A 121,896-nucleotide genomic window follows, 5' to 3' on the forward strand; every position below is an offset into this window, starting at 1 on the left:
GAAAAGTTCTGTTCAGTTTTAGGCCACAGAGGCATCTTGAATTAAGTGATGCCCAAACCTTTGGTGGCACTTACGTTTTGCATTTTGCAGCTCCACATTTTTTATTCCATGCATACACCAAATAAAACCAATTAACTCAATTAACATTGCTTTGTGTGTCTCTGCCCATCCTAGGAAGAATTTAACTCATTTCTGCTCAGGCGTTGTCAGAATAACAAAAACAAAGGCTGTTAAAAATAACCAAAAAATCCCATCCAAGAACAGCAGGATCCAAAACGTCATCAATTGCCTGAGATTGTGAAACCTCTGCTGCTCTTTGGGGTGCTGTAGTGTATCAGCACATGAAATCCCTGTGACAAAGTGAAATGGACCTACAGCTCCATACTCTTAATGGCATCTCCTCCACCTTCAGAAACAGTGGCTTTTTCCCAAGGCTTAAAAGCGGATATGCAGATTAAGTAAAAGGGAAATACATCCCTTCATTTCTTCCCAGAAGTTATTTGGAAGTTTATCTTCGCATTATTTTCTTTGTTTAGGCTGGGCAAAGTGCTTTTGGTCTAGAGTAAGGGTGTAGAGGAATGGGGGTCTTTGTAAAGGAAAGACCTAAACCCGTCGTCTTTTACGTAGTGTTGAGAGATCTGCACTAGGCATGGAGCTCAGCCTGTACATAGCTTTCCTGGCATTAAAAATCACATGTTGTTCATAGTAATTTATACCAGACAGTTTCTTCTGTCTTCTTGCATCCAAATGCAGATGAAAATCCCCAATCACAGGAAATCAGCATGGGACTCTTAAGAATTTGTACTAGTCACAGCCTAGTTTTGGCAAGATTGTTCAAACTGTATCTTTTATTGCTTACAGATCACTTAGAAAGGCAGCCCCATGTGCAATGCATTTATGAAATCTGAGTCTGCATACTCTGAAGCTGTCAGATAATTGTCTTCATGATTCCAAACTTCTATTTTTAAAGTAACAGATAAGACACACATATATATATAAATAGGATTAATGTAACTGTAAGTGTTTTTTATCTATTTCAAGTTGACCGTCTCAGTAGCTTAGCTAGGCATGGAACCTAGACCCTTCACTCGCGTTGGGTGCACCATGACCAAACAAGTGATGCCAAAGTTTATGTTAAATCCACATATTCATGGCCTACTGTACTGGGTAAGAATGAAAACTTCTCTGTGACTGTTACAACTGGAAGAGGGGTATTTTCAAAGCATGCTGCCTTTCCTCGAAATGGTCACCTTCCTATTGAGTAGCTTGATTTGTAGCCTTGTTTTAGGGAGGTTTAACTGCCTTCCTAGTCAGTGTTAAGACAGAAACGATGGGACAAAAAGTAGTCAAGAAAGAATGGTGTATAACGCTGGACAGGGAAGGAAGGGAAGGAAAGGAAAGAGAAGGTAAGGAGCAGGGAAGGGAAGGAAAGGAAAGATAAGGTAAGGAGCAGGGAAGGGAAGGATCAGGGAAGACAAGGAAAGGAGCATGGAAGGGAGGGAAGGGTAAGGAGAAGGGGAAGAAAAAAATGAAGGGGAAAGGGAAGGGCTGGGTTGATGGGTATAACAGCTAAGCTGTAAACAGAAGAACAGTCAAACCAGTAAGAAGAGGTTTGTTGGCAAAGAACTCTTGAGGTGAGTTTTAGGGAAGAGAAAGATAGAAGGACAGAAGATTTTAAAACGCAGCACAAAGAAGAAATCAAACATCAGGAAAGCCTAATTTTCATTTTGAAAATGTAATAGTTGTGTTAACAACTCTCTAACAAGAGAACCCACCTCATGGGTGCCTGTGTCTCTGACATAGTGAGAGCCTTTGTCCAGGCTGCTTAGGAGTTAATCTTCCAGCAGTTAACCTGCCATCTGTTTGGCAAGATACAGAGGTATATCAATAATGGATCAATAATGGATCACATAACTTTGCAGGAAAGCTATGGTTTTCTTATAGCTTTTTTTATCATTGGTTATATTTCAGTGTATTCAGCATATTTGTCTTCACCAAGCCTCACAAGGCTGATCTGCATTGCACTGGATAGTCTTCTGGGGATCACTCTTGAGCAAATATTCACCATTCCCCGTATTCAGCATGACCAAACAGTAGTTTAGTTCTTGCATGCTGACTCTGTCCCACGAAGAACAGTGCTCAGCTGTAAATTCACTTCCTTATTAAGAAGTAGCTTCCTTGTGTAGACAAGCTTTAAGTCAGTTTGTGTTTAAACTAGCAATATAATGGTCTATGGAGATGGAGGAATGTCTTCCAGTAAGTAGACATATTTGCAGCATGCCCCAGCAATTCAGCAATTTGCTGACTGGAAAAGCAAGCTCCCCATGTGCATGAGCTAGGCTTTCACACTCGTGTAATGTAATTGCAGCATTGGATGCACCCTGGTTTATCCTGTCACAGAGTCCAGCTCTGTGGGCTACTGTTAACTAGTGAGGGATGTATCTACAGGATGGGGACAGGGAGAAATAAAGGAAATCTATTTTGTATGGAAGAAAGAAGGAGAAAAGTACAAGGGAGGATGAGGTCTGAACTCGCATAGACTCTAAATCACATTAGGTATTCCATGGAGATAATTGTGTCTGTCCAGCATGGAAGCTTGTTGATATCTGCTTTTGTGCTGCATTTGTCCTTGGGATAAATATGGATTAGATGGTTTAGAAACAATTCTTGTCAAAAAGGAAAGAGATATAAAAGTGTGCTCTAGGTAGATTCCCACCCATGTATAATTTGCATAGTTGCATTAACACCAATGGATGAGGATTCATCCATTTATTTAAAGCTCATTAAACATGTGAGAAATTAATTACGCTTGTGAGAATTTGAAAAGTGCAAACTTTGTTATGAGAGACTCAGTTTTAACCATCTCTAATGTTTTCTTGCAGCTAGCTATAGTTGTGCAGGATTTAGATGTCATTGTATAAGGCAGAAGGAAGCTTTTCGCTCAGATTGGTTTGACAGAAGAATTTGAAAAGGGTTTTCCTTTAATATGTGCATGCAAGGCCCAGGTTCTGTAATGCAGCTTCAAATAAATCAGTAGTAGTATTGTACCTGATGAAACTGTAATCTCTAACTAGCAGAAAATACTGCTTTCTTGATCCATGAATGTATGAAAGGCTGAAATGAAGTTTACCAGCAGTTTACCACCTGGATTTAAACTGATCATGTAGGGAAGATAAGGGCTGATTTTGTCCTGTCTGTGTCTGTGGACTCTCCTTCATTTTGTGTTTACATGGAGCTGAGCACAACTTGTCTTTGCCTGTAGCTGGTCACTTTTAAAGTAATATAATCACTCCTCTGATCCAGAGCAGCAGGAAGGAACTTGATTCAAAGGTGAGTGACAGTGATTTGTGGAAGTGTCAGAAGTGGGGTCACGTGTGTTGCTTTGCAGCCCCTCTCTCCATTACCATTATCTGAATGTATTGTTGCATTCAGTCGCTATTTCAAGGCAGTACATGGCTCCAGGTCAGTTGGTGCATCCTAAAGAAAGGAGAAAGGCCTGCCATCTGCTTTATACTGCTGCTGCCAGTACTCCACAGAATACTAACAACAAAACAAAGCTTAGCTGCTGGCAGTCTCCACCTAGGACGCACCAGGGAGTGCAAGAGAAAAGATGGAAATACAAAACCTTACTGTCTGCAAATCAGTCCCAGGAACAAAAATGGGAAGAGACAGGGTCTTGTGACTCTCAGGAAAGTATGGGTGAGATAAATGTATGCACGATTTGCGTGCAGTTGTGTTAACTCACTGTATGTAAGGGAATATGTAGTTGAGTGCAAAGTGTATCACTGCTGACATTTGAAGACACAGGTCAAACTGGAGTCTAGTTGCTGTTTTTTATAAAATCAGGCTTGCTTTTTCTTGGTCTATCTTCACCAGAGTTTTCCTCAGCAAATGATTTAGGCACGCGGACCTTCATTTCGTCAAATCTTAGACACATGCCAGAAGATTGGTCAATGAGGATGTGCTCTAAAATTGCAATTTAAGTGTCAAAGGGGTGTGTTTGACTACTATTAATTGCTAATACCAAGCAGGTAAATCCCATATGTCAAACAATTTTTAGTGCATGGCTGGCATAGTACCAGACAGTGAAAGCATCTATGAACAGCAGTGGGTCATTGAAGTCTTTGGTCAGTTCCAGTTGAGAGGGGAGCCTGTAACTCCTGTATTGCTGGAAAATTCTGAAACTTGAAGTGCAGAGGCTTGCATAAAGCTCTGGTAGCAGTGACAGTACTGGCAGTAGTTTACACTGACATTCCCAAGGTGTCTTAATTCTGCGTGAACAGAGGAGGTGCCTCAAAACTCCTAACTGCTGGTTCTCCTCTCAGCAGTTACAGTGTAGTGGGATATTCACCATATGTTTTCCTGTGATAACAGGGCTTCCAGCCATGGCACTGTAGTTGGTTTCACACCCCTTTCACAGCTCCTCTGTGGCAGCGTGTGCAGCTGGACACGTTTGTGATACAGTGTTCAGGTGTACTTTCTAGTAACTCTCTGCTCCTTGTTGGGTGAGTGATGTGGAAAAACAGGATGCGAAGATCCCTTAAGAAATCATTTTCTTCACCATGTTTTTCCAAAGTAGGATTAACCAGACTTAAACTTTTCCTAACAGAATAACTGGCAAGATTTACCCAGAGTACTGGGTGAAAAAATGCCATGGGTTGACACAGTGAGGAAATTAAAGATATATCAGTGTAAAGATAATAGTTATATAAAGATGGATTCCTGTTTCACACTGTCGTTCAGTGGTAGGTTGTAGTGAGTTTTTCAAAGTGGCGGTATGGAAGAAGGGTTATATTCCAGCTGTAGCCTGCAGGGACACAGCTGGTTCAAGAGCAGCTAAGCTGCTTAATGCATAGAGGGTGTTCATTTCTTGAAAACTGACTCAAAGAAACCCGTGAAAGAAAGAACTTGTTTTTATCTTTTTTTTCTCTTGAAGAAGTTTATCCTTGTGTAGGCAGGATCAGAATGCATCCACCAATCACTGCTGATTCTGTTTGTCCGTGTGCAGCAAGCTAATGAAGAACAAGCTAATCAGAACTGATAAAAACGTTGATAATTATTCTCTGAAAGATCTGTGATTGAACCAAAACTGGAAAGTTTTTTCTTCTCAAGGGCATTTTGTGTTTGTTAATTTCTTACACTTCTTTCCAGTCCTTCTGAGCTTTTTGTATTTGTTTGTTGTTGCCATTTTTTAAAATATTTCCATTTTTTTTTAATATTTCCATTAAAAGGGCAGCAGTAAGGCCAACAGAAAGAAAGAAAGAACAAAGAAGGTGGAATCATTTTATACTTGAGTTTAGGTTAAGAAAACTTCTTTTTATTCTGTAGCCAGCAGATATTTTTTCATTCTTACTTTGCTAGAAAACCCATCTCCCATTTTTAAAGGCTAATTCTGGGGGCAGAAAAGCTTCAGTTAGCTCAGTTAGCTCTACAGCCTTGGTTCCGTCCACGCAGCCTGAGTTTTCCCAGCTGTAATACCCTACAGCTCACTTGCTACATATGGTCTTGTATGCAGGAATCCACTCAGAGCACAGTATTACCTTATTTACACAATGTTATGTGCTTGTATGTCTAATGTGTAATTGCACAGGGAGGAATTTTGCACAAGCTTTCTGCTATCAGAGATTTATTTATCATGGATATTGAGGGATGTATAAACAGCTAGGTAATGCTACCTTTAAACTGTCCCCTAATCATTGTCCACAATGTTTAGAAATAAAAGAGGAAAGCACGTAAGACATTGTAGCTCTAGAGTGATCACTCCAGAATGTCCCGAAGAAATTCTGGCGGTTGTTGGCAGCTTCAGAGGTACCGTTCTGTGAGAGGTTGACTTGATCATTCATCAAAAATGAAAACAAACTAGAAAAATTAAACCTGAATGCCCAAACTAAAAATTTTCCAAAGCAGTCTTAGAGAGCAAGAATGAAATTTTGAACCTGTCACTTTGAGTATATTCATTAAAGTGACAGAAAATGGGACAAACACTTCCCATTTAATTGAGAACTAACATTGCTGGGCAGCTTTTAAATTCCAGCTTTAACTTTTCAGAGTCAGTAAAATCCTTTACCTTGATGCACTAAGGGACTGCAGAACATGCAGATGGGCTGCACAGAACCTTTCTGTCCCAGAGAAAAACTCACTAAGCCCAATCAGTAGCAGGTTGAATCTGAGGAAGACTGAATTCTGTGAAAGAAATCGGCGGATGGTAAACATGTATTGTAGACAAGATCCCTTCTGTATGCTAACAGACATCCATATAGTTTCTTTTCTTTTTGTAGATGAAAAAGTGGTAATGGAATGGGGAAAAGAAAAATTAATAATGTTCATGTGGTTTTAGTTCAACATGAAATATACTCAGTGAAGAAACTCTGGATATGAAGTTGAGCTACTGAAGTAACACCCAGTTGATCAGACCAATGAGTGTTTAGAGGGAATACAATCCAGCAGGAATGGACGAGACCCAAAATCTATCTAACTAATCACTAAAAGCGATCATAACCAGATGTATTACAAAATGGTGTGTGAGCACTAAAGTAACTCTACAAAGATTTATTAACTCCTAATTCCCTATGATTAGAGCAACATGTTGTATGAACTACTAAAAGCACGAATGAAAAAACAATATTTTTGCAGAAGAGATTGTATAGGTTTCCTTTACACTTTTCTTGATCACAGCTTCTTATGAGGTAACACTGTTTCTGGCACCTGGATTGCAAGAATTTGTCAAGGTTATATTTCATTGATTTTAATAAAGAAAATAGAACATGCCAAAACCTAAAATGCATTTTCATCTTGTGGCTAACCTTAGGAGAGCTTTATATGCTAACATAGCGATTAAACTTGTCTTGCATCCATCTGTATGTGCACCCCTTTTTGGCGTCACATACCCTTCAGTTTTCTCATGCCTTCCATTTCTTTATATAGCTCTTTTGGAAACTAATACTTTTGAGCTGATTACTGGGAATCATTTTCACTGTAGACTTCTTTCTGGTATGCTACAATGATTTAGTAGCCCACACATCACTTAAGACAAGTCCTGGAAATCTCAGTCAAAAACCTTGCCCCTGATCATAACTTCCTTTAGAAAGTATGAAAGTCATCAGTGATGAGCAGCTTAGGGAGGGAGCCTGGACAGAGATCACAGGGTGCAGCAATTGCAATAAATTTCTTTCTTTAATGTGCAGTAAGATAGTGGACAACTTTTTATGGCTATCAAGGAAAACAACAGCTAAAGCTGAAGACACTGCTTTTCTGAAGGAAGGGAAAATAATTTTACTGGCTGCCAAGAAAAGGCCCAATCTAGTGGATCCTCACTTGGGAAAAAAGTGACTGGAGTGTTTTGTTCCTTTTAAGGTAGTAGATTCAGTAAAGCTAGCTAATTCCTGTACAATTATGTGCAGGACTCTGAAGCCTAAGAAATGAAGGAAACAGCTAATAGAAGAAAGAAGAAGCTCCAGAATTTTTAGTTTCTATGGAAGGTCTGGCTAGCATGACCAGGAGCAAGTGTAGCAGGGTAGAATGACTGTGTAAAGACTTGAAGACAGAGAAATAGAGCTTGATTGTCCTGTCCTTCTCCAAAAGTAGAGTGCCTCCACATACTTGATACAGAGGGAGGTGGGATTATGCTGCAGCAGAAGCGTCAAAATGAGGGAAGTCCTCTAAGAACAGTTCTGAACAGAAACAGAAGAAGTTCTGCTGAAGGAGAAGAAGGATCTAGATACTGAAGTTAGTGAGTTTTGATGCTGAACAATAAAGAGGCAGCATTCCACACTTGAGTATGCTACATGGGAATACAGAGGAAGAATGGCCAAGAATGACAACAAAAGATGTAGCTTAGGTACCAGAGTCTCTGTGGAAATGTACAATAGATTTTGAGTCTATTGAATCCCTGGGAAGATCGTTGATATCCTGACTAGTGGCTGCAGAGCCTCCAGCACCAACACTGGAGGCAAATCAAAGACGGCATTTGCAGCAATGGGTTTAGTCTCTCCAACTACCTGACAAGATTACACAGTAATGAGTGGACAGGGCAGAGGGGGACCAGAGAAGGTTAAACTGGACCATGTTCTCTTGCTGCAGATGCTGCAGAGATAATTAACAGGCACAGAGAGATCCTGTTCTTCAGATTAAGACAAAATGAGCAAAAGCAGGATGTGGCCCATCTTGGAGCCAAGAAGGGGATTACGTCGGCAGAGCAAGCTGGCTACACCCTAGGTCCAGTCCCGGATGTCTGCAAGTAGCTAAAGAATGTAGAGGTCAAACCTGCTGCCTTGATAAAAGAGCTGGAACATTCAGAAAGTGAAGCTATTCAATAGGGCAAAAAGTAACAGCTGGCAGAACTAAAAAACTGCCCAATTTTTCCTGTAAAACACAGTGCAAAGCAACCTCCAAACTGAACACTTAGTGACAGGAAAACACGGTAGGCTCTACAGAGCAGACTGTATTGTCTATAAGTGTGGAAGTTCTCTCACAGTTCTGAGCAGCTGTGGAAATTTTTGGGTTTGAATGAGGTCCTTCATTCTGGGGTATGAGTTTATCTTGGTGTCTTGGGAAACTCAAGATTTGCAGAGACACCTTTGAAGCTCACTTGCAGAATGTTCATCTCTGTCTGTATAAAGAGAACAAAAGGAAAATCTGGTCTCAGTCCTATCTCTGGAAAAAGTCATTCCTGGAAAAGGAATCATGAAACAGGTGTTTCTTGCCTCCTGGAAAGCAAGTCCTTGTAGAATGGCATGTGAACACACGAAAGCTCAGTAATGTGGAGTATTCATGAGCTCAGTGGAGGCCAGGGATGGGAAAAGAGGAGGAAATGGTTCTGGCAACCACAACAAGAAAGCGTGACTCTTACTTCAGGGGCATTGTAGTTCATGCAGACAAGAAGCCTGTATCCTCCCTTCTCGTAGATGTGGAGATGCTGTCAGGAGACACTCCTCTGACTCCACAATGGAGGCTTGATGGGTACAGAGAGAGCTGGAGGAAGCTGCTGTGAAGCTGAAGAGCCTAAAAGCATACCTTGGCTTGGGTGAAAGCCAAAGGGCACACAGACCTGTGTATTGCAGTGAGGGTAAATAAATAAAAACCTTCCAGGGCCTGAGGATGGCTTGCTCTGAGTATAACTCTTATAACTGTTAAGACAGGAGGCAAAGGACAGCACACTTTCCTCTGTGGTGTCTGGTCACAGTGGTGCTGAAGCAGGCTGTGCAGTTAGGGAGTAGTTCTCTCTTTCCTTCTGGCTCATAGGCGAGTTTTGAACATTTGACCATGCATTTCCTTCCCTTCTTGACTGTCATTATCTAGTTAGGGAAAAACATCACTTCCTAAACTGATCCTAAACTTGTCACTAAGATTTGGACTGAATGCTGTTGTCTACAGCTGTGGGTGAAAGAAGATCGTTAATCAGGGGCTGACTTTATCTACAGTTGAAATTTAGGGGGGCACTGGCAGCATATGCAGTCAAATGCAGAAGCACCCATCTCTGCTGACTTAATGGAGCTACTCCAAGACATTCCTGGGCTGCATCAAAAGGAGCGTGACCAGCAGGTAGAAGGAGGTGATCCTGCCCCTCTACTCTGCTCTCGTGAGACCTCACTTGGAGTATTGTGTGCAGTTCTGGTGTCCTCAACATAAAAAGGACATGGAACTGTTGGAACAAGTCCAGAGGAGGGCCACGAGGATGATCAGGGGACTGGAGCACCTCCTGTATGGAGACAGGCTGAGAAAGTTGGGGCTGTTCAGCCTGGAGAAGAGAAGGCTGCGTGGAGACCTCATAGCAGCCTTCCAGTATCTGAAGGGGGCCTACAAGGATGCTGGGGATGGACAATTCACTAGGGACTGTAGTGATAGGACAAGGGGTAACGGGTTCAAACTTAAACAAGGGAAGTTTAGATTGGATATAAGGAAGAAATTCTTTACTGAGAGGGTGGTGAGGCACTGGAATGGGTTGTCCAGAGAAGTTGTGAATGCTCCATCCCTGCTGGTGTTCAAGGCCAAGTTGGACAGAGGCTTGGCTGGCATGGTTTAGTGTGAGGTGTCGCTGCCCATGGCAGGGGGGTTGGAACTTGATGATCTTAAGGTCCTTTCCAACCCTAACTATTCTATGATTCTATGATTCTATGCAAAAGGCTGATGCTTTTGTACTAATGAGCCCAGTGTAGGAGTCCTTATTCAGGCAAAAGTTGCATTGAGTTTCATGAGACTGACAGAGTAAGGATCTTAAACAGACAAATTTTGATCTGTCTTAAATAATTGTCTGAGAAACCAGGGTGCTGCAACGGATGTGCAATGGCATTTGGCTGCGCAGAAGGAAATTTTGCCAATTGACCTTTCTAAATTTAATCTCATGGGCCAAGTTGGTGAAGTTTACATCCTGGTCAATCAATTTCACACCAGTGAAGATGTGTCCATCAGTACCTTAGCTGAGGTTAGATAAAACCACATTGCATCCTTTTATTTGGCTTTCTTTGCATTTGGTTGGGTTCTGTGTCTATGAGGCTTCACTTTTGGTTTATGATGAATTTTTGCTTCCTTATTCCAAGCACTGGGGGTGTTACTAACATGGACATTTATCATGGGGGATGAAATGCAGAATTTTTAAAGTATGGGCTATGTTCATATTGAATTTTTTACATTTTGCATAGCTACCCATCCAATGAGATTGCTGTCACAGAAACCCTGATTCGTGCAGGTCAATCTATCCCTATACTTGACTGGCAATGCAAATGTAGTGCACTACTTCTGCAGGAGTCCTGGTTTGGGCCAAATTTTAAAAGATTGCACTAAGGAAGGTTGAAACGCTAACACAAAAATGCATTCACGTCTTTATGCAGAATACCTCTGGGGAACCTAAGAAAGGGAGAAAGCTAATGTAAAATTAAAATTGCTACCTTATATAAGCTTCCAGTATTTTAGTTGGTGACTCTACATACTTTCTTTGCTCTGTAACTATAGGTTAGATCCATGGTTGGGAAAATCAGCTCATTTCTGGCAAAGTCAAAGAATTTTTACCACCTAAATAGTTGGCTGCATGTGTATTTTAAATCCAAAATGGAGTAATTTTGTTAACAGTGAGCTCCACAGCACCTGTTGCATATAAATAACTACAAAAATTTTCCTTATATTTAATGTTAAGTGTTTGTGAGAAATTACAAGGCTATGTTTGTGGTAAAGGCTCTCAAAATAACAGCAGTCATTTGGCAAACAACCATCATGAGAGATGGCTTTTAAATCACCCTTCTTAAACATGAGGTATGTTACATTGAGAAATGTAACCCATAACTGCTTAAATCATGGCTTGCTCATATCTGAGCTTCAATGTATTTACATTTTATTTAAAGGACTTAGAACCATCTTATTAATGATTGCAACCAGTTTGAAGCCTATATTTATATTGAGATGGAGAGGATAAGAGCAAGTTTTTTTGCCCTCAGCAGGCACTGGGACAGGCCTGCGAGTTCTTTGATAGGAAAGCAGTAACTTCATGGATTTGCTTCTTCACATGGCACAGATAAGCACTTCGGAGCTTCTCCGCTGCAGGGCACAATGGAGGACATAGGGGCATTTAAACGTTAGCCCCTCCTGTTTCTGTCCAAGTGGAACATCTAAACAGCATCTGCCAGTTACCTGTGTTTCTGTAAATAGAAAGGTAGGAAGAAAAGTAAGTGTGGCAGGTTGCAGTAAACAGCAGGATGTAGTCACTTGTACACTCTGGGCTGTAAACCAGGCAGGGATGACTAATGCACGTTAGGAAATATAAATTGAAGCTAGAATGCTTATGTTGCTGTAAAATAATGAGAATGCAATTATTTCTTACTAAAAGTAAGAAGCTCCTTCCAGGAAAACCTTATAAAAGCTGTCACCATCCTCTGACTCAGATATTGCAAATCAAGGGAGAGTAAAACAAGAGAGAGCAGATGCTTGAAATGCAGATTAACCTCCAGTGTGTATCCCAAGATAAAATAGTGAGGAATCTTGAAGTTGTGCTATAACACTGTCAAGTAATAGAAAAGAGGTGAGCAAAGCTCTTTGAAAAGTTATTTTCTGAATATAAGTATTACTAATCTGCTACCTTTCCAGCTTCCTGAACTTGGTTCAAACTAGGTCATTGAGGGCTAAAAAGAGCTTGGGTTTCCAGGTGGAATAGCTCGACAGCTGTTCACAAAAGGCGTCTTAAACTGTGGCACTTTTTTATTGCTGAAAATTGTCTTAGACCTCTTCAGTTTATGCAAAGGCATTTCTTGATGTGCTTTAAGCCCACAGTCTTCTCTAGTATCCTGATGTAAGAAGTCATCAATCTTGCAGAAGTCATCAGTCTTAACAATGGTGTGTTTTGCCTTGTAGAATTTACAAGTATGAAGAAACAACTTCCTCCTTAGCAACAACACAATACTTTCCTATCTTCAGTTCCACCCTTTCATTGCACTACATAATGCCTGTTCCATGAACAGCAATTTATGTGTCCTCTGATTTCTCAATAACTGACGTAGCTTACAGTCCCTTTGCAGCTCTGTCGCCCTTCCCTTGTACACAGCCTTGGACCCCAGTATGGGCTGCTTGTTCCTACTTGCAAAAGGACATTGTAGTGAGGGAATAGGTTGGAGGAGAACACTAGCCTTTGGAAGAGGAGAAAGGATCAGGTCTAATCTGAAAGTGCATGTTGTGTGAACTGTATACTGGGCATAACTGTCAGGCTTTTAATAGCAAGGGGCCATAAGGGAGGAGGCCATGAACTCTTCTGTGCCAGTCAGTGCTGCTTTCAGCCAGCTTTGAAAGAGATGAAAGCAACCCGCTGTATGCCAAAAGGTCAACTAATGACAGCAGCACATGGCACCTCTGCTCACACATACTTAAGAAAGACCATCAGCCTTTAGGGCAGGAGACACTGGAGGAGATGTGGGGAGGTCTGTGAGGAGATGGAGGAGGAGGAAGTAGAAGAGAAATATGGAAAGGAGAGACACAGTCTTGGAAGGAGGCAGTCTGTCCCAGAGCACAGGCAACCATGGAAGGAACTGTGGCCAGTGGAGGATGCACTGTGAAGCAGAGGAACAGTAAGAGGCAAGGAACAGGGAAGGGAAATGAGTAAAAAGCAAGGAACAGAAGGAAAAAACCATTATGTGCTGACCCCAACTTATCACATTGCCCAGTGCCTCACAAAGGGAATTGGGAGGGACTGAGTATAACACCTTTTGGAAGCAACAGATGCTGAGACTAGGAAAGGGATAGGAGAGGCGTTTAACTGGAACTGAGCTTGGGGAGGGAGGAGAAAAGGTCTTCCCCTAAGTGTTTCATTGTTTATGTCATCTCTTTCTCCCCTCAGTATCTGAGCCAGTATTTGAAATCTTGTGTTAGTTGCTAATAAATGAAATTAAACGAAATTCCCTGGTTGAGATTGCTTTGCCTGCAAAGACCTATCACACCTTCCACAGGACACAAAAGCCAGCATAGTGCTTGCTGTGGATGTGAGACTTGGGAGACACAAATGTCTTTGAGAAATCTATAGGAGCTGCATGTGCTCATCCACTCTGAAAACTCAAGCCACCTAAATAAGAGGACAGTCAGTGCTATTCTTAGAAACTATTCCTCGTGTGGCTCTTGACTTTGTGTTTGTACAGCCTAGCCATTAGATCTAACTATGCCCCTGCCTCTTGTCATCCTTCTGCTGCCATTTGTCAGTGCTTGTCTCTCAGTGACTTGACACCACTCTCATGCAACCAGGCAAATGCAAAAGTGGAGACGTGCTGTCCAGTGGTGCACAGATTTCCCACCACCCTACAGGTATTTTAATAGAGCCAATTAAACACTCCATTTGCTTCTCATGAACAGCTGTATGTTAGCTGATTTATTGGAAGATAATCTCTAAACGCTATAGAAGTTGCCACTGATACCAGTTTCTAGAATTGAAAAAACTCAGCCTTATGTTGATACTGAAAACCCCAGCACTCTCCTTAGAGGAACCTGGATTATGGAGACAGCAGTAACAGGGCAATTTTCAGCTCTTTGGTATTGACGTAGCATTGTTTCCACTGATGTCAGGTCACTAACTCTTTTTTAAAACCCTATGCAGTATACCCCGCTCTCTTGCAAATTCTTCACTACGTGGGATGAGCCGTAACACTCTGTTCACAGTAAACTAAACGTACTCTTTCTCCCTGTGTTCTGAGTAAACAGGCTGAAATTATTTATTTTAGAATTTGAAATCAAAATCCAGTAAATGTCTGGAAATGTGTTAAGATGGGAAGCTCTAGTATATGGTGAAAAACACACAGCTGCATTTATGCATGGAAGGTACAATTTTTGTTTCAGTTTTCCAACCAGCTAGAGGTACAGAGTGAGTCTGTTCAGGTTGGTGAAGTTATGCATCGGAGAAAACAAGGTCAGAATCAGGAGCTTCTTCATTTTGTCCAGCCCTGAGCACCTCTGTGAGATGGTGACTGAGGGAAGAGTTAGGGTCAATGTCAAAATGAATGTGTCAGCTTTTATTCAGCGTAGAAGGTTCTGCATTATTAGTTTGAATATTTATTGCTGTCTGTGAGACTCCAGTGCACAGTATTATGTCAGATTACAATCAGCCCGAGATCTGTGGAGTTTGCTTTCAGGTATTTGTATTTCTATGCCACTTGAAAAAATACAATGGTGTCAGGCTGAGTATTGAAATACAAGTCAGGAAACTCAAAGATACAGTTCCCTCAGTAACCATGTATCATCCAGATTGCTCCTAATAAGGCAAAGCATTAACAGAATGAACGATAACATCAACCACTTCACTGCACAAGGGCAATGGCAGTGCATTATGTCTGTAGAGGGAACCATAATTTAGAGTTGCTTGCCTTTTGTGCATTGCTTGCTTGCATTCACAGAGCGTTTTATGTGCTCAAAATGCACTGCTACACTTTTACAGACAGTGCTGCAGTGGTTTTAGGTGGGCCGTGTCATAAGCACAGATTTTGGTATGGATTGTGTGATGGGTGATGTTTCTAGGGGAGAAGCCCACTGGGAGGATGAGGAACTGTGACAGTCAGCCAGCTGAGAATTTAGTAATTGCTAAGATCAATAGCACAGGCCATTTCTCAGGTAGCTAAAAGACTCATTTATGGATTTTGTTTGCAGCAAGTCAGGTTGGGCACTGTAAACCTTTAAAAATAAACCCAAGATTTTTTTTAAAAAAAGTTTTGATTTGAAGTTGTCTGTTTGTCCAAGAACTGACATGACTGAATTCACCCTAATTCACAGATAAGCATCGGAGTGTTAGTCTTCACAGTTCCTTGTCTTTTCCTCACCATAAGGGACGCGGAGGACAGATTCTGGTCCTGTTGAGGTTGGTCACTACTGATTCCTGCCAGACCAGCTCTCTGTAGCTGGACAGCGGCGGATGCGGCTGTGCCCAGCTCTGGCGATGCAGCGAGCGGACCAGGCACGGAGCCGAGGGCGATGGGAGCGCGGTGACCTCACAGGTAGCTCAGCGCCCGTGTTCCTGCAGGTTCTGCCCGCGGTCCGCGGCAAACGCCGTCGGCAAGGAGCTGCGGTGCCTCTCACGCATGTGGGAGCGCGGAGTTAGCTAAAGCCAGGCCACTGTCCCGCCGCGGGAGGGGGTCGCCGGGTCGGCCATGCACAGCCCCGCAGTTTGGTTTCGGCTGCAATGTGCACGCCCACATGCAAATAGCGGCGTCCCCGCCCTCCTCCCCCCCACCCCCACCCCCCCCAAACAGCAGCCGCTGCAGAAGGAAAGGGAAAAATAAAAAAGCGAGGGATCGGAAAAAGAGAGATGAGAAGGGAAAGAGGGAAAAGAAGAGACGAAAAGGAGAGAGGACACTAAAGGAAAGGCAAAAAGCAGGCTGCTGGGCGGCCCCAGCCGGGAAAGGGGCAGGCGACCCCGCCGCGGACGCTCCGCGCCGCCGTATAAGAGCCGCTGCGGGGCGCGGGCGACCGGTAGCGGCAGTGAGGCTGGCGTCAGGAGTGGTCGCAGATCGCGGAGCGGAGGCTCGGCAGCGCTCGGCTTAGGCTGCGCTCGGCTCGGCTGAGCTGAGCAGGGCTGAAGTGAAGTGAAGTGAGCTGCGCTGAGCTGTCCGCGGGAGCGACGGCGGCTGCGGGCCGGGAGGTAGGCGGCGGAGGGAGGACGGAGCCGGACAGGCGCTCCGCGGACTGCTGTCGGAGCAGGCTTCCCCGCTCCGCCCGGGGCAGGCGACATAGAGCGGGAGGAACAAAGCGAAGAAGTGGTTGGGGTTTAGTGTTGTTTTGTTTTGTTTTCGATTTCTGGCGTGCTGCTGCCCGCTGTGCCCGGCGTGGCTCGGGAGGTGGTTTATGGGGTAGCGGGGGATTGGGAAGGGGTTAATAGTGGTGTTTTTTGGTCTTTGTTGTTTCTTCTGTTTTGATTTGGTTTTGGGGTTTGGTTTTTTTTTTTTTTGTTTGTTTTTTTTTTTTTTTTGGTGTGTGTGTGTGGTTTTGTTTGTTTGGTTTAGGGCGAGGATTTTTAGGGATTTTTGTGTGTGCTTATTTTGGTTTTATACATATATAATTACTTTATTTTAGCTGATCCTGAGCGAGGCGACTTTGACTTGGCAGCGCTCGTGTAGGGTGGCTCACCTTACCATCGCCGCCGCTTCCAGCCCTGGTGGGTGCTACAAGATAACGGGAGGGTTTTCACCCCTTTGGCTCCTATGCGAATAAATTCGGGGGAGAGGGAGGGGGACGAGAAGGCGGAAAAAGGGGAGGACAGGACCTTGGGATGAAGGGGTGTGTAAAAACAAACCATCGATACGGCCGCTTTTGTGATGGGCAGGGGGGTTCTGCACGAAACAAATCCTGCTGCTGCATGCCAGGCTGTTGTTAAGTCTGGACTGCTACATTACAACATATCATCAGCCTGTTTCAAAATAACTGCTGCTTAGTTCTGGAGGTGCACAACTGCCCAGATGCTTAAAATATATCACAGTATCACAGTATGCTAGAGATTGGAAGGGACCTCAAAAGATCATCCAGTCCAATCCCCCTGCCGAAGCAGGAACACCTAGATGAGGTTACACAGGAAAAGACTGCAATTATAAACTGAAATTTCACATTAAACAGTATTTTTGCATGTTTTAAATCGGAAGTGCTGCCTTCCCTCCACCCCCATCCCCACAGCTGTTGGCCTTGGACATTTTAAGGTTGTACAAATAACTTATTTGGAGGATCAGAGCTGATTTCTAGTGTGTTGGAATAGACCTTGCTGAAGCGAGAGGGATGTAAATGTGTTTACATACTTGTGAACATGTGCTAAATTGAAGTCTAAAGATGAGTTGCAGTTTCTTGAAAAGTACCAATCTGGATTAACACATTAAAGTTCATTTTGGAGGTGCCTTTGGAAATGGGTTGGTGCTTGTACTGCAGAGAACAGTCATATCTTGAGGATGTTCCATTAACAACAGATGGCCAGGCTTGCTGTAGAAAGGCTTTTGTAATGGAGCAAGTCTCACTCAGTTTTGAAAGAAGGTCATGGTAGCATGCATTCAGTGCAAATGCTTTTTGTGCGTGGCCCTTATGGCACAGCTTGCCTCTCTAAAAAGTGGGAGTGGGAGTGCGTGCTGAGACTTTCCCGTAACACAGATCACTGCCTGATTAAGCTATTCAGATAAACGGATACTGCCTGGGACTCTGCAATGTGTTACTGATGTAACAGATACAAGTGCTGCTGGTGGGTCTTCACAATTCACTGTGCAAACATGAATTAATTTATGTGAGAGTGATATGAAACCGTCTGTATCTGCTAGGGTCTGGACAAGTAAGGGCATGATGCCTGCGGTGGTATGGAGCACCTTATTTCTCCATGTAATGATAATTCGGTAGGGCTGATTATAAAGGTAAGAATTAGTAGTCAACTCTTGACAAAGTATGGATAAAAGTTTGGTAGTGTGGAACATGAGAGAATTAAAGTTCAATCTGATAAGTTGAGAATGTGTGACTTTAAAAAAAATGATAAAAATCACTGCTTTTTTTATGCTCACTGTAGGTGTTTTGAGGAGATACCTGCTAGCCTCTGGGTTGCAAGAGATCACAACTGCTATCATCTAGGTTCGATTCTAATAATCAAGCAGCTAGCCGCAACCATTCACAGTCATTTTCCCCAGATAAGTTGCTGCTGCAGTGCACTTAGCCATATGATGTGAAACAAACACCTCATGTGTAGCTAGCTGTGTGTTAGATTTTGTCATTTGCAGGAGTTGTGGTAATCCTTTGGATATCAGTTCCAAATTTGCTCTGAATACATCTGCATAGCAGTGCAAGCAGGTATGTTGAAAGTTTCTTAATGGTGTCACCCAGTGAGATTGAGGCACTTTGATGAATCAGTTTGCTACAGGCAGCTGCTGGCAAGCCTTTTTGTAGTGCTAAATTTGTTTTCAAAAACACTTGTTGCATGATGCTATTGGTGTAAGCATAGACTTTGTCCAGCACACCAGATTCAACATCTACCATTACGGTGTAAATAAAGAGTGGCTCCTGGCGAAATGCAGAATTACAGAAAATGAAATCCCAGGAGTTTGAAAAGCAGGTGAGTAAAACTATTTTGGTCTTTGTCCAGGAGTAGCCTTTACTCTAGCATTCTATAATCTGAACTGGCTTTGTGAGGGTAAAGCGGTCTGCTGTGGTTCAAGCCACAAGCCTTAGTGACTTGGAGAAAGCAGTTGTGGACCTCCTAACCAGGTTCTGGGCTGGAGAGTTTTCATGTGTTAGTCAAGTGTGATACACACAATTCATGAAGCAAGTCTCCTTGCCTTCCTCTCTGCAAGCCTGTTGTCTCACCAGTGAGTTCACCTGGCAGAGTCAGACCCACAAAGACACAGCAGGATGAGAATGGGACTTGAGCTCATCCATCTGTGGCCAGGTGTGATCAGCTCTGCTAGTGTTTATTACATGCGTTGCACCATGAAGGCAGAATATTTCTTGGGGTGTGGTTCCTTCAGAACTTTAATCCAGAGTAATTGAAGGTTGCTAGTGAGCTAGTAATGAACCTGCTTCATTTCCCCCCGACTGCCCGTTCTCTCCTCTCCTCATCCATCTCATTCTGTGTGCTGGCACTGGAGTTCACCAGCCCATGATGAGTAACTGAGAGCAGACTCTTTTTGCTTGGTGATTTTTTTTATTTATTTTTTTTTTTTTCAGCATCCTGTGTTTAGAATCTCCTCATGGCTTTGTAAGCACTGCTGCCAGCACAAAGATGATGACAGGAGAAGAGCAGAAAGGAAACCAGACTACCACTTTGTTTAAGTAACCTCAGAGCAGGCACCCTTGGTGTTTATATAGATCTCCTAGGCTGCGCAACACACCAGATCTTGAAATAAGTCCAGAGGCCAATGCTGACCAAACACTACGGAGTTTCTATTAGGCTGGTTATTCCGGGTGACCCCTGCTGTGAGAGGGGCTAGAGTTAGGATCCACTGTTTAATGAGACATTTTATACATGTGACGTATTTTCATTGTTTATCTGAGACAGGTAGGGGCTCTACCCACTTTTCCGGGTCAGTCTTAGTAGAAGTGCACTCTCTCTGAGATTGTCTGATATTTATGCTGGATGAAGATCTGAACTTGAGTGCTTGAAAGTTTTCTGTGCAGTTGATGAGGATGTACATTTGCAGTTTACTGGTACCAAGAGTATAGATTAAAAACACCATGGTGAGACTCCACTTGCAGTGTTCAAAAGATGATTGCCACAAAAACGTTGAAATATTTCATATTCTGTAGCTACGTATCATGTATTTCTATTGGTCATACAAAAGTCACACAGAGCAGCTCAGACGAATTAACGTGATCTGAACTACTAAGCGGAGCACCCTGTTCTCTATTCTTTTTTTTTTTTTTTTGTCTATTTCTCTAAAATGTGTGGCAGCAAAGCTAGTCTTGTCTTTTTTAGTGTTTGTCATTGGGGGGGGAAAGCATGTGAGCTTGCCTCAAGGACTGAGAGGGAGACAGTGTAGGATGGAAAACTGTTGATGCAGCTTTCCTGACACAACAGGCTAACACTGTAGGAAAAATGGGAGCATTCAGACCTTTATTCACTGTGTTATTAGTGAAAAAGCTTGGTCATAGATAGTAAGAATGCACATCAGTTTGAATGTCGTACATATCCACACACAAGCTAACCTTTTTCCTCTTGTGTTATTTTCTGGAGGAGTGTTGCTTAGCAGAGCTCTAATTAGAGTCTAATGTGATGAGATGGGTTTGTGTTATGCTAACTTTGTTAGGGAACAATTGGTATTAGATAGAAAACGGAGAATGGAAGAGCCTTTCCAAGGCTGTTCTGGTTTGGGCTAGATAACAAGGTCATTCTCTGGGAAAAGAACAAACAAAGTCAGAGATCGGCAGAGATCACAGAACACACAGTTCAGAGATCGCTCTGGAGATGTGGTTTCCTTTTTAGCAAATAACAGGCAGGGCTGTGTGGAAGATAGAGGTGGCCAAAACCTGTTACCACCCTACTTGCTTGGCTCCCTGGAACAATCTGCAGTTTTACTTCCACATTTCCAAGTGAATGCTTGTTACCAGGAGCAGGCAAGCATGCTGTGCAACTAACACTTACTAGTGTTCTTGATTGTTAGCTTAGTAAATGCTAAAATTGAGCCATGTGGACACTCTCAGAGCAGCGGTGGTGGTGATGTGGGTGAGAAGAGCGGGGCTAAGAAGCAGGAGAACCTGGTTTACAGCACCTGTGCCCATCTTCTTCTAAAGGCTTGCCCCTCTTTCCTCTTACCTGCTTTCAACATGGTTGTAGCAATGACATGATAAAAGATTGTACTTTCCATAAATAGGAGTGAAAGTGTGGTTTTTGTCACCTGTGGCGGGTAACGCATCTTTTTAAAGACTGTGTTGCTAGTGTTAGCAACCTGGGTTTAAGTCCCAGGTTTTCGGATGTAGTGTATGCTTTTCCAGGTGCATTTTTTTTGTCTTCAAAAGAAACAAACAAATTATCATGTGTTCTTTGTCTGAGAGCTGTACTCATGGGGAATATACTGATATTCCAGGGATCTATTGATAGCTTCTTTCCTCTTCCCCATATTGTACCTATGCTCCTGTAACAAGAGTCTGCCCATGGCTGCCTATAAAAGCAGAATTAGGAACAAATTTGAATGGATTAAAAAATTCTGAATCCTCAACCGAACAACAAAACGGCACCAATATTTTTCCTGAGCACAGACACACAGACATTTCATTCTGGTAGCAGTACAGGAGTCAAAGTTCAAAACCTACTCCTCCCCTAAATGAAACATTCGTATTTAATAAACTAAATTGATCCTGCATTTTGCATTTTCGTTTTACTAATAGGCAATGTGGTTTTTATCTAATTTCTTAGTTTTAAAGTATTTTAGACATTTTAATTATTCTTTACTCTATTAAACCAGAGCAGTAAGTCATATTGCTTTGTTTCCCAGCTCTCTCAAACCTGTATTTAAATATTCATCCAAAAGTAAGCAGTAAGAGTTTTCCTACTGTCTTTGGAGAGATCTGGATTTGCTTCCTTCTTTTAGTAAACTGATACCATCACCTGTACGCAATCTGTTTTCAGATTTTTTCAGATTGTATTTTTGGCATGTTATTTTGTTGTTCTTCTGATTGCCTTGTCTTCCAGACCTTAATTCCTAGTTCTTGTGACCTGCTTTTAATTTTCCACACTACTACATCTATCTTCCCAAATTTATTTATATATAAAAGCAGACATAATTACTGTCAATTTGGTTGTCTGTGGGAGTAGGCTTTCGCTCTGTTGGAACTTTCTCAGCATCATTAAGGATAGCCTAAGCTCAATAAAAAGAATAAATAAGTGGTTTGGATCCTGTATCTACTAAAAGCATGCAGAACTTTTGTTCACAATTCTGTCATGCAAGCTTACTGCTGTTCCTTTCGGTATTTCATGCCACTTCTGTGCTTACCTGAAGTGTTTTCTGTTCTGAGCGATTTGCTTGAAATTTGGTAGGCAGCAGCTTTTCACCTGTGCTTGGTCCCTTGAAACTATTAGAGCAAACGTATAGAGCTCTATCCTGAATCCTTCTGCATCATGAGATGTAGCTTAGGACGTGAACAAACTCTATCATCTTTCTCTTAGATCTGGCTGTAGATGATGTTAAAATACCTGTACATTAGCCTGCTTTGCAAGTCTGTTGTGCTGAGCCTACGGGTTCAGCAGCTGTGGGGGTATGGGTTATACAGCTGGAGTTAAAGAATATAAAGTGTGTGGAACAACTGCTCCCTCTGTGGATCAGGCAAAAAAGGGAAGATTGGCACACACTTTCTGGCACTGCTCCATGCTAGCTGCCCTGTGCCACAGCAAGCACCCGGGCTTCCTTATCATGTGTGCCAGTTATTTTCATATTCTTGTATGAATAACCATAGAAATAAATGGTTATTGAACTCTGTATCGGTTGCCAGGATTGATCAGGAATTCATTCCTCTCCATAGCTGACACTTAACTGCTTTCAAAAGTGCTTGGACATCTGTTTATCACTTCAGTGAATTACTGACTTCCAAATCCATACAGTTAGATGGTAGCCATGTGGGAGCCAAGGTCTTGTTGTAGGCTTTAAAGGATCAGACTCTGCTCAGGCTGACAGTGGCTGCTAAATACTGCCTTTGCCAGTTTACTGCTTTTTTCCAACAATGTCATTTCCTTTCATTGTACTAGAGGCTTTTTCTTGGCTGATGTTTTTCTGCATAGTTTAGGGATATTTTTGTTTCATCTGATGTTACTTACATCTATGCTACAGATATCAGTGTGGTTGTGTCGGTATCAAGCTTAACAGTCAGCTTATTCTTTATGCCAGTGAATCTCAAAGGCAGCACTGGGATATTTTCAACAGTATAAGCCATGTTGTATTCTGCTCTGCTTTTGAACGTACATGCTGGTTTATGGCATCATGGTCCCAAATAGCGAAGATTAAACGGAAAATAACAGTAAAGGTTCTTTTGATGTTACAGGGCAGGCGTACACCTCAAACAGCAGTTTAATCTTGTACTGTGTGCAGTTTATGTCCATGTCTTCTCCCAAGATAAAGAGCAAGTTACAAAAACGAGATGTATAAGACACTCCTTTCCAAAATATCCTTATGAAGGTGATGGCAAACCTGCAAGGCTTGGTAACTGCTCAATAGAAGTTACAAGCGTACCAGTGATGCTCCCTGTACTGTGCAGTAGAATCGTGAAGCACCTCTCTGCGCTACACTTTGTTAAACCAGATTTGTGGCTGCTTTGTCTGAAGTGATCCAATGACCAGGATGTGCTATGGAAAGGGTGGTGGTGCAAAGTGTTTCTGTCCTAACACCGTCTGAGCTCATGGGTTTCTTTTCCTAAAAGTGGATGAGGCTGATGACTTTCATGGGAAAGCCCTGTCTTCCTTCTCCTACTTGAGCCTGCTGCCAAGCAGAAAAGTACCTTTTCCAATGTGAAATACTTCACTATTTTTCCTAGTTGCAAAGATAATGTCCTTAAGTGGGATGCGTCATCAGCTGGAAAAAGCGGCTGAGGCTGTGTAACACAGCCTTTTGCAGACTCTGTACTGATGATACCGTAGTTGCTCAGAGATCAAAGCTTAATGGCATGAATTGAGCTCAAATGTCACAATTATTATTTTAGCAGGATGTTCTATTATTTCAAGATTCCACTAGAGAAAAGCTCATTCTTTGAGAGCTAAAAAAAAGAAATATCTGCCAATATGGACTATGGATTTTTGGACATTGGCCGTGACAAAGCAAATTACCTTGTGTGTTTGCTTTTGCCAAAGAATGGACTAGGATTTGGCTTTTTTTACAGGGGTAAAAAAGGGGACATTCAGTGTGATGTTGAAAGTTGAAATGCTTCATGTATTTCGCAATCTTCCAGTAGAAGCTGGGTTTTTTTGTTAAAATAGATGACTGTATTTCATACTGTTATATTTGACATTTAAGAAATTGCTCTTGCCTAAGTCCATGCCACAGTCTCTTTCACGTGCTTTTCTTTGGGTCAGTCCAGCCGTGGTACATGCAAGCTTGACATCTTCCATTGTACTGAAGCTGTGCTTGTTTTCACTAGTGAGCCTTTAGAGCATGCCACAAGTAACAAGAATGAGTTGTTGTGGTCATTCTGGTAGGCAGGCATTGCTTCTCTGTGACCTGGGACAGGTTTTGAAAACAGCTGGGCATGTTGTGACACAAAAAGGAAGCTTATAAAAGGCCAAGCCATGTCTCAGAATGTGGCTGTATGTAAGTGTCTACGGAGGCACTGAAGACCTTGGAAAACGTAGTTCAATTTGTATTGCTGAGTACTTTGTAAGCTAGTTCTTGACTCTCTGGGAGACTGTCCGCTATAGTTTTAACTCTGACTGGTAGGGATGGGCCCACTTGTGGCTCAGAAATACATCTTAGGAGTTCAGTTCTCACAGAAAAGGAAAAATTGATACTCTGAAGAGGGATTTCAGGGCTTATTATGTTACTTATGGGCCAGGTCTTTCAAAATCATTGTCTGCTCAGCTGTTCATAGCAGAGTATTCAGCAGGGTGCAGCACATAATACACTGACTTTTGAAAAATACATTTGCACAGTCCTAGTGCTAAAGCTAAATACCTTTAGAAATCTCTTACCTTTTTGCCTAATTAGTTGGGAAGCCAGACGTCTGCCCCTAACATAATACTGTATTTGCTCCAACTCTTGTCATAGCAAGATTCAGGCTCCCTTCCCTCTGTAGCACCTAGTACAGCAGACAGAACCTAGTATGAGATTATGTCACTGGCTGTTTTAATAGCAGCAGGTAAAGCAGGCTGTGAATACGTATTTCATTGTCAGCCTGTGCTAAAACAAGTGGAATCCTTTTCCACTGGTTGTCTCTGTCTCCAGTCTTTGGTGAGGTTGGGAACTTCAGAAAACATCTATTCGGTGTTTTGTAGCTGTGTGCTTGCTGCCTTAAGGATTCTGTGGATGAGTGAGATGCTGTGTGTCTCAGTTTTGTCTGGACCAGAGGTGGCAGGCTGATAGAGGGATTCCATGAGACTGTTTCATCGCTTCCTGATGTTTTGGCACTATCCTTTAGTATTAGTTTTACAAAATTTGACATGCTCCTCAAAGAGGTAAAAGGAGTTAACCTGGTGCTGGATTAGCATGAAGGTGGATCTTAAAGTATGTCTGTCATACTAATCGTTGTTATTTAGAGTGCAGGTGGATGGCCACGTTGAAAGCAATGTACTGGTTGTTTTCAGTGTTAGCAAGCACTAGAGAAACAAGGCCAAAACCTGCTTACTACCTAACCTAAGGCCAGATAGTGTGTGCAAAGTGATGTAAACTAGCAGAGGATCTTGCCAAGAATTGCCACCCAAATACTGCTGTTTGTGGTCCTAATTAAATTGTTATATGCTGACACAGAAGCTGTCAAATTCCATTTTTGGCAACAAGAAGTCAATGTAACCCTTGTGAGGTGGCCTGGCTCATTTTTGAAGAAGAAAGCATTTCTCACTGATTGACTTTTTAGATGGAATAGGAAACCTGATGTCTGATACTCATTTGGCAAATGAGAGAGAAATGTCCTCTGTGAGGAGGTTATGAAAGACCTGCTTTTAGTGTCTGTGTTCTCCACTGATAACGATCTTGTGTCCCAGGCAGCAGGCTGTAGGTTCAAAGCTCACACCTCCGCTGCTGATCCTGCATTGCTTGTGATTGCTACAGAGTTTAACGGTGCTTAAGCCAGGAGACAGAAGTGTGGGATCTGGTGGCCGTATTCTCATCCCTGCTTTTGTTTTGCTTTGCTTTGTGGCCTCAGGTGAGTTGCTTGAACTCTCTGTGCTGCTAATGCTTTTCATGACACCTTTTTGTAACTTAATTCAGGCTTTTCAGGTTAAGTGACCTCTTTAAAAGAGAAATACTGTTATTCTTATGAAAATGTCATTGTTTGGGTGGCAGTTTCCCCTCTTTCCTAGAGCTCTAGAAAATAAGTTTTTTCACTTCTTGGAAGTTTGAGACAGGAATATCAGATTTGCTTCTATGGGTTTTGCAAGCTTTGTGTGAGTTGTTTTGAATGGACATTACGTCTCATTCATTGTGCACTGGCTGTGTCTGATATGATACTGTCTACACCTAGGTTTCTAGCAGCAGGATAAAAAATTTCTTGCATTTGTCCACAGCTGCCTTTTATCTAGGCCAATCTCAACGGAATTGCTTCCTCCTCAGTCTCATTTGAAGTTGCATAGATGAAGAGTGCTTTTTCCTTTCTGGGATTTGTGGAAGTTATGGTGAGGGTGCCCACCAAGTACCCGTGCCTTGAGAACTTCTTAAGGCCTTGCAGAGTCATAAGTTGTACAAAGTGGATGTAGTTGTGTAAGCCTCTTGGTTATAGCTGCTATGCTGGAAGAAGCTAAATCATGGTGCTCTCTGGAGAAGTGGCCAGCACACTAGACCTTAGTTTGGGAGATGTGGATTTAATTCTGGAATCTTGACGTAACGTGTAACTTCTGTTACCCAAATGCCCATTTAGGGCACTATGTCTCTGATGTTTTGTCTTGTTTGAGTCAAAATGTCAGTTCATGAAGTGGGCACTTCTGTATTGCCTTGGGGTTCACAGCCCTCATGGGAACCTGCTCTTAGCTGATGGCAAATGGAGCACTAGTGGACTTTGGCCTCGGAGCTGGGCTTTGCAGGGTTTACATGGCTTATGATATTGCTTGCTCCACAAAATGCAGCCCAACACTGTCTAAAGGAAATGAAATGTTAAGACATTTCTCAGCATTTCCAAAGAGGACTGTATTTCTGCTGAAATCTGTTGTTTGTTCTTTTGTTGTCCCTTTTCTTACAAAGTGGGTTTTGTTTGACTTTATACATAATGTAGGCAAAAGCTGTTGGAGTTAAGTAGATGTACAATGTTTTGTCTAAGGCAGAAAGTGTAAAGTGCTCTACCATGTCTGATCATGGGAGAGGAATAGCACTGGCACTAGTAGCTCTAACCTGTGCTGTGTCCAGCAAATAATGCCTTCCTCCCCACCCTCCCATACGGATATCATCTCTAGACATTAGACTGGTACTCTGCATGGCTGTGTGGTCTGTAGAGCCACCAGTGGTGGTAGCCATTGTGATACGGAAAATCTGACCAAGAGAACACAGGCTGGTAACTGATTTCATGGATGCTACCGAACCTTCATCAACTAGTAGAAGCTTTTAACCCTGCTGACCAAAACTGGGTTTAAGCAATAGTGAAGACATAAAGGGTCTTCTTGCCAGAATCCTGAAATGTTCCAGTCTCATAAGGTTTGATAAGTTCGCCTTGTTCCCTGTCTAAATAGTGATTTCTTCTCTAGGGGAAAGGTTTTTTTTCTCCCTCAAAAGAAAGCAAACAGCTGCATTGTTTGCAGAAAGCTGCTTTTGAAGGCTGTTTTATGTTTACTTAGTACAGACACCAGGCATGGGGGTGGGGAATTGATTCTCTGCCACTTGAGCCTTTTTTCCCACTTTAAATCTACAGCTGTAAAAATACATTGCTTTGTATTTAAGATAAATTGGACCTGGAAACTCTTGGCATACCAGCTAATGGACTTTTCAACAGCCATTTTACTTCCAAGTAATGAGTAACTCTCATCTAGAAAGAAAGGGCTGGTCAAACCATGTGTTTCATTGTCAGTGCTTTCAAAGGTTGCCTTTTAGCCTAGCTTTCTCTTAGGGGTAATTTTCTGAATTGCAGCCCTGTAGGTCTGGAGGCTGTGCAGGATTTCTGTAGCGGGAGGGAAGTGTCGCCTGTAGTGAAGCTTCTGTAAAGGCAGACCATGGGACAAGTGTGGGGATACTGTGCTTTAATTGTGGTGGGTGGATTGGCCGCTGGTCTGGGCGAATGGAGAAGGTCCTGGTCCAGTGTTAGAACTTTGAGAGCAAAACAGCAACCCCAGGCTGGATCAGGAGGTACAAGCAGATTGCTCTGTACCTCCCATCTATCTTCTGATGTCCACTGTTTCTGCAAGCTAAACAATTTCTTTGCATTTGTAAGCGTAAGCTCTTCCCTAGGAAAAGACTGGGGAAGCTCTATCAGAAGGTCTGGCGAAGTATTCAGATGTTTTTTCCTTAATCCTTCCCTCCTGTATTTTTTTTGTCAGGAACTGGGAGAAGTTGAGACATTGGACAAACAGCATGTTAAGAGTGCATACATCTCAGTGCATGTTGGTAAAGCATGCAGGGACCTCTGTATACTGGATGCCCACCATTTACTTGCTGGCAAAATACAAAATGGCTTCTTAATCCTTAGTTTGTCTTGGCTGGTTAACCAGACGGTTGTTGCTGTACCTATGCATTGCATAGGGCATATGTCTGGATTTAGGGTGTTATTCCAAATGTGCATTGCTTGTTTGAATTATCAAACAGCCCCATCTGATGACATCTGTTTATTTGTATTAAGGTGTCAGTTTGAGTTTGCACCTGTATTACTAGACTGTTGTACCTGAAGTAGTAGGCAGTTTGTGTCTCCCCTGGTGTGCTCCATGTAGTCTGAGTTTTGCAGTTATGTAGCGTATGTGGTGAAGAGGTGGAGAAATGATGAAGCAGAGCTAGATAAAAATAGATTTCTGAGTGATGAAGACAAGTAATTCTCATGCCTCTAGGCTTAAAATTGCTTTATATAGGTACCTGCCTGTACTGCAAAACATAGTACAGTTTTCCAGTACAGGTGTTCACACAATGAAAAGATTGGATGTGAAAATTAGATGTGTTACACAAAGACCCCTGCACAACTGAGCTGCATAATGTGTTGCAGTTAAGGAAATCCTTCCTACTTTTACAGAGCAAGTGCTTTGTAAAAACAAGAGATTGCATTTTCAAAGTATCTGTCCAGTATTGGCAGGTATAAGTCCCTATTCTCTTCAGCACAGCTGTGATACTTTGCATCACAGAAAACTTATGCTATGGTGATGTATTCTTGCACCTTTCCTTATTCTAGACAGAAACGGTGTTGCTTCTTCAGACAGTATTTGGGCTTTAGCTGGTATTTGTGTCTTTTGGCTCTGCAGCGCTAACTGGCAAGTTGGATTACCCAGCTATGTTGAATTTACCAGACTAGTCTGAATGACCAAGCAGCCTTTTTTCCAACCAGATTTGCCTATCCCACATTGCCCTTAGTCATCATGCTTGTAGTAAGCATGGGTAAAGCCTTTCCCCAATTTTGTTCACGAAGCCAAGCCATCAATCAATCATCAATAGTCTGAAGTGGAGATACAGATGGACTTCAGCTCTAACTGAGCTTGGAGTGTTGCGTTTGTCAGTTTCTGCAACTCTGGCTTACCGTTCTTGTCTATTTTCAGCTGGAAAAACATCTGAAAGAGTGCTAACCCGTTTTCCTCTGAGATTCTTAGTTTGCAGAGAGGATTTTCTGATGTGCTAGTAATTCAAGTGGACCTAGTTAACTTGTATTAGAAGTGAACCAAATATGTCAGCCTCCGTGGATCAAAATTGGAGAGAGCTCTAGGCATCAACAAACCTGTACTACCTGGTCTATAACAGATACGGGGGCAGAGTATGTCTTTGAAACGGTCATGGCTGTAAGAAGAACTGGACATGGTTCAGGTTTTGTGCTGATGGTGATTAGTCCAAGTATTAGATCCTGTCTCCTAGTTTAATGTATAGACTTAGCTGGGCTACATCTGGGCCAGGTTTTCCAGTCTTCAGGCACAGTCCTTATAAATCAGTATTTTTGTTCCGTTTGAAACTTGTATCCAGGCAAGCAAGCCTTACTTAAAGGCCAGAATGTTTGCTTTGGTCCCCATAAAGTTTAGCTGAACTCCAGAGAGCTGGAGTTCAAGCAGACGGCCACAGCTGCACAGGCTTCTGCTGATCAGCTCAGATGTGTTAAATGATCAGATATGTGGCCTTACCTCACTACAGTTTGCTAGTGCAATGTGAACCCTACATCATCTACAAAGCAGTATTTCTGTGCTCCGGATCCTGTGGACTGACTGCAGTTGTGAAGGACCAATATCTGGATTTTCACTGGCATGGATTAAACTCATGATTAGCTCAAACATCCCACAGACCTGATTCAAACTTTATTCTGCCTCTGTGCAGGGTATTAAGGCATGGGAGTTGGATGTATTTACATTGATGGCTTGGTCCCTTTGGCTCTCCCTGGGATCCTTCCTGCACTCTTCCTATGGCACTTTATATTCATGGATTTTGGTGTTTGGCTGTAATTGCTAGAAAATTACAATTACTGTTGGAAAGCAGCTTGTTGCAGAGAATTGACAGTGTTGTAGAGGTGGAATATGGAGTGGGTACTCTGAAGACCCTTCCAAAGGTGAAACCAGTGATTGTAGAAGGTTGTGAAGTCCCTTCCTGTCCTCCACTTCTGTATGCTGAACTTGTCCAGTGGCTGCAGGATTGGACTTGGGCAAAAAGGCTTATCGTTTGTTGCAAAATGCAGAGCACAGCAAAGCAAATGGAGGTCTGTGACTCACAGACCAGTATCCTTGTGGGAAAATGCTTGAAAAGAGCAGTTCTCCTAGTGGAAGATTTTTTGCATCAGGTTAGTGGTCACAGAGCACTTGTGCACTATGTGAGTAGCATTCCAGGTTGCTCAGAGGGCGAGTAAAAGCACTGTTGCCAGATCACATGAATCCTGAGCAGAAATGGGTCAGTAGAAGGGGTACAAAGGAGGAGTGATAACATTCTCTACTTAGTTTTATCTCTGGGTTACATGTTAATTGTAGCTTTGTGTAGTAATGACATGCAGACAAGGTGCTGCAAAGCCTCGGTGTATCCAGGCTGGTAAGCAAAGCTATGCTTTGGGTCTATGAGCATGTGTGCAGAGTCCTCAGCAGCCAGGGATTGTCCTCTGAGATTGTTCACAAACAGCAGTGTTTTTCCCTGCTGTGGATGTGCTATTAGCCTGTCAAATGTCTGAGTGTGTGTAGGAATTCGCTGTCTAACAGCCAGATGTGCATGCAGCTGGAGTGTGTTAGTGTCAGGGTGCTCCAACCAGCAAGAAGCACTGGGCAGGGGAGGAAGGCTCTTGTCAGGTTAGTTGTGCATCCCTCTGTGAAGGAGCATCTGTAGAGGTCAAATCAGTGAACTACAGCAGTACATGGCAGAAGTTCATGAGCCTGTGCTGACTGTACACTCAGCTGCCTGCATGCTGACACAAGGCTCAATCTGTGGGGTTTTGTAGGCGTCTGTTATTGTTCTTTTCTTCCCTGTGCATTAAGAAGCACTGTTGTCCTGTTGTGATGCTACAGAGTAATTATCGGTAGAACTTGGTGTAATAGGTTTAATTGTTTTTGTTAGTCATGTTAGGGAAACTTTTTTTTTTTGTTGCACAGACTTATACTGTTAGAGACAAGTTTTTAGTCTGCAAGTCATTGTATTAATATAATTTACTTTTGGGTGAGACTTAAAGGCCACAAGTGTTCATTAACTTAAAGCTCATATCCAGAACTCCCATTTATTATCTATCTCCAGTGTAAGACTGGTCAGAGGATTTCCTGGGGAAGTCTTATGTTCCTAGCACACTTATGGATTTTGGGAATATTTTCAATGCAGTTTACATTCAGGCATGCAACTCTGAATCTGAATAGGGCTAGGGTACTGGTATGTGGGACAGTAGAATCAAAAGCATGTGTGTTCCCAGTTTAACAGATGTTGGGGGGAATGGTTCTCTCATTGTGTGTTTGGATCGGCTGCTAGCTGTCCTGTTAACGCTGAGCCTGTCAGCAGAGTGTATTCAAGTACATAAATCAGATAATTTGATGTGGATTAACTAAATTCCTTTGTGGACGCCTACTCAGGATGAAATTACTCTTAATCTGAAGTGGCCTTAAACTCAAAAGTAAATTAATCTATGCCAAATTAATTCTGGTAAAAAGGTTTAATGATGCTTAACTAATACACAGGAAGCTTCCATTTGACTGAATCTTCCTGGAAGTCTGTGTGTATCCAAGCCTATATAATGCTATTATTAATAGCCACGAAAATGATTAATGTGTTTTTTGACCCTTCGTACTTTCTCATACTCTCACAAGATGTGTACTGAATGCACCTAATTAACAACAGTGTTGGAAGCCAGGTGGTTACAAAACCTGAACACTGATTCAACAGCAATTTTCCATTCACTTTATCCAAATATGAACGGCTGCAGGGCCATTCTTAGTCACTTACCTTCAAGGAAATGGATGTTTCTCCTTTGCCTGTTAAGTGCATAGCACTTTCTCCTGCAAGTGGCTGTGTTAAATGGACTTCAAAACAAAGGCTTTCCTAATCTGGCATCAGGCTTTTCACCATTGTAAAAGTAAATATGGAAAGAAGCTGAAAAAAAACCAAAAAAGTTTGAATTGTATGGTTGAGCCTCATTCAGGAAGGGTCTCCAAGTCAGCTTTCAAAGCCTATGATTTATTTTTCCTTGTTCTTGCTCTTGGAATTTTTGGGCAGGAAAGAAGCAAATTGTTGTGCTTCAGGTATTGCATTCTTTTGTGCCTTGGATCTCTGAGGTAAGAGACAGTGAGTCGAAGTCTGATCTTACTGAGACCCACGGGACTTGGCTGGAATGCATCGGGTAGGAAAGCGGTGGTGCCTTTTCTGGTCTGACTGATGCGGCTTTTCCCTTTCAACTCTTTTTTTTTTCTTTTTTCCTTTTCTTTCTTTTTCCCCCTAGTTAATGCCCAGCCACATCATCTCTGCTGTGTACTGCCACCGCTGCTGCACAACGGGAGCGAGCTCCTAGGCTTTGCTGACAGAAGATGGCTTTCTGGACGCAGCTGGGATTGCTGCTATGGAAGAACTTCACCTACAGAAGACGACAGACTGTAAGTATTAGCCAAAGCATTTTTTTAAAGGTCTAAGTTGTAGCCTTGTATCTACAGGGAGGCATCCTCTATCTTAATGTTTTATCTCTAGTGGTCCGTAGCAGAACAACTGATCTGCCTTTGGAAAGACCCAAATCAAATTGAAGAGTGGCGGGTGGACAGAAACCAGGGGGTTGAAGGTGCTCAAGACTTCTGTCCTGAAGCCCAGCATGAGAGAGTGTCGGAATAATGAAATGTTCATGTCAGACCATGGCAGAGAGGGTGTATCACTGCCATGTGCAGCAAGGAAGATGTTAAATGAAAACCTGTGCTATGCCCTGCTCTGCTGTGCAGGTGAGGCATTGCCAGACTGCTGCGATGTGCGCTCCAGTCTAAAAGCTTTTGACTGCTGTAAGCTGTGACAACAACATAATTGTGCCATTTCCTAATGACAGAAGTGGTGGAGGCAATAGCAGGCATTTTCAAGCAGGGAGAGAAACCCAAGCCCGTTGTGTCATTTTACCACAGGAGGTGTACTTTAAGGAACTGGCATGAGACATGTTACATTGGCGTGAAGACAAATTCAAACAATTGTTGTTTTTCGACCAAGGTGCATTCTGATTAGTTTAAGTTCTAGCCTCACCATCTGTTAGCAGTGTGGGAATGCACCTGTTAGACAATATGCAGACAGAGTTTTTCTGTGTGGACAAAGGCACAAGAGCCTGAATCCAGTATGGTGTTCTTAAAAGTCTTCTGCCTTTGCATTAACGAGACCTCACAGAATGCTGTAACTCCTGCAGGCAGCTAAAAGCCAGGAAAAAGTGTGCTAATTGCCCTTCAGGAATTTAGGGGGTATAACTGTGTTGGACAAGGGCATGTCCTATACAATGGGCCTCTACAGAGGATATGTCCTGTAAGATCTGACCTTGAGGTGGTATGAGTAGGGAATGTGAAGGGAACATGAGTTACTGAGGTGGTGAGTGGAAAGTGGTCTCTCTGATAAGCTTCTCAACCCTGCACATGTCAGGGTGCTTGCCAGCTGGTTGGGGCTGGGTTGTTTTAGAAGGTTGAAGTCACAAGGGAGGGGAGGCTATCATATTCACCACTAGAGACGGAGACAGTCCCTGAAGTCTTTGCTCAGGTGTCTGACTGAGGCTTGTGTCCAGTGAACTGAGCTCGAATTAGTCCATTCTTAAATAAAACCAGACAGAGGAAGCTGATGGTGTCTTTCATTTTTCCTGTATGCCTCTGTGGTTACAGAGCTGCCAGTGACGGCAGAAGTATCTATGTGATAGGTATTAGCACTACGCTGAGCATGTGTCAGTGAAAAAGGCCTTCCTGCTTGTAGGTTTGTCATGATCTTGGATCTGCTCAGCTATTTCTTGGTACTTTCTGGCAGCTTCTGCATCAGTTTCCCATCAAGTAGCCTAAAAGGTTGAGACTAGAAACTGCTCATAGTCTCTGTTTCACACTGGTATTATCAGTCAGTTTGCAGTGAAGGCCTAAGACATTGCTTGTTTTTGTGGGGTTCTTGTATTTGTAGGGTTTTTCTCATTAACGGTTTCTGTTTGGGCTTTACCTGAAGATTATCAGGAGGGGAAGGCCATTTAGCAGAAAATGGCAGAAGAGTAGTGGAACATCTCTTCTCACCATGCTGTTATCATGGCTGAACAGTTTCAGCTGTCGTTTTTACTTTTAGGAGACCGTTGTCCTTGAGCTAGGTGTGCTGGTGATGGCTCTGTCCCATTTGTACTTACTGAAGAGGTGGCCCAGAGATAGTTTGGTCCTTACCTTTCTTCCCACAAGAAGTCTGGGCTAGCCTTTGCTTCCCACTGAACCCTCTGCCTTGGCTGCTGCGATTTTGGGCTGCGTTGCGAAAGCTGGGGTTCAAAGCTCACCCTGATGTGTGCAATTCAAAGTGTTACTTTGTACTGGATAACTTCCAACAGCACTGGAGTGTGGGGGAAGGAGTTTACAGAGGCAGAGGAAGAAACAAAATCATGTTTGGGGTTCACTGTGTAAAAACATGTATTCTCCCTGCTGTCTTGCAAATGAGGAGATGCCTTCAACTTGCGTGGAGAAACTGGTCAGCTGCTGATAGTCCCCTACACTGAAACTGGGCCACAGAGGTGATGAGTGTGGTTGACGGTGAGACGGGGTGATTGCTTGGTTAGTTCTTGCTCAACAGATTTCCTGTTGACACAGTGTAGATCTCAATATTTAATGGCATCCTGTGTCATCAGCCAACTGGTATAAATTTGGCATGCTTCAGGGAGTAGCCTCAGTAAAATCAGGTGCAGTTTGTGCTTGGCTGAATGCTGCCGCTGGATTCACCTGCCCAGTGCAAATAGGATGTTCTTCCAACTTCAGATGGAGCAGGAGTGGCAGAGGGGTTGGAGATTTGAAGATTATTTCACTGTTTTTCCCAGGCTGGTCTAGCAGTTTCAGCATGAAAGGAGACTTGATTTTCCAGTAGCTACTTAGTATGAACCTGAGGGAGACGTCCCCTTCAGTATCTCTGTCTTTCTTCCTCTGCAAAGGCCACAGTGGATGAAAAATGCTGTCACAGGAAGGTCAGGAAGTGTTAGGGAAGGAACATACTGACCTTTAGGAGCAGAGCAAAAGAATTCAGCTTTTGTTGAACAGCACAAGAGGCTAGCCAGGGAGTCTAAACTATTGAAGTGCTGCTGAGACACTGAGCTTGACCCCATGCAAGACTCTGCTACAGTAGCTGCTAGCTGTCTCTCACTGAGGGCATTTCAATGGCTGCCATGAAGCTTCAAGTCTTCAGCTGTAAAGGCACAACTCAGTCAGTCCAAGCTGCATCCCTTCTTTCTCTGTCTTCCCTGAGCCTGTCAGTCTGAAGTTAGACATACGTGTGCAGAGGCATATGGCGCTGTGCATATAGCCTGCATGTGGTTACCTTCATGATTGTGTAATTAACCATAATCAGGCGTGATTTTGAGGAGGTTCTCTTTTGAGGAGCTATGTGTGCAGTTGGCCAGGCTACTGCTTCAACAATAGGGCTGTTTGGATACTACTGCCCACCCCAGTGTGGTGTTACTGAGGCTGATACTTCTCTGAGCAAGCCAGGGTGTGATCTCAAGGGCAGCATCTCCTCACTGATTCTGTAGCAGCAGCAGCAGGACTGTGAGAGGCTATCTCTCTTGATCACCCTGAGAAACCTCCACAAGCCCAGCTGATGCCCTTCTTCCCCAAACGGCGTAGTAGCAATTGCATGCTCCTTCCCTACAGCCAGAGTGGCAGAGGGCTGTGATATGTGCCAAAGCATGGGCATTGAAGCTGGAGAAGAGAATTGCTTGTCCTGGTTTCACAGCCACCTTTGTGTCAGGAGGAGGAAAACTCTGCTATGCCTGCTATCCTGGCAGCAGCTGTGAGGGAATCCTGAAAAGGGAGGGAATAGACAAGTTGTCAGTGCCCTAGCTCTAAGCATCTGACCTCTGGGAGCCAAACTACTTTTTAGTGCAGAAGGAAGCAGGCCGTGACTGTTAACGGCTATGTGTGTGCTGCCGCTGCATTGTTTATTGTACAAACAGAAAGCAAAGATAATGAGGGATGCCTGGCATCCTTTTTTAGTGTGTCTTATCCAGTTGTCATACAGTAAGTGCATGAAAACAGTATCCCAGACTCATCCTACAGAGCCTGGCACTGTTACCAGGTGTGCCTGGGAGACTCTGATCCTCAGTTCTTATGTCTTCCAGATAGGGTTGCTGTTGGTTGGATGTCAGCCATTAAGGGTGTCTGTGAAGAGCCATCTTAGACGGAACAAGTGGCATTTTGCTTTAATTTGATTTAATGTGCTGTTATTACAGTGTGAGATTTTTTTGAGGTATGACAGTGACCTAGTCTCATCTCAAAGTTTGCATGGAGCGTCTTGTGCTGAGTGTCAAGAGCTGAATTTTAGCTGTTAATGGTGTAACATGGGAAAACATGTTTGCAGAGATTCTGGATCCCACTGGGGTGCAGGTCTTACCCTATCTGGCTTGTAATAAGAATGATGTAGACATTATATGAGAAAAGATGGGGTTTTCCAGGAAAGAAGGTGAAAAGATTTCTCTTTACCTGACTGAGAAAACGCTCTGGTTTTCTTCTCCCAAAGGAGGAAGAACAAAAGAAGTAGCAGCATAAAAAGCTTTCCGTTTCCCTTGTCTCATGGCTTGCCTAAAATGTATGTTTAGGCAGCTTTTCTGGAGTGAGAATGGAGGGGTATGGCTGGTGAAGCTCAAGCCTGGGAAGCCTCAGCTTGTGTCTCAGAAGCTGTAGGCTGAAGCGTTGCTTTGTCCACATGTTTCCCTGGGATGCAGCACATCTTAGTGAATCTTTTTGTGCTTCAATTTCCTGTCTGAAAAAATGCTGTTCATTTAATAGCAGACCTTTCTTATATTCTTGTCTTGTCCCTCTAAATAACTGAGTTCTTCATCTTTACCTGACACTCGCTGCCTGTCTGTAGGTACCCTGACCCAGTCAGTGCCTATCTGTGGGAACAAATGTGTACCAAAACCAAAACAGAAACAAAGTATAAGCTTAATTTTAGCAGCTCTGCTTTCCTGATACCAATATACTTGTGCAGCACTGAAATGGAAAGATTTGGCATAGCTGTGCACTGGCACAATTCCTGTGCCTGATATATTAGGGTGTAGAAGCTCAATGGTTTACTGTGAGAATGGGATGCAATTTCTTCCTACTTCTAAAATATGAGGCCAAAATCCAGCTCAGTTTTGGAAGATTCACTAGAAAGTTTCTTTCAGTCAGGGAACAAAAAGAACTACAAAAAGCCAGAAATAGCCCTTAAGCGCATCCAGTTTAGTCAAATAACTGGCACATGTCAATGAGAAAAGTCTGTAATTCTTTGCAGATTATCCTCCGAAGCTGGAGGAACAAACTTCTTGGTCCTGGAACGCATAGGCAAAGTGAAGTGAGGCAGTACTTGCACTACTGTCCTGACTTACAAGCAGATTGTCCTGGTAACTCTCTTCTGTCCTGTATTTTGAATATGATGTCTTAATGTTTTCTTTGTTGTTTCCAGTTCCAGCTGCTGATTGAAGTTGCCTGGCCTCTGTTTATCTTCTTCATCTTGATCTCTGTAAGACTTTCATATCCGCCCTACGAGCAGCATGAATGTAAGTACCAAACACAGCAGCTGTACCCAGAATGGTGGTTGTTTTGTAGTTAAAAGGTAATAATGCAGCTGGCAAGACACAAAGAGCAGGGGCAGTGATTGTGTACTCCATTCAGAAATCTCTAGAGAAGTTTTAATGGTTCCTTTCCTTCCACCCTGGGGACTGCAGTGTGTTCTGACATGTTAATCTTGCTCCAAATTATACACATTCTGGATGTTTTTCTTGACGTTTCTCTTTTCTTTTCTTTAAAATGTATAATGTATTAGCTGAGAATTTGCTGTAGAACTCTGGCAAGTCTGTAAAACCAGCATAGAACCCAGTCTGACTTCTCATTGTTGGCCTGTATGTGACTTAGCATAAAAAGAAAGACGTGTTCAGATCTGTAAGAAAGCAATCTCATTTTCAGGCAGTAATGTGCGTTAATGTAACACATTAAAGAGCACAAGAGCAGTTCCATTCTTTCTAACCATTATACTGTCAGTTCTGCATTCAGTAGATTCAGCAGTCATACATTTGTGGGGAAAAGCTATTCCACTTTTTTCTTTACCTTTTAAAATGGGCACATTTCTGCTTTTCTTTCAAAGAAAGTTTTTATTCTTGCTCTGTGAGTAATGATTTTTAGGCCTCTGTGATGGTGGCCACTTGATTCAGGACGTGTGACTTGTTTATTTGCAACATGTTACTGTGGTTGATGACAAACTCATACTGCAATTAGCTGACTATGGAAGAGCTCTTTCTTTATCTTTCCTTTGCCTGATTACTGAAAGGAAGGCTTAAGGATCAGCATAACCTGACTTTGGAGGACATCCTGAAGTGTTTCATCCTTAAAATAGGTAAAGAACTGGCTCTTGCAGCACTTACCCTGTGGTTCTTTGTGACGGCTGGGGCATTTTATGCTGCTTGCTAGGCTGTCAAGGATCCTTTCAAAGCTGAAGTGTTTATGTGTGCAGTTTCCCGTTACACTTTGGACACTGCTGGTACATGTACTGCTTAACTCACTTTCTACAGTGGTTGGCAGTGTAACTGAAGCTTCCCTAAATTAAATCTCATGCTTTGCTGCATGACATTCAAGTTGCCTTTTCTGACTGAATCTTACAGTGGTATTAGGAGAGACACCTGTAATATGGAGCTGAATTGAAGCAAGAGAAGTAGTAAGCAGTTTACTCAGCTGGTATAAATAACTAGCAGCCTCAATAGTTGTTTTATACTTTGCAGTGCTGTATATAAAGTGAAACCTAGCAAGAGCTGCCTTTTTGTACAGCTGTTTAGACTGGGCTTAGTAGTCATTAGCCTCCTAGTAATCATTTGCTCTGGCACCCTGGTGCAGAGTTTTGAGTCACCTGCAGCTATTTTGCCTTCCCATTTATGTTTACTGAAGTGGTTTTGTCTGCCTTTTCCCTATTACGACATTAGGAACAGTAGAGCGTAGGGCACCTGGTAACTTTTTAAGTCACTTTTTTTTAATGGATAACTCCTCAATTTTTAAAAACCTTCTGAGAAAAGGTAACTAAATTTAAGTCTGGATTGATTTCACTGAACACTCATTTATATGCTGACAGATACAGATGTGTTGTATAGGGGAACATTTTTTTGCTGAACTGTGAGCAGAGGTAGACCAAGAGAAACCTTGAGTTCATGCTGAACTGTGTGGCAACCCTGTGGATGCCTTAAGGAAGAACAGGAATGTTTTCTGTCGTGGCAGTGCTGCATGCTGCTGTGAAATCAGTTGCAGGTAAATGCCTGATGATAGCAGTAACAGAGCTGCATGCAATTGTTTTATAGTCTCCAGACAGCCTCAGTATTTTAATGATATTGTCTTTTTCAACAAATAGGAAAGATTTGCAGTTCTCTTCTCTTGCTAGAGGAGCCCAAGGATTGGGTTGTTTCTATGGGCAAAGTTTCTAGTCAGGACTTTTTATTTCTATCAGCTCGGTGTAGTGCAGTCCACATCTTGCAGTCTTGCAATCTTCGATTGCTATTGCGCAAGATTGCTGACTTGTGTTTTGTACAGCTTGACTTTTCTATTCCTGTGACCCTTTAAAGGATTCAAAATGCACTTCATTTGGGGGAAATAAATCTGGCAAAAAGTGACTTCAGTCTCCTCTGAAAAGCCAGATGTTTGCAGCAACATAATTGAAAATGGTTTGCTGTTACACTGTTTTCTGTGTAACTCATCTGACTTAGAACTGGCAGATTCCTGCTTTACTCCTCAAGAAACTGCTGTTACATGCATCACTGTATGTAGAAAGCTACCCTGAATTCTTCTTCATGTGTGCTCTTCTTTCATACTGCTTTTAGTAGTTTGAGTTCTTTACCATGTAAAATAAAAGACATGAAGTAAAGAGAAGGTGATTCTCTTGGAAATGTTACAAAAAGAGTCTGAAAGTTGTAGCATTTTCCCTCTTCTCCCTACCCCCAAGCCGCTCAGCCAAGAAGAATAAGAGAGCAAAATGAAACAAAAGCCAGAGAGCTCAGGTAAATAGCTTTCCTATTTTAAACAGAGAACTTAGGGGCAAACAGTCCCCTGGGTACTGGAAACAATGAACCTTTGGTTCCTTCACCTTTCTCCTGGACAGAGTTTCTGGCTTTCTCCATTGGAGGGTTGATACTCTCCCTGCTTTCCTTCAGCCTTCTACATTAATCAGCCCTGCTGTAATTTGGCAGCTTTGACCTCTCTTCCTCCTGTGGCTTTGGTATGTCCATTGTGGCTCTGGAGGTAGGGAGCTGTCCCTGCCATTTGATTGCAGGCGTACTGTGAGGGCAAGGTGGGCACCAGAGGAGGGAATGTGCATCACTTGGTCAAAGGCTTGAGCAACTGCTTTAAGTAGCTGTGAGAGATGGTGAGGAAGGGGCATAACTTTCCTCTGTGCTCCCTTCCCTTGTGTTGGGTTGAAGAAGTGAGTTCATTCGCAGAAAGCAGCCTAACAGCTTGTATAAGATGCAAGGGAAGCCTTTCTTCTCTCTGCTGCTGGAGGTTAAGGAATTCAGAAGTGCCTAAGTGGCATACTGGCCGCAAGTAGTTTGTTACTGCTTTAATTCTTGACCGGAATGCAGAACGTAAACAGGACATAAAATCTGGGCTATGATATAAGTAGGTCTTTAGCAGCAAGAGTCAGACTTCAGCATAAAGGTTTGAAATATGGCAGGCAGATGCCTGAATGTTTTAGGAACTCTGAAGTTTTAATACTGACTGGAAATCAAGCTAGTATGGGACAGCAATGACATGGTTAGGGAAACAAATGTAGGCTCCCACCTCGCATTCACTGAGCCTTTGCTTGGTGTTTACAGTATGTGCAATTGAGGTGAGCTGATTTTGAAAACCAAAAGGACTGAATAGAAATATTAGGTGTATTCAGAGCCCAGACTCTGACCGGGGGTTGTCCAAGTGGCCTCAAGCCAAATCCTTGTGTTATTTAAGCATGCAATCTGGAGGAGCACAGCAGGTTGGAACGGACGTGTGCATGTGCTCACCACTGCCAGGCACTGGAGTTGCCTACTGTTGGGCATCCCTCAGCAAAAAGTACTGTATCCCAGTCAGTGTGGCCAAAAGCACTGCTGCAAAGATGACACTAGCAAAGAGCTTCTCCTATAGGCTTAACAAGGTGTAGGTTTTCAGTGAAGGAGGCTAGAGCAGCGTGGGGAACTTAACATGAGCTCAGCCCTTCTTAGCGTTGGCTATTCTGCTCTCTTACAAGCAATTTGGGGCAGTAAGCAGCACAGGATTAGCACTGCCCCTCAAATGCAATGCTGTGTAGTGTAGTGGCTTGTATCCTGTGTGTCTGTCTGCTAACTCTTGTGTTTCTGTTCTAGGTCACTTCCCAAACAAAGCTATGCCTTCAGCAGGGACCTTGCCGTGGATACAGGGGATCGTCTGCAACGCCAACAACCCTTGTTTCCGCTACCCAACTCCTGGGGAATCCCCTGGTATCGTTGGGAACTTCAATGCCTCTATGTGAGTCTTCCTGCTTCTTCCTCACCTCTGTTCTTAGAGGAACACATGGACAAAGGATAACTGGAAGTCGCCAGCTAGCTATGTAACCTTATACTGTCAAGGATTTTGCTGTTCCTGTTGCCACTGAAGTACCAAGCTTGCTACCAAGTTCAGGGGGGTTTAGCAGGCGGCTGGTACATGTGCAGTGTCCCTGAGTCCAAGCAGTTGAAGCTCTTGGTGAATGAAAAGCTCTGTTTTACCTCTGGGTGAGGACTAAGTCCATTCTCTTATCAGTTGCTCAGAAGTTGGCCCATAAAAAGGCAAGACACGAGTTATTTTTTCAGAGGCCCTCTTTCCTTCGTTAGTGAACCTCCGAGATGGACAGTGTAGAGCGAGGCTGTTAAAGAGCAAGTCAGGGGGATGCTCCCTGACATCTGTCACTTATTGCCGGCTAATGTGTTGCAGAAAGCTAAATTTATGGCCAGCTTTCTCACACCCTGCCTTGCTTGCTGCAGTCATACTGCTAGGCCAGCTAGGCTTAATGCAGGGTAAAATGTGTCTGCAACTTGTAGGAGCATTTGAAAGGAGCAAGAACATATTTAAATTACCGTGCTGCTAAGAGGAAGCAGTTTAGAGGCCGCAGGAGGCCCTCTCCATCTCCGTCTCTTAAGTAAATGCTTTCAAATACATGGAGGTTTTCCTGATGTAACTTTATTTGACCTTACATTAGCAGCCATCATTTACTGGTCTCCTTTGATTATCTTGGGGTGGTCACTGAAGGAAGGGCTTATTGTACCAGAGAGGGCAGTGGCTTACCTGGAAGGGGCTGAAGTTTGGAATTGGGATGTGAAATGGTACCTATGGATGCCAGCTCAGAGAGCTGACGGCTGCTGGTTGTGTTTGTGTTTTCCTGTCACCAGAGTTTCCCGCCTGTTCTCAGATGCCAAGAGGTTGCTTTTGTACAGCCAACAGGATACAAGTATACGGGATGTCCAGAAGGTCCTGGGAAAACTGCGCAAGTTGGGAAATTCCTCTGGTGCAGGTAATGGCACTGTAAAAAGAGTTTCTGCTCTTTTCTAGTCTGGCGTTTCTGCTCTGGTTAATTATGCATGTGTGTAAACTTCTGAAATGTCCCACAATGGGAACAGGCACAGTTAGGATTTACAGCTTACAAAACCCTTTCCAGTCCTGCAGAAGTACCTTAAGCTTCTCTTGTGTCAGAGCTTTGTGTGCCCTTTAGCTTCTTCAGCAGAAGAGAAAAGGGATGGTCTGTAATGCCAAGAATAGCAGCTTTTTTGGTGTGAAATTACCTTGTTCAGCCTACTGAAGTCAGTTAAAATGCTGCCTCTCTCAAAGGAATCCAAGCAGTGCGTCTTTTTGGAAAACCCTAGTTATTTTGCTATTTTGTCAGTGAAGCAGCCAACACAATGTAGCCACAATGTAGTGCTCTGCCCCCTGAGCTCCAGAGAGAAGTGTGCTGGAAGAGCACAGATGCAGAAGAGCTGATCTTGGCCAGTGGTTTACAAACTCAGAGCTGATAATTATCAGAGAATGAAGGCTCTATTTCCTTTTTTTTTTTTTTTTTTTTTTTGTTTGTTTGGGTTTTTTTTGTGTGTTTTTTTTTTGTTTTGTTTGTTTGTTTGTTGTTGTTTGTTTTTGTGGGTGTTTTTTGGTTGTTTTTTTGTTTGTTTGTTTGTTTTTGGTTTTGTTTGTTTCTGTATAACTGTTTGGTGAAGGATGCTTCAATTTCTGCTATGGTCTGGCAGAATTTTGAAGGGCAGGGTCCGAAAGAAAACGTTTTGTCTTTGGGGCTCGCACAGCTACATTTGCTATAAGAAGTGAGAATCCTCCCACTTCTAGCTTGCACGGGAAGGTCTGGAGTGCTTTCCTGTCTCATGCAGATGAATAAGTGACTAGGGTGAGATCACTCTGGAAGCTTGCAGTAGAGCTGGGACGTGAAGCAGCTCTGACCACTCTCAGGAAATGTGGCAGTTCTCATGTTATTGTTGGGTCTCTCTGACATGGCAACTTGTTAGAGTTTTTTGGGGGTTCTCTTCTCTGAAAGGTTGTTTCTCTTGGCTGCTGTGTTAGTGCTGCATGTGTCCACTGGAAAGGATGGAAAGTTATGGTTTAGAACACCAGGGAAATAGAGATCGGAACACAGCCATCAAGTGTCTTCACCTACAATCTCTATCAAGGCACGCAGAGCTCTTTGAATGTAGTGGTACTTCAGCATTTTTTGAAAGCTGGCCCTGGCTTTGCAGTTGTGAAAGTTCTTCTGAGCTCTTTTCATTTGTCCTGGCTTAGGCAGGCTCCAGGAAGAAAAGTATCTGACCTGGTGTGATGTGAATAGTTTAATGTCTGATGTGGCCTGAGCATGCTTTTAAAGCAGAGATAGTAGGTTTTTTACATCCTTTCTTGTGCTGCTCAGTACATTGTGGGTCATTTTGAAATAATTTGTATTGCTAGTGTCACGTTGGCAGATGTGTTCTGGCTATATGCACAGACACAAATTGTGCAAGGGATTTGGCTTGGATATATAACCTTTCTCTCCCCTCTTCAGAGCTGTGCAGAATCCTGATGTGATCATATCTGCAGGTGATACTGTGGTCTACTGACTTTGAGCATAAGCTTATGCTTTCACTTACACATAAGTTACTCCCTTCCTTGCTGGGCTCAATACCCATAGTGCCGCGTTCCCCTCGTTTAAGTGGCATTGTCATGCTTTTACCTAAATATGCAGCAGTTTAAACGGGAGAACATGCAGAACGGTTTGCACAGAAACGGACACATAATGAACACAGCCAAAGTGAGCTAAGATTATTATTTCCCAAGGACAGGTTTAATGCTGTTTTTTCATGGAGATCTTAATTTGTCAGAATGACATGTATTGTTGCTACTGGATTTTACACTTCATGCCTGCAGTAGTTTCTGCAAGTGGACTCTTCCAAAGAGAGTAGACACTGGTGTTTTGTACTGAAACATGCAGTGAACGTAAGGCATGGGCATTTACAAGAAAACTTATCAAAGCCATAAGCTGAAACTCTCATTGCTGGGAAGGTTTGAGGGGGAGGAGTGATTCCAAGAAGCATCTTGCATAGAGTATTGTACAAGCTGAAAGTCAGAAGGCTCACGTTTCTCTACACTATAAAGACTACCAGACTGGCTGGAGAAATATGCCTCAGACTCAGTCATCAAAGATTGTATTTCTATAATAAAACATTTCAAATGTGTAATAAAAAAATCAAATCTCTCCATTAGAATGACAGAATGCCCATTGTTGGTAAGGCTTATAGGGAACAAAGCCTGTTTGTCCTTTTCATGATATGCTCATTTACACAGAGCCTCCATCCTGAGGGTCCTTGCTGCCCACTACTTGTCTGCTGATTCATTCTCTGACATCATGCATAAAGCAGCATCTTCTGTTCTTACAAGTACTTGTGTATTTGTGCTTAGCAGTGCTTAATTCCTGTGCAAAGAAAGGAACTACAGGTCAAGCCTTCAACTATCGTAGACAGTGAGGTCTGAGAGATGCTTAGATGTTTTCGTTTCAGGAGCATTTTCTCCAGTGGTTTCTCCAGTGGCTGGAAATGTATGACACTAGGAGCAGATGTCAGATACAAGCACACCTCCAAATCTGAAAGCATTGCCTTTATACATGTATTTTGCCAATTAGCAGGAAGGCTGATTACCTCATGAGCTAATAATTGGACACATTTGTAGTATCACCTCTGTTCCAGCTCTGGCCTGGACCTGAAGCCATGTGATCCAGACAGATGCAGCTTTGCAGCTCATGCTTCCCTGTATGTTTTATGCTCTCTATTCGTAGAGTTTCTGCTGCTCCCTCATACCCTCATGCTGGTGTGATGTCCTGCTCCCATGTATGCTTCCCATGGCTGCCTCCTGGCTTTGAAACAGGCTTCAGGATGTGATCTTCCACTAGCACACAGATTGGGGCTGTGGTATAGATTTTGTTCTAATGCTAGTCATTCAAAGCATGCATGTCTGTATTTAGTTTCAGATGTTTGAATCTGCCTAAGTCCTTTCATTTCAAGCTTCTTTAAAACAACCCTCATAAATCAGCATTCAAGGTGCGACAGTTAATATTGCTTGATTTGAAATTAGGCATATGCTGAACCTTGCAGAAGGGAGACTTGCGGCAGATGGGCAGGGTGCTCACACAGTGATGCTTGCATGTCAGTGGCTTGGTTAAAGACAAGTTGGGACACTAAGGTTTTGTTAAGGCACTGCTGTGCACTCATGCTGACAGGCTTTATGTCTCAGTCACCTTTTGATGTGATGGGAGGTACCTGCTCATAGCAGGATTGTTTGTCCAGGAGCTTGAGGAGCATCTCCTGTTCCCTGCTGCTCTGAGCTCCGCAGGAGCTCTCTGGTGGGGACAGTAGGGAACAGCCCACCCTTGCTTCATTTAGCACGTTTTCTGGCCAGGGTGAAGTACTAACGGGTGGTGCGAGGGAGTTCAGCACAGGCAGTTATCACGCTGTATGGGTGCTGCTGTCCTGTGGCCACGTTCAGCAAGCCTTGAGCGGTGAAATCTACGTGCAGGCACACACATACCTTAACATAACCAATTTTGCAGGCAGGTGCCAGGTGCCCTCTCCTTCCCAACACTTGTTACATCTCTGTCCAGAGATGTCACCAAGGTCTTCAACAGTCATGATAAGTCAGAGCGCAAACCAGAACACAGAGTCAAAGACCTTGGTGATGCACTTCCAAGAGCATGACTTGCTGGGATTGCCACCTGCAGTAGGTTTGGCTCACTGCTTGCAGGCATTGGATTTGCAACTGGCTTCAATGCCATTTTGGCAGAAGAGACTGTTTGCCAGAAATAAGCTTTCCTCCGGTTTTGAAGGTGGAGATACAGTTTGCTGTTGGCTATGGCACACTATTTTGTTTTCCTTCTCTCTACAGGGCTCCCCAATACTTTGTTCTGCAGTGCCATGGGGTAATAAATTGACAGGTTAAAATTAAAGCCACCTTCTTTGGTTCTTGCTAACAGTTGCACATATCAGCCAGTTTAGCTGGTATTTACTTCATTGCTCTTAGTTTTCAGTGATCCCAAAGGGCATGTTTCTATTTTCCTTGAAACCAATCCAACTAAACAAAAGTGGAGCAATGAAATAGGCAGAGGGAAACAAACATCACCTAAAATTGCATCAGTTCTCAGGCTATTGTTCCACATGTCCTGCTTTTCCCAGTTGTTTGCTGGATTAGTATTGCCTGTGGTTTAAAAGGAACTCCAGCTACTTAGCATTCTCTGCTGATGTTGCACCCTGCTGTACAGATAAATGTTGGGACTGAAGGAGTTTGCAGCCTCTCTGGTCAGTGCTAATAGTGCTACTTTTTTATTTAACACATAAAGGACGATGAGGGGCTTAGGCTGAAGAGCAACCTTGGGAGAGGCTTTCTGGTGTCGTGTGTGCTGCTGTGTGATTATCAGGGTGCTCAGGAAAACAGAGTGTTTTACTGTCGTGGTTTAAGCCCAGGCCGTAAATCAGAACCACGCAGTCTACTTCCCCCTCCACCCTTTCTTCCCTCCACTCCTGAAGGGATGGGGAGGAGAATCGAAAGACTGCAATTCCCATGGGTTGAGATAAAAACAGTTTAATAACTAAGGTATAACACAAATCACTACTGCTACCACCAATAATAATAATGATAAAGGAAATAACAAGGGGAGAGAATACAACACCTCACCACCCACCAACCCATACCGATACCTCACCCCCCACCCCACAGTGATCCAGCCCTTCCGGGTATCTGTCAATTACCTCCTGGGCATGACGTGCTGTGGTATGGAATACCTCTTTGGCTAGTTTGGGTCAGGTATCACAGTATCACAGTATCACAGTATGTTAGAGATTGGAAGGGACCTCAAAAGATCATCTAGTCCAATCCCCCTGCCAGAGCAGGAACACCTAGATAAGGTTACACAGGAATGTGTCCAGGCGGGTTCTGAATGTCTCCAGAGAAGGAGACTCCACAACCTCCCTGGGCAGCCTGTTCCAGGTGTGCTGTCCCTGCTTCCTCCCGGCTTCTCCTCCTCCCTGGCAGAGCATGAGACTCACAAAGTCCTTGGTCAGGGTAAACATTCTGACCAGCAACTGAAAACATCGGTTTTATCAGTACTGTCCCCAGGCCAAAAGTCAAAAACACAGCACTGCACCAGGTACTAAGAAGGAGAAAAATGACTGCTACTGCTGAACCCAGGACATTTACCTAGATGATGTTAAGGTGATAGCTGACTCCCTCCTCAGTGTCTTCTTCCTAACAAAAATGCCCCCATGCCCTCAAGCTAAGCATTCAAATGGATCCTTATATCTGCCTACCTCTCCTTAATTAAGGTGGCTTCCTCCCTGACTTGCCTGGGGAAGGATCCCAGCAAAAACCAGCCAGGCTAGAATGAGGACTGATAAGCCATATATACAGTTGGCCTTCACCCCCGGAAACACCTGCAGACACCAGGCACTGCAGAGTGGCATTCCTGCCATTGCATGGCTGCACATAAATATACGGCTGGGCTCTCTGATGCAGCACCACACAGTGACGCACAAGGTCCTTCTTGTTTCTTGAGACCGGGAAAATGTTGCCAAAAATGCTGCCTTGTGGTATTGGTAGAGAGATCTTGACTCGTAGGGGTGGGCAGGAAGGCTGCTTTACTTCGTGGTTTTCAGCACTTTGTGTTAGCCGTCGGCAGAACTCCCCCCATGGCACTCCTGGCTGATGCTGCCTCCCAGCCCAAAGCATCCAGCCAAGAAGAGGAGCCCAGTGTGACTTCTGCTTTGGTCAGATGCGATCTGTCAGGGACGGAGCAAGTAGAACACGCTCTCAATACTGGGTACTTGCATTGTGCAAAGGGTTTTGTAGTGTGCCGTGCTGGCGAGGCAGGTAGGAAATTCGGTACACATGGCAATTTTCCTACATTTGCCTAATTATTTTTTTATTTAAATCACTGGGTTACTGAACAGGCACGGACTTGAGACTCCTTAGATTTGGTTTAGGGTTGTTTTGGTATGTGAATGGAAGTCATGCGGGTGACTGCAGATCTTCTGGAAAAACCTTTACAAAACATTCCTGGAAGGTCTTTTACTACAGATAGTGGCCACAGCCTCTGTGGGAATCCAGTGGGACCATTATTTTTTATTGTCCTAAACTGAAACTGGGAGGTTGATACTCAAGAGATAAGCAAGGGTAGAGAAGATTTCTTATGGCACTGTGGGTCTCAGGTTGTGTGTTGCTTTTATTAGTAAGGTGGCATGATATTTGCTGAATTACACATTTGCATAGTTAGCACCTTCACTAAAGACTACTTCTGCTTTCCTTAATACGTCAAACCCAGAAGTGAGATTGAAGTAATAAAATGATGTTGATAGAGGTTTAGTCACAAAGGTCTGCTGCAGCATTAAATCTGTTACCAGGAGAATCATATTTGTTTCCTATGGGGCAGTCCATGAACTTCCAGAGGTTTCTTTATCTGTAATAGCATTGTTATTGCATGACTTTGCTTAGAGGTTGAAGTGGGTAAACAGAGTGTAATGTGCATCTGAAGTGCCTGTCATGTGTTTTGTGATTCTGCAGAACTCGGTTTTAGTTCCTGGTTTTGGTCTGAACTTCCTTTTCCTGAGATGCTTTTGAAGTGACAGTTTTAGAATTATGGCAGCTAGGATCCTAGGTATGGATGTGGGAGGGAAAGACTGAAATCCCTTTGAAAGTGGAATTGAAAAACCCTCATGCAGTGTTATATTAAGTCTGGCCTTGCTGCAGTGTCTGTACTATACTAGGTGACAGAAGGTTGAGAATTTACAAGAATTCTATCACAGAAGACTACGAACCCTATTTAAAAAACATGAGGAGAATCACAAGCAGGTCAACATTGGACTGCACTGGTGAAGGGCTGCACTGGCAATTTGGTTACTTTAAGACCTCGTGCCAGCTAATGATTTGACTGCACGCTGGGAAGCCTGCAGGGTCCATATCTACAATTAGCAACAAAGCTATTCCAACTGATACCAAATCACTGTACCTTAAAGGTACCATCCTTATCTTGCTGTTAATTGTCTAGATAAAGGCACAGTGGTAATGAAAACAAGAATTACTTCATGCACTTTTTGCTGTATAAGTAATATTAGCATCTGCTGCAGAAGCAGGACAGTATTAAAAATTTCTGGGTGCTTTCTTTAGTCTCCTAAAACTCTTCAGCCTGTTTTGTCAACACTGACTTCTGTTTTGAACCAGCAAATAAAACTGAGAGTGTTAAGTAAGCAATTATACCTTTCACACTCTCCTATTATCTCCTTTTTGTGTGCAACCTTGGCAGTACAGCTTGCTCATACCAGCATTATGTTGCCGAAAATTAACGCTCAGTGTTAACTCCAGTTTGCATTTATTTGCTGTTCTCCACTCTGGCACAATTTCTGGATTTTTTCTCAATGACTTCTAATCTCATTCTCAATAAATTGCCTGATTTGTGGAAGATTGCACGTGATTTATTTAAGGTACAGTCTGAGGCAGGGTGAGAGCAGGATAGAGACTCTTCACATCGAGCTTGGTGTTAGCAGCCCCCTAGGAAATTTGTACCACTGTCATCCGGTGAAGAGTTCAACTTTCTTGGGGGATTTCTGTGGGGCTGAGCTCTCATGAGACTGGTGATTGAAATTGCCACAGTTGGAAAAAGCCCTGCCCACTCCTTTATCTGACTTGGTGCTAAGGCTAGAGTTGCCTAATTTGGATCTGACCTCCTGTATCTCTTTAGTTAATATTCAGCTTTGACAAGTTAATGTTCAGCTCTGGAGTCTTCTCTAGTAATAATACATTTTCATCTTCATTGCGCATTATGAACACTACCTAATTTTTACAGCGCTCTTGAGAAACTAACAGTGACTGCCAAGGAACTGGGGCCCTCATTCTGAAACACAGTAGGATGTGGCAGTTTTCAGTGTAATCAGCTTGCAATAAAAGGTGATGGTTTTGAAATATTGTTGATGTTGATTCAAAGTTTTGGGGTTTTTTTTAATCCATTAAAGTTCAATTTTTGTAGGCAGCCTTTTTCATGCGAAACAGATGCTGTTTTATTTAATTATTTTTGGTCACAAAATAAGTGAGTGTTAATGCCAGGATCCTGGCTAAAATCAAACAACATATTCTACCACTTGTTGCTACAATTTGCAGCTTCAATAACCTGCAGCATTCTTCATGTCTACCCCTAGGGTTCTTTCTGGTTTTACCACGTTTTATCAGGTAGTGGTCATGTCTTGTTTCAGATGCATTTTTAGTTCAGGTTACATGCTTACATCGTACTTTGCATATGCTTTTCTTTCTAAAATTCTGGACAAATCCATTGAAACTGAATGAAAAAACTGCAGAACAAAAAAACCCCAACCCCATATTTTTACATATTAACTGTTAATAATTAACTGAGATTGTTAAAACTACATATTGCTTATGCTGTGGCATAAAATAGTTCATGAAAAATTGGTGTAGCTTTGAAAATTCTGTGGAATACAGCTCACCTATTAGCTGAAGATGTCACCTTACCTTTTTTATGCTGACTGGGCAGCACTAATCCCCTGTATGTGGAGGAGATTTCAGTCTTATCTATGACACACCCTCTGTAAATGGCCAACTTCCTTCCTTGTCTAATTTAGGTTTTGTTCTAAGGGTGTGCATTAAAAGTCTCTTTTAAGGGATTTAAAAGAAAGATCCTTTCCTGTGGCTGCTGTTGTTTAATTTCATTCTTTTCTCCTCCCTGACCCTTTATATTCTTCTTGCCTTTTCAGAGGCAAATACTACTACCTGCATTAGTCTTCAAATGCGTTTTTGCTTGACATTGGCAGGTTTGCATGACTGTAGCCAGGCAGAACTTAATAAGCATGAACTATTACGTCTCAGAGGGTCCTTTCTCTGAGTACTTTTTCTTCTATTTTAGCAATTGCATTTGAAACATAACAGGACCATATCTGAGGTTCATTGAGCATATACGTATGCCAGAGGGGGATTTGCTGATGGGACGAAGACAGCTTACTGCAAATAGCAGTATCTCGAGTCTAAGTGCTTGTTCTGACTTGTGCCAACTGGCTGCTTAGGAAAGCAGCAGCTGTTTTCTACTGAACAAAATGCTACTTCAGAACAGTAGGGAAAAAAACCCACAACCCACCAACAGCTTTACCACTTGAGACTAGATGTAAAGAACCACACATGGAAGTGTGTTGTCTCAATAACTTTCCTTGTAGCGAAGGCACAGCTGTGTTACAACATGGTCAGCAGCTATCAGTTATGCCTGCAGACCTATACTACTACCCTGCTCCGTTCACATACTTGCCCACTACCCAGCAGGTGGGGGAAAGTGTTCTGCAAAGCCAGAGATCAGAAATCAACACGATGGAGGAGCCCTGTAAGACCCCAAGTTTCTTCACCTACCTGGCCTCTTTCCTTCCTTTTCTTGTTTCCTTTGTGCTGCTACCTGAAGAAAACACAAAGAATTTTGCCAATGCATCCATATAAATAACGCAGAAGACCACTCCAGCAGTGCACGCTCAGTTTTCTGTAGGGTATTTGCACTGCTTTGGGATGCTGGTACAGAGGATCAGGTTCCTAAAGCAACAAGAGGCACTGATGTTTTCTGTGTCTACTAATAATGTTTGTGTCCTCTATGTAAAATGCAGTGGACACTGATACGGGTGCAAGTACTCCAAGGTGTATTTTCAGCCAGCAAGTTATGTTGCTACTGAATGGAAGGAATGGTTAGTATATTGACAGTCCAGAAGAACACCAACCAGAAGGATGAGCTCCTCAGACTATTAAAGCAGAGACTGGTGGGAGCATCCCAGTGTGAACAGCAGTATACTGTCACACTGAGGGTGCAAGAGATGTGATCTCTAGGCCAGACTATACGTGACTTTGGGTAAGCATATCTACTGAGCATCTGCTTTTCAGTGTTTCCCAAAGACTGAGAACGTTTTTTAACTGTTCTGAAGTGGTGTTGCTCAACAGCCTGATTTATACTAGTGAAGGGGCTGAACAGTTGCAAAGGTTGCCTTAAACTCTTGATTTGACCCTTTGTTCTGGAGGTGGCTTCTGCTGTTGTGTGCTAGATTAAGGGCATTAGACTTGGCACTAAATCCAGAAGTGAGAGGTCTTCCTGAATGTAGGGGAAGCAAGAGCCACTGTGATCTGCTGCCTGCAGACTTGGTATCTAAAATAAGTCAGATGTGAAGTTTCCTGAATTTGTGCCAGTGACAGGAGGGGAGCCATGGCAGGGCGAGGCTTCACACCCAAGGGAGGGATGGGTTTTTCTCATCAGTCCTTGTGTGTAAGGCAGAACAAGTAAGTGCAGGAGTCAGGGTGCTTTGGTCCTGGGCAGCTCTGCCTGCTATTTTGCTAGAGGTTCATCACTACCCATACCAGTGTCATGCGGGAAGCCTTTCGCACTGGGTAGCTGGTGCTGTGATAAGTTTAGAGTAGCATGGTACTGCTGGGATGATTCTTCCTGCTTGTTTGGGGGCTTGAAATGGTTCTGATATAGGTGTTTCCTGTTTGCATTTGAGCCAGCAGTATACCAGATGCAAGCTCACGTAGCCAGCTCATGAAAACCCTTCTGTTAGTAATGGTCATTTGATTAAAATGTCCAGCCCTGCTTTTTCCTGTGACTTGAATTTCCACTGAATTTAAGGTCACTTGCTCAAGTACAAGGAATTCTAGACAGGGTTTTTCATGGTCACAGCTCGAACTTTCAGTTTCTGCTTAGTTCCATGCCTTTTAATGCCGTAATGGCATTCCTTATATGCTCACACCAGTGTTTGCCATTAGAATAGGGGTATGTGGCTGGATGTGTCCCTGGCATTTGTTTTCCAGTCTATCTTCCAATTAATTCTTTCACTGTATCTTACTGTGTCTGAGTTGATGTTTTGAAACATCTAAAATCTGTGTATTAGCTAGGGCATAATGTTCCTAGTGCAGGCAAAATCCAGTCTTAACAGCAAACCCTTACATTCTGCCTCTTCAGAAGCACTTTTCTTTCTCTGAGCTGGGTTTGACCTTTACAGACCTTCTCCATAGCCTGTACCAGCCCTGAATGTGTTCTGTATACCACTCCTGAAAATAATTTGCTGCAGTGATTAAGTATTGTGTCTGATCATACCTGAGTTATGTCATCTTTGTGGCTAACAAGCCAATTTGAAGGCCGAGAATTTTGCAGTTTGTCCTTATTTTGCGAAAATTAGCAGGAGAATTTTCAACCAATTATAACTGCTGTGCAATTTGGAGCTCTGCTTGGCATTTGCTTCTTAAAGCAATACAGTGAAGATACTGACGATGTTTTCTTTAAAACGGCTTCATTTTTTGCACTGTTAGAATAATTTTTTTCTTTTTTTTTCTTTTTTTTTTCCCCCCATTGGCAAGCTGTATTTCACAGTTGTTTGTCCCGATAACAGAACTTGGCTTGCAGCCAGGGAACACAACAGAATCTCTCTCCTGTGGTGTTACACTGAGCCTAGGGAGGTGGCTGGGTGTACCCCTTGCTAGACTGAAGCTCTGCAGATGGTGGGTGACCGGGTGATGGCTTTCATGTGGGTGCGTTGTGTCTTTGCTTTTTCATGCAGAGTTTGTTGTGTGTGTCATACAGGAGAGGTCCTGATGCTATGTGGGAGTTAAAGTACTACCCAGGGAGAGGTCTGAGACTTGTGTTTGCTGCTGACTTTCCAGGCAGGTTGGAGATGGGATCTCAGCAGGCTTAAATGGGCTCTGCATCCTTGAAGCCAGCATACCCCCAGAGAAGCCTAACCAAGGACTGGTCCTTTGTGTGTGTACCACGTATTAAGGTGTCAGCTGTGCTTTCTGCCAGAGTGACTGTGCTGGCCACTGTTCTTTAAAGCTCTTCCAAGCAAAAATGGTGACTTGTAGAGAGGAACGGAGATGGTTCCGGTGTTTGCAGTCCCAAGGTGAGAGGGAAGGCCTGGATCACTCATTTCCCTTTCTCCCAGGAGAGGTCCTAGCTGCTGGAGATGGACAGCAGGTTGCCTCCCTGTACTCACATCACTATTTGGCATGGCAAACACATGAAGATGATGATCTCTGGTTAAATGGGTGTTCTTATCTAATGTCTGCAGAGGCAGGCAGAGAGCAAAGAGCTGTAGCCTGACATGAAAACAGGTCAAGCCATGGCTGCAGAAGGAACAGCACTTAGACTGTGAGCAAATTAGGCTTGTATTTTCACACTAGCAGATCCCGCACAACATGCCTGCTGCGCTGTTTGATTTCTTGTTAGCAAACCTAGGTACGGCTGTCCAACTTCTTCAGTTTCAGCTCCTGCCAGTTTCAGTAGGGATGCAGGCAGCTTTGAGAGCTGTTCTCACCACACAGGAGGTGGGAATGCACATAGGGGAAGACTGCCCTGCAGGAAAAGAAAAATAAAAGCATAGTAATTGCTCTTAAAAAGACGAACAAACAAAAAAAACCCAAACAAACAAACCCCAAAAAAACCCAACACCTCCCTCCCCCCCCAAAAAAAAAAAATAAAAAAAAAAAAAATCATGTTTTCTAGATGTGTTGTCCAAAGTTAGGAATATAATGAAGGCAGATGAAAATTTGCTGTCTTGCTCTTGTTCAGTACTGTCCTATTTGAAATGTTTGCTTTTCATATTGCAGGTCAGGGTCATTGGCTCAGCAGGGTACAATGCTGTAACAGGCCAAGATCTCCTGCTCTTAGTCTCAGCTTCCTGTGGCCAGCAGCATCAGGGCAGTGATCATCCTCCTGCCCTCGGCACTGGTGAGGCCGTACCTCAAATCCTGTGTTCAGTTCTGGGCCCCTCACTACGAGAGAGACATGGAGGTGCTGGAGTGGGTCCATAGAAGGGCACCAAAGCTGGTGAAGGGTCTGGAGAACAAGTGTGATGAGGAACGGTTGAAGGACCTGGGAGGTGTTTAGTCTGGAGAAGAAAAGGCTCAGGGTGGACCTTACTGCTCTCTACAACAACCTGAAAGGAGGTTGCAGTGAAGGTGGTGGTTGGTCTTTTCTCCCAAATACCAAGTGATAGGACAAGAGGTAACAGCCCCAAGCTGCACCAGGGGAGGTTTAGATTGGATGTTAGGAACAATTTCTTCACAGAGAGGGTGCTCAGAACAGGCTGCCCATGGCAATGGTGGAATCAGCGTACCTGGATGTGTTCAAAAATCATGTAGGCCCTCAGTGACATGGTTTAGTGGTGGTCTTGGCAGTCCTGGAGTAAAGGATTGGATTTGATGATCTTAAAGGTCTCTTCCAGTCTAGCTGATTCTGTGATTCTTTTCTATGACTCAGCCCCTTCATTTGCTTTTGTCTTGCAAAAACTCCTGTTACAGGGAGTACAACCAGTGAACTAGTGATGCCCAGGATGAAGCATGTGTGTATGACCATGGAGCATCTTGACCTTGTCCTCCAGTCATGCCTGGGTGCTGTGGGGTAGCGTTGCACAGTCTTGAGAGCCAGCTGTGCAATCAGACTGTGCGAGTTACTGTTCTCATGTGAGAGCCCATGTCAGAAGTGCTGCACACCCACCTTCACTGCTGCATAAGCATGGTTTTACCTGAGTCGGGAACTGGAAGTGATGAATGTGAACTCTTTGTGCAGGGAGAAGAAGATGCCTTATTTGCTCACTTGCCACTCTTCCCTACTTTGGTCTTTCTGTTAACTGGTGGAGACCTCTGACTCCATTGTGTTAGGAACCCACTTGTCTATCTTGTCTCCTTCAGGCACTTGTGGAAACCTGTTGACTCTAAAGAACGAAGCTAAAGCTTCTCATGCCCTGTCCTGTTACCATTTCAGCTTGCTGTGATGCCTTAATTCTGCTGTTATGAAAATGATTGGGCTGCCCTATAAGCAGTCTCTGTGATGAGAAATTAAAGTTCATAATTAATTTGACACCAGCTTCTCTTTTGCCTTGGTGCTTGCCTGTGAGGAATACAGGCTTAGCCAAAGGCTAGTAAATCTTCCAACTACAGTGGATATACAGAAAATAACATAATTGTTTTCTGCCTTGCACATTCAATCAAGAGGGAGTGAAAGACAAATAGTCGTGTTTGTAGACAGGACAGAATGCCCTGCTTTCCTCTTAGCTTCTGAATTAACTTATGGCATGAATCCCCTTCTCCCCCTTCTTTCACCCAGTTCCTTGTAGGAACTTATGGCATGTGAAGCTGGTCAGTAAACAATAGATTTGACTTCACATTGTTTTCACTGAGCTTGTTAGCTTTAAACTGGCTGAAAATCTGACTCATTGTAGACCATGGGCACAAACCCCTTGGGCAGAAACCCCACAAATTGAAGTCAGACCTGGTGAGCTCTGTAGTCTACGGTAGACTGAGATATGTTGAAATGTCACTGGTATGCCTTTTATTTTTAAAAGGCAGTGTTCAGGATATGAAAACTGTAGCCACAATTTCCGTGGGGTTTTGTCTTTCTAACCCATTGTTTAATTTTAAAAGACACTGCACCATTAAGTTTCTGGAGGAAGGTATGAGCCCTCCGTGCTTCTAAGTGAAGCAAGAAAGAATAGAAGTTTGAGGGGAACAGTCTTGCTCTGTAAATTGTCCTTAGAAGCTTTTTTGTCCCACTTGTCTGTGGATCTTCCCAGTGCTGCTGGAAATGGTTACTGCTTACTGTGAGACCTGCCATGGCCATACTTTAGGAAGAACAGAAAATTAAAACTGGTTCCTGGCTGTGGTTTCTTTTGTTTTTTCCTACACTGACCCACAGTTTGAGCTTGTGAAAGTAACTGGGGATGTGTTTCTAGACTGAGCACACTAAAAAATCTCTGGCTGTGGAGACCATGCAGATTCTGGACAGTTTCTTCACTGCACAATCAGTGCTTCAGTTCTGATCTGCAAGGAATGGAGACCCCACATAGCACTGACTTGCTATTTTTTTTTAATGAACAATTTTTGTTTCGCTGTTTGATTTAACCAGTCATGTAGCAAGCATGGAGGTTCTGTTTTTCTTTGTTAATTCTTGTGGATGTCTTGAGCTTCTTGAGTAGGTTTTATATTTGTTTATTATTGTCACAATGATTTGATTCTCAAGCAGGGAAGGACTGACCTAAGTCTGTGTTCAGGCACAAAGGTGCTGGAAAAGGTTGAGATGTCAGGAAAATGTGAACCTTATAAAGACTTAAAACAGTGTGTTCGGTCCTGTGGGAGACGTTCTGCAACCTGAACGTTGTGAGTGTCTGGTTTCCATGCCCAGAATTCAGCCCCCAAAGTGGGTTTGAACTGTGTGGAAACAAAGGACAGATGCGCCTTTCATGAAGTCAGTGTCCATGAAATTATGCCATGTGTGATTGTCTAATTCTGACCTGTGACTTGAGAGAGGAAGGTGGCTTTGTGGTTAAGGCACCAGACCTCCAGCTCTGGGAGCAATCTGTTGTGCTGGAGACTTCCTTATGTGGCCATAGGGAGGACCTTTCTCCCCTGCCCTGTATGGGAAATGGACTTCTCTACTTGTTTCGTGGGGATGGGGACTGTCTCCTGCCTTGTTGTGCACAGTGCCTGAAGTGGAGCTACGTAGAACAAAAGCATTTCAGACCCTGCTGGGACTGCTGGCATTGAGGGTTATTTGCATGGCTTATAAGCAAAGCCTCTGCTTATGATCTCTGCTGTTGGTCTTGTGGGATTGCATCTGTAAAAATAGTCTACATAAGGACAAACTACCACAGTGTTTCTTCTGCAGATGTTCATCCCATTGACTGTCTCTGAGCATGGTTGCTCAGTTTGACCTCAGCTTCATCTCCGCATTTGTACCTGAGGCTTGTCTTCGTTGCTGGGACCTGAGGTTTCATGTGGTGGTGAGGGGAGCCTGCAGGACTGCAGCTCCCCTGGTTTTCTCTTGAATACGAAGGGGAGAGGGAAGGAGAGGCTGCACGTCCTTCTCAGCAAAAGTACATCTCTCTCTGATGCGCTGTCTGGATGCTGCAGCTGCATTGTTCTGTGCCAGCCGGCTTGCAATAGTTTGACTGTGCTCTTGGTCAGTCTCAAGCGTGACAGAAGTTGCACGAGTTAAATTACATTTGAGCTGACGTATTTTGCCTCACATTTTTCAAGTAATTTGATAGTGTGTCTGAGCTCTTAAGGCAGGAAAATATTGCAGTAGTAGGCCTATGGTTGTAAAATGTGTTTTTCCATTCCAAATGTTTGCATTATTAGGTAAGCTTGATATTAGCCTTCAAAACTTGCCTGTTTCTTTTGTTTTCTGTTTTTGGAGGAGTTCTTTTAACTAGGGCTCTTGTATTTCCTTATGCCCTAGTGGCAAGCACTCTTGGAGGAAAATGGCTGCTTTCAAGAGGAAACCTCTATTAACTCTTGTATTTTTGAAGCATCTAGGGCAGGAATTTAGGCTGATTGCAGTGTTTGGTGCTTTTCTGTGGTTTCGTGTGCAAGTCATTATGCATGCCTCCATCATTAAGAGGGATTGCACAGGACACTGAGCCACAAGTGCTGGAAGTAGGACCAGATGGGGTAACATACGCATGGTGAGAAAGGCTGGCTATTTGCTTAGAGCACTGCAGTGGGACTGTGGTGTTGGGATTCAGTCCCTTGGTCTCACAGAAATTCCATGCGTGGTCTTCAGCAGTTATGACCAGCGAGCAGGGGTTTGTGACCAGCCGGCTGGAAGCCAAGCATTGTCCCACAGGCAGTTTTGGTGACTGTATGTTCTGTTCCCTTCGTGTTTTCACCCAAATGGTGATGAAAACTCCTCTGGACATTTGTAGGAGTTGCCTTGGAAGGCAGCTTTGATTTTCAGTAAATTCTGTTGCAGAGCAGGTATGAAAATGCTTAGCATGACAAAAAGGCAGGTGAGAAATGCTCTGCTAATGCTGGGCTGCTTAACTGCAGCCCTGGAAGATGACAGGCTCTTTATTACTCCCCGTCGTGATTACAGACAGGTCAGCAGGAATCCCAGTGTAGCTCAGGTTGCTTTGCTGCAATTACTTACAAAATATGTTCCCAACCAAGAAAATCCTGCTTCCATACGGCAAAAAAAACCCCAAACCAAACCCTCAAACAAAAAAATCCTAGGCAAACCCAAAAGCAAATCAGCAATGAAGAAACAGAAAAGCAGGAGAATTACTGTTTGGTCACATTTTGAAAAAGATGTGTGGCTCTTTAAGAGGAGCTTGAAAAGTATTTTAAAAGAGAACAGATTACATGAAAAAGCTTGCAAACATCTGATCTCTGCATGCCAGTGTGCCTGCAGCCAGCCACCCCTTTGTCCATCTAAGTTTCTGAACTGTTGATGATCTCACCCAAAAATAAACAAGCTGCAGAAGTGTTTAGGGAGCTCAGTGCATTTAGGAAATAACCAAGTAATCAGGGTGGGGGGAATTTTTCCTCCAGTCACAGTGAAGCAGGGTGCTTTAGCTTGCGCTGGAAAGAAAAGGGCATTTTTATGTTACTGCAGGAGCTGTCTCTTTTTCTCAGCCTTTATCCCAGTGGATAGTGGTCCATTTTGGTGAACAGGGTGCAGTGGGGCATTTGCGTGGTGTGGTCAAAACCAGTATCCTGCTGAGTGGTCCTGCTGTGGGAGGAGAGCGGAGGGCAAGGGAGGAACTCTCGCCCCGAAGTAACCTCCGTGTTGCCTCAGAAGAGGAGGACGATTTACTTTTTGGTGTGGAACAGAAAGGCAAGAGGGAATTTGTAACTGGAGATGTGGATGAGGGAGCAATGACCGTCAGTAACCCCGTGTGCTTCGTGCGCAAGAGCGGAGCGCGTGGCTTCCTCCCATCGATGGCTGCTCTGCCAAGCGCAGCCCTGGAAGCAGAAGTGGCACCCGCACCCCTGCCAGCACCCCTGCTCCTCCAGCAGCTCTCACATGAGGGTTGGGCTTTCTGGAGGCTATCACCCGCTGAGCTAAGCCAAAACCATGGAAATGGGGAAAAACACAGATGTTCTGTTACAGCTGTTCCCTATAGGAAGGGGAAGGTGCAAACGCTTGGGGCTCCCTTGCATTATTTCCCTTTAGGGCTCATTGTTTTCCACTGTTTGCTGAGAGCTCCGGCATCCTCCCTTCCTAGAGTAGGAAAAGCAGTGTGACACCTAGCTGGCTGAACTTGTCTGGGCCTGAATATCTTCACCCTTATAAACTTGCTCTCTCAGCTCCTCCTGGCATAGCTGCTTTCCCTTATTGTAAAGATGGAATTCTCCCTAACCCAAAGCAGTGTGAAGGTCAGTTGCCTAAGATCTAGGCTTATAATTTCCAGATGGTTCTCCTCTGCTATGACAGAGGTACAGATTCGTTTCAAAGGCAAGAGCTGAAACATCAGTGGCTTCAGAAGGTGAAGCTTTTGAAAAAGAAAATGTAATTAAAAAGCATTTGCAGGAACTTTGCCAACCGATTGTTTTCTAGACCTGTGTGCAATTCTGTGTCACATCTGTGTGTCTGCATTTGTCAGACTTTGAAATTTATGGTAGAGTATATCTACTATTAATAAAATACATGCTAGTAGATCCCTCAGTGGTTCATGCACCAACTCAGTCCCATGTTTGGTAACAACACAGGGATTAAGTGAAGCTGAATCTTTGGGCAGTGCTAATGCTGGAGTAGGTTTCACCCAAGAGTAGGGAAACAGCTCAGTGTGCCTTGTTGCTTCTGTGTATGTTTGTGCAAACTGAACTGAAGTAATGATGTTAAAGCAGTTGCTTTTAATGGTTCCTTTTTTCTTTTTAATTGAGATCAGACATCATGGATTGACATCTCCGAAAGCTTCCAAGTTTCAGAGCAATTTGCCAGCAGCTCCTCTTTTCCCTTTGTACTATGGTTTGTGTAGTTCCCCCTCCCCCATTCTTCAGCTTTCTTTTCCTGTTCAGATCTCTCACATGAGTTTCCTTTCAGCATTGCCCTGACAAGAATTTTGCTTGTTTTGTTGCTTTCCAGACTTGAAACTTCGGGATTTCCTGATTGACAACGAGACGTTCTCAGACTTCCTCCATCATAATGTGTCCATGCCATCATCTGCCGTGGAGGTGCTACTGAATGCAGATGTCAACCTCCAGCAGGTAAAGATCATTTTCAACTACTACTATAATGTTGGTCTATTGTTTCATCCACAGTGTAGGACCCCGCTGTGCTAGGTGTTCTACAAACACAGAGAAAATTTAATCCCACCTTCTCTCTTCCCTCTTGCCTTTAATTTAATGTCTTATGTGGTTATAAGCTTTAAAAGGATGCTGAGACCCATGTGTGGAAGGATGCATTTGAATATTATGTAGTACAGGTGAGTACTGATTGCAAATGAAACTTCTGAGTGCTCTCATGATGGGCTTCATAAAGATAGGCAGTGGAGACCCTGTGTTGGGATGGCTGTCTGCCATTGTCGAGCTTGGACCATGTGTTCCAAAAACCTGTAGTTTCCTTAAGGCAGTGCAAAAGGTGATGTGCAAAAGGAGGAGGAAATCCATCCTGCTACCCAACTCCAGACTAGATCTTCTCTTTAAAGTGGAGTTGATAAATAATTCTTTCAGACTTCATTTTTGTGAAGTTACAGATGCTGCCCCCTTTGCACATGTTGTCTCATTCTTCAGTGAATTCTATCAAGCCATCTGGTTTAGCGTAGTTTGATAATTAATCCTAAAAGTTAAAGATACTTTCTACTGAAATGTTGAAGACACCAAGGTTTCAGATGACTTGAAATGATTGCAGAGAGTTGGCTTGTGTGACTGGGTGTTTTAGTTTAAGGGAACAGGCAGGGTCCTTGTTCTAGGGTCACATGCTATGGACCTCACTGTGTTTGGAAAGAGGAGCTTTTCTCCAAAGAGCTTAAAATCTGAGTAAATAAGGTGGGCAGACACAGGGGATGGTAGAAGGATTGTTCACCTTCACTTTTTTGAGTGATCACCAAAGCACTGGGAGACACTGGTTTTCTTTACGTCCACCCAGGGAAGCTGCTTTAGACTCATCTCAGGTCTCCTGAGTATCATTCTAGAGCCATAGGAATACCCCTTAGCATGGCTACAAAAGCAATAGTATCTCTGCTGGCAAAATCCTCACCCAAACTGTTTCAAAAGGCCAGCCTTTTTGATACGAGAGCTATCTACCTCATTCAGCTGAGTTTGCAGCATGGAAACATCCTATTTTTGGCATATGAATGCAGACTAAAGTTAAAGGTTTACACAAGTATTGCATTATAAATCTCTTCCTTCTCCTATCGGTTCCATCTGCTTGTTTTCTGAATATAGTGCATTTTTTTACCCCTGGACCGTTGATGCCCTTTTGTTTCTGAAAGACAAGAAAATTTTCAGACTTTTCAGGAGCTGTGAACTCCTCTGAGATGCAGATCGATCCTGTTTAGTTCTAAGATGAAAAAAAGATAATTATTTTTTTTTTCCTTTTCCGCTGGTACATTATCTGCCCTGAAACACTGCAAAATGTTTCTCTCAGCAGTGAGTAAAGATATGATTTTGAGGAAGGGAGAAGGTGATCCCGATCCAGAACAGCACAGAAAATGTGGCGGGCAGATACATCTACAGAGTTTGGACATTGGTCTTTTGCCCTTCACATATATTTGCCAGACGTGTGTCTGGTCACAAGCCTTGTTTTGTCTCTGTGGCTCAGTTCCCAGAAGACTGAAAGTTAGGCAATGTCTGTACCCTTGGTTGGAGGAAATGGCTGTTGTGAAGAACAGAATCACTGCTGCTCTGCGCAGGTTTGTAGAGAAGTGGAGACAGACCCGCCTCCCCCCAGGACTTCTCTCCTGTATACCCAGCAGGGAAACATGTTTTTTCTTGGAATTGAGTTGTGCATGGGTCAGGGCTGCACAACCTATAGGGAAGAATGCCCTCTTACCTTTATCTGGAAATGTTATGAATGGTTAGGTTTTTTTAGGAAATAACCAATTTTGTGCTATGGATCTTACACAAAGGGAGACTTACATGATTTCTCCACTTTTCCAGGTCTTCTTATCCGGTTACCGAATGCGACTGCGAGATCTCTGTAATAGATCAGCATTGTTTGAATTCCTTACAATCCAAAATCAGACGGTGGCCATGGACTCTGAAGCCTACATTTGCACCTTGCCAAAGGAAAGACTCCATGCAGCCGAACAAGCCTTCCGTGCTAACCTGAATCCTCTGAAGCCCCTTCAGGTGAGTCCACGTGTCCCACTTGGGAAGAGCTATTGTTGACACAGTGACATTTTCTAGAGCTTTCAGTCTGGGAATTCATCCCTGCATTTCCAGAGTGAACCGTTCATTGCCAGTCAGAAAGAAGAAAGATTGTCTTTATCACTGGAGCATGAACAACATTGCTTCTTCCTGTCATTCTTACCCTTCCTGTTGCAGTATAGCACTTGCAGAGCATAAATGTATGTGGTCTGCAATTCAGTTTGTCAAGAAAAATATTTATACTGAGCAGCAACAAACAGGCTCTTAGTTGTGCCTGTGTTTTGGTCAGATGTTGTGTCTTGGCTGGAATGAGCCCTCTGCCCTTATGATGGGTCCACCGAGTGCAGAATTTTTTAGCCACAGTCTTTGAGTATATTCAATTCATAAAAAGAAGGCTGAAGTTCTAAAGTCCTGTTTCAATGATTGACCAATTGAATGGGTTTTGGAGCAATAATTCATTTAACTTCATGAAAATACATTATTTAGGGGTGACTGGAGCAGATTTAGCTGTTTATCTAGGAAACCCCAGTGATGCTTTGTTACATGTCTGCAATACCTGGTAAAATACAGAAGTTTGAGGGAGTTAGTGCTGGAAATATCAGTAGAGAAGAAGGGACCACAGAACCCACTCTGTTACCCTCTAAAACAAACACTCTATTGTCTGCTGTGGAAGAAATAAACACTTCGGCTGTGTGAGTTTCCAGATTTGATGAGCCTTTCAGGACAGAAAGTCATGTACCACATGCTTGGCTTTGTCCCCAGTCAAAGAGGGTCATTATCAATTACTGGAATCATATTACTCTTCTGTGCAGTACATAGTGGTCAGTTACTTCTCTCCACAGCTCATCTTCTGTCTTCCACGTGTCCTCCGTCTGTATTTTTTCTTTCCTGCTGGAAGATCAAGATAATCATAAGCATTAAGAGATGAGGCAACAGTGCTAAAATTGTCCCCATAACAAAGATGGGCTGATTGAAAAGGAATGGTTATAAGCAGTTTCTTGTGTTCAGTTAGATGCACACATTTACTTTAAGTCATTCAGAGATGCTAGAATTCTGGGGTGTGAAGAGGTGAAAATAGCCACAACTAAAATAGTACAACTGAGTATTGGTCTTCTGGGCTCTCTGAAAGCTCAGTCTGGCTTTTCTCATTTGTCGCAATCCCTACATCTTAGATGACAGAAGCAGGTACTGAGTGTATCTGTGTTTATATCTATATTGTTTGTTGGTGAAAGAAGACAGCAGCCACCCCGTGCCACTTGGCAACAGCGAAGTAGATTAAGACATTATGTGCAATTTTGGGGGCCTTCTGAGAAGCTGGCTCATGATTTTGGGCTCAGAGGGAAAAAAAGACTGAGTCCAGAAGCCAGCAGTTCTAAACATGCTGTGTTTTGTACACCATGTAAAGGTTCACAGTTCTCCTCAGAAAAATGTCACAGGCTACCCTCTAGTTAGGCTTCTGTAATGCATCAGTGAGTGAAATAAAACCTAACTTGCTTCAATGTAGCTAGGCAAACTGCATAAATTACATCTAGGATCATGACCAGCACATTTGTAACTTCGTGTTTTCAAAAGCTAAGAAGTGCCTTGACCTGCAGTAACATCTTTCAACAAAGAGGGAACTTTTCGTTCATGAACAAAGGAGGCTTTTGACATAGTTGGCCGTTAAAGGCACTATGGGTCAAATCTTGGACATGCACACTGAAGATAGCATGTACCATATCTACTACAGAGCCTGTAAACCAGTGCCAGCAATTTGCCCAGAAATTTCTTTTTAATTTTTTTGCTTAATCCCCTTGATACACTTCACAGTATGGCATGTTTTGGTGAGTGAAAGTAAGGACCAAATCAAATCCAGGTGTACAGCAATTCGAGGCTTTTTTTTTTTGGTCGTGTAATAGGATCTGGGCTCTACTGGCTGCAGCGTTCTGTGATTTATGAAGAGGCAGCATCTTAATATGATTAGGTCAATACAATTACGGTGAAAAGGACTTGCAACTGTGTGCAATAACTATGTAAATTCAACACCAAAGGCTTAAATAGTAATACAGGAGGTTTTGCCACTGAGGCAGTAGAGCAGTTGTAATTTCTTGAACTATCTTAATCCAGAAGACTAAGGCCAGCATCCACCTGCTTGTTCCTGCCCCTGTGCATTCCCATTTGTTGTCCCCTCGGCAAGACGACACAGTACATTACATCATGGAATTGATCTGGATTAGAAGGGACTTGACCGGATTGTGTGCTTACACAAACATTTGCGCTGAAACATTAAGGGAAGGGTAAGGGAAGATTGAGCTCAGTGGTCAAGGCGGGGGGGGACGGGGACACACGCTGAGACCCTGATGTCAGCACCAGCTTCTGCCAGCATGTGCGTCTGCAGCCTGAGGGAAGCTGTAAGTGTTCTAGGTAATTTACAACAAAACAGTAATTATTAGCAAATTGCAGATGGAGCACAGTTTGAAAAAGGAAATTAAAGTGTATTCATGGTGAAGTACATGAACTCTAAATGCCACAGCACTGTTAAGGATGGTTTCTTTTCAAAAGAAGGGCAAAAAAATCTAAACACTTTGCTTTACATACCTGTTCATCAGTTCTATCTAAAACAGTTTGAGTGTTACCCAAAGTGCCATAGCACATTTAAGACAAAGAAAGACTTCTGATTAAAATTTTCTACAAGGATTTCTAGCTCTGCCGCTGATTCTCTGTCTGACTAAAGTTTAGTTCTGTAGGATGAGAAAACAAAGCCAAGCACATAGAGGCATGATAGAGTGTTTAAAGTTTGTCTCCTTATTCCTTTTTATGTAACAGCATATTTGGAACAGGCTGGTTAGATCAAAATCCAGCAGAATATCCAGGAGTGATCACAGGGCACCAATGCAGAGGATCAGCTTTTCTTTTTGACTTGAGTATTCACTCCACTAGAAGCAACAAGTGTCTAGAAAAGTCAGATTTGCTTTTCCAAGACCCAGAACAATCTTCATCCGTTCTCTGAAGCTTTTTGGCCAATAATGAGTAGTGCGGGGCACAGGACATCTTGTACAGGCCCCTTGTGGACACATCTTCTTGAGATTTACCTTGCACCAGGTGTACTCAGTGAGACTGTGAAGCAAGAGAAGCTGGTTTGAGAGCAACAGTGAAACAGTACCCTGACTGCATGCACACTAATTTCCTTCTGGCATTCTTCCTGTGCTAGGCCAGCAGTTGTTCCATGGAAGAACTGCACAGTTTGCAAAAGGTTACAGGCACCTCTGGTTAGCAAGAGCAGCGGCAATAAGTCAGAGGTCTCCCACTGGACTGATGTTGTGATGGGTGGGGACTGTCTCATATCATAATAAGACCTGTCTATGTGACAGCTTTGCCTCTACAAAATTATTTGTGGGGAAGGTTAAATAACAAAGGCAGTTCAAATTCGTCCTGTGGGATTTCGTCTCTGCAGTGCTGCCTAAGAAGGCCTTTGCCACACTCAATTCCAGTGTTGTGGGTCTGAAATAAGTCATAAATAAGTTGTGGCTTGTGTACTATAATGTAGAAGGAGTGTGGATGAGCTCATGAAAATCCGATTGGTTTTTTATTCCTTTGTAATACGGGTGGTATTTTGTGATATGGTTTGCATGAACTAAGCATTGAATAATAAATGCATTCCAGTTGAAAAACAGCTTTAGAAAAGGTCTCTTAATGTAAATACATGCTGCAACTGAACTTTTGGCTTTCCTTGCTTTTTTGAGAGTGTTTTCAGTCAAGCACAGTGATGTCATGCTTTTAAGCAGCTGTACTTCAGGACTGTGACTCCCAGGAAACAAAAGCAGAAGCTTTAAAGCACATGATTTTTTCTGCAAAGTCCAGTGTAAAGTTTCTGCTGAGATCAGTATAAAGTTGTAATAATTCTTTCAAAGCAAACATGGCACAGTGCTCTTATTAAGCAAAAACAGTTAGCTGTATTATGCAGACATTGGCTGAATTTTATTGTGACCTCTCAACACCTGAAACACATGCATGTTAAAGAAACACACTCCTGCATGTTAAAGAAACAGAGTTGTCCATCCCTTCTAGCAGGAGCTGACAGGTGGACTTATTCAAGGCTCGTCTTGATTGTGCAGTCAACTCTACACATCTCAAGTATTTGTCTCTGTTTTGAATCTTGTAGCACGCATGTACAGAGTACACTCTGTGCAATCTGTACCTCAAGAGATTACAATGCCAGCCACTAACACGGTAATTGTATGGGGCACCTCTGTTCGAAACCTGCTAGAGCTTTGTCTTTCCACAGCGTGACTGGAAAGGGCAGATGATGGGGTTTTTTGCAGCATTACACTGGAAAATTAGTCACTGTCCATCCATATCCCACTCCCTCAATGCTGTCCGTACCCAACCCCCCGATGTAATGCCGACACATACTAAAGACACTCTCGCAGCGGGACCAAGCTGGAGCTGCCTGGAATCTGGAGGACTCTTATGAATGTAATGAACTACTTTACTTGATAAGCCACTACAGCGTTATTTTCCAGGGAAATTCATAACATGCTCATCTGTTCAAAGAAGATTGGCCACTTGTCACTGATTTTTGTCATTGTCTGTGGATATATGATTTGAGAGGCTCCTTGAGTGGGCTTTAGGGTGCAAAAGGTGGTGGTAACGAAAGCAAAATTCCTTCCAGAGCAATGGGATCGTTGCAAGTTCTGATGAGAAATGAACTTGGAGTGCTGTGAATTTGTTAGGGAAGAAAGATCAGGGTGGTGGGATGTGAAAGGATAGGTGGCTTCTCCTCACAATTCAGTGTAAAGTTTGCAAGGTCTGTGAATCACCTAAGACTTGCACAGTGGGCCAGACCAAAGTCCTGTTCAGCTGAGCATCCCCTGAGTGCTAGTGCAGCAGTGTTGCATAATGAGACATGTAAAAGAATCCAGCCATGGGGCAAGCGTATAATAACATTTTCTGAACGTAATGTCCTGTTCTTCAGTAGTTTGCAACTCAGACTTACTCAGCTGCTGCTAGGATCTTGGTGTTCAATGGCACATGGTAAGCTCTTGTTTCTTTTAAGCCTTTCTCAAACCCACGTTAACTTTCGGTACCTTCAGCATTGCACAGTATCTGCTGAATGTCTCCATTTTGACCAAGTTCTGTGTGCAGCAAGTTCTTTGGTTTGTTTTAAACTGATCTTTTCACTGGAAGCCTTCTAGTACTGTATGATGAGGCACAGTGAGTAATCGTTGCCTGTTCCCATTCTACATCCCACTTGTAATTCCACAGACCTCTGTCATAACCTCTATTTGTCCTCACAGGTTCCATTGGAAGAACAGTAGTTTGTTGTTCTTCCTTCAGAAGCCATTCTTACCCTACATCATGCTTGTGACCTTTCTCTGTACTTGTGTTTCTTCAGGGACGGAGCACCCAAAATTGCACATAGTACTTCAGAAACGGGATTGCACTGTAGATTTATATTGATGTTGAGCTGTCTTATCATTGTAATTCTAAGATCTATCTGAGTGGCAGTACCACCTGATGGTATTTAATGGCCAACCACTGATGGCTGGTCAGAGCCATCAAAGGGTATCTTAAGGTAGAACTGTCTTCTTCCTATGTACTGTACTTTGCAGCACTGAATTTCATATAATATATGAAATAATTTATACCAGTGTGCTAGCATGAGGCATTTCACTAATCCTTTGCAGTTGGCTTTTAACTTTTCACTGTTCTGAGCCAATTAGTATCATCAGAAAAATCTTTCTCATCCATGCTGTTCCTGAATCACCTCCAAATACAGTGAACAACACAAATCTGTATAGAGCTTGATGAAGTATATGGAAGTGAACAAGCACGTCTTACTGGTAGGCATGAATCTAGGACTTTCTACCTCGTCATGTTGCTAAAGTGGTAGTTCACCTGTGTAGCTTTCACATTTTCTGACGATATTTCTTTAAATATGTATTGAAGGTCTTAACTTGTGAGGAGTTTGAATTACTTTTCTTTTGGCCCTAATGATGTGTCTTTATTTATCTGAATCATAAGGACTGTGTTTAGTAGAAATCCACAGAGGTCAGAGAAACCCTTCCTGAATTTGCAACTGTCTTTGGAGCAGGCACTAACTGTGCACCCAGAAAAGTTATCTGGGTCTTAAATGCCCCAAGCAGATCAGTGGAGCAGTGCCTGTTTACACTATCTGGCACTGACCAGGTCTTACCATCCTCCAGCAAATCAACTGGAATAAGTGAAAGCCTCCAGACTTTGCTTCCACAAATTACCCCAGGAAATACGTGAAAATTGAAAGCTTCAGCCCAAAAGATGCGTGCTAAAATGAAGGGCCTTGGCTGTTCCTTTGTGTGTCACAATGCTCTAACTTTAGCATGCTTTCAGATGCTGCAATGTGTAGCTGCTAATGTGAAATCTTAGGAAATTATTTTAATCTTTATTCCCTTGAGACATGGGTTGTGTCCAAATATTTCCCATGCAAGATAATCCAGGTATGTGAAAAGACAGGGAAAAGAACCCCACAAACCAAAACCCAGGCCCAACGGTTACATGTAAAGCAACTGGAAACAAGGTGTTCATCTTCAGTGTGACTCTGCTAGAGCAAGTATTTTCTTGAAAGCTATGCCTTCCACTTTTGGAAACCCTGTCAGTCTTGCTCTTGTGGTGATTGTGAGTGTCAGCTGTGTCATGGGAGCTGGTTGTTTTAAAATACATCCTTAGTTTAGATAAAAACCATCCAGGCCTGATGGGAGGACTTGACTGATGAAGATGACGAACACTGCAGCAGGCGTCCTCTGTATCAGAGCTGCTATTTGTTGAGTCCCACTAAAAGCTTGTGTCTACCAACTGGCCTTTTCCTCTCTTCTATGGACTTTGCATTCACTTTTTAGCACTGGCCTGCAGGATTTCAGGTCTGTCCACATGCTGTCCCTAGGCTGTGCTTGTTTTGTGACCTGGAATCCAAGCCGTCCTTTGCACTGGAAGTGTACGTGCATGCATTTAGCATTATATTGGGATGATTCTGGTTATACCATCTGTGTACCTAACCTGTGAGGAAGGAAAGGGGTGTCCCCATCACATGGTGGGGTGCTGAAGGCCACAATATTGTAAGCTCAAGGTTGCACAGAAAGCCAGGTCTGTCTTTCCCATCAAGCACTTTGCTGTGTAAACAGTCCTTACTACCCTTCCTTACAAGAATGCTTACACGAGTTTAATTTCTTTGTGCCCTGCACTAACTTCTAGTTTCCTTTTCTCTCTTTCTGCAGAGACTTTCTTTCAATTCATCGTTGTGGGACCTGTCAGAAACAGTGGAAGCTCTGAGAGAGAGCCTTCAGAAGCTCGTTAAAGAGGTAAGGAGTGACTTCATGTCAGGTGAACACCTCACCTTGGTTGCTGTCTTAACCTGCAAATCGAGTACAAGCATGAGTCTCCTTGGTTGCAACTCAAAAGTCAAACCCCTTGTTTGTTTTGGAGCCCCCCCCATCCTGCAGCCATTCTCTGTGTTGATAGAGGCAGCACGCACTTTGCCAACCCTGTGGCACTTTCCCTTTACAAACACTGTAGGAGTTTATCAGATGTGTGGCTAAAGATTTGGGTCCTCACGGGAGAAGCAGAAATTAATACATTTTCTGTGGGTTTTGGCTTCTCATCATCAGCACAGCTGTTGGGCTTGCAATACATGTGCTGTCTAGCAGCGCCTTGCAAACTGCATGTGTGGTTTGCGTCCTTTCTATTTTTTCACTCAGTTGCCAGCCATGTCAGGGTTGTTACTTGGTTGTAGGTACTGCTTTTTGGATGTGGTGACTGTATGGCATACAGAAGAGATGTTATGGCTGTTCTAATCTAAATTAGTAGCTATGGGCTACTGTTTGCTCTTTGACTGACTATCTTTTTAGGGCAGAGATTGTTTTCCAGTCTTTGTGGGGCACTCAGTGCAATAGTATCACGACACGGGCTGAGAAAAAAGCATCATAGCGATTTACAAAGGCAAAGTGACATTATAGAGACTGCAAGTATTTGTTTTTTGCAGGTGAAACGATAGATTAAGAAGCCCTGAGTGCCTAGCATGAATTAGAAGTCCAAAACCGGGGGGGGGGGGGGGGGGGGAAGGGGGCGCTTGAGCCAGCAATTTATCTTAGTTGCTTTTTGGCTGGCTCTGACTTTGAAGTGCTACTACCAGGCAGAAACATTTTCTCCCTTGAAGCAGAAATCGCGGCCATATAAACTAAACAACGCTGCCGCCGCCTCCTCCTCCCCTTCTTCCGTCTTCCGCGTTTGCAGCAGAGGAAGGGAGCCGAGCGCGGTGAACGGCAGTAACCCCTGGGAGCGAGCACCAGAGCGGGTCACTTCAGGTTAGCCTGCGCTCCACTCCCACGGAGGGGCAGCTGCCGGGAGCCAGCGCTGTGCCAGCCAACAATTCCTGGCACGCATCCCTCCCCAGTCCCACAACTTGCCGCCGGGTCCCATTTACAGTGAAACTAAGACGATTCCAGGATCAACTTCGGTTAAGACCGTGGCAGGGCTCTTGCTGTTAGCAGGGAGGCTGCCCTTCAGAGTTTGATTACAGCTGTTTCCCGTTGCGTCACTTCAGCTCGCCTTTTTTTCTCGTCTAGGATAAAAATAATTGAAACCATGTGATATTCAGTTTGCTGATGTGGCCGAAAGTGTCGCAGGGTAACGTGCCTTTTGCTTGGCAGCTGTTTTGGGTTAGAACTACCTTTTATTCTGCCCTATTGCTGTGCAAACAAAGGCAGCTATTTTCCTCTGTATACCGCGTGAGCGGCTCCAGATGGCTTGACCGAAAGTTACTTCTTATTGTCTGGCAGGCCAATTGCTGCGTGAAAAGGAGGGACTTGCTCCCTTGTTGCAAAGGGCGGCAGCTTGAGGGGGTGGAGAGAACTATTGTTTGTGCCATGTCTGGGAGTCTTTCTAGCAAGGAATTTTAATTAGAGAATGGTTTGAACAAAATACTTGTCTCTGAGTACTGGGAGTGATTTGATCTATGTCCCTGGGCTCTTTAAATCAACCTAAGAGAAGCAATTTAAGTGGTGGGAGCAAGGGCAACTAGTAAGAAACCCATAGAAAGCCAGGTCTGATGTCAGAGAGAAACAGCTCAGTAACCCTTCAAACATGAGATACTTGCTTTCAGTATCTCTGCATGTCAGTTGGAAAGCTGGTGCCAAAGATGAAACAAAGCTCTCTGCTCAAAATGTTTTAAAATTATGTGTAAAAAATGTATTTGATAATGCAGTCCCTCTGCAAGTATCATCTGCAAGATGATTAATACTTCATACTTGCATGGGAATTAGCTACACTTCCTGTTTGTGTGACTTTGCTCACGCTAGGGAGATTATGGTACTTCAGCTAAAGCAGTGGACTTTCTGCTGAGGAGAATTTTACCTGAGGTACCAAAAACTCCCCAAGGCATCCGTTTGAATTGAACACTCAAAACTGTCACACCTGAAATGCAGCCTTGGCCTTTTGGGTGTCGAATCATCAAATCCAAATATCCACATGAGCATGTGTAATGAGCAGAAGCTGTTGTGACATTATTTTTGTTTTCATTCACATCCCACTATGCTGGTATCCTGTCAGTCACCCTGAACCTGTGGAACCAGATTGAGTGGCACCAGGATGCAGACAAAGACAGCAGTGTATAGTGAGGAAACGAAAGTACACTTGAAGCAGTCGCTCTGGACAAACATATTGAATCCCCAAGCTTTAGCTGTTCTTACAGCTGTCTTCTACCATATCAATGTGTCATGTGTTTTCAGGCAGCTAAAAATAGAGGCGCCCTGTGTGACACATAGTGGCTGCTGTTCAGCATCCAGAATTTCTGTCCATGTGCTGGCACATCTAAAGCATGCACAGAAGAACACGAAGGGCCAGGTTTGCCTCCCAGTGTAAGGCCAGGGGTTCTGGGCATGCTTTCTTTAGGTGAATTTGTATTGAGTTGTTCCAGCACAAAGTCGCTTTCTGTGTTGTTGCTGGCTGGCTTTGTCCTAGACTTCGATTATCTGCATTTTATTTAAACAAAGGTGACAAAACTAATACACAGTGAGCAAAACTGGCGGATGGCTTTGGACTGACTCTGTTATTGTCTCTGAAAATGGGGCGGTTGGGCCACAGCATCTAAAGTTGTTTCTGAGATGCAGCTGATGAGCAGTTACAAATAGGTTTCTCAGCAGCTCTGCCTGCCTTTTTTAGTGCATGTTGCTGTTCTGGGCAGCACAGCAAGAACATCCAAGTTAATGTCACCTGGTATTTCAGTAGCAGTCAAGGAATCTAATCAAATGCTAGAAAAGATTTAAAAAAGGATAGAGAAGCAGCTGTAAGATGTTACCATGACACTATGTAAAACTGTGGATTACCAGTCTAATACAGAATACAAACGTAGGTCCTTCCTCTCCAAAAAGGGGTAGCAGAACTGGGAAAAGTTCAGAGAAGGGCAGTTAGGACATTTAGAAGTAGAAAGACTTTCACACAAGGAACAAGGAGGTGGGCTGGGACTTGTTAGCTTGGAAAACAGATGAGTTGGGGATATCACAGAGGTCTAAAGAATTGAGTGGCCCAGAAAAAAAGAGATAGGGATTGAATGTTCACTGTTTCTTCCAGTGCAAAAAGCATGGCACCAAATGGAACTTAAGCATAAGCTAAGCCAAGTTAAGGAGAGGGGAGAGGAGGCTCTTTCCAGTGATGTATTTGGTGTTAAATACTTTTGGATGTTCAGAACTCTAGGAGTTTATGTGGAATAAATTCATTGAGGGTTAGGAAATACAGTTTCCCCAAGCTGAAGATAAATAGCATCTGGAAGGTTACTTGAGAGAAGTATCCTACATTTTGCCCTTGCCTTGTTTTTTACTAATATCCACTTATTGTCACCATCACAGAGATTACTGAGATAAACAAACTTGTAGCCTGTATGGACACACCTGTGCTGATGTTCTCACATCTCCAAGCAGAGAGCAATGCTTGAGTGTACCATGAAACCAATGCACGTAAAGGTGCACTGCTCTTTCGCTTATGCTGAACTTGGCCGTGTCTCTGAGTATGGCAACACTAGTGCAGTGAGTGTCTCAGGCTGAGAACCTGTTCCTTCTGTTTATGACACATTGCAGGTAGATGCTTCTGCCAGACAGATGAGCCTGGTGTCAGGCCAGTTGGCTAAGAGAGGGCTCCTTGCTGTGTCTAGCTGTGTCCACAGCTCATGCTGTGATCAGGCTCTAGGCTGCAGCTGCGCTTTGTTTTCAAGGGTTTACTGGGAATGCTGTTGTCGATGGGGCAGGGAGGTGCTGAGGCAGGGACAAGCGATACCAGTCTAGGAGGTCAAACTGGCTGCCTGGTGTAAATCAGTGGAGGCTTGCTGACCTTGGTGGAATTGTGCCAGGTGACGCTGCTGTGACCTGCAGCTCATCCAGCCTATGTCCCATGGGCTGCACTCACTTCATGTTGTTCCTTGCTCCATCTTCTGACTCAATATACCCCACTGCACTCAGCGTGAAGGGGGTTTGCACTGGAATGTGAGCTGTTGAGCAGCTGGGAGGAGAAGCAGCTTCCACGTGAGAGGGCAGGGACCATACACAGCACTGGAGGAGAAATCTTGAGAGTAAAGAGCTTTGTAAGGGCACATTCCTTATGCTTGCATGCACTGAAGAGACTTCCTTCCCTCTGTTTCTCCCACTGTGGCAGGGGAAAATGTGTTTTTCCTGGTCTATACTGTTGATGTTATGTTCAAGGTGATTAAGATCTAGATGATCTTAAGGTCCATTCCAACCTTAACTATTCTATGACTCCACAAATCTCCTCTGTTCAAAAACAGATGTGTAATTTGAAAGAAAGTGGCAGGATCTCCTTTTGCTGATCCTACTCCTATCCCTGTTTCCACTCTTCTCCTACCTCCCCCTCCAGTTGCTGAGCATGAAGAGCTGGAGTGACATGAGGCAAGAGGTGATGTTCCTGACCAACGTGAATGCCTCAAACTCCTCTACGCAGATCTACCAGGCTGTGTCACGCATTGTGTGTGGCCATCCCGAAGGTGGAGGGCTCAAAATTAAATCTCTCAACTGGTATGAAGATAACAATTACAAAGCACTGTTTGGAGGCAATGGCACTGAAGATGATGTAACTAACTTCTATGATAACTCCACAAGTAAGTGTAACTGTGGCATGACCTAAGGTCCCATCTATTTTGAAGTTGTCATCACTAGTGTTTCCCAGAGTTCCACAGATGAAATCAGGTGGTCCTAAGGGACAGCATACCTTCTGCTGTTTTCAGAAAGGCATGCCCATGATGCCTCCTGCACATGCCCTTAGGGCCAGCAATAATATCGACATGCAAGGGATTTCCAGGGGCTTTGTGCAGTCCACAGAAGGATGCGCAGTTGACCTCCTTTGAGGGCAGAGGGAGCACAGACATGTGCAACCTTTGGAAATATGGCCTTTTCTGGACAAATTTTGTTCATGCCGTGCAGTGGGGTTGTGGGAGTGGTGCAGAACCAGCAGTGTGGCTCTTAATGCCGGAGGCTGCTGGAGTGCTCCATGGTTTTGGGGCAGACTGTGGAGGCTTGGACTGAAAAAAGGGGCTTTTTGTGGAGCTTTGCAGTAGAGGAGGGGTTCTATTGTCTGACAAATGCTGTGCTGTCAGCTGTGATTGTCCTTGAAGCCCACACAAATGGGTCATATGCCTTCTGCAGTTGTCACCATGCTGTTCAGCCATTCACCTTTGTCCTCTCCTCCTCAGCACCGTACTGCAATGAGCTGATGAAAAACCTGGAATCCAGCCCGCTTTCCAGGATTATCTGGAGGGCTTTGAAACCCTTGCTGATTGGGAAGATCTTGTACACTCCAGATACACCATCTGTAAGGAAGGTCATGACTGAGGTAACTCTAGCCTTATCCTCTGATATGTAGAATGAGGTATGTTCTCTGGCTGAGCTGCACTAGTTAAATTGGGCCCAGACACAAGCCTAGAAAGGATTGCCTGCAAAGCACAGCCTCCCTAGTCTCTCACCTCCCGTGCACTTGGTGTTGTAAGGCTCAAGGAGGAAAGGCCAGGCTGAACTCTTCTAGAGTTGGCTAGAACCTTTCCTGGTCATGCCTTTTGATTATGCACAGGCTTTGCATCTCCGATGTAGGATATAGGAGTGGGAAAGACCTTGATAGGCCTTCAGGTGTCCTTCCTCTGCTCCACTGCAGGCTGGTCAGTGGATACTCAATAATTTCTAACTGTGGTTTACCTAATGTGCTATCTAATTCCACAAACTCCCTCAACGAGACTCTTCTAGCACATGGGGAGTGGCTGCTTCTGTGTGCCCTTCATCTCCAACGCAGAGTCATTCGCCACGAAGGCTTGAAATGCATTGCTTAGCCACAGGCATCCACACTCCCTGTTGTTGTTTTTCTTACAAGTGCACTTGATTTTCCCTACTCTGGTCCTTGCAGAAGCTGAACTGCTGTTTGAATATAAGCAACAATCAGTACTTTTCTTGACAGGTCAACGCACCCTCTCAGCCTGCTGTGGATCTCTGCCAGCTCTTGGAAATAACCTTCCTCTCCTCTTTGCCAACAGGTGAACAGGACATTCCAGGAGCTGGGTGTGTTTCGTGACCTGGGGGGGATGTGGGAGGAGATAAGCCCGAAGATTTGGACGTTTATGGAAAGTAGTCAGGAAATGGATCTCATTCGGGTCAGTATGCTGTCCTTGCCAGAACCACCACTGTCATCCTCTGCAATAACTGATGAAATATTTATTTTAGATGATGCTTCACTGCTGAGCTGGGCAGATAAATAGTATGGATGGAACTCCTTGGGAAACACTTTGTGATTGTACCAATATTGCATTATGCTTGGCATTCCTTCCTTCGTGTAACAGCCATCTGCAAAAAGGAGCAGTGCGTGTCAACACCTGCTAACATCTGCTCTTGTGGGGAAATGGGCTGCCTCTGCCACAGTGCTGCCCTAAGGCGGTATGAATATCCGGCTTGGGGTATTTCTGTAAACTGGGGATCTGTGGGGTTGTTGACATGTTCAGCTTCCTGAGCTGTGCACTTCTCCACAACAGTGCTCTCACGATAGCAGCAAAGCACATGCTCATATACCTAGATAAGATGCTGGAAGGTGCCAGGTGGCCTTAGGCCCTATTGGATGCAGTAGGAACTGAATGGTTGTCATGTTAGGTAGAGCTGAACCTCAGTGCCTGGTAATATCTGGCACAAATCTTGTAAAAGCTTAATTCGGAGTTCCATGGTACACTTAATTTAGTAATACTTGGGTGCTCATGAGAGAAGAGCAGACATCACCCTACGGCTGATAGCTTCATAACGTGCCATGCATATTAGACCATGAAGAAGGGCTGGGAGTCTTGTTCAGATTTGATACTCTTTCTGCTAGCCTGTTGGCTCCCTGGAACATTGTGCCATGTGTTAGACCTGCATTAACAGGGTATTATCTGATTAAGTGGCTTAGCTCATTGTTGCTTCCCTCAGGTGCAACTCTGAGGTGTGGATCCCTGCACTCTGTACTGATGTCTTTTGAAGCACAGCAGTGTAAAACAGGGATCACACGACAGAAATGGTTGTAGCTGTGTCTGCTTTCGCCGCAGAGCGGCTGGTTGGGTGTCCTGGTGCAGCTGTTACACAGAGACCTCCCCAGGTCTTTTAAGCCTCGAAGTTCATTCCTTGTTTATCCAATGTAAGGCTGTGCTGAGTTGTCTTCTGTTGTACTTTCCCATCAACATGACAAACACTAGGCTCAGAGACATCATTTTCATCACTCCTGTCTCTCTGTTAGCTTTATGAAAGTAAATTTTGTAGATACCAGCATAGGGAGGTGAGAACTGGGGCCACCAACTGTAAATTGAACTGTTTGCTGCAGAGTGCAGACAGGAACTCAAGGTTTGGATATTGGTTTGCAGTCCTGTCCTTTGAAAATGAATATTGCTGCTTTTTTTTTTTTTTTTTTTTTTTTTTTCAAATGAGCTCCGTGATTCTCTGCGTTCATGTTTTATGCTTCTTGTTAACCCTGCTGGATATGGCAGTTAATTCTTGATCCTTCCAGCACTGGTCTCTTCCTCTGTATTGCAGTAGCAGGGGTTCATTTGTTGTCATCTATTGCAGTTCACACAAGCAGGAGTACTTCACTGTCAATGCCAGGGCAGCTCCCAGGCACTGTCCTGTTCAGCTTAGAGATGCACCACAGATCAGTTGTACATGAATAGGCTGAAACATAAGAGTTGCTTGTTTGTAGCTGCTTTCAAGGGCAGGCCGGCCCTTTGCTGTTTGTTAGCCACCGAAGCTGCCATGCTGCTGGGTGACTGGTCATCACCTCCCAGCTTTCTGGTTGTGCAATCTTTTCGGCCTATTGCTTCCTGCTGTAGGAGAGGAAAGTGGTTTGGTTGCCCATCTCTGGCAAGCAAACTTCCAGTTTGATACTAATGCAGCTGGTAACGTCAGGGAAGGCAACACGTCTGAGGTCAAGGAGCTTCACTGTTGCTTCTGCACAAGATGAGGCTGCGCCCCTTTTCTGCAGGCGTAGTGCCCTTTCTACTGGGGGTGGCAGCATGAGCCAACCTTGAGAGACGAGATATGAAGAGAGCACAGTGCAGCTGATCACCGTTTGCTTGGATTTTCCTCTTGCATGTTTTCCTTCGCGAGCTTGGCCGTTCTATTTCCCCAGTTAGCGATGCTGTTACTGTAAGTGTGTGAGCCATTGCTTTCTGGTTTGCTGGTAACAGCAGAGCATGAGGAAGCTCCTCACATCCCCACTTCATTCTTCGTTCTGACAGAAAACCCATTCTTGGTTTTATTGTTTCAGATTTTTAGTTTTCTTTCTTATGCAGGTTTTTCTTGTCTTTCCTCCCTGACCTCGGTTCAGCTGTGACCTTTACAATTAATGCTCCCCTCCTGCCCTCATATTGTCCGACCAGTGGACAGGTTTCTGCTTCTATGCCAGGTGCTTCTACCTGGACCGCACTTGTGTGGTGCATTGTGCATGCATGCAGTGGGGCACTAGTCCTAAGAAAGCTAGCAGTTAAACCAGGTGAAAAAAAGCACAGTCCCATACAGAAGAATAGAGAGGCAGGACATCACGGCTGTACCAGGGCTGCTTCAGCCAGTGTTGATGGTGCCATGCCACAGCCCTTCTCCCAGCCAGGAGCAGAGGTTGTTCGGGAGAAGCGAGCAGAGCTTGGCAGCCACCATCAGTGGAATGTGTTTCTCCTGTACACACATCTCCCTCTTCCTTGTTTTGCTGGTACAAGACCTGGTTTGCATGTGCCGGTTGCAGAGCTGTGCATGGCTCTCTGCTGCCCTCTCCTTGAGAGAGCGGTGGCAGGACTTGGAGTCAGCCAGCCAGCCAGCCAGCCCGCAAAGCACACACGGTGGGTGCTTTGCTGAGGGAGGTACAACCTTTGCAATGGGAGGGTAAAAGAAACGTTCCCACCACACTGATATGGCAGATGGCCTCTCCCTGCACCTTTATAAAAGGCGTTTTCCCCTGTAGTGCTCGTTTCCGTGATGCGAGAGGGCATCAAACATTAATTCTCAACAGCTATTTCTCCTTTGAAAACAAAATATCTGCAGACGTTGCTGAAGAGCAAAGCTCTCTGGGACCTGCACTTGCCGGCTTCCAATTGGACAGTGGAGGATGTTGCTCGGTTCCTGTCAAACCATCCGGAGGACTTTGGGACAGCAAATGACTCAGTGTATACCTGGGTAGACGCCTTCAATGAGACAGACCGAGCTATCCAGACCATCTCCCGCTTCATGGAGGTGAGATCCTGCTCATGCAGGCAAGGAGCTGAGGAAGGCAGTGGCTTGGTCTCCACGTGCACTGCTGTGTGTTCCTGGGAAGGGATGAAATCTTCCTCAGTCCAAATAGAAGTTGCTCAGTCCACTCTCCATTCTATTGAGTCTTATAGCAGCCTTTCAGTCCCTAAAAGGGGCCTGTGAGAAATCTGGAGAGGGACTTTTTACAAGGGCAGGTAGCAAGAGGATAAGAGGGAATGACTTTAAACTGACAGAGGGTAGATGTAGATTAAATATTAAGAGAAAGTTCTTCCCTGTGAGGGTGGTGAGGTGCTGGCACAGGGTGCCCAGAGAAGCTGTGGTTGCCCCGTCCCTGGCAGTGTTCAAGGCCAGGTTGGACAAAGGGTCTTGGAGCAACCAGGTCCAGTGGAAGGTGTCCCTGCCCATGGCAGGGGTTGGAACTGGATGAGCTTTAAGGTCCCTTCCAACCCAAACCATTCAGTGACTCTGTGATTTTCTGTAATTGACCAGGCTTTTGTAGGGTTGAGTGCTCATTAGAAAATATCATTTATTCATGTGCCTAAATATAGACGTAGGAACCTAACTGTAGGTCTTGTTCTTGAAGTTCTCACTTTGGCATCTCATGTGGTTTCCTACCCTGCTGTTATAGAGCGACTGAGAGCTGCTGCTTGCTTTGGCAGTGTAGCAGCTCCTATTTCAATCTGGGGTTTTAGCTGAGGACTGTGGAGATCCTAGCAGCTGCTTAAAACTGAGGAAGACGTAGTGAATAATGAAATTCATTCTGTTTGTTACTTGATCGCCTTGGCAGATGAGTGTAAACAGAAACTGTCAGAATCAGACCTAGTTTGTGGATAACAGAGGAAGTAAGACTATCTATGGAAATAGATGCTTGAATGGGATCTTGTAGCTAGTATAGCAATGCTGCCTGAGCTCGTGTCCAAAAGTTACCTCTGCTGGGGTATTTCTCAGTGATATATGCTTGACTGGCAGGTGGCCATCAACAGCCTTCTGGTTTGGTCACTTATCCCATAAGTGCTTCCAAATCTGTCCCTGTTAGTGTGTCAACTTGGACAAACTGGAGCCTGTGGCCACTGAAGTCCGGCTTATAAACAAGTCCTTGGAGCTTCTGGATGAAAGGAGGTTCTGGGCCGGCCTAGTCTTCTCTGAAATAGCTCCTAACAGCACAGAGCTCCCTCAACATGTGAAGTACAAGATACGCATGGATATCGATAATGTGGAAAGGACCAACAAGATCAAGGATGGGTGAGTCCTGACATTCTGACTTATGAACACTTTCTCATGGGGATGTGGTGATGAGGATTTCTAATGGGAAGGTCTTGTTCCCTTGGTGCAGGTACTGGGATCCTGGTCCCCGTGCTGACCCCTTTGAGGATATGCGCTATGTCTGGGGGGGCTTTGCCTACCTGCAGGATGTAGTGGAACAGGCCATCATCAGGGTGCAGACAGGCACAGAGAAGACAACAGGCGTTTATGTGCAGCAGATGCCCTACCCATGTTATGTGGATGACATGTATGTATTCAGGCTGCTCAAAGGCATACAGGAGGGTTGTAGCCTGGGAGGGATGGGTTTTTGTCACTCCTCAGGCATGTTTATGTCTTTACTATCAGTGGCGGAGCAATCTCTTTAGTGTTCCTAATTCCTGGAACTGGGGCACCTGCATGGAGGATTTAGAATATGTAATGACTTGCAGAGTCCCTCCCAGGAGAAGCCTGTCCATACAGGCCTTTCACATACAGAATACATTCCTGAGATGTGACCATATACCCAAACCTGATACAGACAAAAATAGCACCAGGGAAAAATATCAAAGACCTTGGCACAAGAGAGTGGAAAGACAACAACTGAGAATAGTCCCCAGGGAAAGCAGGTCTTTGTACCTTCTATTCTACTGAGCTGCAACTCCAGCTCCCACTCTGGAATGGTGATGTGCTCTAGACCCATCAGTCTCACCTCACAGTGAGACACTAGTCCTATGCTGCTTTGTGCAGTGAAGCCTTAGCTGTCACATGCTCTGCTAGACCTGAGTGGTACCTGAAGTTGCAGTGATGTTTCTCACTCAGTTCCTGGCTCCTTTCCTTCCTTTTCTCAGATTTCTGCGTGTCATGAGCCGCTCCATGCCTCTCTTCATGACTTTAGCCTGGATCTACTCAGTAGCTGTGATAATTAAGGGCATTGTGTATGAGAAGGAAGCACGGCTGAAGGAGACGATGAGGATTATGGGACTTGACAACGGCATCCTTTGGCTAAGCTGGTTCATTAGCAGCCTTATCCCCCTCCTGATGAGTGCAGGCCTGCTGGTGCTGATCCTTAAGGTGAGTTGGCTGGGCTGGTCTGTAGCAGCAGAATCTACAGCCTTGAGAGCCTGCTAAGCAGTGATCTGCACTGGCACACTGCGGGGTAGTTAGTGTGTTAGACTGTGCATTGACCAGCAGCTTTCTGGGAACAGGGTTTTGGAACAAAACAGGGCTAGGTGGCTGAAAACAGCAGGGGGTTTTGTGGTAGATTCAGTGCTCTTGAAAAGGTGCTACTGCTGGGAAGGCTGCTGTGCAAACTGCAGCAAGCCCAGCCTCCCCAAGCAGGAGCTCTGCAGACTTGTTTGTACTAGAGTCACTTTGGAGGGCCCTTTCAAATCCTGATGCAACTGTTTTTCTCCTTCCAGATGGGGAATCTGCTGCCTTACAGCGACCCGAGTGTGGTCTTCGTTTTCCTCTCGATCTTTGGCATTGTGACCATCCTCCAATGCTTTCTCATCAGCACCATGTTCTCCAGGGCCAACCTGGCAGCTGCCTGTGGTGGCATTATCTATTTCACGCTGTACCTGCCTTATGTGCTGTGTGTTGCCTGGCAGGACTATGTCAGCTTCTCACTCAAGATATTTGCGGTGAGTCTTGAGGAAACTGTCCTGGGTACCAGGCCTCTACCAGTATGGCACTCAGCAGCTCTCTGGATGGACACTAATAGCAAGAGAGGGGGTAGCAATGGGAGGAAGTTTTCCCGTGTAAGAGGCTATCAGGGCTGTGTTTGGTGAAGAAGTTGACTGAATCTGCTAGGAACTGCTGGAAGGGTTTTGTTGGCTGTGGTAGTAGAAGTAATTCAGCCAGCCTAAGCTGCGTTGACTAAGCCAGACTAAGCTGTGATGCTGGACCATCAGATAAGCAGGCTGAAGGAACCAGTTTCCTTTCCTCTGCACAGCACTTCTTACCTGTCTGGAAAGGGTGGCAGTTAGTGATCTCCTCCTTAGCATTAAAATCCAAAGAGCAAGGGAAAGAAAACAGAGAAACAAACAATTCTGGGTGGTGGTCCAGCAGAGACTTCAGGCCTTGATTGCTGGCTGGAACAAAGACTGAATCTTACAGTCCCTCTCTGCAAATATGGTCAGGCTCCTTGGATCTTCGACTTCTATAGGGCTTCTGGACCATGTCTCTTAGCCTAGTGCTAGAGCTGAGCTGTCCATTTGGAGAGTAGTTGTGAAAAACTGAATGCATGTTCATGTCTCCCCATTTGCAGAGCCTGCTGTCTCCAGTGGCCTTTGGCTTTGGTTGTGAATACTTTGCGCTGTTTGAGGAGCAGGGAGTTGGTGTTCAGTGGGACAACTTCTTTGAGAGCCCATTGGAAGAAGATGGCTTTAGCATCACCACATCTGCTGTCATGATGATGTTTGACACCTTCCTATATGGGGTCATGACCTGGTACATTGAATCTGTCTTCCCAGGTGAGGTCTGCTTCTGAGGAAGCATCATGTCGTTACAATTTTAAATAGATCTTTTCACCTGTTCATTTGCCAGTGTGGAAATTGGGTCCATTTTAAGCACAACTACAGAAAGCTCATGGAGTAAAACCACAGATGAGTGGCACATTAAGGTTGTTGCTGCTAATAGCAATGACTGCTGCCCACCACAGAGGCTGTGTGCCACTGTGGCCCTGGCTGAACTAGTCCCAGAACCTTTGCTGTACTTCAGCTGTTCCCTCCTTTGAACAGCTAAATCAACAGGCCCTGCTGCAAGGGGGAAGTTGAGAGTATCAGCACTACATGTGGCTGCTTAGAACCGTCCAGCACAGGGTTTTTAACTATAAAGTGAAATTTGGTCTCTTACCCCCAAGGTCTGACAACATCTTCATCAAGTAAGATCTGTTCTTAGGCGTGCCTAACTTAAAGGCTTACTGAGGGTTGAGTACTTCCCTTCTTACCCTGAAAGCTAATACAAGAAAAGGGATAGATGCAAGTCAGGCTCATGTAATGCTTTTCTCTTTAGGCCAGTATGGGATTCCCAGGCCTTGGTACTTTCCTTTCACTAAGTCATATTGGTTTGGTGAGAAACCACAGGAGAGGGAGCACCGTTATCCTGACCAGAAGGGGCCTTCAGAAGGTGAGTTCTGCACACAGAGTCTTTCTGCAGTGAAGTGTTAAGAGTCTGCCTTTTTTGAAATGAGTCCAAGGACAACACGGCTGACATGGCTAAGGTGAAATTAGTCATCCCTTTGTTATCACAGTTTTGGTATGCTGATCAGATCCAAATAAACCCAAGATACTTGGCCCACTTGAGTGCAACTGGGTACTCCAGCCTCATGGAACGGAGAATTCCTCCTAGTTTTGCTGACCCTGGGGACTCTGGAGATCTCCCAGTTGAGCCCAATAGAGAGAACAAAGCTAAAGGACCACTTCTGTGGAAGGTTCCTGTCCCCAAGGAAGAAATGTGATCAGGTCTTCGTGTAGCTCATTTCAGTTTGGATCTCCACAGGCTTGAGGGAATGTGACGTTTGTTAGAACTCCTATGGAGTTGCTGTTAAAGCCTATCATATCTCTCCCTACTTTGCTGTTTTTGTCTAGTCTGCAAGGAGGAAGAGCCTACACATCTGAGCCTTGGTGTTTCCATCCAGAACCTGGTCAAGGTTTATCGTGATGGCAAGAAGGTTGCTGTAGATGGTCTCACACTGAACTTCTATGAAGGACAAATTACCTCCTTTCTGGGACATAATGGAGCAGGGAAAACCACTACCATGTAAGAACAAATAATTCTTTAAGACAGTGGGGGAAGTGGTTTTGAATAATGCAGTTCCTATCAGCGTGGTAGAGGTAGCTGTACCATTGCATTGTGCAAGCTGGTGCAGAACAGCTCAGTGGAGCTCTGCTGAGTTACTGTAGTTGTGCTGCTGCCTCAGAAGATGCAAAGATACAGGGGACTGAAACTGGAGGTAGTTCAAGTTGGGGCAGCACCGAATGAACCTGCTGGCAGCATTTTTTAGTAATGCCATTTGTGATTCTGGCTTACCGGTGTGAGGAAATGAGTTGAGACTAAAAAAATAAGAGGCTTTTAGAGGAAAAAATAATTGCTTCAAGCAGAGTCATGTGGGTGTGCTTTGGTCACTGTTAAAACCATTGGAGTTCATACATTTTTTTTTAATCCATTAGCAAGATGTTTCTTAGACTGCTTTCTTGATGTTGGAGCTCCCCAGGGCTTCCACCCACTCTTCATTCATCCATCGTAGCATGTGCAGCAGCCATTTCCTAGAGGTGGAACCTGCTTATCTGTTGTGTTTGTCCTTCAGGTCCATCTTGACTGGCTTGTTCCCCCCAACGTCGGGTACAGCCTTCATCCTGGGCAAGGATATCCGCTCTGAGCTCAGCAACATCAGGCAGAACCTGGGTGTCTGTCCACAGCACAATGTGCTGTTTGACTTGTGAGTAACATCTGTGAGACACAGCACTGGTGTTACCCAACAGTTGTTTGGGTTCTTTAGGAAACAGTAGTATGCTTTCAGCTAAGACAGTCCTATCTTTAGATACCTTTAGATATCTATTTAGATATCTATTTAGATACCTTTAGATATCTTTATACGTCCATGGTGTGAGGTGGTATGAGATCAGTGTGAGGATATTTCGTTTATTGGTACATTTGTATGCACCTGTGAATTTTCAGTAAGAGCCTACCTACACTTAGATCTTTCATGTCTCCTTTAAAAAAATCTACTTCATTAAACTTAACTAGGCCGAATGTTTCCCCAGTACCTAGTGATTTGGGATGTTTGGGGTACTCTGTTAAGCACCCTTAAAGGGGGATTACTTACATTAGTGCTGAATAGCCACACCCTGAAATCGGGCCAAGCTGAGCACACCCAGTCTTGTAGCCCCTTCGTGAAACCTTGGCCTTAAAAGATGTTTTCCCAAGCAAACAAACATTCCTGCTGAATGCTAATGCAAGGTATAAGCCCAGCATGGTGCTCTCTGCTGTGCCCTGAGCCTGCTCCTCTTCCCCAGGCTGACTGTGGAGGAACACATCTGGTTCTATGCACGGCTCAAAGGACTGCCAGAAAAGAAGGTGAAAGAGGAGGTGGAGCAGATGGCAGTGGATGTCAGTTTGCCTCACAAACTGAAAGCTAGGACAAGCAAACTCTCTGGTAGGTTGAGCTGCTTTTATATTTCTCAGCTGCTTCCTCAGCCCCAGAAAAATTCTTGTGGGTTTCACAGAGACTGCATCATGGACCTTGGTTGGATCCTCCAATTAAATATAGAATACCACACAATTAAGCACTTAAGGAAATCATTTATTTATTAAGTGCCTTATCAGTGTGTCTTAGTAAACTTAACAGTCTTACACTGTCTTATGCTTTCTAATGGCCGTTACAAGTCACTTACCTTCTCAGAGTGTTTTGTACTTGTTCCTACGATAACATAGTCTTACTACATGTGATGTATATTCTCCAAACGCTTGCTAGTATGTTTGAGTTTTATGAGTTTAGGTCAGAGTTGCTCAGACCATAATCTCCAAATCCTTTGCTGTTTGTTAACTGTATGTGCTGGTTTCTTATGCTCGCTTCGTTTCTTCACTCGGCATCCTGGAGTGTCATTCCCCCTTGTTGAGGACCAGCAGGATTCCTGTATCAGTTTGTGCCAGATAGTTGAGAGACCAAGACTTTTTTGTCTGACTTAACTATCAGCACAGACTGTGCATTTGACTTTTGGAAGGGACAACAAATGGCCACAGATTGGTGTTAGTATTAAAGAGTGTAATAATTCCTTGCTGCTGCCTCTGGCACTCTTCCACAGGAGGGGTGTCACTTGTGGACCTACTTCTGCAGCTTAAGGTCTGGAGACCTATGCTCCAGATCCTCAAATATGGTTAGGCCTCCAAGCTGGCAACTTGCTACTGCCAGTGTTGAGATAGATATTCACTTACCGAAGGGCTTGCAAGGTGTAATGTACTGAAGAACAAGGAGAGTTGGATTCTACTGAGGGAGGTTCATCCAGATGAATTATCCCATCTTGAAAGTGATGAGACCCTGAAGACCTGAAACAGTAGCAGTGCTTAGTCTTCCAAGTATGCGATTTTGCTTTGTGTCAGCGAGCTCATTACCGAGTGTGCTGCAGCTACTGCTATTCCCCTCATCTCTGCATCAGCCTGAACACCTCTTTCTGTGCCTGTCAGGTGGCATGCAGAGGAAGCTCTCAGTTGCCTTAGCCTTTGTTGGTGGCTCCAAGGTTGTCATTCTGGATGAGCCTACAGCTGGGGTGGATCCTTATTCTCGCAGAGGGATATGGGAATTGCTCCTGAAGTATCGGCAAGGTATGTGGTCTTTTTCTCTACCTAATGAATATGTCGTGGAAAGCAAAGGAAAACTAATCTGATTCATGACTGATCTCAAAATAGCAACATGTCTTTGCCGATCTGTTTTTGCCTGCACTGAGGAAGGAGCAAAGAGCATAAAGGACAAGGATGTTCTGACCTCTCATCTGCCCTTCTTTCTCATCCTATTCATGTTAAAGCTTGTGAACAAAGTTCCTCACTGTGTTGTGAGGACAGTTTAAGTCAGAAATTCACTCCTGCGTGCAGCAGTATCTTGTTCTTCTCTGTGAAACCAACCTTGCTGACATGAAATTAACATGTTTTTGCTGAGCATGACAAGGGCCTGCAGAAACTGTAGGGAATAAACTCATGACAGTAGTTGTGAACCTTTTCCATTCTGCCAGCCTCAGTGAAAGGAGCTTGGACTTGTGGCATCAACATCCCATGGCAGGATCCAGATGGTTGTGGTTATGACTTGGGAACATAGGTATGGTTGACTTACTAGCAGTGTCTTCCCTTGCTTTCTTCCAGGTCGCACTATCATTCTCTCCACACACCACATGGATGAGGCAGACATTCTGGGGGACCGGATTGCCATCATTTCTCATGGCAAGCTCTGCTGTGTTGGCTCTTCTCTCTTCCTGAAGAACCAGCTGGGAACTGGCTATTATTTGACCCTGGTCAAGAAGGATGTGGATTCCTCTCTGAGCTCCTGCAGAAACAGCAGCAGCACAGTGTCCTACCTGAAGAAGGTACAGCTGATGCTTCCTGCTCATATTCATTCTTCCTTCATGAAATCTTAACCTTGCAGGGAGCAGCAACTAAGATTTTATATGGTGGAATGTCTCAAAGAGAACTCCCTGATTCTTTAAAAGAAGTGTTACTTTTTTTATAGGTACTGTACCAAATCATGTGTGGATAAACTGTTGCATGGAGCGTACATCTCCATTATAGTTTCCATAGAGTCAGAGAGATACAGAATAGATGAATGCATGCTTTTGTAACGCACACTTCTGTAGCCATGACCTCTTGTATTTCAGCCCTTTGGCAGTGGTATGTCACCATTACTTTCTAACTCTTCTGTAGAGCATCCAGAAAGTTGCAGCATCTGATGGGAGTTACCTAGAGCGTAGCATCTGATGGGCCCCTTTTTGATTAAACTGCGGGAATCAATGGTTGTCTTCTCTTTTGTCACCAGGATGACAGTGTCTCCCAGAGCAGCTCTGATGCTGGCCTCGGCAGTGACCATGAAAGTGACACACTGACAATAGGTGAGGCTTGGAAAAGAATGTAAGACTCAGTCCCAGTGCTGACATTGCTCTATCTTTGACCTTGGACAGCTGCCTTAACCTTGTGCCCCTGTGTAGCTATGGTCTTCGGACAATTATTAAATTTACAGAAATGGTATTTTTAAATCCATAATATTGGAATATTTTACTTTAGTGAGTCACTTTGGGTTCAAGCTGTCCTGGGATTTAATAATGAAAGATTAAATAGCTGCTAGGCTTGTTAGTGATCTGTAATATTTGCTGGGGAGCTGTACTTAACTAACTTGCAGGGCCGCCAGTAGCATGTAAAAGCTCTCCCAGATTCTGCAGATTAAAAGAATAGCCAGGCTTGAGTCCAGGCTTTCATCCAAGCTTGTGTTAAATGTAAAAAGAACCAGACTTTCCACGGAAATGAGCTGCTTTCCAGAGATGTTCCATTTTCCCTCAGCAAGGTTTTTCAGACTGAGATCTTCTTTCCACATACTAAGCAGCAACAAGATGAACACCATCTTTTCCTTTTGGTTCTTCTAGATGTCTCTGCAATTTCAAATCTCATTACAAAGCATGTTCCTGAGGCCAGGCTGGTAGAGGACATCGGCCATGAATTAACCTATGTCTTGCCGTACAAGGCTGCTAAAGAGGGAGCTTTCGTGGAACTGTTCCATGAAATTGATGACCGTCTTGCTGATCTTGGCATTTCCAGCTACGGCATCTCTGAAACCACTCTGGAGGAGGTGAGCGACCTGAAGATCCTCTTTTGAACCTAAAGTAGGCAAAGTGAATCATGGCAGAAGTAAGAATGAGATGGAGTCTTGCCTCTTCCTGTAAACATTTATTGTGGAACAGGCAGCTTTGTGTTCATCACCAAAATGGATTGCCTTCTGCCCTTTGTAAGTGTGTGCTCTTAGAAGCATGCATTAAAAACTGAAATGTAGCACAGACAAGAATTGACAGGTCCTTTGTACTCACTTGCACTTTTCTGAGATGTCATGTGAAGGTTGGCTCCCAGTTTGGATTCTGATGACAATGTAAACACCTTTAAGGTATTTTTAGGGATGCTTTATGCTGCTCTTACCTGAAACATACCTTTCAGTACTGGAGAATATGCATTACAGAAACCACTTAGATGTTTGCCCTTGTCAGGGATGTTTTTATGGTTTGTTCCTTGTGCTGTGTTCCAACTGACAGGTGTCCTTTTCTTTTATCACAGAAGTGTCATACACTTTATCCCCTGTTCATCCCCTGTTTTTTTGGATAATGACAAGGGAAATTGAAATGGTAGTGATGATTTTGGTTTTTGAGGTTGCTGTCTAGGTCATCCCACAGCTGTGAAGGCCTCTGGCTGCTATCTATAAGATGAAAATGGAATTTTTTCTGGTTTAGGAGAGTCTGTGGAACAAGGTCCACAAAGGTGCCTATTCAAGCGTTAACAGGAGTGTGAGCACTGTCAGAATAGGAGAAAAATGGAAGTCCCTGAATTTAGTAACTAGGTCTGTCCCTGAAACACAGGAGCAGTGGGAACTGACACTGGAAAGGGGGATGGCTAGTATGTGGTCATGGGCTGGCTTCTGAAAGCTGAAGGGAAGCCACAAAGTCCATGTGTCCAAGGACAGGAGAGACAAGGGAGAAACCTTGTATCTTCTCTTCTTATGCTCCATTTGTCTTGTGCTCTCTCATGGCAGTCCCCACAGTATCACTCCTCTTCTAGTTTTCACTGACACTTATCATTGCTTTTCAGATCTTTCTGAAAGTGGCTGATGATAGTGGCGTGGATGCAGAAACCTCAGGTGGGTGCAGTTGTCTCCTACAGTGTCAAGGGGGACTTCAGGCCTTGTTGTTTCTGGGGTTGAGGTTAACTGAAGCAGCTCAGCTAATCCTAATTGCATTATTTTCAGATGGGACATTGCCAGCTAGAAGGAACAGGCGTGTGTTTGGAGACAGACAGAGCTGCCTTCGTCCATTTACAGAGGATGATGCATTTGATCCCAATGATTCAGACATAGATCCAGGTACTGCTGGGGCTCAAGCCTGTTTTCTTCTTGTGGACACTCTTTCATGTTATAAATATTGCAGATCATAAGGCTGAGACTGCCAAAGAAATGATAGTTTATTTGCCTTTAGTAATAGCGGGCAGTGCAGTATCCACAGCCTGACAAATTGTCCCATCGAGGCTCAGAAAGATAAAGGTCAGAATGCATTCATATGAGTTTCTGTTGTCATCTCTGCTCAGCCATCACCCTGTTTCTCCAGCATAGAAGCACCCAGAGAATGTCGCTCTGAGCTTTTGAATGAAGTAATTTCTTCTTGCTGGCAGAATCCAGAGAGACAGACCTTCTCAGTGGCATGGATGGGAAAGGATCCTACCAGATGAAAGGCTGGAAGCTCACCCAGCAGCAGTTCATGGCTCTGTTGTGGAAGAGGCTGCTTATTGCCAAGAGAAGCCGGAAGGGCTTCTTTGCTCAGGTGAGAGCACCCAACATGTGCAGAGTCTCTCAACAGGGACAGCTCTGGACCATGCGTTGTATTCAGAGTTGAAGGCGGGCAGAAAACCTCAGTGGAATACACATAACCGAAACTGGTCTTCAGTGCACACCTGAGCAAAAAAGGGGCCTGTGCAACTGAAAGTAGTTACATGTTAACCATGTAGTTATGGTATTCTTGCACAGCAAGGATGCAACTGAGGTTGAAATCCCAATTTGGCCTTGAAAGCAGCATTTGCAAACTGAGTCCTCTACATCCCAAGTGAGTGCCCTGATTGAATGCCAGGATAGGTCTTGAATTGGTGTCTAGCAATGCTTTGGTGTAAATAACAAAGACCTTCCTGGGAAACTTCAAAGAAGTTAAGTGATTCACGTGTAGCTCCTGATGTCTCTGGGAACATTCAAGTTAAAAAGACTTTATTCTTTCCTTGCAATTTCAGATCGTGCTGCCTGCTGTCTTTGTGTGTATTGCTCTCATGTTCAGCCTGATTGTTCCTCCCTTTGGAAAGTATCCCAGCCTGGAATTACAGCCCTGGATGTATGATGAGCAGTACACTTTTGTTAGGTATGTTTCTTGAGGCCTAGTAATTCTGTTTTTCTGTGTAAATGTGAGTTACTGATTTCCTTATCAGGTTTGGTTTTCTGTGTGTAGCTCAGAAGCACGTTTTAAGAGTCCTGTTATTTTCTTTTTGGACCTTTAAATGCCAGCTACTGGCAAGACCATATCCATTTCTGAATGGTGCTGACTCTAGTAATAATATGCACAAGACCAGGAGTGTGTGTGTGCTCCTAGGCCAAGCTTTTTTCAAAGGGAAATCTGCACCCATATCCTTTTTCCTGAGCTCTTTCACTGTGCTGTCAGGCTTGCTCTGTTTCTACTTTTGCTGTGTGCCTGTTATCCCACTGTTCTGATAGCATTTCTCCACTTTACCCGTAGCAATGACGCTCCAGAAGATCCAGGCACTCAGAGGCTTTTGGATGCCCTTCTCAATAAACCTGGCTTTGGTACACGCTGTATGCAGGGACACTCCATCCCGTAAGTAGAACTCTGGGATGGGAAGAGGGAGCCCAGCCCCAGCTTCTGATCACCCAGTAGATTTAGCCAGCTTTAGGGTACAGTAGTCGTACGTGGCCAAAGCAGGATTTAAGCCAAAAAAGTTGCGATTACATTCATTTTTTGGCTAAGGACCTTTTAGAAAGTTACCAGCCCTCAGCATGGTGAGGGAGTGAGATTTGAGTGCAAATCCTCACTGACAGAGATGGAAAGTAGACAGTAATCTCTCCCTTAAATTACTGTTTGGTCCTGAACATGGAAAAGCACCTAGTCATGTTGCTGTATGTTGTTAGCTGTAGCTATTCCCATTCCACAATCCTCTCTGTCTGCACTAGGACCAAGCAAACACCAGCAGAAAGTGTAGACAGCCAGACAGCACTGATGGTGTTTCCTAGCTCTGCCACTGAATTGCTGCTTGGCCTTGGGGCAAGGGGCCCTATGTGCTGGCGAGTAGTGGAAATTAAGCTGTATCCTGCAAAAGAGACACAGGAGCTGGGTTACTCCACCCATGGAGCACCGTGAGGAGGCTGTCCACTGGTGCTTCCTTGGGGAGGAGTCATGTTTTGGTGCCCCAATGTCATGTGAGAAAGACTGCCTGCCTTGATCTTAGCATCACAGAATGTCTTGAGTTGGAACTGACCCATAAGGATCATTGATCCCAACTCCCTGCTCCTTGCAGGAGTACCTGAAACTGAACCGTATGACTAAAAGCATCATCCAGACACTGCTTGAACTCTGGACACTGTGCATGCTGGGACTGACTGAAATAAAGCACTCACATGCTATGGAGTGAATGAGAAGAGGGGAGTGTCTACTGAGTGTTGGCAAACCTCAGTCTCTTTGGTACTGGGACCTGTTAGAAGCTACAGAGTCTGATCTGTTGCTCTGAGCTGTTCATCTCATGACGTCAGGCTCCTTTGAAAAACAGCCTGCCTTTTCTGGGGACTGTGGGATCTGTTATTTAAATGCCCTGTAAGAAAAGGCCCTCATAGTTGTTTTAAACAAACACTGCATTTGCCTTGCCTCTTCCCTGAGACAGAGACACTCCTTGTACTGTGGGGCAGACAGAATGGACCACTGCTTCAGTCCCAGACTCAGTCCTGAACATCTTCTTGAAAGGCAACTGGAGCATGGAGAATCCTTCCCCATCTTGCGAGTGCAGCAATGAGAAGATCAAGAAGATGCTGCCTGTGTGTCCCCCTGGTGCAGGCGGGCTACCACCACCACAGGTAGGAGGGAGCTCGGTGGTTCTGCAATGAGAGATGCTCATGGAGAGCAGAGCAGCTGGGTTTGATTCTTGTGTATTGTGCACAGTTTATTTAACTTGGCATCTGTGTTTCCTGATGGGCATTTATCTGTGTTTTCCCTGGTGATGCCAGCGCGAGCAAGATACTGCTGACATCCTTCAGAATCTGACAGGTCGCAATATATCAGACTACCTAGTGAAGACCTACGTGCAGATCATTGGGAAAAGGTAATTGTTGAGCACACCCTCTTCCTTCCACACCAAATGTTGCTTGCTTTATGGGAGGTGCTGCACAGATCAGGCAAAGTGCAACCCAAGCTCTTAAGCAGTGGGCCAGAGCCGCTCAGCTCCTCACCCTGTCCTGATCCACAGCTCAAGTGGTGTTTCTGCTTTATTAGTTTCTGCTGTGGCAGCTCCATGGGCTGTGTCCTGAGCCTTGCAGGCACAATACAGAGGAAGTCTGAACTCCAACCTGTGTTGGAGGGGGATTGCATCGAAGAGGAGTAGTGAGATTTATGCCAGATTTGAGAGGCTATTGCACTCTCTTTGCCCGGCCATGTGCCTGCAGCACTGTTAGGGCTGTGTCTCCTCTTGTTTATATATTATACATCAGCTTTCTTTTCTGTCTCTACAGCTTAAAGAATAAGGTCTGGGTGAATGAGTTCAGGTGAGTTACTGCTTTTCCTCTAGCTTATATGTGTCCACTAATCCTCAAGCCCACCCCACCCCACTTCACAGTTTGTTTTATAACTTTTAACTGCCAAGTGCTGAGGGAGTATGTTTAGCGATAAACTGGGACAATCCCAGACCACATCACTGGAAAGCATGCTTGCCTTATGCAGAGAGCAGCATTGGCTTGAAAAGATTTTTGGAACCAGCCTACTGATATTTCATCCTGGCAGGTGCTATTTTCCAAGCAGAAGAGCCAGGGAGATGCCCTGCTTTGAGGGCACTCACAGCAGAGGATAGCAGCATTTCATCAGACAGAACAGCACGCTGAGCAGTCATGAGATTACGGGTATTTAATCCCAGAAAAAAAGGAGTAGGAGACATCATGGCTAAGTGGCAATGTAGGAAGATCAAAGTAATTCCTATGTGTAGGAGCAGAGACACTGTCCTGGGTATAGTGCAGGAAAAGGAGACATCTGGGGAGGGAGGAGGAGTGGCATTTTTTGAAGGTCAACAAGTAGTCAGGTCTTCAGCATCACTTTCTATCTGAACTTTCAGGTATGGTGGCTTTTCCTTGGGAGCCAGCAGTTCCCTCATGCTTCCTCCAAGCCATGAAGTCACCGATGCCGTTAAACAAGTGAAGAAAATCTTGGAGCTAGCACAGGTGAGTAGCTGTCCTGCATAAACCGAGCATGCACGAATATCAGAGTCCAGTTACTTGGGAGGTGACTTGCAAGCCATAAAATGAGGAGCATGCTAGTTGCGTCCAGTGCCTTCTCCCCGTTGCCTCTGAGCTGGGGTTTCCCTGGCATCTGGGAGCAGCAGAAGGCTTAGGGACATGCTTGGCTGAAGCTTATGCGACCCACATGCTGATGTGGGTTCTGTCTAAAACTACTTGCAAGTGGTGAGGGTTACAGTCACCTCTGAATGCCTTATGGTAGGTCTGGGCAGGCAGTCTCAGGGAATTAACAGCTGGTTGCTATCTTCTTCGAAACTGGAGTTGAGCCCTTCTGTGCTGAGTTTGCCTTTGCTAAGATGAGAATATGGGCCACTGCTTTATTCTGAGACTGCCTGTGGGCTGCAGTGTCTCTGAAGGTTGCCTGCAACCCTGGCTAATACTGCTAGGAAAAAAGAGGCCTAAGCCTGACCTGTCTTACTGGTAGGACTGCAGAAAGGAAAGAGGGGAAGAAAGCTGCAATTTCTCAGCCTTCCTGCCACCTCCAGCTTGGCAGATACAGGCTGCAGTATGGAAAGAAAACTGTCAGAGCTGTGAAAAACGTGTGAACCCTGCTAGACTGCAGTACATGAATGAAGGTACTCTCGGAGGGGAAGTAACTGTGTCTTTGCTGTTTGCAGGGAAGTTCTGGAGATCGGTTTCTCAACAGCTTGTCAAGTTTCATGAAAGGCCTGGATACAAAGAACAATGTGAAGGTAAATTAACCAATCCTCACTGCTGTGCCTGTTATTTGAAGCTCTGGTAACCTGGAATTATTTTTAGTTAGCAAAGCCACAGCAGTTTGCCTTGGACAACTGCACAGACTGTAGCTCTCTGTATTTGCTAGTGGAGCAAATGCAGCTTGCATCCTTGTGTGGGTTTCCCCAGAATCTGTTTCTCCCTTGAGAGTCTAGGCCTAAGGCTCAGGAGTTCAGTGCTGGATCAGTACTAGCTTTCAGCAGCCTCTTGTGGTTGCTGATCAAACTGTATGTTCTGTCCTTGAGCAAACTAGCTGGAAGGATGTGGAAAGAAATTACGTGCCCTTAATATAGAGAAAGGGGTGTTCTGCAGGACTCAGGAACCTGTTGGGTAGCTGATGTACCTCGTGCCTTTCTGATGCTGGTGTGGTCTCTTGCAGGTGTGGTTCAACAACAAAGGCTGGCATGCCATTGCCTCCTTCCTGAATGTGATCAACAATGCCATCCTTCGGGCTAACCTGGAGCAGGGAAAAAATCCTAGTGCTTATGGGATCACTGCCTTCAATCATCCGCTCAACCTCACCAAGCAACAGCTCTCTGAAGTGGCCCTGTAAGTCCTGACATGAATGTGGGTAGGTTTGGGCTCATCAGCTGCTGGTTACTGGAAACAGGCAATATGGGATGTTTTAGCCTCAGTGGTGGAAATTCAGTGGCCTGTGGTATTTAGGCTCTAACATGATGACCTTATTTGCCATGGTCTGGGCAGGTGGCAACATGTGCTGTTGAGACTGGCTGTTGGAACAGCAGTGCTGTGCAAGCTTTCTATATCTCTGAGTCCCTGGAAACTGTAGTTTCTAAGAACCAGAGTAATCTTCAGACCTGCTGCTGCCTGGGAAATTCCTCTCGGCCAAATCCAGAAAGGTGTATCTTTTGTCTGAAGGTGCCACTGTTTGACTAGGAACTTGATAGATCCTGTTCATTTTTGCCCACTCTCTGAACCAGGGGCAACACACAGTAATGCATAGGGCTTATTGGACTAGTCTACTACTACCACAACTGGAGTGAGGAGTCATAAGCTGTGTGCAGACACACGCGTCAAATCTTAGGGCAGTGACAGATTGACAGTCAGATAGCTCTGAACTTTAAAAAAAAAAAAAAACAAACAAAAAGACAAAGCCCCAACAATCCCAAGAAATGCATTAAGTGAGAAACAAAGTGGTTTCTCAAAGGAAGGCATGAAGCAGTCTGTTATGCTGGAGTTGCTAACCTTTAGGTTGTGGTGCTCCTCTTGAGATGCCAACAGGCTGTGTATGTTCTCTGTGTTGTATGGCTGGAGAAAAACTGCAGTTAAGACAGCCTCGTGGCCATCCTTCACCCTACTAAACAAAGAGCAGAAGGAGAAACAGTTTCTGTACTACCCTGCATGAGCAGCTTTATTTCATCTCAAAGGAGTCAGCACCAGCCTACAAACACTTTGCTTTCTTCTTTTTTTTTTTTTTGTCCAGGATGACCACCTCAGTGGATGTCCTGGTCTCCATCTGTGTGATCTTCGCCATGTCCTTTGTTCCTGCCAGCTTTGTGGTTTTCCTTATCCAGGAACGTGTCAGCAAGGCTAAACACTTGCAGTTCATCAGTGGTGTGAAGCCTGTGATCTACTGGCTGGCCAACTTTGTCTGGGATATGGTAAGGGCTTTGTGACTGTGCTGAACTGTCCTCCACTCTGTGTTTGCAGGATGCCTGTTGCACTGAAGTGCAGACAGTTGGGGCCAGTGGGCTCTATACTGATTCAGTGAATAACAACTGTGCCTATGACTTTTGTGTTTACTTTTGGGTCAGTGGTTCATCTCAGTGGAACAAGGGACACTGAACAGAGAATGGGAGGGCAACCATTAGCTCAATCATCAGCATTTATAATGTCATTTTAAAATACCTGCTCCAGATTGTTTGCTTATGTAGCCCCTTGTTCTGCTCCATTCAAAGGAGGGTTTTTTTCAACATGTGCTGTCCAGAACGTCTGAGATTCTGTTGACTGCTTCTAGAAGGACCAAGAAGCATAAATCCATGTGTACTACATTGTAGTTCACACATGTGACACTCCTAAGAATCTCCATTGAAACAGCTTTGAGAACACTGAACAATGTTGACAAACATTGGTTCCGAGCAGAAAGACACCTTTCATTTTTTTTTTGTCATTTGGAAACAGATCTAAAGCCATATTTTTCACCTTCCAGTGCAACTACATTGTTCCAGCCACGCTAGTCATCATCATCTTCATCTGCTTCCAGCAGAAGTCCTATGTATCCTCTTCCAATTTGCCTGTCCTGGCTCTCCTTCTGTTCCTCTATGGGTAAGGGATTTCTCATCAGAAGGATGACTGGGAAGGCTCTTAGACTTAGAAGGTTCTTACCTGATATTGCTGCCTTTCCTTTTGCCAGGTGGTCGATCACCCCTCTGATGTATCCAGCCTCCTTCGTGTTCAAAATCCCCAGCACAGCATATGTTGTGCTGACCAGTGTGAACCTCTTCATTGGCATCAATAGTAGCGTGGCCACCTTTGTCCTGGAGCTCTTCACCAACAACGTATGTTTTTGCAGAAGCTCCTCACTGTCTTGGGCTACTACAATCTAGTTTCATATTGGTGCCACATTGCCTTTAGCAGCTAGTCCTCCAGATGGGTACCCATTAGCTGCTGCAGCAGTTTAAACAAAGGTTCTGAGTGGAAATGGTTTAAAGCCCACTTCATCAATGTTTACAGAGTAGTTAAGGTGGGAAGGGACCTCTTGAGGTTGTGTAGTCCAACCTCTGAGCAGGGTCAGCTAGAGCGGGTTGCACAGGGCCATCAGGTTTTGAAGGTTTCTGGGGATGGAGACTCCACAGTCCCTATGGGTAACCTCTTCCACTTCTCAATCACCCTTAGAGTGAAAAAAAAATTTCTTATGTTCAGATGGAATTTTCTGTATGTTCTTCATAAGGGGCAGTTTCTGTGTACTACAGGCCATTTCAAGCAGTCAGGCATTTAATTGCCTTCCATTTTGCCTGCCTTGGTAAATACCTCTCTAACGGTACTGGGACCTTACACGCTTCAGTTTTTTTCCAAAGCCAGATGCCTGGAGGAGGCGGAAGTTCCTCTTATGCCTATAAGCAACACAAAGTGTCTTAGCAGGTCCCATCTGATCCACAATGGCGTGAAGTGTACCCTGTGGGAAGAAGTTGAGGACACCCTGTGGGAGTTACCTGTTGATTGTACCACTGCCAGTAGGCATAGGGAGGCAGTCCTTGATGATGGTCCCTTTTGTTAAAAGGCTTGTTTTAGCTCAGTAAGAACATGTACATATTTGTAGATAAGTGCCTGGCAGAACAGGAACCTCTCCTCGGGCAGGGGGAGGGAGGGGGTCTATCACAACATGCATTCGAAGTCAATCTTAAAGGTCTTTTCCAGCCAAAATGATTCTATGGTTCTGTGGTCACACTTGGCAGGTGATGGCTGATTTCTGCTCAGATGGCTCACTGGCTCTTGATTTTTGTCTTAACAGAAGCTGAACAACATCAATGACATCCTGAAGTCTGTTTTCCTCATCTTCCCCCACTTCTGCCTGGGGCGGGGACTCATTGACATGGTGAAAAACCAGGCCATGGCTGATGCTCTGGAGAGGTTTGGTAAGTGAAATTGTCTGTCACAGGGACAGTGGCCTTGACTGAACAGGGAAAGCTTGAGTCTGCTCTGGATAAGCAGCACCCTTTGCTCCTCTGACTTGTCAGGAACTAAAAGTGCAAGTTTGCAGCACAGACCTGATCAAAGCTGGCACGTCTCCACAGCTGTCGTTTTTAGGTTGTTTCAAGGACAGAAGAGGGCCTGGCAGATAGATCCCCACAGTTTTGAGTTGTTAGGGGCTTTAAACAAAAATGTATAAACACAACTGTATAGAGAGGATCATTAGGCCAAGTGTAAGGAGCGGCTGAGACCCTGGAAAGCTGGATGATTTATTTTTTTAATGGGATGCAGATGCCAGGCCTGACTCAGTCTGTCTGTGCTTCACTAACCTTCCAGAAAGGTGGGCCAGCAATCCTTTGGCAGACTGATTTCTCTGGGCCCATGTCCCACCTTTGCTACAGCAAGAAATATGTGTTCAGCCACAACTGGCCCCTTGTGTGGTCTGTCCTTTCCCTCCTCCAGCTGGCTGCTGTCCAGTTGCCCCAGCGCCCAACTTGGTGAGCTCCGCAGGAAGAAATGCTAGCCTGCTTCTGTTGCTTGGGAAAGGTGACTGTGCTCTTCATCTCATTTGGCAGGAGAAAATCGTTTTGTGTCTCCTCTGTCATGGGACCTGGTGGGAAGGAACCTCTTTGCCATGGCAGTAGAGGGCGTTGTCTTCTTCCTCATCACAGTGCTCATCCAGTACAGGTTCTTCATCAGACCCAGGTAGGTTGTCTGCTTCACTTCAGTGCTGCAGGCAGGTGAAGTTTTCACTGGTGCCGCCCATGAAGTGTGGAGAATATTGACTGTGAAGGCCCTGTCTTCTTCTGCTAAGGCTTTAGCATGTTACTCTCTCCAGGCCTGTCTATGCCAAGCTGCCTCCCGTGAATGATGAAGATGAAGATGTAACCAGAGAAAGACAGAGAATAATTAGTGGAGGAGGACAAAGTGACATCTTGGAAATCAAGGAGCTAACCAAGGTGACAGAAGTTCTGCATTCCTGAGACTATTTGATACAAAACCATGCACTTCACTAGAAGCCTTATTCAGAGGAATTTAGTGTGATCAAAAGCAGAATGTGTTTAGAGTTTTGAACACTTATGGGTAAAATAAGAGTTCTCACTGACCTTGTCCTTCTCATTCTTTTTCTCCTGGTTTCAGATTTACAGAATGAAGCGAAAGCCAGCTGTTGATAGGATCTGTGTTGGAATACCCCCTGGAGAGGTAAGCTTATCTGTCAAATTCTTTGCTCTGCTATTACTGCAGTATTTAAGAGCAACAGACAGCAGAGAGTAGGGTAAGATCAGAAACAGATTATATTCAGACTACATCAAAGAAAATTGCCCAGAAGCTGAAGCAGTTTCTGATCCTGTGTCTCTCTGCATTTGAAGAAGGTACTCAACTCAGTGTCTGGGACCAGAGGCCAAACTATGGTACCCGCAAGGGTTGGCATAGATAGGCTGTGGTGGCACTGCACCAAGGTGGCACCACAATTAATTCATTTTCCCAGCCTAAAGGCTTACGCTTAAAATAAAAGCCTAGAGGCTTTTTCTCTGAAAATGCACAAAAGACTCCCTCCAGCTGTCCTGAGGGTCGAGTTTGCTCCTTCCCATCTTGTCAGTGCTGGAATGATGTAGTTGAATCCTGTTCTGAAAAACACTGTGCTCATCTGCTCTTTTATATCACCAGTGCTTTGGGCTCCTGGGAGTAAATGGTGCTGGCAAGTCATCCACTTTTAAGATGCTAACTGGTGATACAGATGTGACAGGAGGAGAAGCTTTCCTCAAAGGAAACAGGTGAAAAACAATTCATCTTTCTCTGCTTTGTGTCAAAGCATGTTCTTTGCTGCTTTCTTTGTCATCTCCCACAGCCTTAGTTCCACTTCCAGCAAGTCTAAACTCTGCCCCACTTTTCCCTTTTTCAACTCCTGGCATCTGTTTCAGCCCTTTGCTGAGCCTGGTAGAGTATTTCATGAGCTTAGGAAAATTGATTTATTCTGGTAGTCTCTTCTCAGTACCTGCCATCTCATGTTCAAATATCATATTGAAAAAAAGAGGGGATGACAGGGAGAGAGAAAAAAAGACTTTGGCCAAGATGGACTTCTGGGATCCTAAATTTTTGTTAGTTCCATGATTCCAAAACCACTGTTTCACTTTCCTCCTTTTAACACCTAAAATAGCAGCATGTACTTGTAAAATCCTAACAAAGGGGTTTTTCTTTTACAGTATCTTGTCCAACATCCAAGAAGTCCATCAGAACATGGGCTACTGCCCACAGTTCGATGCTGTTAATGAGCTGCTGACAGGGCGAGAGCACTTGGAGTTCTACGCGCTCCTGAGAGGTGTTCCAGAGAAAGAAGTCTGCAAGGTAAACTAAACACCACAGGACCCACTCCAGTGACCAGTTGTTCCTGCTTGCACGCACCCTCCCTGCAATACATGCAATGCTACTGAAGATACTGTATGGTAAAATCTGTCCCCCTTTCCTTCCAGGTCAAACCAAAGTTGCTAAAATATACTAAATGAAGGTCAGATACTTTGGGTCCTGAATTCTCATGGTGGATGCATTTCTCCACTGAATGACTTCTTTCCCTTAAGAGTTTAAGGGCTATGAAGCTGCAGGTCATGCAGAACCTAATCTGCTGTCAAGAGTTAATTCTTCAAAGTCTCAGGGAGGAAGCACCCTACAGCTTAACAGAAGCCTCATGCTAGCTGTTACATCTTTCCAGTTGATAGTCCTGCATCTTTAAAGTACTGCTATTTCAGCATTCAGACATGGTGTTACACTTACAGTCTTTAGGCAACTTAATGGCAGCTGCCAATACCATACAACATCTTTCACAGTTTCCATTAAGTGTCCTGGGTGCTGCAGAGCAGCAACCCCTGTAGATAGGAAGATGACATCTGTACTCAGTGCTTTGGATAGGGGTCAGATCTGGTGCCTAGGGTGTATCCAGCTAGCTTGAATCCCTCTTTGAGAGTAATGATGATGGGTGAAGACCAAAAGCTCCTTTGAATGTTGCTGGCGAGTTCCTCTGTGTGATGTTCCCATCAGCCCCATGTAAAAAGAGACCCAGTTCTGCATATGATTCAAGTAGTAGCTGAATCTCTTCCCCCTAACACTTTTTAGTCCCCAGGGCAACAATGCCTGGCCATTGGCACTAGTACTCTTGTATAACAGGCTAGATCCTCCCCATCTGTCTGAAGGGCTAAGATGCAGCACAGTGGGATTGCTGTGTGTCAGTAGTGAGCATGTCCCTGCTGCAAGTCCAAAACACCTGGGAAGCTAGCTGCACAGGGCAGTCTGCCATTCTTTTGGATCTACAGGTGCATTCCCAGTATCCAGCCTACAATAGATCATCTCTAGAATGGCTGATTCCCTTAGGGACTGGATGCCTCTCTCTGTTGTGGTCCACTTGGCTGAGCAACACATAACATCTTCCTTGTAGGGAAACCTTTCCTTCACAGCTGCCAAGAGCCGCCTCCAAAGCCTATGGGACTGTTTCTCTTCTGCAATTGCTTTGTCAATTACCCCTTCCCTAGCAAGTTATCCCAGCTGCTTGGCTTCCTACCTTCTAGTTTGTGACTGTCAGCCCCATTGTCCCAGCATTGGAGCAACCAGGTGATGATACGCTCCCCTCCTTTTGCATATTCTGCAGCTCGGTCGAGGTCCAGGGTCAAGAAGTCATCTCTTCTTCTTCTTCCTCTTTCTCTGATTCCTGTAGAAATAACTCTCGTTCAGATGCTGTCCCCTGTAGTACGTGCATTGTGTCTTCATCTTTCTTCACTGCACGAGTTGCTCTTTGTGGCTCTCATTTGCTCTTCCCCTTGCTTACAGGGGCAACTGATACTGGCACAGGTTGGTTCTTCGGTTTAGCTGCAGTGTCAATCACTGGTGTTGGAGAGGCTGCAGTGTCTGTCACTGTGGTTGGAGTGGCCGCAGTGTCTGTTGTTGGGGTTGGTGTAGCTATTGTGCATAGGGGTTGAGTAGCTGTGTTGTCTGTTGCTTTGCCATCAGATCCAGAGACATCTTTTTCCAGAGACGCTCTGTAGGTGTAGGTCAAGCCCCAGCACATTGCCATGATTTGTCTCTCTCTGGTGTTGCCAGGATGACAGCACACCTCATTTAAGTGTTCTGGTAATTTTTCCAGATTTTGCACTTGTTCAGGTGTGAAGTTCCAAAGCACTGGAGGGGCCCATTGGCCCAGGTGCTTGCCCATACATCCTCACACTCATGACTGTCCAGCCCTTGGGGGGAAAATCTCTTTGTGGTGCTCCTATATCGTCGTTTAACCCTAGACAAGACCTGAGCCTGACCCTGCTTAGCTTTCAAGAGGAGACAAAATAGGGTGTTCTCAGGGTGGTATGGCTGTGGGTAAAACACACACCATATGGGTGTTAACATGCTGATCCCCAGCGCAAGCAGCAGGCAGGTTTCAAGGATATTTAAAGGCCATCCAAAACCTTTAGAATTCTCAAATGATGCTGTAAATAGCATGGTGGGGGAGCTGCGAAAGTAAGGGAATGTCTCCTTCATAGGTTGACCACCCAAGGAGGGGAAAAAAAAGATGTATAATTGATAAACACTTCTGTTTTATACTTCCCAAAGTATAGAGATGGTGACCACACTGGCAACGCAGGCCAGATCAGTTTCATGATCAGTGATTCTATTGTATTACAAGTCATTACCATGAAATACAGTGAAACAATAACCTTAGCCCAGGCTCCCCAGCCGATAAACACTAAACCAGCAAATACCGGCTGTAAGTAAGGTACAACATGCTGAAACTCTGAGATCAAGAGCAACAACTTTGAGAGCCAATAAATCAGCATTGTGACAAATGACTATTTATCCAAAGCAATGAATGCTTATCACAAATACGATTAGACACACTCCAGTCAGATCTGTTGTTATCACAACCCTTTGTGCCCCACGTTGGGCACCACAAAGAACTGTCATGGTTTAAGCCCAGCCGGCAACTCAGAACCACACAGCCACTCACTCCCTCCCTCCATTCTTCCTCCCCCCACTCCAGAGGGATGGGAAGGAGAATCGAAAAAATGTAACTCCCATGGGTTGAGACAAGAACAGTCTATTGTTTGTGTTATACTAAGGTATAACACAAATCACTACTGCTACCACCAATAATAATAATGATAAGGGAAATAACATGGGAAGAGAATACAACTGCTCACCACCCGCTGACCGATACCCAGCCCAACCCAAGCAGCAATCAGTCCCTTATGGGTAACTCCCCCCAGTTTATATACTAGGCATGACGTGCTGTGATATGGAATACCCCTTTGGCTAGTTTAGGTCAGGTGCCCTGTCTCTGCTGCCTCCTGGCTTCCTGTGCCCCTCCTCACTGGCAGAGAATGAGACTGAAAAGTCCTTGATCGGGGTAAGCACTGCTCAGCAACAATTAAAAACATTGGTGTGTTATCAGCATTTTTCCCAGGCTGAAAGTCAAAAACACAGCACTGCACCAGCTACTAAGAAAAATGACTGCTACTGCTGAACCCAGGACACTAGCTAAAGCCAGTGCTGCTATGAGCACTACACTGCTGGTTGATGTCACTGACTGATGTCCAAATCATGCTTTCTGGCCAGTTAATGGCAGCCATTTGATTTTCTGGCCTCCCAGGGGTAGGATTGAAATATCCTAATCTAGAGGTGAACAAGGTGTTTCAAAACCCATATCTGTGGCACACAAGAGCCTCAGATCAGTGGCCCTTATGAAAGATAAATATTTTTAAAGGTAAAACTCATGAGGAAAATCTCACTGTGTAGATAGGTGTTGCTGTGATTGACTCAAGAGGGTGGTGTGCTCTCTCTTATAGGTTGGTGAGTGGGCAATTCGGAAACTGGGTCTTGTGAAATACGGAGAAAAATATGCTGGGAATTACAGTGGAGGGAACAGGCGCAAGCTCTCCACAGCCATTGCCCTCATTGGAGGGCCACCTGTGGTGTTCCTGGTGAGTCTGCAACATTTAAATTCATAGTGCAGGAATTCATTAAAATTCGTAGTGCAGGAAAAAGTAGTCTAGTGCTCTATTTAAACAAACTAATTTATTTGCTTTAGAACAGCATATTTCAACATGTTATGCTTGCAGAATAAGCAGTACTTCTCAGTTTTGAAAAAGACATTTGCTAATTTAAAATTTGGAACGTAAATTATATTCTCATTTCAGAAGATAAGTCAAACCTGCTTGTTTTCAACATTTCCACTATGCATGAACAGAATGGGCAGTTATTTCAGAGATGAGTTATTTGTTGGTAGAATGTAACAGAATAACCTCAGTTTTGTACATATTTTGCAGGATGAGCCAACAACAGGGATGGATCCCAAAGCACGTCGTTTCCTGTGGAACTGTGCTCTGAGTGTAATCAAAGAGGGAAGATCAGTGGTGCTCACATCTCACAGGTAAGTAGCAGCCCAGTTGTATCATACCCTGGCTTTTGCATCTACCAGGGCTGGATGCTAAACTCTGTTTAGCTGCTCTGCCCTTCACTGCTGCTTCCAGTGCTAATGAAGTTACTTCTGCTTACAGCATGGAAGAATGTGAAGCCCTGTGCACTCGAATGGCGATAATGGTCAATGGGCGATTCAGGTGTCTGGGCAGTGTCCAGCATCTAAAGAACAGGTAGCTATTTTCATTTTACACCACAGAGTTATCTGCATTTTTAGGGAGATACAGTGAGACTTAATTCCTCTGTCTTAATTGCTGTTCTGGCTATAGGAGATGCTGCTGGATTTTAAACTGCACTTCTCTTTCAAAGACAACTCCTGTGCTGGTGCTCTTGTTTACAGGTTTGGAGATGGTTACACAATAGTGGTGAGAATTGCAGGGGCAAACCCAGACCTGAAGCCTGTTGAGGAGTTCTTTGGGCATGCCTTCCCTGGAAGTGTCCTGAAGGAAAAGCATCGGAACATGCTGCAATACCAGCTTCCCTCTTCACCATCTTCCCTGGCCAGAATATTCAGTATTCTCTCCCAGAACAAGAAGAGACTCCACATTGAAGACTACTCCGTTTCTCAGACCACACTTGACCAAGTAAGTTTTTTTAGTAACCTGTCTGCCAAAAGCTTCTTCTTGCAGAGGTAATAATAAATCCACCAGTTTACTGGACCTATCTTTTAAGGGCATTTTAGTGGAGTACTGAATCCTGGGACTAGTTCAGGAAGCCCAGTGCGTAAAATGCCCTGAATTAATGAAATGATGTGTGACATGGCCTTTTTTTCTTGCAGGTATTTGTAAATTTTGCTAAGGACCAAAGCGACGACGACCACACTAAGGATCTGTCACTGCACAAAAACCAGACTGTGGTAGACATTGCAATCCTTAATTCGTTCCTGCAAGATGAGAAGGTAAAAGAAAGTTGTGTGTGAGCCACTTTCAGCAAAGAAATGATGAGCAGAATGCAAACTTCCCTGGGATAGGATACTCCCAAAGAAGCTAGAGGAAGAGAAACTGGACACTCTACTGATAACCATTCAATGCAATGCAATTCAATGCAACAGAAAAAAATTCCTGTGCGGGCCGTGCCTCATGGAGTCGTCTTGTACTGTGCTGAAGTGAAAGACTTGAACTTAGCTCATTACAGTATAACTCTGAAGCTGTGGTAAAGCATCCACCAGATGCTGTGGGATTTCAGCTATACTGTGTCTTGTCCTGTACAGTATGCTTTCACTAGCACTGCAGAAATAGTTCACTATGGAATCGTGGCCAGTGGTTATTTATAGGTATTTTAGACATGCATGTTTTAGTCTTTAAAACATTCGTGTTGTGAGTGGGAATTTTGTGGTGTTACATCCATTGCTGGCAATGAATGCACCAAAACAGTCAGTGGCAAGAAAAGTCACCACCAGTGTTGTAGCCTTAGATTGTGAGAACTTACCTGACCACCTGGTTTTCCTAGACTGGTGTAGGTGAGTTGCTCACAAATCTGGGGCCACAAAGCAGTACTGTGCAGATGGGATGGCAAGAGACAGGCCATTATATCTGTACATCTCCATCAGTAAGTGGTGATACACAGAACCGTGAACCCTGCAAATGCACAGGATTGACCCACCAGCATCATAACCAATAACCTACTCTGGCTAGGGTTTTGTGTAGTTAAGTACTCTCCTGCTCTTTGAGGTACTGCAGCAGCTCCCTGAACACCTAGTAGGAGGAAGTGGGTGAAAAGCAGACCTAGCATTTGGACCACAGCAGCAAACTCAGTAGTTGTACAAGCTGCTAATGCCAAGAGCAAATTCTAAATCACGAGATGTCACTCAGATACATAATATCTGCTCTTTAACCCCTGCTTTGCACCAGAAAGGTACCCATAATCTGAAATTACTGCTTAGCACAAGCACGTTGCCATTTCTGGCTTTGAAAGGTAAAAACTAGAAATGAGATGTAGATTTTTTTTTTAACAGTATTATTTATGACTTTAAATAGGTAGGTAGCTTACTTAGGGATTGAAAGTGCTTTCAATTGATCTTTGTAGCCACAGTATTTCTTTACATTGTGCCTGCAGTGCTATGCTCTTGTTCTGTCGATTCAGTGATAGCTATGTTCATGATCTGACCAAGTTCCAGACTCTAGCAATGAGCTGCTATCTGCAAATACTGCAAGTTGTTCACGTCAAATGTTTTTGTTTGGAAACTGGTATAACATTAGATTAATGTGTAAGAAGTTTCTGGTTCTGTTTCTGCTTCTGTTGTGCAGTGTAGTTTCAGTCATTTGGTGATCCCTAACTGGAGAACACACCCCTATTACACATGTGACAAACTGCTTCAGTAAAAATCCCCTTGAAGGACAAGATTCTTCAAAGTAGTAGTGCTACAGTTACATCAGTCAATGATTTCTGAAGTTTTATAAAGCCAGAATAATGTTAGAGGGCGTATTTTGTAGTAAGAACAACCAATTCTCATTGACATTGTACAACAGTCATGGGAGAGTATGCTTTCATTAATATGCTTACAGGCCCCTTTACCTTGCTTTTACATTCAGAAGTAAGTTTGGTAATGTGGTTTGAACCCAAGTGCAGTTCCTGGGCTATTCAAGTATGTCATGCCCCTTCCTCAAATACCCATACAGGTTCGGCACTAGTCCTTGATGCCACTCCACCATGAATCAGTCATGGACCGTTTTCTTCCGTGAATGTCCATAGCAGCCCAACAGACAGGCAAGAGGCTGTTGTGAGCTGGACAGAGCCTTGAGTGACATGGTCTAGTGTGAGGTGCCCCTGCCCATGGCAGGGGGGTTGGAACAAGATGGTCTTTAGGTCCTTTCCAGCTCAAACCATTCTATGATTCTGTATTTCCAGGTATACTTGGTAACACTGGCCAAATCAGAAATTTTGAAACACAGTTAAATATATATGAAGTTCCCAATCCCTGCTGTGTCCTGCCTTGGGATAAAGTAAGAGCTTTCTACAGACTCTGCTGAAGTGCCTTTTTCATACTATTTTTTTTTTTTTTTTAAACTGTATTTAGTACATTGCTAAGGGGATTGAGAAAGGAGTATAATGGGGATTGGTATACCTCACTTAAAACATGATTTGTTATTACCTGTATGGCATTGTCACCCTACGGGGATGAGTAGCAGGGTGATGAATACACCAGACTTCCAGATGCAGAAAAATTACTGAACAGCTGAGCTACAGCCATGACTTCTCTGTAAGAAGCTGCAGCTATGTTACGGTATCATTGAAACAACTAGCACGTATTAAAGGCTTACCACTGCTAAAAATCACTATTACAAATCAGCATTAAGTCACCAAAGTGAAGGGCTTAAGTTTTGCATGGCACCAAACTAGTGCATGTAGAACTAGAACGAGTTCTAGGAGGATTCAGATTTGGTCCTGAAAGGGCTGTGGTCTGCTCTTTGAAACTGCTCATTTAACTGATTAATTTAGCAGGAGACAACAGTTACATCATAATCCTCTTTCCCTACCCCACCAACAAAATTCTTGATTCCTATTGCCCTGTGACTGTCATGCTCACACAGAGTCTACTATCTGTGACAACATATTACGGTAAATACAGATCTTAACCAGACTGTTTCACAGCTCTGACCTGACTCATCTGTACTGAACAGCCAGCATAATTCAACTCTCATGTGAAGACTTGTCATGGAATAAGTTCAGCCAGCCACTAATTTACTCATGTGTTGGGGAAAAAATCACTCTAGAGTCACATACAGTATATGAACCACTCTTGGTAATGAAACTGCGCTGAGGTGTTAACTTATTCTAAATCATATTACTATTGACATGTTGTATCCCTTTTTGTAGTACATTTGTATTTTGGTAAGGAGTTGTTGTATTTTCCCCATGGTTAAACTACCACTTTATGGTTATCCTTCCCTCCTGAAGTTGGTCCTTCGTTCCAAGCACTTTATGCTATCTGTAATGGGATCTGTTTTTTGCACTGGAATATCTGTTAACTTTGCAAAAATCTAGAGCGATTTCACAACTGAAAATTCCTAAGTTAAATCCTTAAATGGTCATTTTCAAGAAAAGAAAAAAAAAGTATATATATTTGTATTTGCTAATATCTGTTATGTGAAGTATCAAAAGGCACTCTAATTGCCTTGTATTAAGTGAAAAATAAAGCTGTTGTGGCACCATTGGTTTTCAAAATGTCATTTTTGCATATGTTCTTTTGAGGAGTGCTGTTAGAATTTCTTGGTTTGCCCATTTTGTTTTGTTTGAATGTTGATGTATAATGTACAAGCAAGTTCCAGTATCTCTACAAATTGGCACAGTGCACGTACTATTTTCAGTCAAGTTAGCTGGCACAAGATTTGAAACAGAAGTCCTACTTGGAGTTTCTGAAGGTCTCCAGCAAGTCCTGAAAACACTGACCTATGCAACTGTCAAATCCATAATAAAGAGCATAATAAACTTACCTGGATGTTTAAATCCCAAGCCAGCTACCTGCCTCTGAGTATTTCCATTACAGAGATGTGGAAAGTTGTAACTATTGATAACTGCTCACCTGTTTGCTGAAAACAGCCCATGCCTGTTTGTACTGACAAAGCAAAATGCCATGCTTCAGTATAAAGACTCACAAATACGCTAAACTTAACGAACCCTTAGCTAGTATCAAATTAAAGGAAGACTATTCCAGTTAATACTAGCTTGATTTAGAATAGCAGTTTACAAATGAAAGCAGAATAATGGTCCAATTGCCCAAAAGAAAACTGGTGTTAAAATTTTGCCAACTACTGCCTGTAATCCCACCACCAACCAGTTAAGTTCCAGGATCCAGCCAGTTCTTGAAGTTGCACTCATCAGGAAAATAAATACTAAATAAGCTGATTAAAATTTCCTGGGTTTTGTGTTTTAATCTAGTGTCCATCTGGTGTTCTGGGCAACGTGCTTGATTTATCAACCACTTGTCAGAAAACCAGGAACTTTGGAATAAAGCACACCTCTAAAATCCTGAGCGTGCTTTACTCTTAATGCTAGTGACAAGGAAAATAGTTTCACTTAAAAAATTACACTGTTTTTAGTACAGCTCTTTTTTATTCCAATAAAAAGTAGAACTTAACTTTTTTGGGAATAAAAGAAAAAGTTCTATCAATTCCCTGTCCCGTTTTTCAGCCCATGTTTTTGTTATTTAAAAATCAAAAAAAAGTCTTGAGTTAACTGCCATACGGTAACATTCTGAATCAGCTTGGTAGTGATGGTTTATCAACCATGTATACCTTAAAAAGTTGATCTGTAAAATACAAGACAGCAATCTCTGAAGTAGTGCTTGTTCAACCCTGAGAATGTTAAAGATGGCTTTGTTGAAGGAAGAGGAGTTACAAACATGCGTATGGGTGCTGGGACCTGTTACATTCCCTTACCAGAGCAGCTGGACCCTATCCGCCTGCCCTTGGACCTAATTGCCTACAGCAGGGTCTTTTTAAGTGCTTTCTGTGAGATCCTAATGCACCTTACAGAAGCGATAATCATCATTAGGCAGATTGCACAAAGATACTTCAGCAGAAAAGTTAAATCAATTGCTCATTGAAGGTCAGTGATTAACCTGTGGGAAAGCTTCCTGTGTGCTCTGCCACTTCCTGACCTCTAAATGCTGAAGGGTGTGCTCCATTCCACTGTATACAACATGTGTGACTCCTCAGCCCATGTACCTTCTGCTGTGCTGCTGTTCTCTTCAGCTTAGTGGCTCTAAAGCAATTGCCAATACCGCTGTTGTCCAAAATTCAAGACCTGCAAAATGCCGTAATTGGAGAATGGGGTTTATCATTTCACAGTTTAAAAAGAGTTAAGAGCTTGAGCTGTAAGCAATAGAAATTCATGCTCTATACACATTTATTTAACTTTTAACAGTTTTGCAAAAAAGTATTTAGAAGACTGTCAGCTGAGTTTAACTACACAGTTGAACAAGAAGGCCTATTCAACAGCCTAGAGAAATACTAAGATACCTAAGGAAAAGCATTATGTGTGTAATCTACAGTTTTGAGGAAGTGCCTGCTGAACAAGAAAGGAAAGAGCTGGATTGAACTGTAACAAGATAGTGAATAAATGCTTGTCTTGCAGCAGAGTTCATTGGGACACACTACCTGACCAGCTCCACTGCAGCACCTCCCTAGGTGCAATTCCAGCTGCACTGATGTTTTTCATGATTCGGAATTAATACAAAGCATCCCAGTAAGGAGCCTGATTAAAATATAATTGTTTAACAGATATGTGGGGGCATTCCTTCTTAACCCAGTATGCAATATCCAAGATGTGGTAATTACAAGAGTCACCAAAGCACATTATGAAAATTGTAGCAGCTCTGAGCTGTGATGGAAAAGAGCACTTAACTTGCAAGATTTGATAAGTGATCTACCTATGCAGAAAAGTATTAAAAACTAAGGAATTAAAATAAAAGATGGGTGAAGTGTGGTTCATGCCATAAGTGGCTCAAGCTCTGCTTCCTGGGGAGGTAGGAGTATCACCATAAACTCAGCAATTGCTATCAGGGTGCAAAATTTTACTGATTTACACTGCTAGTGATCAATGTTTTGCATCCATTTACTGTAAACTGAAGAACAGCTCAGGTCACAAGGGTCTGACAATCCATTTTGTAGCACTTCCTGACAGCACTTGCTTCTTGCCCTTTGGCCATCAGTTGCATCCTTAGAAGGTTACTTCAGTGACGAGCATGGGAGAGGCATCAGGAGCATATTTTGCTGGGACTCCAAGAATCTGACGCTGTCCCGCACTGAAATTAAACATGTTTAATTAAGACAGGCATCCAATGAGAAACAATACTTTACTCAGCATGCATACAAGTAGCACTAGTGAGTTCTCTGGATCATTCATCCCTTACCAGCTGCTACGACTCTGGCGTCTTCATGAGCTCTGTGCCTTCCTGCTGCTCGGTGATCTGGACTCTCATTCCACCAGATCACGTGGACTGAGAAAAGTACAAACATAGTCAGCTGAATGCTGTTGTGCTGCAACACAAAAGGTACTAAGAGTCTGCCTTCACCAGTTAGGTGCCTTGCAGCTATCAGAAACAATCCTGCAGGCAAGCAATGGGATGAGCCTTTGCTGAGTCTTTAAAAGGTTTGACTCTTTAACACCAGATCTGAGAGTCTTCCAAAATAGCAGCACCTGCCTTATAACCCAATACACAAAGATGGGTTCAAGGACTGTTTACAGGACTCTGGTGACCCACACCAACATTTTCATCAAGCCAGCCAATCCCGATCCAGGACAAGCGCTTGCCCCTCTCCCTCCATCCCTTCCCATGCCAAAGTCTCCACCAGAAATCCAGCAGTACCTGTGTTAAGAAATCCGTACTCTGTGTGGAAAACACCAATCAGTTTGGTGTAACCTGTATTGATGTGAGCATTGATTGCAGCTTGAAATGCTTCACCCCACAATGCTGGCCCACCAGGCTTCATCTGGAAAGTAACCCATTCGTATACCCCTGGGAAAAAAGGCAAAGATGACCTCAAGGAAGGAAATATATAATATGCTGTTTCTTATGACATAGCTCCTGTGAAACCAGTACTGCAATTCCCTGCCATTTGGGGTCAGCAGGACATGAAACTGCCCCTTCATCCCAGCACGCACAACATCTCACAGCTTTCAGGGGCTCACAAGAACACAGGCTTGCTGACCGGAGCTAGTTCAAGTGTAAATGTAAGTACTGGGATGTACAGAAAGCTTCACACTGAGCCCAACTTAGCAGTATTCAGTGTTGCCTGGGAAGACGTAGGCTACTTTGCAGTATCACAAGCACTCATGCATGTTTCTCGGATTTGGATGGCTCATTGAACAATGCGAGTTGGCCTTTTTTAAGGCTGGTGATGTTTTCTGGTATTGAAGTGGTTTATGATAAACCCCTTTGATTGCAAATGTTCATATACTGGGGAACAGTCAGTACTATTAATACCACATTTAACACAGGAAGAATTAGTATACATATGGATAGGACATCTACACCTGATCTATGATTGTCACAAAGTGACAAAGTTACAAAGTATGCTTGACCTCCATGCATCTTTAAAAAATAGGGATTTTTTTTTTTGTTTGTTTATTTGTTTTTCTCTTGAAATTATTATGGAAAAGCAGCAGTAACATCAAAGCAAATTGATAAACTCAAAAACCCCTGTGAAAGAGAACAATCATCATCTTTTCTTTAGTGTCTCCAGGAAATGCCCTCTCACTGACGGACAAGACAAAGCAAGTCCCCGATGACTGCTCTGATCACTACTACGGCATTGCCATTTTTCATTCTCACTGAGGCAAGCCACATATCTCTTTACAACCTTCATGATCAGGGCTCTAGTCAGTAACTGATGGAAGTCAGTATAAAATCCTTCTCAAAACCTTTGTCCCTCATCTGTGTTACATCACCTTTTTCACATGGGTGTGAAACATGCACTTGTTACGTAAGGGCTTCTAAAACCACGTAATACCTGGTTTAAACTTTAAGCCATTTCTTGTTAGTCCATCAGCATCAGTAACTTTACTCAGACAGAGAGAAGATAAGCTCACCCCCTTCTTTTGGAGGCTTCCCGAGCTGACACCAGGGTACCAGATAAGCAACCTCATTGTACTGTTTTTCTATCAAGGGCAGAGCTGGAGAGATGAATTTTCCCTGCCAGTCTTTGTCATTGGCTAGTGCATGCCGAACTGCTGCTCTGTGGGCAAAGTTATCTGTAAGAAAGGAAACAAAAACCCAAGACAAAACACAATGAAAAGTGCACTTAATGTTACATCAGGGTCAATCAAAATGTATAATTACAAGGAGGCAAGCTCCACTTCCATAAATTTGAAACTGATGTTTTTAAATGGCATATTAGCTGGAAGCCGATGTGGTAATTTTCCTTTAAATTCTGCAGAAACCACTGCTTTAGCTCTCATATTTAAATGGTTTCAAGCCAAAACAAACTTTCCAAAAAAATTTTATAAAATGTTAAAATATGTGAAGCAATGTTACTGCTAAGAAAGATACACATATGGCATCTGCAGGGATTACTGGATGTGGCAACAGTTACCAAGGGTAAAGAGATTTGGCGAAAGCACAGCGAATGAGGAAGTGAAGTGGAAAAGAAGATTCAGAATGAATATTTAGTTGACCACGAGAAAATTAAGAAAAATATGAGTTTTGGCTTATATCAAATGAGATGAAAATTACAAGCGTAGATGTAATTTTTATTTGCTCAGCTACATTAAAAGTTATTAAGTGCCCAAAATCTAAACATTTTCCTCTTTTTTTTTTTTTTTTTTATTTCTTAATTAAAAACAAATCCACTGAGTTTAGAGTGTCTGAATTTCAGTTGGTTAGGGTGCAGTGGCATTTTAAGCAGTGTGTTTATGCAGACAGCTTTCAATAATACAAGAGAAAAATCCAGCATCTGAGAAAACAGGAAGAGCCTCAAGAAATACCAGTATCTTGGGACTAAGAGAAAAATATACCCATTATTTTTAACTACTAAACACATATAAGCAGAGATCTGATGAATCAAGAAGAAAGAATGCTGTCACTTACACATGTAAACACCAATAAGAAACAAATAAAAAATACAGATTTTTCCTTATTTTTTAATTTTAAAAGTTTCTCACAGATTATTAAACAAATGTGGTTTCTTTAGAGAAATAAATAATAGCCAAGGCTGAAAAGTTCTGAGAAGCAAGACAATTTCTTACCCATAGATGCATGAAAACTTGTAATATTTCTATTGACAGACAGCTGGCCCTTTCATCCCCTGAGGACAAAAGGGGTGACCTTTATTCTACACAGGTACTGTGAACACGGTGGATTTCAGTAAGTAAACTGAGGACCCCAGAAACAAAATTACCTGTATACATAGACCCAGATAGAGATAAGCATACAGATTTATCCTGGACCAGCAAACGTACAAAGAAATGATACCTGTGTGCCTTTCCACCTGTCCGTAACCCAAGCAGCGGGTTCCCTTGGGCTCCACAAAGAGCACAGCCAGCACGCCTAGTTTGTGGCACAACTGTAGCTTGTCTTGGCTCACCAGCAACTTCCAGGTCACCAACAAATCCAACAACATATAAAGCTTATTATACTGCAAGAAGCCTATTGCTACCAAGGCTGACGCAGCAATGAAACACTTTGTGTGCCTGGGAAATCAGAGCTGGTGGATGGCTTCCACCTCACCACAGTGCAGCTGCAGGAGGACTTTAAGCACGCAAACTGCATGCTCATTACTGTAGGGGAGTGACTGTTATACTGAACTAAAATTTGACAACAATTATACACGCATTCAAACTTACACAGACTGATTGTCTGCACTTACGCGTATAATCTCATTAAAGATAAAAAGGACTTTTTTACATCCATTTTGAAATTCTTAAAACATCTGCTGTTCAGGAACTGGCCCTAAATTAGAAAATTTTACCACGAAGACGCACTCTGCCGCAGTTCCTCCATCGTACCTGCTTCAAGCACAGACTGCCGTTTAGGAACAGTTGTAACTCTCTCATCCCAACATGTCAAAATTGTCCTTACAGGCTCCGCAGTGTTATTTTCAGTAATCGGTACAGGAACAAATATTCTTGTGGGACACTTTCTTACAGTAAGGGCAACAAATACAAGTTGCATAAGCATTCTCCTCACCTTCTTGCCTAGCAGAGAGGGAGCACAGAGAGAGCAGAACAGTGCAAAGGGATGCTGAGCATACCGTACTTCCAAACGTGGACCACCTTATTCATGGCTCCCAGCTCTGCAGACCAGATTCCCACCAACTCCGAGTGAGCTGTGCGAAGGTGAAAGTACTTGTTGGCCATCTCCACAAACTCCTTCATCTTCGATGGCTTAATATCATACGTGCGAATTTCATAGAAAACGCTATTATCTTGTCTGGGGCCCGTAGCAAGGAATTTGAGTGCCTGGGAGACAACATTGGGAAAAGTCACAAACTGGGGGCTGGGAGCAGCAGGTACTTTGTGATCTCCACTACAAAAATATCTTGCGACCTTTTTTCTTTGGCAATAGCTCTTGTGGGCATTACTTGCTGCAGCTCACTTCAGCAGTGTGACAGATCGTGACAAGGCTTTTATTCGTCACACTCAATTGTTTAATTATTAGCTCATAATAAACCAAGAGTTGCCTTCTCTCATACCCCTTCCTCATGAAGCCAGCAGCAGGATACAAAAAGTCAAACCAATAAAGTCAGCTGAACACATTATTCAAAGGTGAGGATGCTGATGCCACCAAAACAGAGGCAACATCAACAGCTGCCTACATTGCCCTTACCCAACCAACTCACACTACTGCAATCTGTTTTCTAGTTGCAATCTTGCATCAGTATTAGCAAATTACATATTGTTGGAAAAAGAAAAGAACAAGATAACAAAGCTTGGGAAAAGACTCATTTCTTCCAGCACGAGGTTTCTAAAGTCTATTATCCCTGCCCTTCACTGGCTAGTCAAGAACAATATTTCTATTCATATAACATAAACCCCTTCAGAAGCCCCAGAATACGCTTGCTTTCGCAACTGCTTTAATAACCTGGGACATGCTACTCGCCTCTCAAATAGAACTAGAAAAACTAAGGCCAAACCAAATCTTTTGCCTTAGTCTGTATTTGCACAGAGGTGGCTTTTTGCACAGAAGATGGATTCCGGATATGTCTAATTTCACGACCATCAGCAGGCATGTGCGCTGTACAGCTCAAGCCACAATATACAGACAGCCAACACCAAAAAGTCTTGTTTCCTAATTACCCTTTCAAGTACTGCACATCTAGCTTTGGTTGCCATGTGTCGCAGCCACTTTTGGTATTTATGGTTTCTAACTCCCCACAGGATCCTGAATTAATAGCAATCCTGCACCAGTGGCCCGTTCAGTGCCGGATTTCTGCAGGAACAGAAATTTTCCCGCACAGCGGCGGATGCTTCCTGCCGCTCAAGCGAACACTGGACCGGTGCTGGACCATTTGTCCCACCCACAGAAGAGCACACGATTCTGGCCAAGGCCCCGGGGGCGATGCTCAGCACGAGGAGTGCCCCTGCTGGCAAAGAGACACCTTAAAGAGGATGCCGCGACAATCGCCCCTGCCCACCGGACAGCGCCCGTCCGGACACGGGGAGAAAAGACGCACGCGGGACCGCCAGCACAGAGACCCCGCCCCTGCCACGCCAAAGCCCGCCCTCTCTGGGCCCAAGGCTCGCACCCCGGCCAGCTCCCTGCAGCAGCTGCCTGCCTCGGTTCGGCTTCCCCCGTAGCGACCCGGCCTTACCTGCGGGCGGGCCCAGGCCCGGGCCAGGCGGGCGGCGGCGGCGAGGGGCCGACGGAGCGTCCCCAGAGGCAGCATGGCGAGCGGCGGGCCTGACGGAAAGCAAGCACCGCAGTCCTCAGTCGGCTACGTGGGAGGGCGGGCGCACGGGAGGCCGCCGGGCAAGGCGGGGCGAGGAGGCGGGACCTCCCTGGGAGGCAGCTGGGGCGGGTCTCTGCAGCCTTACCTGCGGCGGGGGTCCGCAGCCCACGATGTTTAATTGCTGGGGTATATTCCGCTGGAGTGGGAGGGATGGATGGATGGATGGATGGATGGATGGATGGATGGATGGATGGATGGATGGATGGATGGATGGATGGATGGGCGGGCGGATGGGCGGATGGATGGATGGGCGGATGGGCGGATGGATGGATGGATGGATGGATGGGCGGATGGGCGGATGGATGGATGGATGGATGGATGGATGGATGGATGGATGGATGGATGGATGGATGGATGGGCGGATGGATGGATGGATGGATGGGCAGATGGATGGATGGATGGATGGATGGATGGATGGGCGGATGGATGGGCAGATGGGCGGATGGATGGATGGATGGATGGGCGCGCTGGATGGACTCACAGCTAAAAAGTAATACTCATTCATATTACTGAGCTTCCATGCCTGAAATATGGTATCTCTGCCTGAGTGGCTCAATACAATTAATCATAGAATAGCTATAGAATCGAGTAGGTTGGAAAAGACCTTGAAGATCATCACATCCAACCTTTTTACCCCAGGACTGCCAAGGCCACCACTAAACCATGTCACTGAGGTTTCTGAACACATCCAGGGACGGTGATTCCACCACTGCCCTGGCAGCCTGTTCCGATGCCTGAGCACCCTCTCTGTGAAGAAATTGTTCCTAATATCGAGCAAAAACCTTATCTGGTACAGTTGAGGCCATTGCTTCATGTTGTTGCATGGAAAAAGAGACTAGCCACCTCCTTGCTCCATCCTCCTTTCAGGCAGTCCCCCCTAACGCTTCTCTTCTCCAGACTAAACAGCTCCCAGTTCCCTCAGCCGTTCCCCATCACACTTGTGCTCCAGGACCTTCACCAGCTTTGTTGCCCTTCTCTGGACCTGCTCCAGCACCTCAATGTCTCTCTTGTAGAGAGGGGCCCAGAACTGAACACAGGAATTGAGGTGCAGCCTCACCAGTGCCGAGGGCAGGAGGATGATCACTGCCCTGATGCTGCTGGCCACACTATTGCTGATATAGAATTATAATTAAAAAGTACCCTGATTGATTGGAGACTCCTGGAACTGTGTCCCCCACAGCTTGCCCTGGGGCAAATCACTCAGTAAATTACCCACCCTCCAGTAGTGGCAGGATCAGACTTCAAATTGTATGGGTGCAAATCCTCCATGTGCAGTCCTCCTCCAAAAGAAAGCCCTGTGGCTTTTTTTCTGCAGCTTGTTTTGGTAAACACAAGTTTTGTGCCAGGGATCACTGTCACCCCATTGCAGCATTGCAGCTCTATGCCCTACTGTGTAGTTCTTACTCCCACATCGTTACCCAGGGGCGGGATTTTGTGATGGCTGAAACTGTATAACTTTGTGGAATTAAGTATTGACCAGAACAAATGTAAAGGTAAAATTTCTGTTGATGTTGGTGCGTCGAGTATTTTACTCGTGGGAGACAAAGCAGCTCCTAGCGAAGCATGTGTTATGGAAGACTATCTAAATTCATATGGCAATATCTTTCATGATTCCTCTTAACAGGGGCAGCATATTCCTTCTGCACGCTCAGTAATTGATTTTGATGGCCTCTGCATGGAATTAAGGTGAAGAGAGAAACGACGGATTTGTGCTTGTGGAGCTTTCATGCTTTTTCTCTCAATTATGGGCAATTTTTTCTCTTTGTTAAAGATAAGCCAAGGAAGAAAGATTGTCTAAATTAAAATGAGATAGAAGGAGTAGTTCTAACAATCATATTAAAAGAGTTGGCATGGCGAGAATGAAGCATCTGCACAGCATATGTGTTACACATTTATTAGCAAGTGGTATTCTTGGTAAGATTTTTTATTTCATAAGAACTGAGCATAATACATGCTAAAGTGTTTTTGCAGTATGGCAAATAACTCTCATTGTTTCTAAGTGTGGTTACTGATGCAGTTTCTGCTGGTTTAAGATCGGTTTAAGATGGGGTTGTTTTCACTTATGAACAAACTGTATTTCAGCTGAAGGCGGGGAATGAGATGACAAAGTCCAGAATATTTAAGTTTGTCCTCTATTTACCTTATTATTTGTATGAAGTAATGTTGTTCACGGCCATGTTGTGCGGAAATACTCCTTCACATCTTTTAAAGCTTTTATTTTTATTGTTTGAAATTTTCGTGTGTCTGCTTTTTAATCAGGAATGGTCACACAAGACGGGATTTGAATTGAGTAGTCATAAAAAGCAGGGTTTGTTCTTGCTAGAGAAGAAGCCAAGAAGAAGCTTTGATTTTCTGTTTCTTTTGTGTGGTCAGGTAAGAGAAAAGTGAATGGGTTTTTCATATTTGAGCAAAACACTTCAGTACAGGGGAGAACTAAAATGTACAACAGGTTGCACTGGAACTCAGTCAAGGCCTGAAATGATTCCCTGAAACATTTCAGCAAATGACTTTATGCAGCAAATATATTTGAGAAAACGGAGTGCAACTAAGGAAACGGCCAGGATAAGATCTGTGGAGAAGGCTGTTCTTTCAGCTCTGCATTTTTGCCTGGAACTTGTATTTTCTCATTCAAGTTCTTCTGGAAGCCCAGGAGTAGATCCTTTCCACATGGATATGGGAAAGCCAGTAGTGAAGCGAGATGATTATACCTCCAACCTGCCACTAGCAGGTCTGTTTACCAGTGCACAGGATGGTGAACAGGAGCTGTGCTTCATAGACGTAAATTTCACAACTCGCAGATGGTATTGGACATCAGGGAATGGCAGTATTCATCTTATAGAAGAAATAATATTGGATAGTATCTGTCACAAATGCTTTTTGATGGGAAGTTTTAATCTTGGTACTGAGTTGGTGAATGAAATGAAATTCTCAGTTTGTATAGCTGTGACTGCCAGAGCTGCCTCAATTGAA

At 44.0% G+C, this 121,896-nt stretch overlaps 2 protein-coding genes across 6 annotated transcripts; one reads left to right on the forward strand and one right to left on the reverse strand.

Annotated features, from left to right (window-relative positions):
- The first annotated feature begins 15,822 nt into the window (after window positions 1-15,822).
- On the forward strand, window positions 15,823-110,929 carry ABCA1 (ATP binding cassette subfamily A member 1). Of its 5 annotated transcripts, XM_080638554.1 has the most exons (51): window positions 15,823-16,090; window positions 16,522-16,603; window positions 32,590-32,740; window positions 37,767-37,860; window positions 41,671-41,812; window positions 42,712-42,833; window positions 61,710-61,831; window positions 63,725-63,916; window positions 71,164-71,247; window positions 75,806-76,046; window positions 76,638-76,777; window positions 77,466-77,582; window positions 80,476-80,664; window positions 81,719-81,924; window positions 82,016-82,192; window positions 82,773-82,995; window positions 83,343-83,564; window positions 84,191-84,395; window positions 84,937-85,050; window positions 85,512-85,683; window positions 86,231-86,362; window positions 86,940-87,079; window positions 88,108-88,245; window positions 88,777-88,997; window positions 89,444-89,516; window positions 90,045-90,247; window positions 91,252-91,300; window positions 91,409-91,522; window positions 91,828-91,976; window positions 92,434-92,558; window positions 92,931-93,029; window positions 94,087-94,276; window positions 94,427-94,521; window positions 94,928-94,960; window positions 95,521-95,626; window positions 96,319-96,393; window positions 96,816-96,985; window positions 97,881-98,058; window positions 98,607-98,722; window positions 98,811-98,955; window positions 99,909-100,032; window positions 100,663-100,792; window positions 100,926-101,046; window positions 101,228-101,290; window positions 101,756-101,862; window positions 102,292-102,433; window positions 105,907-106,041; window positions 106,387-106,490; window positions 106,618-106,710; window positions 106,878-107,121; window positions 107,316-110,929. In XM_080638554.1, the coding sequence occupies exons 3-51, from the start codon at window positions 32,675-32,677 to the stop codon at window positions 107,454-107,456; spliced, it is 6,783 nt and encodes a 2,260-aa protein (XP_080494680.1). In that variant the 5' UTR covers window positions 15,823-16,090; window positions 16,522-16,603; window positions 32,590-32,674; the 3' UTR covers window positions 107,457-110,929. The 5 variants fall into 5 exon arrangements, 4 of the variants coding, with proteins under 4 accessions (XP_080494680.1, XP_080494681.1, XP_080494683.1 ...); XM_080638555.1 differs by lacking the exon at window positions 16,522-16,603; XM_080638557.1 differs by lacking the exons at window positions 15,823-16,090; window positions 16,522-16,603; window positions 32,590-32,740 and adding exons at window positions 33,000-33,073; window positions 38,628-38,693.
- Window positions 110,930-113,205: 2,276 nt separating this feature from the next.
- NIPSNAP3A (nipsnap homolog 3A) lies at window positions 113,206-118,863 on the reverse strand (the record flags this gene model as incomplete). The annotated part of the gene is made up of 6 exons (XM_080638665.1): window positions 113,206-113,282; window positions 113,391-113,477; window positions 113,847-113,996; window positions 115,070-115,231; window positions 117,229-117,436; window positions 118,789-118,863. 6 exons carry the CDS (start codon window positions 118,861-118,863, stop codon window positions 113,206-113,208), a joined length of 759 nt encoding a protein of 252 aa, XP_080494791.1.
- Window positions 118,864-121,896: the final 3,033 nt, after the last annotated feature.

This window comes from Psittacula echo (assembly GCF_963264785.1).
Source record: "Psittacula echo genome assembly, chromosome: Z".
NCBI lineage: Eukaryota > Metazoa > Chordata > Aves > Psittaciformes > Psittacidae > Psittacula > Psittacula echo.

Bases quoted from the DNA above. Each gene is read 5' to 3' on its own strand.
- ABCA1 (XM_080638554.1), top strand. From the start codon at position 32,675: ATGGCTTTCTGGACGCAGCTGGGATTGCTGCTATGGAAGAACTTCACC. The intron at 61,832-63,724 runs GTAAAGATCATT...CCACTTTTCCAG, and splicing joins CAGATGTCAACCTCCAGCAG to GTCTTCTTATCCGGTTACCG. The intron at 96,986-97,880 runs GTAAGTCCTGAC...TTTTTTGTCCAG, and splicing joins CAGCTCTCTGAAGTGGCCCT to GATGACCACCTCAGTGGATG.